We start from the raw sequence: 144,179 nt of genomic DNA on the forward strand, positions 1-144,179 counted from the left end.
CTGAAAACTTGGACTAAAATAAAAGGGGAGAATCACGGTGTAGTTATTTATAAATACTGTTACTACTTTATAATCTGCTTTGCTTTCCAGCTCCTGCTTTGTGCAGACAGGCGCTGCCTACACCACTGGAGCATTCTGTGCCCTTTGGTTCAGCTGGCACCCCTCCTGTCCTCAGCACAGGGTTCTGTTGTATGATTAGCCAGAGGAGAAAGGGGGAAGACAGACCTTGGAGGAGGTTGAATTGTGGTACTTCAAGGCAGGAACTGTTAATATTAGAATGACAATAGAAAAAAGGCCCAGACAGGCACTGGAATGGGATAGCAGGGATGCACTTTGGATCTCTGCTGCTGCTGAAACAGCAAACCCATTTTTCCTAGGCACAGATGGGCAACTAAATACTGACTGCAAGGGGCCTGAGGTGGATGCCTCTCAGTTACAAAAGTCTTGCGTTGTGTAAACAAAGTGACGTTTGTCATGCAAGGAGAGAGGGCTGCAAAGGTTCATTGCTTGCATGCTAGTAGGTTGCAGCGGTCAAACTCCCAGGTACGCCCCAATTAATATTGAATGACTATGTCAACAAGTTAAGTATTTATTGGCATAGCTTCATCCTGAGTGTCCCAACTCAGTGCCCAAATCACCAACTGAAAATAGTCACTTTCTATTTCTCCTTTGCCAATGAATATTTAGTGATTTCTAGAAAATGAGTTTCCGCATGACAGACCTGGATAATCATCTTCATTGCTCTGGGGCTAGTAATAGTGGTGCTATCTCTGCTTTGCTCAAATCCTTGTTCCAAATGGAGCCAAGGGAGATTTGAAGTCAGGCCCACCACATCACATCACTCTATGGTAAGCTTCAGGACATTCGGTTTCCTTTTTTTGTGTGCCTCGTGCAGGAATTAGCTGACATAAGTTAAGACACCTAAAGGCACGGAGTAGCATGGATCCAAAGCCTACTTTCCCCTTTTTCTGAAAGGCATCAGTTTTGAGCTCCACTTCCCCTCTTGAGATTTCTTCCTGGCTTGTTTAGGCTTTGTGGATCACGCTCTTCAGTATCTAAATCTGTAACTTCGAGCCCAGCTCAGAGCTGCAGATCATCCCACAAACTGGCAAGGTAATTGAGAGTGAAGGCCTTAATGCTGCTGTGCATAAGAAAACTGGATCTATCCCACAGGTCATTTTAAGCACATTAAATAGATAATGACATTCTGTCTAAGCAGTTCTTTTATTTAGTCCATTTGGACAAACAAGATAATCTCACATCAACGGCATTTATGGAAATTTGGTAAATATTTAATATTTGAGAGCTCATCTGTCCCTGGGCAGAATGGTCTCAAATATCACTTGTGAGATAGAAATAATTCCTATAATACTGCAGGAAGACAACTGGCCCCATATTCTTAGTTACTGCTGAGAACTTGATGCTGCAAGGAGGAGGTCCTGATTGACACTGTAACCTTCACTGACCCACAGAACATGTTACTCTTTCTGCCCTTCTCTTTGAATAGTTTAAAACAAATATTTATTCTGTAATCAGTGGATGTCTCTGCACTATACAGAGAGATTTTCCGTTAAGTAATGTTTACTCACCCTGAAATACTACATGGTAGGTTTCTCATATAAGAGACATGGCAGAAAGCCATTAATTGAAACCTTGAACTTGCTTCATATGCTTATGCTTTTGTGATCTGGAGCAAAGTAAATAATCCTGGAAATGTATATACATGGAAATGTTTCATTTCAGGTGACTACCGTAGAAGTTCTATCAAAGAGCCTTCTAAGTAACTTAGGATTTAAGATAAAGAACTCTGAAGAAAATCCAGTCCATATCTATTGCCTACCAAAAGAAAATAATTCTGCAAATTAAGGAATAGGTTTGCAAGAAAAAGATATTTGAGGTTTGGAACTTTCAGAAGACCTTGAAGACATCTTCTACAAGTCATTATGATGACATAATGAATTCAAAGTCTTCTGAGACATACACACTCTTCAGCACTTTCCTAACCTGAAGATTCTTGCTGGCATTGAGCTTTAAAAAAAAAAAAAAAGATGGTGATGGAAAGATGCATGTCAAAATGCAGCAGATAGAGTCCCAGGCATCTATGCAAACTGAAAGGAGCGGTCCTTGAGAGCAGCCCTGCAGAGAAAGACCTGGGGGTCCTAATGGATGAAAAGCTTAACATGAGCCAGCAGTGTGCTCTTGCAGCTCAGAAAGCAAATGGTATCCTGGGCTCCATCAGAAGGGTGGCCAGCAGGGACAGGGAGGTGTCCCTCTCTACTGGGCTCTTGTGAGGCCCCAGCTGGAGTACTGTGTCCAGGTCTGGAGCTCTCAGCACAAGAAAGACAGGGAGCTGTTGGAGAGGAGAGCTGTCTAGACTAGAGGAGAGCCACAAGGATGATCAGGGGACTGCAGCACCTCCCCTACAAAGACAGGCTGGGCTTGTTCAGCCTGGAGAAAAGAAGGCTGCAGGGTGACCTCATTGCAGCCTTTCAGTATCTAAAGGGAGCCTACAAACAGGAGGGGAATCAACTCTTTGAAAGGGTAGATAACAGCAGGACAAGGGGAAATGGTTTTGAGGGAGGGAAGATTTAGGTTGGATGTCGGGGAAATTCTTTACAGGAAGAGTGGTGAGGTACTGGAACAGGCTGCCCAGAAGGGTTGTGGATGCCCCATCCATCCCTGGAGGTGTTCAAGGCCAGATTGGATGGGGCCCTGGGCAGCCTGGTCATGAAATAGGGAGTTTGGTGGCCCTGCCTGTGGCAGGGGGGTCGGAGCATCATGATCCTTGAGGTCCCTTCCAACCCTGGCCATTCTGTGTCATTCTGAGAAGGAAACTAGAGACTGACACTGAGCAGTGGAGAGGAAGTACAGCTCGTGTATTATTAACTGATTAACTGTATTTTCCATTTTTAACAGCTTTCCTCCATTGAAGGAAGACTGGATCATGAACCAGGTTTTCAATGCAAGAAAATTAACAAAAAGGATACCACTGATTTTCAGTGAATTTTACCAACTGTTTTCAATGAATTTTCTATACCTTGAGAAACACCAAAAGATTATTTCTCTATTTGACATAATTTAAGAAACAAAGATAATTGGTTACAAAGGTACAAATGGAATTGTACCACTCGGTGACACTTCAGGTCAACTGTGACTTGCTGTGACAGCTGTGACAAAGTCTGAGAATTCTGCTTTGAACTGAGATACCCAACCTTGCTAGGCTACATCTACAACATACCCCTATTTTGTGGATCTTTTCCTCACTTTTTAAAACAAGCTTATTAACTTGTCCTTTGCATTTTGTATAACGTCACTTGCTAAGAACCAGAACATTTATTTAGATGTGTTTTGGGCTAGTATTGTTTCCTACCATTGCTAATCTCCAAATACAGATACTTTGCATTATTCCTTTAGATCCTCCAGTCATTCAAAATCAAAATACACTGACTTACCTTCTCATAATATCTTCTTGCCTCCCCTTCTACCCCTTCCTGTCCATCATCAGTGCACATGATTGTCACGTAGAATTCAAATATTGCAAGCAACATTCTTTCAGATTGTACCTTTTCTGTTGACTTTGACAGTGCGATGCGTCTTGGTCACAGGGAGGAACTAATGCTGAGAGCTAAGTTCTTCTGCTAGATTTCATGGTGGAAAACATTAGAAACAATGATCTGTGCCAAGGTATTTACAAAGTTCAGCTATGTTTTGTTTGTCTATCCATAAATGCCCTTTCTCAAAGTATGAACAGCAATCACTAAATTGCTCACAGAGCTTCTTCTCTTGTTAACCCCCATCAGTTGTGGACGATGTTTTGTGCATGCCTAACTTGTTAGATACTACTTTATCTTAATGAACACGTTCTCTTCCCCCACCACTGTGACTGGGAGCAATGGAAACCCTCAACTGGTCAAATATACCAACAAGAAAGGAATGTTGTGCTATAAACTTACGAAGGGAGAAAATGAGTTAGAGCTCAATTTACTTACATATAGAAAAGTTACCAACAGCAGTTAGCCAATCACTAAACAAGAAAAGAAAAAAAAAGGAGACGAGTTTTAAGTATCAGTCTGCGTACGTATTCCATCTTCCAGTGACTTGGCAAAGTGATGAGATTTCTCCCCCTTTCATTCAGAACACACCCCCACTTTCAGCAATTAAACTGTAGGTGACACCCTGCAAGTCCTCAGTTACCAACTACTTAGTTTCAGAAACTCACAGGAGAGGAAGAAAAAAAAGAGAGACAGCCAGGTCAAACAAACAGTTTCCAAACCTCACTCATCACAGCTACATGAGATTAATGCTGTTGACTTAAAACAGGTTTATGGAAAATGTACAGCACTTCCAGATGACTGCAGCAGTTTCACAGCACCAGTGGAATTTAAGGCCAGAAAACATCCACATTTTGCAAATGAAGCAAAAACTGATCTTAACAGGAAAACTTGGTATTAACTTTCATCTGCAGCATGTAACATAAAGACTCATTGAAAAGTACGTGCTCCAAATCTGAACTGTGATTCACCTAGACTGAACACAAGTTCCTGCTTTGGCTTTTGGATGGGTAATAGAACATAGCATAACAACTCATCCCAGTATTTTCTCCTGGGAATTATTTTGAAAGAAGATCTATCAGCAATACTTGTTGCACCGTACTGAAAATGGATTTGGCTTTGGTAACACTGGAGGCTCAGTCAGTCCTCTTAATATTTTAGTGCAAATCACATCACTAAAAATAAGTGCGATATGTGAAAAGAAACAGTGACAGACTCCTTCCTCACCTAGAAGGCTTCACATGAGGAGAAAAATCACAGTAATTTACATTTTTCAAAGCTTTCAGCTAAAAGAGATTTACGACAGAAAATAACTTCGCAGTTAATCATGCTGAATTTTCTTCAACGTCCTAGCATTGCAGATCTAAATCAGAAATCACTTAAACAAAATGATAATTCAAAGCAGCTCCTAAATAAAATTAACACGACTTCAAAAATTCTCAGTTAAAAAGTAAACCCAATCAGAATTATCACTCCCTTTAAAATCACTAAGAAAAAAAATCACTGCAACAAATGAGCCTCATACAAATATTATTTTTATTTACAAATTTCCAAATTCTCAATCGAATCCAACTTTTCAGTTTAATGTGTAGCATTTATTCTTTAAAACAAATTAAACATTGTATTCTACTTTACATCTGCATTATGGAAACCATAGGTACATGCTAGTTGGGGCATTTCATGGAACCACTGTAGATCACTTTGTGTGTGTATATAACTAAGGTATTCTATGAAGACTTTTTCTTCAAAATGTATCTGCCTCAGTGACAAACATTTCCATAACCACTTTCTAATGATAATTAGGAAGCTTTAAAAACCCAGTATTTTATACCAGGACACACTGTTCACATATATTTCAGAGTGTGTTATCGCATTCATATGCAAAATTGCCTGCTCTATAAGCAACGCCACTGAAATCATACTAAAGATTACCCACAGATTTAGATATTATTCAATGTGAATAAAAATGGCCATCGATGACTTGTACTCAGGTATGTGTAACTATGGGCCAATCTGTACCTGAACTGGTACCAGTGTGATGTGATCTGTTCTGAAACTTGAAACCGCGTGGGTTCTTATAATAAAATCTTTTACAACTGTATTGCACATAAGTTCCTCAAAAGCACAAATCTACATAACCGTGTCCTGAACTCAGAATTTACTACTACTCTTGTGAATTAAATCCACCAGATGGTAAAACTGTTTATTTTTCTCATCCCTGTATCTGTAAATGAAGAGAAGAGGGAGACGACAGAAATATACACTTTTGAATCCGTTCAATTGGCTTTTTTTTTCTGCATGTGATTTGTACTTCAGAGATGAGACTTTCAGAAAGTAAAACAAAAAGCCAGACATGGATTTATCTTTAAAAGTACCTCAAAAACATAACAAAAATTCAATTTAATTTTGATACATATTAAAACATTTTAGTCAGTTCTGCCCGACAGCATAACACGACAGAAATGCACAAGACTTTAAACATGCTTTAAAATGACATTCAACAAAGTATTTAAAATTTAATAAATAGCATACAATCACACACAAATACATTTCATACTGGATCTTTAAGCCTACTAAAAACAGACTGGCAAAGAATAAATAAAACAGTAGTTGACATTTTTGTTTTTAAAAGGTGTAGATTCTTGTTGTCAAGCCAGTAACCACATATTAACCTGCTTATCACAAAATTGGAAGTTGTGAGCTTTTTTCCACTAATCTGTTTAGCTCCAACATGAAGTATCATTAAAAAAAATACACAGAAAGGGATTTTTTTTGGTTTTTTTTTTTGTTTTAAACAACCAGTCTGCAACCAAGTAAACCAGTTTTTAAATACAATGAATAAATAGGGAATTAGTAAAGCAAATTCAATTGCAATAAAAATGCAACACCCCAAGAAAAGAGCCATGGAAATATATAGCCATTGCAATATTAGACAATAATAGTACTTAAAGTGATAGTGCCTGTGCACTAAGCTCATTTAGAGACCTTAATATGATTTTAGTGCAAATCCCTTGAGTCCAAACAAGCTTTATACCCTTGTATTAGGGAAAGATCTACTACCAGTTGGAACTTACTCTGTAGTGTATTTGTACATATTGGATATTTTAAAAAACTAACACACAGTAATATCTTCGGCCCTTTTTCACTTCAAATTGGAAAGACTAATGACTGGGGGCTTCACGCACTATTTGGCTGTATCATATTAGATTGCCACTTGGGAAAGTCAGTGCTATAAAAGCTTTTGCTAGTTTATCTATTGTATCTATCTAAAATTCATGAATCACTGCATTTTTTGTTCTTCTGAAATAAAAAGAATGCTCCTGGAGAAATCTTCTCCTCCCTTTAAATAAGTTCACATTAAAATGAAATCCAAGAATATTTAGACAAAATGTTGTATAAACTCAAAGTAAAGTACATATTTTGCATTAACAATCCTTACCAGCATTTAGTATATTAAGTTACAAGTATGTTGGCAATAATACAACAGAGTCAGTTCCTAAAGGAAAACAATTCTGTACAAATTCACCTGTTAATACGGGGTTAAACAGGCAGCCAAATAAGTCTTGAGCAGCCATGTTTCTGTTCTGAACTACAGTACCAGGAATAGACTAAATTTGAAACTAACCGGGATAACTTCAGTTTAAAGAATAATCTCAGGTTATACTGGATACACACATTGTGTATTCAGAGCCATTAAAACGTTCTCTCTAATAGTTCCATAAAGTCATCCAGTATAAGAAATGTTTAATCAACCACACAGTCTAAAATAGTTTTAACATAATGTTGTCCTGGACTTTTTAAAACTAAAAACTAGTTTTAACTGTGAAGTACAAAACAATGACAGATATTGCTCCAACTTGTACACAATCTTTCCTAAACAACCCGTACCTAGCAGAGTAATAATGCCTCATCGTCACTAGTTTCATTTTTCACTGTTGCTTCTAAGCAAGTGTCAGGTATCTGGGCAGTGTGTACGATGCCACAGCTCTCACAGGGGCCATCTCGACTGCACGACCTTACACCATGATGTGTTGCACTGTAAGGCTGTCTAAGCCCTGGTTCTTGATCTGAGCTGAGATCAAGCAGAGGTCTTGAACAGTCATTCACGTCAAAGTCTGATGCTACATCAGAGACTGGAATTAACATTTCAACATCATCATCCTCTTCTCTTCCACTTACCCCATTATCAAGCTGTCTCAAAGGACTTTGGTTCTGATTCACTGAGCTCGATCTGCCTAACGTAAAGCGTACCCAGCGTAAGCCTTGAGTCATACGACTTAGTGCGCTTGTGAGCTGGTGGCGTGCAGGACTCGTGCCTGGGGGCTCCACGTTCGTCACTTCTCTCCCGCTCTCTGTGCTGCCACCACTGCCGCTCTGAGCAGAGGAACTCCCACACGCTCCCACTGTGGCTTCTATTGCTGTCGCAGGTGGGACTTTCTGAGGCAAGGTAGCAGCAATGCCGCCAACTGCTCCTGCTGTGTCTCTTCTCTCATTTTCTGTATCTGTATCATCAGATTCAACTGAAAATAGGCTTCTGTGAGTATTACTCCTTTCAGCTTCTCTACTAGTACTTTGGCTGGCAACATCATCTCCATCTGCTGAGACCAATGCCAGTGATCCTGAATGCCGTGACCTTGCAAAATTAAAAATTCGATTCCAAATGTTACTTGATCTGCCAGCAATAGGAAGTCTGATGGAAGTAAATCCAAGTTGAGATCGCACTGCCAGTCTCAGGTTTTCCAGAACTGAAGCCTAAATGGAAAGACAAACAACAATGAAGTGTTGGCAGTATTCTGGCACTGATCTAACAAAAGAATGAAGACAGCTATTGTGCCAAGCTACATAGTATCAGCAAGGTTAAAGGTAAAGTCTTCAATAATAGAAATTATTGAGTCTTTACTATTAAAGATCTGGTGTGTGTAGCAAAAGGCTATTTGAAACAAATCAGGTTTGAAAGATGCCTGGACTCTCTTTAGGAAAAAACAGTAGGACCAGGGAAATGAAAAGGAGATACATTCAGAAGAAAAAAGGGAATAAAAAAAGCAATGAAGTAGATAAGGTTCATTTTCGCCCAAATCGAGGACCTCTAGAATAAAAGAGAAGTAAAAGAAGATACACTGTAACTTTCATATGGAACGCTGATGACAGAAAAGTAGAACCTCAGATTCAGTGCAGAACTTACATCTGTTACAGACAATCTCACAAGAAGGTAAGGTAACCACTGTAGCTTTCAGACCAGAGTTCATTGTAACGTGCCTCAAAAAGTTTGGGATTTAAAGAAGAAATTTCCCAAAAACTCCCTAGGATTTAACAGAGGTGACTATTTGTTACTGTCTAACACAGGACTGCTTAACATAGAGATTAAGTTAAATATCACCTCCAACAGAGATCCTTGACATCTACGGCAAAATGTAATGAAATTAGTTCCATTCAAAATAGAAAAAAATCCTCCACTTATGGTGTAGTAATGATTCTTACATGCTCACCAACATGAGCCAACAGTAAACTTTACTGTATTAAATGCAACACATAACACAAAACCAACTCAAGTAGAGCATTATAGGAGCATTTACAACAGTCTATTTTAACCAAAAGCCAGTTTTTAAAAATATATATATTAAAGGAGTTGTTTCAACAGAAATTTAGAAATGCCTGCAAAGTAAACCATGTGGTACTGCCATATGATTTTGTCCAATAGCTAATCTTTAATAGAACATATCAGTGTGAAAGGAAAAAAAGGAAATATGAAACAAAACAAAGCACATGGAAGCTAAAATAGCATGATTTTTGTGTTGTTAAATTTTAATGAGTCTGCCTGTTTTTTGAAATCTTACCTGGTTTGGTGAACAGACTGGAAAGTCTTCAACTGGTGGAATTAAACCCTGGGCAATTAACTGTCCATAAGATGGAGGAGCTTCTCTTCTTAACAGTTCAGCTTCAACCCTTGACAAATGAGTTTCAAATGATCTTTCAAAGAGAAAAGAAATTTCTTAATACATAAGATTATGATGAATATTTAATAGTAAAACTACATCTGCCTGTTATATTCCAAAATAATAACCTTCAGCAGATGAAATTTTATTTTTTTATTAGTTTAATTGAGCCTTAATTGACAAAATGTCTATTTAATTTGTTCAAAATACAGCAATTTCTTGCAGTCATTCCTATAGGTCTGTCCAGCTCATAGAAGAACAACAAAAAAACCTCCTGCAACAATAAATTCCTCAAAAGCTTTGGTTAAATATAAAAGGCACCATTAGAGATGCTTACATTGCTTTATAAAAAAAAAAAAAATTGAGGAGTGCATAATTCTGGCATGACAGAATCTACAAAAGAAGAAACATGCTCTTAAACACAAACTGAAACATTAACTCGATTCCAACATTGCAGCTTCTCCATACTTCCTTTTGGGTATCACCTGAAAGCTTAACTCCAAATAGTTAAGTAACCATAAGAATATTTCTGTCTTCTTTCAAAAAATAAAATATTAAAAATAAAATATTTCAAGTTTAACAAAAAGATGGAAAATAATTTAAAAACCTAAGTGCTTGAGTCCAGCTGTTCTACTCACCTTCTCTCAAACATCCTGAGTGAATACAATTTACAGGTACACCCCAGTGCAATGACAAGCAGCAGTCCGCAAATAAGGCTCCCGATTACAGCTGCAGTTATTACTCTAGTAGGCACAATGACTGGGCAATTTTCTTCATCACTGCCATCACCACAGTCGTCTTGAGAATCACAAACCCAGCTCTCAAAAACACAGCGATTATTTTTACAATGAAAATTTCCTGGCTGACAGAAAAAACAATTTTTTTCATCTGAACCGTTAGGGCAATGATTCTGGTAGTTGCAGCGATCTGAACGAGGGTAGCAAACACCATTTCGAGAACATGGGAACTCGTCTCTTTGGCACATGGTGCAGTTGGTTTCATCCCTTCCATTTGGACAGTGCCAGTAGCCATCGCAGCGTTGTTGCTCTGTGTAGCAACCCCAATTTCCACCACAAGGAATTTCCCAGGGCAAACAAAAGCCATCTACTTGATAGGTGGCATTGAAACCTCTTGCAGCATTCACTTTGTCAGCACAAAAATGCACTCTTATTTGTCCTGAAGATGAAACAACGGTGAGGGGAGCATGAGAGTCAAATGCTGTTAGCACACGCAACAGCCTCCGTGGATTCTCCTCTAACCCATCATATATTTTGACATAGTCTCCAAAACCCGTACCGTCGAGTTTAAAATCAGTGAATCGCAAAATTACTTTGCGATGATCACCAGTGTCTATCAGCCAGGTGCAGTTGCTTCCAGGTGGATAGAAGTCAGGATAATTGGGAGAACTGAAAGTACCATAAAAATATTTCAACCACTGCCCACACGTTGGCACTTCACAGTCTATTTCATCTCCAAGGTCAAGACAATCGATGTTACCATCACATTTTAAAGATTCTGGAAGGCAAGTGTAAAGCTTGGTGAAGCGAGAAAGACACTGGAAATGATTGCTAGCACAAGGTTGAAAGGAAGAAACTGTTGGAGGATTAGCTTTGGCACAGATTTCTTCATCAGAGTTGTCTCCGCATTCATCCATATTATTACACTTCCAAGATTCTGGAATACACTTCCCATTAGCGCAATGAAACTGGTCACAATCACAATTTGGTTCATCAGATTTTCCTGGGGCAAAGAAAGAATAAGTTACAAAAGTATTCTCTCTAGTACTTCCTATTACTCTATGGTTACATCAGGTATTTTGGAATAGCAAAACAACTACTTTAAATCTCTGTAAATCATTACAACTTTCAATATGCTTTAGGATAAAACATCTTTTAAGTCTGAGTTCAATCAGCAGGAGCCTCATTCTTAGCTACTTTCACAGTCAAATAGCTTTAACCTGTACAGGAAAACAATGCTCTTTTATACCGACTGAGAAACTTGGCTTCTAAAACAGGAGAAAAAAAAAGTTAAAAGATTGTTTCTCTCCTCCTTCACTCCGAATACACAAACATTTTGTCCTGCAGTATCAATTACCTTCTTGTAACCTTCCCTGTAAAAGCAGATAGTCCTCTCTCCTGTTTTCATAGGCTCCTACTTTGTACCTTGCACAAAAACATCTCGTGCCATAGATCGTAACAGCTGCAGGATCACCTATTATCACCACCCTATCTCTCCTGTTACTCTCTTCCCTTTCTTGCCTCTCCTCCAGCAATGCGCCTAAGCACAAAACTATGCTTTAAAAGTTAAGGATGCAAGTAATGGTACAACAAACATGCTTAAAAAAAAAAAAATTCCAAAAAAAAAAAGTCAAGAGACACCTTGATTTATGAAAATATGGTATACTGGCTACTACCAGACTTAGAAACAAGATTTTTTTTCTTCGGGATTCATTTATGAAGGTTCCATCCATATTTGAACTGAAGCATGCCTCAATTTATTTTAGCTTTGTAGCAACTTACCTGAGTGAAATATCCCTAAATCACTTAAAATCACTTCAGTTTCTAAAAATTACTGTACAGTCTGTAAAACTGGCTGTAACACAAACTGCCATTGTCAATCTACCACAAAAACATCTAAAAAACATCTGCCATGCAGATGGCTCTACAAAGCAGTAAGTCTAGAAGTGATTTGGACAAATACATTCTAAATCTAAACAACAGTATACTTAGGGTTTTTTAACAAAGAATCAGGAAAGGGAGCATTACAAACTTAATGGAAAGCAGACTTCCCCAGGAGAAGCAGGTTCCACATTGCTTTACCACAAAACGGTTCATATTGGAAGGGATTTCTGGATATCACCTGTCTGTAACAAGGTTCACTGAAGTTTGATTGGGTGATTCAGGGTGCAATCAAGTATTTTCAAAGTTTTAATGCTGAACCATACAAAATGATAAGAATCCTCATATATATAGTTCTGATTTTCCTTGCTGCAACTAATATGCTCTGATAACTGAAGTCATGTCACATCTCTGTTCTCTATTTCAGTATCTTGGAAAACATTAAAAACAAATCTGCTACCCTGAAATAGTCAATTGAAAAAAAAAAAAAACAACATGAAACATCAGCATCCAAAAGATCTCACAAGTGCTAAGGGTTTTTTAAATAAAGAATATGGGAAAAAAATGGAATCAATAAGATGACAAGTGTCATGACCACTACTCAGTAATGTTCAAGTGAACAAATTTACTGATAATATGAGAGAAGAGCAAAAACAAAAGTATGCGCTGCCAGTGATGAAGTTTTTTAAAATGCTTAACTCATTAAAACACAATAACAGATCTACCATAAATGATGAGGAGTTGGACTCATTGTGATCTCTTGAGGTTTTTTCCAACCCCTGCAATTCTGTGATATGACCATCTTGCCCTGACTCAAGCACACACAACATACACAGTATTAACATGAGAAATACTTAGGATGAACTTGGGTTGTGAATTTGAAACTTGCACATGTGAATTCCTAGATTCATCCTGACAGTCCTGTGACCATGGGGCATGGGTGGAGGGAGATACAGTATCATATGCTTAAGAACTGGTGAACTTAGCACCGATCAGCACTAACTCACTGCTTCTGTCTTGAAGAACCTGGAAAAACATTGAGTAGAAAGATAAAATATGGAAATGTATATATTCGTGGGAATACTGTAGTAATGAAACAGGAGACAAATTCAACCAAAGCTCTTCTTTTTGTAGGCTTTCGAACTGCCCAGAAAAGAACTGCCTACTTGACTCTGATTTAGCATTTTTAATCAATGATCCTAAAGTCATTCCATCAGAAAAGCATTCGTATGAATTATGTATGAATTATGTATTCGTATGAATTATTCGTATGAATTAAATACCAAGTATTAATACTTAATACAAAAATAGTATTAATACTTCATACAAAACCCAAGGCAGTCTGTATCCCATCAGGTTAAGGAACAAAATTGCAAGGCTAGAAGCAAGAATGCAAAGGAAAAGAGTGGATGGAGGCAAATCTGTGGTCAAAACTGCAAAGGAAAATCCTCTTTGCCTGCTCCACTGCCCCCAGGTGCCTCTCTACAACAAGAAGGCCTTAGAGGTGGAAGGCTCATCTGTGGGCGATAACAGCCCACACAGACAACATAAATTAACAAAACCAAACCAGGAAAAGCATTCCCCCAACATCAAGACTACATTGTTGAAGAAGAAATGGGTATTAGTTGTAGGTGATTCCTCCTTACAGGGAACTGAAAGTCCAACATGTCAAGCAGACCCTCTTAGAGAAGGTTGCTGTCTTTCTGGGGCTCAGGTGAAGGATCTCACCAGGAAATTATGTAGCCTGGTATGGCTGACAGACCACAGCCCCTTAGTGCTTTTCCATACAGGGAGAGATGAAGCAGCTTCACATGTGGATCAAGGGCAATCAAGAAGGACTTGGGACAACAGCTGAATGAATTGAATGCACAGACCATCTTTTCTTCTCCGCCTCATGTATTGGGTAAGGATACAGAAACAAATCAAAGAATCTTATCTTTAAATATCTGGTTTCATGGCTGGTGCTGTTGCCAGAACTTTGATGGTTTTTTTACAACCAAATGGGCTACAAGTCACTGAGTTTGTGGGCATGGGATGGGGCTTGCCTTTCTCAAACAGGAGAAGGATCCTTGGTGAAAAGCTAGAAGGGCTTAAAACTAGGTCTGAAGGGGGCAAGGGAGACAGCAAGCCTTCCCATGGTGAGGTGTGGGATGGCATAGCTATATTAGAGGGACAGGGTACTAGAAGGGGCCTGGAAGGACCCACTGCCTTGAGAGGTGCTACCAACACTGCAGCATATACAAAATCCTATGACGATGAGGCAGTAATTGCTGGGGCAACAGGAGAAGGCAATGGGGAAAATCAACAGAAATGCTTAAAAGGAATTAAGGAATTATATCTTTCAAGGAAGTGGCAAGACCAGCTGCCCAGCTGAAATGCCTCTACACAAATGCAAACAGCTTGGGAAGCAAAACAGGAGGAGCTAGAAGCTACTGTGCTACTAGAAAACATGATACAGTTGCCATATCTAAAACCTTGTGAGATGATTCCTATGACCAGAGTGTGGTTATCGATGGCTACAAGCAGTTCAGAAAGGATAAGTGAGGAAGGAAGGGTGGAGGTGTTGCTATCTACCTCAGGAAGGGAATAGAACATGAATAGTGGGCCTTGCAAAATTGTTACGAGCAAGTTGAAAGTCTATTGGTGGACAGTTAGAGTCTGAGGCAGCAAATGGAGCCTTGTGATCAGTGTCTACAACACACCACCAGATCAGTCAAAGCCTGTCTATGAGGCCTTCTACCTGCAGCTACAGGAGGTATCACCATCAGAATCGCTTGTCCTGCTGGGGGACTTCAACCACCCAGATATCTACTGGAGAAGTAGCATGGTGAGCTGTAGGCAATGCAGGAGGATTAACGGACAAAGAAAGAGCCCTGATGTCATCTAACTGGACTTCAGAAAGGCTTTTGATATAGTACTCCACAACATCATTCTCTCCAAAATGGAAAGGTATGATTTGACGGGTGACTGTTTAATGGATGAAGAACTGGATGAAGGATCAAGTCCAGAGAATGCTAGTCAATGACTCGATGTTTGGATGGATATCAGTGACAAGGGGTGTCCTCCAGGGACCAATACTCTTTAATATCTTTATCAGTGACACAGACATGGAGTCAAGTGCACCCTCAGCAAGTTTGCTGACAACACCAAATTGTGGGGTGCAGTCGACACATCTGAGGGATGGGATATGCTGTGCAGAAAGACCTAGACAGGCTTGAGCAGTGGGCCCAGGTGAATCTCATGAGGTTAAACAAATCCAAATGCAAGGTCTTGCACCTGGGTCATGGCAGTCCCACTACCAATTCAAACAGGGGGATGAAAGGATTGAGGGCAGTCCTCTTGAAAAGGATCTGAGGGTACTGGTGGATGGCAGGCTGGACATGAGCCAGCAAAGTGCCCTTGCAGCCTAGAAAATCAACTGTATCCTGGGTTGCATCAAAAGAAGTGCAGCTAGCAGCGTGAGGAAGGTGATCCTGCCCCCTTTACTCTGCGCAGGTGAGACGTCACCTGGGGTACTGTGTCCAGATGTGGTGTCCTCCGTACAGGAAAGATATGGACCCACTGGAGCTTGTCCAGAGGAGACTCTGGACGGCCACAAAAATGACACAGAATATGGAATGCCTCCCCTATGAAGACATGTTGAGAGAGCTGGGGCAGTTCAGCCTGAGGAACGGAAAGCTCAGAGGAGATCTGATAGCAGCCTTTCAGTATCTAAAGAGAGATTATAAAAGGAAGGAGACGGAATCTTTAGCAGTGTCTCATGACAGAACAAGGGGAAGTTGTGTAAAACTAAAGGAGGGGACATTCAGATTGGTTATAAGAAAAAAGTTTCCTATGATAAGGATAGCAAAGCACTGGAACACATTGCCCAGAGGACAGTGGATGCCCTCATGAAATGCTATTCACTGCATGAACACTAGTGAGGAAAAATCAAAAAAACTAAGTGCACAGCAAAACCTTGGTTAGCACTGCCAGAGTCTTCACACTGGAAATGAGAAACAATCAGAAGATTATTCATCTGTGAAACATAATACTACCACCTCAAATATGAAGTATTTCTCAAGTATCTTATCAACCATATAGACCAAGATCAAATTACAGTTTCATATGAATCATTTTTAAAAACACACACACTTTCAAAAAGACCTTCAGAAACATTGGAGATTAAACATCTCCAGGTGTTGAGGTGTTGAGTAATACTGAATGATGCTAACAAGAAAAAAAATCAAGTAACCTAACGAAAGAAAAAGCATAGTGTAGAAAAAGATAAGAAAGGATTTTCAAATACTCTTATTAAGCTTGTGGCCTGCCTCCCCACCCAATCCCCACCCATATCCAAAATATTCCTCTTTTCAAAGCCCCTCCATGGCAGGCATATCGCCTTTTCTCTGAGCCAATGAGTACTGCACATAAGCCAAGCAGAAGCCAATGTCTCCCATGGAATCACAGCATGCCTGTGGGCAGTGAGCAGTTACTGAAGGATTACTCATTAGGCAGTAATTTTTTCTGTCATGTTTTCTTGTCAGATTGTAAGCAAAACTCAGATGGAATGTTACTCTGAAAGCTAAGTCAGCAAAGACATGCCTGCACTACTCCCAAAACTACAAAAACCTGAAGCATAGAGGATACTTTATCACAGGTTCTGGGTGACAGAGAAGGATAGGGCCTCCTGGAAACTTAAAAATTTGTGAAGGAGCTCTGACAGGGCAAATAAAGCCATTAGAAAGGCTGCAGAATACAAAACTGGAACAAACCTGGGTTACGCTAAGACACGAGTGCCTTTGTTGAAGCTTGGTGGAATACTCTTGAACTTGAACAGCAATGGATAGATATAAGAGTACGAATTGTTCCACATAGGAGAGGAATTGAATGTACGTATGCAGAGATTTGAAGCAGGTCAGAAAATGGAGTATAAACATGCATGAGCAAGAGAACATAAAAACATTAAAAAACAAAGACGAATCTGATCTAATTTCTTTGATCAGGAGGACATGGAACACCTTGATCATGCTATTAAGTAAAATCCTACTTCCACCTAAGGCCACAAGAAAGGTTTGAACTAGTCTTAACCAATGACTGGCTTCTCACTCTCTCCATGGGCAACAGTTATCACAGCAAAAATCCCTCTCCGAACACTCTCAAACTACTTCCATGGGTAAGTAGACTATCTGAGCTTGAATTATCTAAGAAAAAATCATGCATGCAAAACCACAGCTGTACTTGGTTAAAGTAATTATCATTTGAATAGGATTTTACTATTTTCTAAAGAGAGTATACTTTCAAAAGATGGGGAAAATATGATATACTTCCATCAGAAATTATTTAAAAATCCAAATAACAACAAAATTTCTTCTCTCTCTTGACATGCTACTTAGAATTCTAGTCAAAGATTTAACAAACTATTTTTATTCTAATGAAAAAATTCGAAGTGTAAGCTATGTTAAAAGCAACAACCAAGACCTCTTCCAGTTGTCCAGTATTAATTGATTTGATCAACTGGGTCTGTTCAGCCTTGAGAAAAGAAGACTGAGAGGGGACCTGATCCAGGTCTATAAATATCTAAGGTGTGGGGGGCAGAATGGCGAGGCCGGACTCTTTTCAGTGGTGAGTGGAGACAGGACAAGGGGAAACGGCTGGAAACTGCAGCATAGGAAGTTCCGCACAAATGTGCGCAAGAACTTCTTTACAGTGAGGTGACGGAGCACTGGAACAGGCTGCCCAGGGAGGTGGTGGAGTCTCCTTCTCTGGAGATGTTCAAGACCTGCCTGGATGCCTACCTGTGCGACCTGCTGTAGGGAACCTGCTTTGGCAGGGGGGTTGGACTCGATGATCTCTGGAGGTCCCTTCCAACCCCTGCAATTCTGTGATTCTGTGATTTATTTCTCCAAAATCATTAATTCTGCTTACTATTGTGAATGTTGTAATTCTTGCTTTGAATATTCAATATTCATTATTTCAATAAGCTCTGAATTCACTATACAAAATGCATATACTATTTCCTACTATAAGGAAACAGTCCTTAAATCAGAAAAGAAAAAATTAAACTGTGAAATTCTATAAGGTATCATTTGAAACATACCAGCAAAATAGGCTAATCTGAAGCCTTTTCTGGAGATGCTGTCATCTGAATGAAATCTGATCCAAACATGATCCTGTGAAGAGATGTATGGTGAAGGAATGGAGGAGCCACATGCTCTATAGCCTTCAATATTCTTGTAGCTTCCAATTGTTAACCAATCTGAGCTGCATCGGCGCGATCCCTGAACATCAAAATCTTGAAAGCTGAAGGAAAAGAGAGGTCAAAATCATTTCTGAACTGGATATTACACAACCAAAATAATGAATTACTAGATATAAAAATGGAAATAAGATGAAAGCACTTTTCTGATCTGAAATAAAAAGAATGGCTTTTGACTCCGGTAAGAATACGATTCAACCTTGAAGGCTATGGAGGACTGCAAGAATCCATTCTGTCAATTACTGCATTCCATCCACTATTGATAAAGCTGTTTCGCTAACATAATGAATAAATAAATCTTTCATTTTAACACAAAATTTTAAATAATTATCTTCCTGAAATCGTATTTTTGAGTCTCATTTGATGACATTCATGTATTACTAAATGATTTTACATAAACCCAATTTCAGCAGAACTTTAGCTAGTGCTACACTTTTCCAATGACATGACTTGACACTGCAAGTCCAGCTAAATTGTTCAAAGGTACTTTAAGATAAGAGTTGCCCTTAGTCGCACTACTTAGTTACCCAGTGGGTATGTCATGGAAGATATTACCCGAGCTTTGACTACTGCTATATAAAGACATGCTGCCATGGTAATGAAGTGCGAAGGGCAGATAGTCCAGGCAAAGCAGGTCAGCACAGACAACAGAGCAGTAAGCCACAAATGTAATGTGAAATGTATGCTAGGAAGATGCGCGGAAGAAAACAGTGTAGGAGAAAAAAGTTTTATTAAAAATAAATGATATGAAAAATTTTAGAAAGCATTCTAATAAATGAACAGTTCTATGTACTTTGCATTGTGTTTACACGAGTTTAGTTTTTAGTAGAAAGGCTCTGAATTAAAAAGGAGTACTATAAAAGGAGTAACTGGAGGAATAACTGATGTTAAAGGAGATACTTCATAATGAAGAGCTGTTTCCTAGGTCAGCTGGTCTGTACTAGAAACTGAAGTAAGTCTGCAGTTAATGCAGTTTCATAATTGGGAGTATGGATTGCCTATGAAGCAGTGCTAGTTTGTATCTTATTGACAAAAGAAGCTCCCATTTCCCTCATGGCAGTAATGGGAATGAACAACTTTCTTCTTCTTTCCAAACGTTACAATGTACCTAAAACTATGAGGGAAGTCAGCATTTCCAAAAAAGCTGCAACTACCTTCATTGCTTTACTATTTATTCCCTGTCACTTTTAGGCACAGCATCAGACTTCACAGTAATGAAGCATTACAGAATTTCCAATATACTTTTTGAATGCAAGACTCTCATATTTCAGAGAAATTAAAAAGAGATCAAATAAATGAGCACATAGAAAGTTATTCTAGTCTCTACCATTCTGAAAGTATACTTGGGATGGACGGAATGGGCATGGAAATGATCCACTTCAGCTTTTCAACATACCATTTAATACTGACACCATTACAATATGTCACATAATATATATTAGCATTTTGTTTATAATCTCCTAATCTTATTAAAATCTCTTATTAAAAAGTTATGACAAAAACAAAAAAAGTCTAAAAAGCCAGAGTGATACTCTCATTAACTTACGTAAATTTAGAAAAGTAGTTTTTGAAATGCATGTATTTGTTTCAGCTTTACTATTCTTCAGAAGGTTAGCTCTTGCTTCTGCACTGCTAAATGGAAATGGATGCTGTTTCCATTAGTTCTTATTACTTTCAGCAGAACTTGTATATTGTCGTAGTTTGAAAGGAAAACATATTTTTTTCATGTACACAGAAACACAGAAAGTTCAGACAACAGATGCTACATGGCTGTGTAAGTGTAAATCAGGTAAAATGAAAGGTAAAAAAAGACAAATCACAAGTCCCACATTTACAAGAAGGATAAAGGAAATTAGTGCATACAATTGGCAGTTAAAATGTCTACTCAGTACATCAGTCCATGTGGTTAATAACAGGACCACTGTTACCTTATGGTAATGATCTCCCCTGGGTTTGCATGGATGTACCAACTACAGTTGATTCGAGCAGGATACTCAGAGGGCCACCCTGGACTTGTGATTGTCCCACTTGGAGATCGAATTTGTTCTGGAATATCTCCACAAGCTAAAAAATACATATATTGACAACATACAGAAAATAATTAGATTGATTTTTTTTCAAATGGTTTTTAATAATATAATTGATCATCAGTACATACCACCAAAAAAAAAAATCACACAATCAGATGAGATACTAATAAAAACCAAACGTCTACAGTAGCTTATAGTGGACACTGGGCATAATATACCAGCTGGAAGATGATTTCCACTGTTTTAATTGCAGAAGTTTATTCTAACATCAGTTTGCATACCACATCTTACTACAAACTAATATAAACTGAATTTGACATCCTTATTCAGTAAAATACTGTTTCCCAAATTTATCTTGTAGCTGCCACAGAGATTCCATTCAATTTAACTATACATTTACACCTTATACTGGCACATCAGAAGACTAAAAGTAATTAAAGCACAATAATCGAGTAGTTGAAAATTCCTGTCCTGCACAGAAAGGCAATGTCTGCCCATTGTTTTAATAGCCCCTTCCAACCCTAGCATGGAAATGATCTTCACGCAAATGGTTCCCAGAGCCTGGAAGGCAAAGAACACTTATTGCAGCATACTTCATCTATAAATGAATTTAAAATATAAATTACAAAAGATTACTTTTAAGAAGGACTTCCAAACCTACCTTTCTCATAACGGACTAGGAAGCTTATAAGACAAATTATACGCAATCAGAATAACCAAACTATTTGTATTCTTACTTATTTAATAACTATAGGAGCAGTTTTCTACAGTGGCTTTAATTCAGCTGCCTGCCATCCAAGTATGCTGAAAAGAAAAAAAAAATCTCAAAATGCGGACAAATAGAACTGTATTTGAACAGCTCACTATCCAGTGGAAGCTTTTTCATTTTAATTTCCAGGAGACCCTATAGGTGGTGCTCGTACACCACGGCATTTTGGAACATTAGTCTTGCATGAGCAGTCCGGATACGCACCTTGCATATCTTTAGACAAGAAATGAAAGGACAAGCAAGAAAAATACCACAATTACAAGTTGAAATAAATAATCATTTTTGATAGGTATGAGAGTAAAACACGCACAAAAAAGTTAAGTGTGTATAAAACATTTTGTATTAAGCTTACAGATGGTGGTATGCAATTCCAAATGCTACTTGGCTGCTACTGAAATAGTAATCAGCTTAAAATAATTACCTTCAGGTGATGTATGCTATTTGAACGTTGATTTTGGATATTTACAAACTGACATACTTGATTTTGTCTAAGAACCTCTGAGGAAGCTTTTAAATTTGCCTGACAACAAACTGCAAGAGGCAACCTCATCCTAACATATCAAAATAGTCAATTTAGGAAACGTTCACTCTGTTCACCTCCAAAGCAGACTTTATATATATATATATATATATATATATGCACATATATAGCCTGTATCTGTTGAACAGAAAGCTCCAAATGCAGCTAGCAACTGTAAATTAACACGCAATTAACTTAGCAAACTTCCAGTGTTGGCTCTTTGACAGCTGTAATTTCTCAAACCAGTCCCTGCAGTAGTACCAGCAGGCAACTTTTACTTGTTGAGCAACTTCAGAAGAAATTCCATAAGGAAAACACCTGTATAATCAGCATGGTATTTTCAGAACACTCTGAAAATTTGCATTGCACTAGTAGTCAAGATTCTCTTGTCCATGACTCCTCCTCCCTTTTTGTTTTTCATTTGGGAAAGCTGGGGGGGGGGGGGGGGAAGGAGGAGGAAGAAAGGAAGGGCTGCAGTACCAGCTGTCTCACTTTCTCCCTATGTTTTCTATACCTTCACTTACAATTTCAGTCTCTGTTTCCATCAAAGCTGACAGTAAAGAGCTGGGGACAAAATATGACTGAAGGTTAGCTACATGATCCCTGCATGTGTGTACCTGCATACTTGATACACATTTATGTACTGAGATCTCTTTCTTACAACTAATGAGACAAAAGAAACCTCTCATTTGCTCAAAAAATTTATAAAAGTTAAGACTGTGTGGAAGCTACAATTCAGGAGTGCTGTCATTTTGGGAGAGTAATTTCTCAGAATGACTTTAAAAATCAAGTGCAACCTTCTGAAATAAAACAGTTGTAAAAGGCACTTACTTTATTAACGTAATATCAAGCCTTTATAATAATTTCTGTTCCTTTGCTTAACTAGGATATTTCTTCTGAAGTTTTTGACAAATACATGATTTATCATATTTTATTCATCTATTTGTAAACCTGAAGAATACGAGGAACACCCGGGTATCCATGGAACCAAAACATAATTCAGCTGACAGCACATGAAGTTAAACATTTTCCCACTAAACTGCAGAGATTTTGCACTTGTAATTTCAATTGCCAGTGACCTTAGGTACTTGAAAACTACATGAAAACAGTAGCTTTGGATTCATATACATAAGAAGCACTTAAAATATTTACAAAAACAGAATGTTAATCAGAATCAGGAAAAAAGAAATGAAGATGTAACAAAGACAGAAACCCAAAGTAAACTGTGAAGGTTGCCTTGTAGTGAAGATGAAAAGCAGCACAAGTCCAAGATGCTTTCAGCTTTCCTCATGCAGGTGGCTACCAGACTTCAGAGGTGAGACCAACTCTCTCCTGCACACGACTTTTGTGTGGGTGCCGTCTCTGCCTGCATTCCTCTTCGTTCCCCCTACACCACTGTATTTGTGCTGCAGTTCTGCTCACACACATCCCGTTTTACATTCTTTCCTTTGTGAGCCTTTATTTTATTGACAATCTGCGATTCTGTTCGTTACTTTGTTCAGCAGATTGCAGTAATTTTATTAGGACTGAATGTTTCACATGCTAAAGTGCAAACAATGCTGCTAAGAAGATAAGCCGTGCATGTGGTTTTCTGCTCCATGTAGATTTTCTTGTAGATTTTAAAAACAATCCACTTCACGAAAGGTTTCCTCACTCCCTCTTCCTGAAATTTGTTCACTGCCCCACATTATGGAACGTGACTGTAAGTTATGTATGGGTTGGTGGCTGGTAAGTGAGAGAGAGTTGATGAAAATTTCAGGATGCAAAATTCCAATATCAAGTTCTAACAAGAAAATAATTAAGAAAGTTATTCAAAAATTCTGTAGTAAGATCTAGAGAGGTAAAGTACCTGTAGGAACAGTGAACAACATGTCAAAGAAAAAAAGTCACTTCAGAAAAGCAGGGAGAGGGAGATTAGGGATTTATCTTCACAGTAATGCCAGGAGATTAGTTGAAAAGATAAAAGAATTAGCTTTCAATGTGAACCACAAGATGATAAGGCATGCATTATATTGGACATGGTAAGGACATGAATGCAGCCAGATAAATGATCTGAAGGTGTTTAAAACAGCTTAGAGTAAAAAGGGAATAATGTTATGATAAAGTCTAAACCATGAATAGGGAGGATAATTATTGAATTTGTAACTCTCAGGAGCCATTGAAAGTCTTATTTGGAGAACTACAGGGGAAGAAGGCATAGGAATCCTTGCCTCGAGGTAAGGCTGAAAAACCTTTAATTTAGAATGCCCTTTGCACTGCAATCCAGAGACCAAACAGAGAAGTAGTAATCACTATATATATTTTTATTTATTGTTGCAAAGAAGTTTTTTCTCCAATACAGAAAATCTTTCAAATGGAGGTAAAAGGAATAAGATTTTGTAGTTATGACAATTATGGTGCTACACACTCGAAAGACAGACCTGAAAATATTTCTCAACTTTTCAGATTTTAAAGGCATTAACACTTGTTCAGTAGTAATAGTTTATACACGAGAGACAACATTCAGTTATTGCTGTTGGTAGAAGAAACATGACCATATATTAGAGGTGTACCTGCAACTTGGCAGATATAATATACAGCAGAAGCATAAATTCTGAAGATCACAGTTGGCCCTGCTATTAAAACATAATTTAGTGAGGTAGGTCATGTAGTTTTAGAACAGCAGCATGACAGGAAATCTACCATCAAGACAATAATTTCATTTTAAATTCCTTCCCAGGAGCAACTGTCCACAAAAATCTCCTGCTTGGTTTCAAAATCAAGTTAAAGTTGGATTTAAAAAAGATTAAAGGCCAGCTGTCTTTGGTTCTATTTTACAGAAACCCTTTGCTTAAAATTGATTTGATACATGTAAAGCTGACCAGGTATGCCTGATGAAATATATACTCTCCAAGTTCAAACACCTTTGGGAAACCCAAATTGTTTCAAATAAACCCAAAAAATCATGCGAGTCCATCCTCTCTCATTCCTGGCCTAGGCACTGAAGTTGTAAGATGTACATCACACGTGTATGCACACGACCATCAGGGAAATGCCACTGTGTCTATTAATGTGCTTTCTTCATGTTTTCATTAACAGAACCCTCTATGCTATCTTACATTTTTTCAAGTTACTCTTAATGTATCTATCTTAATGTATCTGTCTTAACATATAATATAGTTTTCTAGCTGGAGGAAAAAAATATATTTTTTAGAATACAGCACCGTCAGAACTATTTCTTAAAAAATATGTTTTACTTCAAATGAAAACCCTCACTGGATCTTTTTTCTGAGGAGGTAAAGGCCCCTCTACCAGCTGTTATCTTGCATTGAGATTGTGTTGTCCCTTTCTTGGCACAGCCAGTTTGTGCCTGCTGGCCAGAGGACTGAAAGCACTCAAAAATCCGTTCACTTCTTGCCCAGCAGATGCTTTTCTGCTTGTACTGTGACTTGTGACATGCCTGCTGCAGTAAATAAAAGGGGGAAGCACTGTTAAAACCTATGCAGCTTTCAGGATATCTCATACAGTACAGCAGCAATTGCTCCAACAGCAGCAAGTGCCTGTGCTGTTATTTAAGTGTGCCATAAACTACATACAATACTTGGTGCATTATTATTGTCGAAAAAACAACATTCCAGATGACGCAGCACCAGAAAGGATAGCAAAGATCTTCTGTAATTAGCCTTTTGACAGTCTTTGTGTGGCAAACAATGGAAGGTGAAAAGAAGGTTATATGGTGTAACAGAGACCATTTGCTGACAGCACATTTATCTAAAAATTGAACTGTGTACACAAACCCCAATGTAAGGCTTGAAACCACACTGCAGGAATACCTGCAGCACGGTGTGCAGGCTGTGGTCAAGAAGGAATTAGCATTTTGACTTTAAGAGAAAAGTGTCAAAATCACTCTGATTTCCACGGTTTAACAGCAGCTTCCCTATGAACATAATCAGGCTTCTATTCTTCTACCCATATTTTGAGTGTCTGTATCACAAAAGCGTAAAGTGCGACCAGCAGCTCTGCTGACACTGAAGAACAAAGCACATACACTGTATCACCTACTGCCTTACTGGACATGCGGTCACACCACCAATACCAAACAGGGGCAGCTGTAGCTGCTGCCCAGAGGAGGCCCAGGACTGAGCGACAGGAAGAGAACGAAGCAATCTTTGAGCAACATTTGCTGCTGTTTTGCCCCATATTCTCCCAACATCTCATCAGTTTCTCAGTTTCATGAGTCCTAAAATTCTTTCTTTTCTTGTATTAAATAAACTGTGCAGTCAAGTGTACAGTAGTCTCAGTTACAGCTTCAATCTAATCAGGTGAAACACATAACTCCTGGATTTATATTACTTGATAGTAGCAGTGTTCAAAATTACATTTCAATAAATTTCATTTCACAAAAAAACTTTACTGTGGAAAGAAAATATCAATTCAACTTAAACCAACTTCTCTCTTAGTTCAATGTTTGTATGGAAAAATAATTAAGCAGTCCACTAAGAAAGGCATAATCTGTTCATAAGCATGCAGGTATCAATTTTATCTTATGAGAATTTTTCCATGTTCCAGTTGCTTCATTCCTTATTACATGCTGCAAAAGGCAGTAATAATTTTTATAGCCAAATATCTCTTCATAAGATACCAGGTGGCTTTCAATATTTACTATTTAAGTCATGCATGAAATTTAAACATTACAAAAAATGACTTACCCGTTGACACTCCTGAAATATGCACATTTTCAGAATGTTCTGCAAGAGCACCATTTCCTAAAATTAAACATAATGAATAAGCTAATTTCCAAGATAAAATTTGTAAAAATTCTTCAGATACCTTTTTACAGAAGAGAAAGAACAAAACCAAAGTATTTTAATTAATATTAAGAGTTACAGGGCCCAGGTTCGTTTTATGATAGAAGTTAGAGAAAAACTAGAGGAAAAAGTTATTATATAACAAAAATAAAAACAACCACCATTAATGCATTAAGAACAATCACATACAATAGAAAGTTAAGAAAGTGAGGATAGTAGCAAAACTCTGAGAAACTTCAGATATTTTAGATGGAAGATTTGGAATGATTTTTCCATCAACTGTTATGTTGTTTTCAAGAAAGGTTTATTTCAATGCACCTTCCCCATCTCCTCCTAGATAGAAGTAAATGTTATGGAAATACAGCCCTAGCAAAACAAGCATCCATTTCACACTGAATGTGGCCTACACTCTTTCCCAGAAAGATGTTCCAGATAAAATCCAAGAACCAGCTACCCCAATGTTCACTGCATCTTTTCTCTAACCTCTATGTTTTTAAAGCCAAACCTCCCAGGCATTTCAGGAGGAGGGAGCTACTTTCATAAATAAGCTGCTCTGAACACAGGTGGTCAATCTAAAATTTGAAATGTATCAATGAGAGAAATTTTAAAGCCCTCAGTCACACTTCCTCCAAGTCTTGTTCTGCTGTAGTGTGCTACATCCCACCTGTTTTTAAACAGGCAAAATCACTGGTCTACACCAGTGCAACGTACCTGCAAGACCTTGGGGTAACAAGATCCCAAAGCACATACAAAAAACAAATTCCTCTTATATCAAGCTTAAAAGACTGCTGACTCATTTGACCTGAACACAGATCGACGCAAGCTTCTCAACACCTCTCAGTTGCAGTGCTTACAGATAAAATGCTTCACAAGTTCCTCCCAAGGTTGACACTAAATACAAAAAGGCAATTTTTCACTTCCCAAAGAATGAAAACAATTAGAAGACTTATTATCAGAATTCATAGGATAATATTACATCTACTTTTTTATTTCCCAATCTAAATTTGGGCTCTTAAAGGGAAGTTTTTCTTTTCCCCATGTTTTACATGCTAATTTCATTACAGATGTTTACATACCAAGTTGTTTAAAAAAAAAATTTCCCACTGTGATTCCCCTGTAAGTTCAAAAGGCAGAAAACCACAAAAATGACTTCAAGTACTGCTGTATCAAGAGAGCAACTATTATCCATTAAACTGCTTGCAAAAATCAAGTGTATCTGTAATTTTAAAAAAAGCTATTAGAATCATAGAATTACCCAGGTTGGAAAAGACCTTAAAGATCACTAAGTCCAACCACAAATTGTATTCTACAAATACTTCCTCTATTTTGCACATAACTTGACTTGCCAAGGAATGCTCCTCACTGATTTCGCATCTTCATTAACACTTAGCTCTACATTTACAAAATAACACCATATTTGATACAAAGGAGTTTTATTTATAACAGATTCCAGGAGAGCACATTTCCAATTGCTTTGTTTTCTATTATTGCTATCAACATAAGAAAAATGTTACTACTTCAAGATCTTTAGTTTTATGTCTTGCAAATTATGGTAGCAATTATTCACCAATTGCATACTTTCAAAGAGGGCTCATTCAGAGATAGATGCAAGGCAATATACAAAAGATTCTGAAAAAATAAACTATAAGTAATAACCAAAAGCATACTAAACTCAAACCCAAATCCTGTACACATTCACTCAGAATTGTTAGAATAAGAACATCAGTTTGCAAAATGGAACACTTTAATATTTTCCTTCCAAATACGTTTTGTGATCAAACAGTTTAGAATCATAGAATCATAGAATCAGTTTAATTCAGCACCAGTGATGTTATATTTATTTTCAGGCTATCTTCTGCGTTTAGTCAGAAGCACTAACGTGTGATGACAAAGACAATGCAGATCCAAATACTATAACACCAAAGGAAGCTTTTTTATTTCATTCCCCATAACCCTTCATTAAAAAAATAGATGAAGCTTAAAAAGTTCTCAAATTATGATTTCCTCCTTTTTCATTCGAAACTCTCCCTGAAATACTGTGTTCAGATGCTATATAAACATTATTAACTGCTGGCACCTTTATACAATTCCTAGACAATGATCCTTACAAGAGCTCAAGAATTCTGTACTCAGCACTGCTGAGGCCACACCTTGAGTACAGTGTTCAGTATTGTGCCCCTCCCCACGAGACAGACATTGAGGCCCTGGAGTACGTCCAGAGCAGGGCAATGAACAGTTGGACTGGATGATCTCGCAGGTCTTTTCCAAGCTTAGTGATTCTATGATTCCATGATAATCATGTTACACAGTTCCATATAAACCGAGTGCTCTAGAACATTGATACACTAGATAACAGAACACTAATTTTCATTAAAATATGGTAGCGTTATTATCTTTGAAATTCCTTTTTGTCTACTTAATACAGCAGAATATGAGTATATTAAAAAATTTCTTATGTCACCAATGAGCTTCCATGTTCCTTGACGTTTTCAGCAGTTTGCTCCTTTTGAAAGTGAACTTTGAAACTTCAACAGGCACCTCCAGCACAAGTAATGCAAAGGCTGGCTGTGCCTGGCTGCAGACATAGCGTGCACTTGGGGCCAGAAGGAAGCACAGCACAGCTCACATACTGAGCTACTCTGCCTGGGAGAAATCAACTCGCATTTTCAAAACCTGACTTTTTTTTTTTTCCCCTGGTGATTCTTTTAAAAAATCATTAGTATAAACAGGATGGTATCATCTCCTTATTACATACATAAGACAAATGGACAAGAGCTATTTAATGTCACTGAAGCTTAAGACAATAAAGGCAAGACAAATTTACTCCTGTAGCTTAAGATAAGGGTAGCAACCACGTTTAAGTAAGAAAAATCAAATGAATGGGGCTCAAGATAAAAAACAAGCATTCCCTACACGGTTTTTTGTTTGTTTGCTCATTTTTAAACCAAAATACAATCTTTGTAAAATAGGATATGAGACTTCTTAAACCACCGTTAACAAGTTTAATGAAAGCACAGAAAATACATCTAAGAGTTTTCTAATGTGGTGCACGTTTGTTGTTACCACTGCTGACAGCAGACCTAAAAGATCACTTGACTGTAATGAAAAGCTAGCCAACTCATTATTACAGCAGTTTGACTGTTTATAGAGTATATCTGCAATCTGGAAACGTCTTCATTTGAGACACTTTTCTGTCTCAAATAACTTTAAAAGTTCCTTACATGTTCCAAGTATGGCTACAGTCTAAGTATGGACCAACTACTAATTGGGATGGACTCCTCCAGAAAATCCTAGTTTCCACAGGTCACTGCAGAAGTAGTGCCTCATTTATTTCCATGGAAACTACAACAGATACAAAGAGCACAATAATACTATTTGAGAGAGAAAGTTCTCAGCTACAAATCACTTTTTTTTTTTAACCACAGTCACCACCATTAACTGTGCATTTTCATCAGCAATGAACAAGAATCTGCACACTGTGCTCACAAAAACACTGCACTAACAGAGGTGACCCACAGTCACTGCTGCCACTGCAGAAATGCATCACTCACTGCCTCACTGTGCTCATATCCAATGTTTGGTTTCCATTACTGTTCAGCAAGCATCAAAAGAAAAAAAAACAAACATGACCCTTTTCTTCTGCATGGAATCTGGAGAGGAAATCAAACCACACAGAAGATAAGAACCAGTCCTGGAAGATATCTGACTCATTAATATCATTTGAATTTCAGCACAAACAGGAAAATAAATAGATGCTGGAAGATGGGGCAGGAAATAAGAAAAACATCATAGCAGTATGCCTACATCCAACACCAACAAATTGCAAAAAATTTGAAGAAAAACAACAAACCAAAGATTTAATGCCTGAAAAGCGTGCTATGATTGAAAAACATAGCTATAGGGTCCTATATACTTGACAGCCACACTGCCTTGCAATGCTTGGACTAACACAGAGCCCAGCCATAGAGCTGTGGCTTTCCTTTCAGGTCTGCCCCCTGCGAGCCTCCTGCTCGATGGCATGATCACTTGGTATATCAAGTAATCACTCTAATTAAAACCTTGTTTCAATTTCAGTTTGACTAAAAGTACCAAAATGAATGCATGGTTAACTGATGAGTACTGTAAAAGTGCACCCTAAAAATCTGCTACGTGTGGACTTGTCCACTGTGATAGTGAAATTTAATTTTGTTTATTTAATTCCTCGTTTGTAAGAGGAATATTTATCTTGGGACTGAATTAAAGTCAAACAGTGTTTTACAAAAAAATTAACTTCACTGTTGAAATGAAAAATGGGGGGAAAAACATTCACAGTAGGAAACAACACACCAAACTTATTTCTGTGGACAAATAACTCATTGATTTAGCAACAGAAGAATCACACCATCATATCTGCACTGACACTAAATTCTCCTGTGTCAGGATTAAGCCTCCGACATTAGCTTTTACAGCCCAATTACAGCCACCTATAACTGGAATTGTGTAAGCTGAGGAGCTGCAGTAACCAAATGACTGAGGGGAGAGATCTCTTCCTAAACTACCTTTGTATTAAGGCATCATGCAGTGCTTAACAGATTCCATGTAAGTAGGCTGGGCCTGATATTTCTCTTGAATTACATTTATCAGGGAGACTTTATCAAATCCACTTCTTCACATCACGTACTTCCAAATGTGTTCACTACGGTACGTACTCAGCTTGCTTTAAATCAGACAACACACTTCGCGGTCAAACTTCCTTTCTTCATCCTACTTCCAAGATTCCCATCCTATTCTGTATCAGAAAGAACAAGCTCGACTTATTTACAGACTTGTCAGCTGTACTAATCTGCACCAATTTGTAGTTCTAACTAACCAAATATGAACAATAACAACAGAACACAAACCTTACAACACGCTTCCATAAATAAACTGTTGGTACCCTACATATCTCACCACTAAAAAGTCCTTTAACAAAGGCCCAATAGTACAGTAGTCCAAAGATAGCAATATCCTTCCAGAGTTACGGGAACTGGAAACATGCATGTCTCCACAGAATTACAGCAAACTTCTTGTAAGTGACCTTATGTGCCAGCACATTTTATGCTAATGACAGGCAGCAGCCATCCCACCCTCACCTCCCGCAGATACCCAAGGACGGTTCTGCATAGTGAGCTACACCAGACAGCAGTGAGGCTGAACTGCAGCTTTGCAAAATCTCTGGGAGAAGGGCAAAGCCTGCCTGCCTGCCTGTCACACAGCCGAGGGCATACCTGTGCTGAATTTAAAGGGAAGGCGTAATTTCTCACAGCACAGCATGGGGGAGACCAACTGAGAAGCGAGTACTACTTCCCTCCTCCAGATAAAACATGTGTTCAGCATGCAACCAAAAATACTACATTGAATTACTTGACATCCACCTCACATGCAATGTATGTGAGAAGGAAATTGTACAAGATTCGCCTGAGTCTTTCCACTCACCTACAACTTCTCATCTTTTGAACACTTTGCACTTGTATTTGTTAAACTGCTCTACATTTAGAATTAACGCTTCTGATGCAGGGATTTACCTGCATCAGGGAAATCTCAGACTGGGAGAATTCACTGAAAGCAGCCCTGCAGAGAATCACAGAATTGTAGGGGTTGGAAGGGACCTCTAAAGATCATTGAGACCAATCCCCCTGCCAAAGCAGGTTCCCTACAGCAGGTCGCACAGGTAGGCATCCAGGCGAGACTTGAACATCTCCAGAGAAGGAGACTCCACCACCTCCCTGGGCAGCCTGTTCCAGTGCTCCATCACCTCACTGTAAAGAAGTTCTTGCGCACATTTGTGCGAAACTTCCTGTGCTGCAGCTTGTGTCCGTTTCCCCTTGTCCTGTCTCCACTCACCACTGAAAACAGACTGGCCTCAACACTATGGCCCCCACACTTCAGATATTTATAAACTTGGTTCAGGTCCCCTCTCAGTCGTCTTTTCTCAAGGCTGAACAGACTCAGTTCACTCAGCCTTTCCTCATAGGAGAGATGCTCCAGGCCCTTCACCATCTTCGTGGCCCTCCGCTGGACTCTTTCCAAGAGATCCCTGTCTTTTTTGCACTGGGGAGCCCAGAACTGGACGCAGTACTCCAGATGAGGCCTCACCAGGGCAGAGTAGAGGGGGAGGATTACCTCCCTCGACCTGCTAGCCACGCTCTTTTTAATGCACCCCAGGATGCCATTGGCCCTCTTGGCCACAAGGGCACACTGCTGGCTCATGGCCAACCTGTCGTCTACCAGGACACCCAGGTCCCTCTCTGCAGAGCTCCTCTCCAGCAGCTCATCCCCCAGCCTGTATTGGTGCATGCAATTATTCCTAGGTCTAAGACTCTACACTTGCTTCTGTTGCACCTCATATGGTTTCTTACTGTCCAGGTGTCGCTGAATGGCAGCACGGCCTTCAGGCGTGTCAGCCAATCCTCCCAACTTTGTATCATCAGCAAACTTGCTGAGGGTGGCCACTATCCCCTCATCAAGGTCGTTGATGAAAATGTTGAACAAGACCGGACCCAGCACAGACCCCTGGGGGACACCACTGGTTACAGGTCTCCAGCCAAACTCTGCACCACCAACGATGACCCTCCGCGCTCTGCTAGTCAGCCAGTTCTCAACCCACCTCACTGTCCACTCATCTATCCCACACTTCCTCAGCTTTGTTATAAGGATGTCGTGGGAGACAGTATCAAATGCCTTTCTAAAATCAAACCCACCAAATCTACCGCTCTTCCCCCATCCACCCAGCATGTGACAACATCATAGAAGGCTACCGGGTTGGTCGAGCACGACCTCCCAAAGAAGGACTTGGGGTTCCAGTCCCCAAGTGTGCACTTGAAGCCCAGAAGGCCAAGAGTATCCTGGGCTGCATCAACAGGGCGGCAGCAGGCAGAAGGAAGGGTTTGTCCCCCTCTGCTCTACTCTTATGAGGACCCACCTGAAGCACTGTGTCCAGATCTGGGGTCCCCAGCTCAAGAAGGACGTGGAACTGCTGGAGTGGGTCCACAGCAGGCCATGAAGATGATCAGAGAGCTGGAGCACCTCTCCTTTGAAGAAAGGCTGAGGGAATTGGGATTGTTCAGCCTGGTAAAAAGAAGGCTCCAGGGAGATCTCACTGTGGCTTTCCAGTACTTAGAAGTTCATAAACAGAAGGGAGAGTGACTATTTACATGGTCTGATAGTGATAGGACAAGGAGCAAAAGTTTTAAATTATACAAGGGGAGATTAGACCAGATATTAGGCAGAAATTCTTTACTCAGAGGGTGGTAATGCACTGCCAGAGGCTGCCCAGAAAGCTGTGGGTGCCCCATCCCTGGAGCTGTTCAAGGCCATAGTAGATGGGGCCCTGGGCAGCCTGAGGTGGGGGACAGCAGCCCTGCTCATGGCACAGTGATGGAACTGGATGAGCTTTAAAGTCCCTTCCAATCCAAATCATTCTGTGATCAATATTCGCAACACAATACGGCTGCACAGCACACAGCAAATTCTGATCATGTGATACAGACAGTATTTTCCATAATCTCAAATGGATGTGAGGGCACAAGAGAGTTCCAAGTTGCTATTTCACCATTTATAATCTATAAAAGTTTCTGAGAATATTTCTGGCATCTTCTCTTCTTTTTTCCCCCCTACGCAAAACATCTCCTCCTACCACTGCAGAACTCTATTATAAAAATTCAGAATTTGCCTTCCTCAGAAGACAGGATCAGAGCTGTGTGTGAAACTTCAACATCACAAAGAAATTAAAGTTGAGCAAATAGCCAAAGTATTTGAAACTTACCCTCCCAGAACAGTTCATGAAATGAACAGTGTTATTGCTACAGGGAATGCTTAAAATTGAGGTGTGGCTGAGCTGAGAGCACACAGTCCACTGGAGCCAGGCAACATTTGCTGTGTCTCTGCACCCAGCAGCACAGCAAAGCAACAGCATTCCCAGATTCCTACAGAAACCAGTCATCACCCTTACAGGTGACACCACTTCCTGCCTTCTGAAGCCACATCATCCACTAGACATGGAATCAATATGTTGGGGCACCAGTAAGCTATTTCAATTAACTAATCAAGGCAAGATTAGTGATCCACAGTCACTTCCTGCCAATAGCCCTATTACAGCTCTTTGTGTAGTACTTTGCATCTCTGACCAAAAACTTTCGTCAGATATCCAACCACAGCTTCTCTAAAAAAGGGCAGTTTAGCGTAAGCTTATACATTTTATGACAAAAGGCAACTAAAAAAGCATCATGAGAAATACCGACCCACTTCTAGGTGTTAAATGATTAATAACCCCCATTTAGTTGAAGAACTTTCGGAAGAGTTATTGATCAGCAGTTTGCTATTAATTAGTTACCTGCAGTGTTGCCGTATTTCCTACTGGACGACAGAAATTTCAGCTGGTCATTTTGTAGAATATCATTAAGCTGTGCAGTAAGGTGTTAATTACCCTTCCAGGTAAGAGAAGAATTAAATAACCATTTGTTATAATATGAAATTACGCAAGCAGCATGACAGAAGCACTGAGACAAAGCCTTATTGCTGTGCAGACATCAGCTGAAATCTACTAAAAGCAAATTGAGCAGAGTGACACGATTTATTTCAAATCCCTATAACAGAACATCTGCTACAAAGAAGATACAGTGAATATATATTTTAAATTTCAAACGGTGAATGTAAATTGTCTTGTGAAATGAGAAAGTTGTGTATAATCCACAATGGCATAATTAATTTCTTAATTAAGGAAATAATAAAAATGACTAACAGATTAAACTATACTGAAACAGTGGCATATTTAAATGTGGTTATGACAAAAGCACAAAATAAGCACATAAAATGTCACTGTAAGGACAGTAATGCAAGGCATTTGTTTATAATAAGGCTGTTACTTTATGATGTACCATTTTTATTTTAGGCCAACTGATGTAGTTTATTTAGGAAACTAACACAAAAACTAGAGAATCTATTCTGCAGTGGAATTACAGGCAACTTATATATACCTACATATATATATACATTTAACTTTTTACAGCAACCACTATCTGACTTTCTTCTAGAAGACACTAATTCACAAGACATTCCTACTACTTACGTGTATGCAGTCCCACGGGCCACATTTGAGCCAGTCCAAAGAAAGCCCTTCAGAAACGTATATGACATAAGCATTAAATCTTCAGTGTAACTTATTTTGCTTTACAAAGCTGCTCCTGCAAGGCTGCAGGACCTGTTATCACACTCCCTTATCCTACTATTTACCGCAAGAAGTGTGATCAGCTCTGGCAGCTTCAGATCTATCAGTGAGGCTCCATCTCAATGCCAGGCATGCCCTTCTGATTCCCCACAGTCATTCAGTATGAGGAACACAAGCTCTTTTTTTTTTTTGGACTCTTAGACACAGCATACACAATCCCAACTGCGAATATTGTCATGAGACACAAAATAAAGCACTTAGAAAAATCCATATAAACCATAATGAGTGTAGAGGCCCAGAGCCCTTTACCACTATTGCTCTTCACGCCAGTCTTTGCCAGCCAGATGATGCTGGAGCACCTCAGTACCACCATGAGCTCCACTAGGCTGCAGTGAGTGAACATCTGGAAGATGCTGCAGGCTACAGAGCGAGCTCACTGTAATTCCTGCTGTATAAGCATAGCTTGGCTTCTCTGCCACCTTCCATCCTTTCTCTGTCCTTCTGGAAGCAGCAGCTTCCCATTGCTGTCAATCAACTATGCAAACAACCAGCAGTTCAGCAGAATGCTGTTTCGGTGCAGCACAGCCCTATGCTCTGGCTGTGCCAGCAGGAGGGACTTGTACAAGAGGCAGAGCAGGAAACACTTTGGAAAGAGCTTCGCACAACTACCAAGATAACTCAAGGCTCCTTTGGAATAGGCCCTAAGAAGAACCCAAGCAGTAGCTATAGCAACTCTGATTTAATGCTACAGGTGGAAAAAATACCATTTTGTGCCTTTTATGTAACACTGTGTACAAAAATACTTGTAAATTCCACTATAAAATATTTGAGTAGGCTGTCATTAAAACATTTTTAACTCAGGGTGTTTTAGTTATTAATTTGTGAGGACATTTGTGCGAAGGTTTCAGCAAAAAACAGTTTAAGCTTCTCAGCTGTAGTTAGAAGAAGGGGAGGGGGGGACAGAAGAGAACCTGGGTGGTTTTTTTCTTCCCTCACTCAAAAATTCCACAAACTATTTATAGACAGCTCCAATATACTTGGCAGCCAGCAGTGGAAATTGGAAATCTAACTGAGACGCTGGCTCAGCTTCAACAAGATTCCTGATTTTAAGCACATAAGTAGTTCTATTCACGTCAAACCCCATACTTCTGCTCAGCCAGGTATGAAGTAAGTCCCTTGACTGACATCGCTGCCTGTGAGCCCTACGTGCCGCCCTCCCTCAGGGTGGTTATCTGGCACAGCACTGTGGATTAGCCACGATGAGAGCTGGAGAAAAAAAAAAAAAATCATAAAAACAATGAAATTGTTCAAAGCTTAACATTAGAGCTAAGTCTCAAATAGCATAAAGGAGAGGAAAAGGCAGAAGGTGACAAACTAGGCATAAAAAAAAAGACAGGCAGGCAGTAGGGTCTCTTAACTAAATTATCTCATTGGTAAGGCTTTAACATGGACTTCAGCACCTACTGTTAACTGATTACACCCTATCATAAATGAACATCTAACAACGTGCCCTTTTACTTGAAAACATACCACTACTGTATTACTTACAAGCCTTGAAAAGCCAGAGCCTCTGTATTTTAAACAGCTATGTTTAAAAATAATAAAGCTCGATTATTTTACCAAAGGGCCGTTCAGAGCATTCACACACGTTCAACTGCAGTAACTGTTCTTCCCCTCTGAAATCCCACTTCAGAAACTAAAAGTATTTCTCATTTAAGAAGTGCTAGACTAGAGAAAATTTTGAAGTGTGGGCTGCACAGTGTGTATACAGTAGGGGGAAAAAGCATTTCAGATTTGATTCATGCTCTCCACATGCTTCACACTTTTATCTACTGTAGTTTCTTTATATTGTTGCAGCAGTAAAATACCTGGCTTAGCTTTTGCTCCATGCAGGTTTAGATTGATTTCCCTTCCAAATTCCTTGTAACAGTAGGAACAAATGGTAGCAGGCAACTGTCTGCCTACACGTACAACCAGTATATTACGAATGTAAAAAGAATAAATCCAAAAAGCATCAACAGTCAAGCAGAAGATTTCAGACATAAGATGGTAAAAGCAGAGCTTCGAGTCATATATTCTTAAGACATAGTACTGCCAGGTATCTCGTCGTCTTTTGAAGACTTGGCTTCATTCTGTCTTGAAGAAGTACCAACAGAAGAAATGAAATCATTATTCAAAAACTAATACAGCAGCCATCATAAATCTAACATGCGCCTGCAAGAATGAAAGCATTATTTGCCATTACCCCAAGAATCCCTACCAGGAACCCTCAGAACATCTAAACTTCTAGTTCCAGATGACAGCATGACTCAGATTTACGACTGATTTTTTTTCCAAAAGAGCCTTAAGTAGTGTAGGAGTACTTTCTGCTGGGGGAGGGAAGGGGACAAGGATAATCACGAGGATTTTAAAGAGATGGAAAACACAGCTCCACTGCCATTTCTTTATTATAAGGCCTACATCTCATGTGACCAGCAGCTCAAAACAGAAGACAAAAATATGAGTCATGGTTCTAAAAAATGAAGTAATAATAATAATAGTAATAGTAGCAGCCTAGGATACATCTTGACAATAATGGTCTCCAAATCCAGAAAGCAATAAGCCTGTTGGCTTCATACAATAGAACCAATTGCAAAAATTGTTTTTAAGCCCTTACACAACAGATGGGCTAAGATATTACAACTGAGGCACAAATCAAGGAAGAAATTCCATACATCTGGCATATACAAAACCAGAGAACTGACAGACCTAACTGTAATTTCTGGATTAACCGTGTTCCTAATGGAATATGAGCCTGAGCCGACCAGGGAATACCAGAATTAAAGAGTACATACCCACTTACCTTCAACTCTGCCTTCACAAAGGTAAGAACAATAAATAAGAATTAGCTGCAAAACATTCCAGCTGCACCCACTGTAATTATGTAACTGAACTGAGTGCAAGCTGTTCACTAGAAAAGATGGTGAAGCACCATCGTATCCACATGCACATACACTGTAACATACAATACAGCATGTACAAAAATCATAAGATACAGTATGTTTACTGCATCTAGGAAAACACTCTCACGTGAAAAATGAAACAGTTTTCTTCCCTTCCTGCTGCTCATTGCTAGAAATAAACCTTTGACAACCTTTAAGACTTCATGCGTTTAGTTTTTTTTGATACAAACAAAAAGCACTGCAGAGTTCCCAAGAATGATTGTTTTCTTTAATTTGCAAAAAAAAAAAAAAAAAAAAAAGTTCACAGAAACCACAGACCTTGCAAATACTTGTGCTGACTTGTCTATGCAAAGTCTGCCAACTGGAGCTTTTAGCTCTCTAGCACCTATTCAGACTGAAACTGAGCTTACAAAAAAAAATGGCACACAGTCTGCCCAGCTACCTTACTATTCACAGGACAGAGCCTCTGTCCCTTATTAAGGCTTCACCAAAGCAGTTAGAGAGCAGAAGTAACCCTGCATAGCACAGCTCAGCACATCACTGTTCACACAGTTTTTAACAACACGGAAAAAAACACAAGCAAGGAGGGAAGAACTCCTAACGGAACACAATCCTCGCCTGTTCCTTCAACTTCTGCAAAACAAGGCCTTTGGTTAATTTTGCGCAAACACCCACATGCAAAATTCATTCCATTATATGCTATGAATAATTTGATCTGCTCTAGTAACAGCAGACAGAAATGGAGATGTCACTGAGTTCTGAGTGAACAACAACACGTAAATGAAACCATTCTCACTATTAAGAAGACATTCTGTCCACGTAGTTGTTTCTTTACAGTTGTCAGCTTCAAAATCTTAATCACTATGACAGAAAAAGATATTAATTGACTACCACCATTTTCTAGACTTGTCTGAACTATGCTGTCTATTAAATATCCTCAGGACTTAGGAAGGATAAGGGCTGAACTTGCAGAGCTTGTCAGTTGTAACACGTTGCATTCCTCAAAATGCACTGGAAATGGCTTCTATTCAAGAAGGCAGTCATTACACTGCTTAGGTAGATAGATAGATGGCCAGTAAGAGATAAAATTGATTTTCTTAGTATTTTAAATAGCCAAGGCAAACTCCTGGTACAAACACATGAACACATGTGCACCCTTCACAAGCAGGCACACCTGTGAGAGTTCTGCATGTAGCAGCCTTTCTACTTCTGTTGAAAACATGTTAGTTTGATTAAAGCAAACAACTGATAAGGGAAACATCCAGTAAAGACTATAAACTGTAAAACTTATCTTCACATGCAAGACCAATGTGCACGTCCACTACAAAACTGTTACAGCTATGTCACAAGTCTAATTCTACAGCAATAAATCTGAGAAGTTCCACGAATATCTCGTAAGTTTGCAGCCTACACCTACTTAAAAACAACAACAACAACAACAACAACAACAACAAAAAACCAAAAAAACCAGAATCAAATATAAATCTCCAAGATTCAAACCAGCACTTATTTCCCTCTCTCTGGAAAACAGATCTTTTTTCTCTTTTCATGTTATCTGCTGTTAATCTTGTGATTCTTGTCCTACAAGACACTGGTGCTGTACCTCACACATTACACGACAGAGTTTAACATCTATGACTTCAGACAGCACGCAGTGTCTAACACAACATCTACAAAAAATGGATTTGAAAAAAGTTTATATTCTCCTTCACTTAGCTCACAGTATCTGTAAAACACAGTGACATACTACTGATCTTTTGCCTAACAGCACAAATAACCATTTATCACGGTTATAGCTTTATTGTGTCAGGAATAGTAAAAACAAGAAAAGCAAGTGTTGCTCCTCAGAGTTCACTACCTTGTGGAAACTGTGTACATTACATTTTTACCACGGAACAGACAATTAAAAAGCACAATACAGAAAACAATTGGAAATCTCAGCCCATGAGGTGCCAAACCTGGTTCCTGATCTCTAGGAACCACAGCAAAGGCAGTAACATTTGAGGAAAACTATGACAGCTTTGTGCATCCCATAGAAAGAGCTACCCCAGGCAGTGTCAAGCACAAAAGAATGAACAGACAAACTACAGCACGTTAATAAGTGAGAAAGCTATCAGTAGAGACCCGCTGCAGATCAATAGGATAGCAAAACCAGGTGAAACAAACACCTGCTCAGAGCTAACATCTTTCTTGCTTGCTTCCCTCTTGGCCCCAGATTACCCAAAGTTCAAACTCCTGCACGCCAAAGGTAAAGGTCTGGTCCCTTGGTAATCCTGGGAGGCATTCAGGATAGTCTGAATTATGTTGTTTTGGAGGTAGCTATAGAAACAGGCGGATAGCTCATGTGAAAACAATTGTAAGAAAGCAGTTCAATATAAAGAGAGACAGTTAACACTGTCACCCCTATATGCAATGAAAAAGGTGCACGTGACAACCAAAATGCTTTTGAGATTGCATTGAGATCACAGGGTGCTGGATCCTCTTGCCACAGAGATTCACAGTAATTAAAAAAGATAAACAATCTTCTGCTATCGCTACCTACAAACAAAAAAACTGTTGGGTCAGTATTAGGGCTCCACAACAGCAAAACGAAGCAAAGAAATCCCTTCTATAGAGTTAAATAAGTATTTGACTTGACAGTGAGTGTAAGCAGCTACAAGTCAGCAGAGCACAGCAAGCTTTCAAGTCAGTCATGATGCATAGAACTTTGTACAAGAGGACACAGTTTGTTTCAAAATGCTCCAGTATATCATTTCCCTGCTATGAGAAAACATCCCCAAGATACAGAAATCAGCACTGGAAAACTTTTTTTTTTTTTTTTTTTTTTTTTTTTTAATACTGTTATTTCTTATAGAAATTAAATGATCACAATGAGTTGTAGGTGCTCCAGTGTACAATGAAGATTGTAAGACACTAAATGCACTTTCTGTACTTACTCTCGATAGAGCCATTAAGAAGAGAGTATGGTATAGGTCACAATATCCCAAGTTTTATTACATTAACCTTAAGCCTGGAAGAAGACTCTTACATCTTTCAGTTTTATATTACTGTTCTTAATTCAGAATTTGAACTAAATCCTTCTCAAGCCATTCAAATATGTACAGATGCTCCTGTTGAGCCACATGCATGTAGTCCAGTACAACACAATCACAATTTCAATCAGAGCACTTCACAAGAAACTGGAAATATTTGCACAGTTGATGAGATTGGCATTATTTACCTCAGAGTCAAATAAATCCAAATTTGGTGTGGCAGCTCTCTGAACCTTCATGTCTTAAATGTAAGTTCACAGCAATTTGAACAAGCAAACAGATCTCAAGTTACAGAGATGACCTCAATACAGGCCCATTTATAGAGGAGCGAGCTGGGTCTTTCACATCCACGTAACATTACTTTTTTAATGAAAAAGCCCTGCAGAGTAGGACCTGGGGGCTTGACAGCTGAAAAGCTTAACATGAGCCAGCAGTGTGCCCTTGCAGCTTGGAAAGCAAATGGTATCCTGGGCTCCATCAGAAGAAGGGTGGCCACCAGGGTCAGGGAGGTGATTGTCCCCCTCTACTCGGCTCTTGTGAGGCCTCAACTGGAGTACTGTGTTCAGGTCTGGAGCCCCCAGTACAAGAAAGACAGGGAGCTGTTGGAGAGGGTCCAAAGGAGAGCCACAAAGACGATCAGGGGGCTGCAGCACCTCCCATACAAAGACGAGCTGGGCTTGTTCAGCCTGGAGAAAAGAAGGCTGCGGGGTCACCTCACTGCAGCCTTTCAGCACCTAAAGGGAGCCTACAAAGGGGAGGGGAGTCAACTCTTTGAAAGGGTAAATAACAGCAGGACAAGGGGAAATGGTTTTAGGTTGAGGGAGGGGAGATTTAGGTTGGATGTCAGGGGGAAGTTCTTTACTATGAGAGCGGTGAGGTGCTGGAACAGGCTGCCCAGAGAGGTTGTGGATGCCCTGTCCCTGAAGGTGTTCGAGGCCAGATTGGATGGGGCCCTGGGCAGCCTGGTCTAGTATTAAATGTGGAAGTCAGTGGCCTTGCCTGTGGCAGGGGGGCTGGAGATGCATGATCCTTGAGGTCCCTTCCAACCCTGGCCATTCTGTGATTCTGTGAAGAAGCCCTGTGGAGATGAATGGCCAAAACATAAGCCACCTCTGCTAAGGGAAACAGATTTCATGAATGCAGCCATACCCAATGCTCTGCAATCCCCTCAGCTCCACCACTGTGCAGGTTGGCAAACTGTGGTGTTCTCAGACTGATGCACATCCAGCTCCTTCGGCAGATACTGGAAGAGGAGTTCATTCACACGTGGTGCTCCCCAATCCCTGAGGACTCTGCGATACTCAGAAAGAAACCAGAGTGAGCCTCAGATTACAGGAGCTTACCAAAGGTCTCTCCCAAACTGGGAGGAAAAGGCAGAGACAGGACTGAAAATACAGCCACAAACGCTCTGGGATGGAGCTCTTATGATAAACGCAACAACAGGAAGAGAGGCTTCAACATAATGAGAGTAATGAATGCCTTGGAGAGCACAATGTGCTCTAACAAGTATTTCCAAAATCCTTATCACTATTTAGTCTGACATTCCTATTCATAATTGTCTTCCAGCATGCTATTCCTTAGACCTACTCACCCTATCTCCATTTTTACCTCAACACAGCCTCTCTCCAGTTCTTCTCATTTCTCCCACATTTGACTTACAAAAGACAAACTTCCTTTCTGCTAAAAGTTTTACCAATTTGAGGCTTTTTTTCTTGCACTCCAAATATATCTTAAAAAACAAAACAAAACAAAAAATTAAAGGTGTGGGAAATCTAAATGTGTTCCCGCTCGCCCTCCAGAAATCATCTGCCAGCACTACCAGGGAGGGACTCAGCACGACTGAAGGTCAGCCCTGCATGTTGGGTAATTGCTGCCCAACCCTGCTGCCTGCCCAGCTCACAACTCAGTACTCCAAAAGCCACCTGAGTTGATCACTTCACTCGCTCCCTGTGTAACCCAGCTGAGCATCACCCTGAGACCAGCTCTCAATGAATCACAGCCTAAGAGCAAATGTATGCATCTGTACACTTCCATTAATTCCTCAGTACTTCGGACTTATTTCTAATGCATTTGGGAAAAGAGTAACAGTCCCCAAAATCCAGTTTTAATATCATAATAATTTATACATTTTTACTTGCATTCCAACACAAATGCTTCCTGGAAAAATTACCTACTATTAAATGAGATTCCACACAGAATATAATAATTACTGAGAAAAAATGTTATGTTTCTGCTTCCAATGAGATGTTTCCTTCAACTGGTCTGAAGGTCTCTAAGCAGCAGCAGATCCCCCACTAAGCTTTTTAAAGAAATCTGCATGCATTCACTTAAGAAGGAATAGCTTAAATACACAATGGGCTGTATTTAATATGAGCTGGATCTTTGGGAATGAGAGAAATCAAACGGTAGTTACATCTGTAAAACCAGACAGGGATAGGAGCTGAGGTTTTAAATAAGGTAATAACAGGAACAGCTGTTCTCAAGCAGCTTCCCTTCAGCTCCACAACAAAAATTCAGCAACTGCATCCTTCCCCAAGGATGCCGTTCATACTTAAACACTTTAGGACCACTCTTCATCCTTCATCTTCCCTCCTCTGGAGTGGTAATTTTTCTGATACAAAGCCTGCCTTCAGGATATGCGTGCTGGGCACACTGGAAGACATGCACACAATGGAGCTGCAGGCATTTCAGCAAACAAACTAGTCTGACTACACTGAAGGCAGGTTCAGATCAGTAAGCCACATTCCAGTTGCCTCGCGTTCCTTTAATAAGCTTGCCTTTTCCCCACACTGACTCTGCCTTATCCAAGTCTGTTCTCTCCACTACACACAAAATCAGAAGCAATGAGAAAAATGGAAAGTAGCAAACATTATTCATGAACAATTACAGTGCAGCTATTAATTTTCTGTGCTTCAACTTCTACCCTGTAAACAAGAACACTTCATGGGAATATTATTAGAGTGAGGGGTTATTAGTCTATCTTAATACTTAATCCTCAGATAATAAAGAGCTTTTAGGCAATTACACACAGTATTTTGAAAGAAAAAGTATTCTTTGAAGGTTTGTTTCCAAGCATGTCCTATCAGAAGAGCACCATAAATTTAAGTGTGAGTCAGGTTAACAGGATCCTTCAAGTCTAAGCCTACTTTTAAGAAAGTTTAGCACCAGCAAGTCGCTGCTTGATGTACAAGTGCCCTCTTAGAAAGAGGTGCCACGTGTCACATAACAGTCAACCAGACCTCAAATAGCAGCTATTTGTTGGGACATTCAAATCCATCCAATGTACAAGTGAAACTGACATGTGAAGAATGGGATGAAAAATGCTTTGGAAAATAGCTATGTGCAAAGATACTAGTATTTCATGTTAATACCGTTTACCACATTTGACAGGCAGTTGTATTCTTTCAGATGTAGCTCCTTTTCAATTTGCATGAAAAGCATTGTTACACTTGTGCATTGATGAAAGCAGATTACACTGCTTACAATTCCTTACTGGCAACTCTGCCCAATGAATAATAATAAGTCACAATTTAAGAACACTGGTTTTGCTGCGTACTCGCTACTGACAAAATGGAATAGGATATCACTGCAAGAGGTACAGATCTGGGAAGTAAGTATAAAGGAAGCCTGGAATATTTCATCATAGGAGTTTTCTATTCATCTTGTATTGATAGCACGTACAAATACTGCTTTCTAAAATTAGGAAGTACTCTGAAGTTTATAAGGATTGAAAAACTGAAGAGTGCAGTTTATTTGCAATGAAGTGCATGCTGTGAAGACAGAATACTTGAAAATTCTTGCACTGTTTATACTTCACTGCTGATTGTTACCCACTTGACTATTCACTTGATTTTTTCTTTCTGGAACATCTACATACACCCACAGATGCTAAGTACTGACGTACATGGATTCTGCCATCGTCAGTATTGGGACACCAAGACAGTGTGCTTTCTCATGAGATCTGTATCCACTCCTGTAGTATTTTACCTAGTTCAGTCCCTAGAAAGACAACTGTTAAGCTTGCTGCAGCTGAAAGTGATGGTACAAGACGTTCCTGATGGCCTTCCTCCTCTCAAAGAGAAAAATAACAAGAAACCAAACCAACCTGTACAGCTTTTCCAACTGGACCACCTAAAACAAAGATGAATAGACTACGGTAATCCTGAGCAAAGTTTTCAAATGCAGCCTTTTATAAACACAATTTTGAATTAATAAGCATGCCAATAAAAATTCCCAAGGTCTATATTTAATTTCCCTGCTTGTAATCATGAAACTGCAGGTAAAATTTTCACTTAATTTTTTGAAAGTAGTTCACTTTGATTTTACTTTAATTCCACTGAGGCCACCAGTAAAATTTACACTGATTGTAACACAGCATAGCTAAGTCAAGGCTGAGCTTGGATTAAAATTCCACACTATTTATATAAATAAACACACACACACGTCTGTTTGTCTGTGTTTGAAACAATCACAAGACTTATTAGTATTTACACAGTCACACGCACGTCAGAAAAACAAAGGCTTACCTTGATTTTGTCAACTTGCCACCAGCAGAATGACAGGCGAGCCAGTGACTAACTTTGCTAAGGCAGGGCTAAGGAAACAACCAACCAAAGGAACAGGAGCCGTACTGCTGCCTTACACATAAAGAAGGTAGGGTTGGCTTAGGAAACCAAGTTGGTGCATTAATGACAGAAGTTCTTAGCTTGCTTGGCACAAGGACTGCCCGTCCCTTGAGAACTTTAACTCTGAAGAATACAGTACTACTAAAAAAATAGACCTCAGCCACGCTACAACAGGAAACACTACACTCTGTATTTCTGCAGAATCGCTCACCAGCTTAAATAACTATGGATTTCCTTCCTAAAGAATATAGCTTGAAAAGGAAAAAGTGTAAAAATTAGGTTCCAAAGCACTAATTCTGCTGTGAAATAAACAGTTAAAAATTACATATACGGGTAGACGTTTCACTCTATTAAAAAGCAACCTGATCAAAAAATTCAACACTTGCTCCTACACCCTTTTAAAGAAAAGCACAGAGTGTTAAAATAGCAAGAAATACGACATAGCATGGTGACAAGTAGAAGATCAATGTCAGACATAATGCCTACATGTTCAAATTTCTATTTACCTGCTTTTATGTAGTAATAAAGCATATAGCTCATTTAAGCACACATCCTTTCTCTTAATAGCAGATTTCCAGATATAGGGAGAAAAGTAGGCCCAGAACAAAGCAACTCCATGAACTGCAAACAAATCCCATTATATGTCTAAATAAATTAACAAGTCTACAGACACTTCATAAATATATCAAAGTATACAGCATTCAGTACAGGCATGAAAGAGTTGCTCAGTAAGGATCTGATGCCATGATCCTTACATATATAGCAGTAATTTACAAATTGTGTGCAACAATTCTCAACTTTAAAGCTATTCCAGCTCTCCTTCCCATTTCAATATATCATCTCCCTTGGAAAAAAATAAGCATTTGATGCAGTCATTTTACTTAAATAACACATCCTCATTTTCTCACACATGGTGTTTATTTCAAATTAAGTGCTTTAAGCAATTTATTGACTCCCAAGTGTGCAGTATGGTCAGCAAGTAGCATCTCAGATTAAAAATTAAATTCAGATTTACTTCAGCCATTAATCATATCTAAAAGCTATTGCATTTTATGGTGAATTCTTTCATACCTAAGCCTTAAAATAGCTATCCAGAATTCAGGTCCACCTCCTTTGCAAAACCACAAGCTAGGGAGAGTTCCAGAAACTCGGTGAGAGGGATTCAAATGCATGCTTATTCGCTTGGTTCCAGGTATGTATTCCTGGTCTCCACTCTTTTAATTGATGTTTCAAGACAGACATACAGCTGAATCACACGATACTGATTCTAAAAAGTCAGTGTCCAGCACTAAGAGGACTTTTTGTTAGCTGGGAGTGCAGACAGGGGTATGTCAGCTCCCCATGCATGAGCATAACCTAACACTCCAGCAGTTCTGGCTTCAGATGGACTCATCCACAGGGATGTCACCACACAGAGCAGCTTGCAGAACTGCTGCTCCTTCAAGTCCGCATATCCCAAATACAGGACCTCCTGGTCCTGGAGAACTCCTCACAGTCCCAATGACACTGCAAACAGCTCAGGCCTCCAGGAGTCTGTGGGAAAGGCTGACCATGCTCCTCCTCTACAGCAAGAGGAGAACGGACTCCTTTTTCCAAGCCGTATCCATACACAGCATAAAGGCTCTGCTAGCAGCAGTAATACCCCAACAGAAGAAGAAAAGCAGAAAGTTAGAAGTGTGGACTTAGCAAGAGCATCAGAGCTCGGTTTTGGCATGGTGGATTGCTATTTACGTTACAATTACAACACCAACGATGCTTTCCTACAGCGCACACAGATGACAGGCACACCGGATAACCACACATCCGGGATGGGAAGGAAACAGCTGAGCAGCACCTGGGCCACAGGCACCGCAAGGCGCTGGATGGGCACCACCAGGGAGGCTGGCAGCAGCCGGACTGGTGGAGCAGGCAGCGCTGGGGCACATCAGCACTACAGAAGATGAAGAGCACAAAATGCCTTGATGTTGGCATCAGAGAGAAAGAGGGATATGTGCCAGGGTCACAAAAAGAGATGATTCAAAATGCTGATAACAGCCATATGTTGAGTTACTGCAACCCTCTAAGATCTCTATTCGTTTACTTATATCTTCTAAAGCACTGGTAAGAATCGAGATGTTAAAGTTTCTGTGACATCCCCTTGCCTGAGTGAACTCACAGAACCCGAGAGCTGGACCTTGGGATACCCCAGGTTCTCCTGAATTCCAACCCCTTTTCTCAACTGCTGTTAATTCCTAGAAATAATGTCTTACACTGATCAGATGTTCACTCACTCCTATAGCACACCTTACAATAAAAAACACAGTACCAAAAACAGTTCCCTTAAACCCATTTTCACAGCCTCTTAAGTAACAGCTGCCTTCCCCAACACCTTGCATCTCTGTATTAAAGAATGGCTCTGTCTCTGTTTGACTTGAGTTGAAAGGGACATTAAAGGGTCCTCTAGTCCAACCTCCCTGCAATGAAGAGGGGCACCTACAGCCAGGTCAGGGTGCTCAGAGCCCCATCCAGCCATGAACATGCCTTGAAGACTTTACCTCATTGCAGCCTTTCAGTATCTAACAGAGCCTATAAACAGGAGGAGTCAACTCTTTACAAGGGTAGATAATGGCAGGACAAGGGAAAATGGTTTTAAGTTGAAGGAGAGAAGATTTAGGTTGCATGACAGGGGGAAGTTCTTTACTAAGAGGGTGGTGAGGTGCTGGAACAGGCTGCCCAGAGAGGCTGTGGGTGCCCCGTCCCTGGAGGTGTTCAAGGCCAGATTGGATGGGGCCCTGGGCAGAAGAGCAGAGTGCAGTAAACACAAGAATGCAACAAATAAAAAAGCATGTTAATTAGAATTCTAGAATCATTCTCTTTGCAAAGGGGTTCCTTTAGCTACATGTGCAGGAAAACTGGGATAGCGGCTAAGGCCTTCACCTAATGCTGTGCAACAAGAGGAACATTTTTACATATAGGATTTATTTAGCACATGATGTGACCCTATTCATCAGCATTCTCAGTCTCAGGTATGACAGTACTCCTACTTGAAGCTTTCATTTTCTTTTACACCTGAAATACTCAGAATGTAATCTTATGGAACTAAAACACCTTGTAAGGATAAACAAACTCATTCTTAAATTCCAATATGCTTCACAAGGTGTAGAAAAAGATGCTAAAAAAACTCTAATGAAACTTCATACACAGCTGAAACCTAGGAGCCAACAGACGAACACGTGTTTTCCTCTCTCCAAAACCTATCAATAAAATTTCAATTTTCTGTTCTCAATTTCTTACTCCCGTTACTAAGAAGTTCTTCTGAAAGGAACAATTCCTCAATGAGCAGGATCGTTAGAAAGATGCACAGAGTAGAAAAAACTTATTACAAGTAAGACAGTACAGAGTAGATGGAAGAAAATATTTCTCACGAGAAAACTATTCTCACAAATTGTGCTTTCAGAGGGACCTGTGACACAGAGTTGGAGTACTAAAACTAAGTTACAGGAACTTCTAACAGAGGGTTTTTTTTTTTTTTCCTAAATTTTGAACAACAACTTTATTAGCTCACACTTTATATGCTCACACTGCATGTTAGAGAATCATTTTTTTATCTGCTGGCTGCAACTGAATTAAAAATTCTGCTCTGAACCGCTACACAAAGTCCTGGGGACTTCCCCTTCAAGGAGGAAATATTACAGACACGCATCAGGAGGGTGAAAATACACAACTCAGAGCCTAAAAGCAAAGTTTACACTTACTGCGGCCACATGCAGAAATGCAGCTGGTTCACTTTCATTGCTTTGCTGAAAGTTTGTTGCACACAGTAAGAGTGAGAAAGTTCAGCTCTCTCACATCAAATTTCCACCCCCAATTAGAGGTATCTGGGGAAGTACCTGGTAAGTCACAAGACACTTAAGTGGAAAGTCAGATCATCCTATGACAGCTCAAGCTACGAAACCAAATGTCTCTGTGTGACATTTTCCCCCTCCCCCCCTCCAAAAAAGGCTAACCTTTAGATTGTTTAATTTATTTTTGGCTTTAATCATTGCTTTCTAACTCATTTTTGATCCAGAATTAAATAAGGATAAATTAAATAACCCTGTTTTTTTTCCCCTCTGACTGCTTCCAGAAAGTTGATCCTCACAACACCAATGAGAAAGTTATCAGCAATTCTCTTATAACCTAAAATTCAGGCTGTTGAAACAGGGAAAAAAAAAAAAATCTCATGGATCAGTTCTAGATATATTTGCCTTGCTAAAAAGTCTTTCATCAACAGATTAACATGCAACAAAAGTTACAGTATATCCAAATGTAAAGCAGAGAAACAAGTCAGGACCAAAATCCGGAGTAAGGCCTGTGGAAGTATTTGTCTCCACCCACACACTACACTAATTTAGTATTTAAGCACAGGTATTCACAAGAACCAGTACTGTGTATTTCAATGCAACCATCAACTTCAGTGTAATAAAACACTGGTAATGGAACAACAATGGTAACAACTCAAGTGCAGAAAACACTCAAGAGCCAGAACTACACAGCTTTTCAGAGTGCCCTATCACACAGCCTGCAGTATAAACCACTGGGAGCTTCACTTCTGATGGCAGGATGAACATATGAACTTGGACCTACACCATCTCTATGATATTAAATACACTGGTACCCAAGTTTGTTTGTTTTTACAACCACGTCAACTAAGTAGGATGAATCTTACCAACAGGCAGACGCCTCAGTAATAACTGGTGCTGTAAAATGTTATAGCTAGTAATTCTCAGCTGAATACGAGCACTGCTGTATGAACTGTGAAACAGCAAAAAAATATATTCAAGCTTGTTAACAAATCACACTCTCACTAATGCCTCACTGACCATCTCAGCTGTACCAGCAATCAGCATCACTATTAACTGTCTGGGACAATATAAATGGAACAGCGATGCTGGAAAATGCACACACATCTAGAAAAGTAAAAACATACTATACATGCAGTACAGATTATAGTCATAAAAAAAATACCTATGGGAATGAGTTCCATGTTAAATATGAAACAATCCTTTCTGCAGCTTGAGAAACTATGATAAAAGGCAAATGTGTGCAGTACCTAACATATCAACAATACGAATTTTAAGAACTTGAGACTGAACTAGATGATCTTTTGAGGTCCCCTGCAGTCTCTGATATTCTGTGGCTCTGTGTGAGATCTGTTCATGAAACAGAAGACTGATCATAATTGCAAGTCTGATCCAGGTCAAACAAAAAAATATATTTATTGCTTAGTTGAAAATAATGCAGTTAGTGCATACAGTACAGCTACTCGATAGCGAAAGGCAACTGGGTGAAACAAAGGAGTCCAACAGAATCACCTACAGGGCCCATCCAGCTCTAATCCAGCAGAGCACTTCCTCTCCCAGCAATGACAGAAAGAAGCTGGAGAAGCCAAGCTAATAATGTGTTTTGCTCTGGTGACAGTAATGGAGTCAGGTGGCTTCTGTCCTGATCCCAGTTACAAGTGCCTCTTCCTCCAGCTGAAGGTGTTCTCATTCCGGTCATGCTTACAATCACACCAATTAGATTAAATTTGGAATTATTTTTGGTAAGAGTTTGTCTAGGTTGTTTTCTTCTTCTCCTTTCAAACTAATGTTACTTTAAATACTGCCCATAAGACCTCTTTTGCCCGGAGAGGTTGTGGATGCCCCGTCCCTGGAGGTGTTCAAGGCCAGGTTGGATGGGCCTTGGGCAGCCTGGTCTACTATTAAATGTGGAGGTTGGTGGCCCTGCCTGTGGTGTGGGGGATTGGAGCTTCGTGATCCTTGAGGTTCATTCCAACCTGGGCCATTCTGTGATTCTCAGATACAGACTACAGACTTAACTGGCGCTGAGCAGCCAGATGAATGACTTGCACAACTTGACTGATAATAAACTTATCAGACAATAGAAATTTCTATGCCATTAAAGTTAGGACATTTTCTTTTCAAAGACTATGACACCATTCTAATATGCTAAACGCAGCAGTTTCGCCAATAATACAATTTACAGCTTAGCAAAATGCATTTGTCCAGCATATCACAGACATATCACTAAAAAGTGACATTCAAGAATTTAAAGTACAGTAATTTATGAAGCCAAGTCATTCCTTTAGGACAGCATGTACCGGCTTCACAGTGCAACTTCTTCAGAAAATTAAATAAACGGGCTGGCAGGCTTACATGATTCAAACTATTCTTTCAAACAAGGTGAATGAACCTGAGAAATGTCTTATTCTTCCTCATGCCGTATGAGCAAACTGACACGTAACTTAAATTTGGATCCGGATCAGTGAACTTTTATAATTTAACCTGCCTGGTCTTAAAACCAAGTAAACAATGCATTATATACACGATCTCATGATAATCTCAAGCAATGTCTGTACTACAGAAACCTGGAATAGAACTAATACAGAACAAAGCATTTTAAAGCTTATATAATAATAGCATGCTCTCTTTTTTTTTTCTCCATAGGTCAAAATAACATCAACAGCATTGCAACCTCAGTAACATACAACACTGTTTCAATTACAACTTTGTGAGTAGTCATTTTCTGACTTCTAATGATTCTCAGTCAGCAGTGCTCCAAGTAAAGCCTAACCCATCCTGTAGATATGGAGAATTAAGATTGATCTGTCATGCCACCAGTTCCTACCTTGGAGTTGTTTCAGGCATACGTTCCTGTTGCTGCACTTCTATTTTATTCTCATCACATCTGCTAAAGCCAGAAGCAGTGGGAAATTTACTGACTGTACAACAGTGTTGATCACTACTAACTTGACAAAATGCAGCAAAAAGCTTGCTGTGGTTTTCTGTCAAGTGGGACAGAAATTGATGTAAACAGAGTGGGATAACAGCTACAGTTAAGACAATGAAAAACCTGACTTGTAGCAAAGCGGAGGTGAACACCCACACCTCCAACCCACAGTCCAAACAAAGACATCCCAGCTTTTGCACTGTGTCACTTGAAAGACTTTTCATAACACAGCCTCTGCTCTCGAACCAATCTTTCCCTGACTGGTCCTCCAAATGCTCCTGAAAACACTGTGTTAACGGTACCCATAAAATATAAACTGCTGTTCTGCCAAGGGTTAAATAAAAATCAAACAACACAGGAATTCAGTTCTCTAATCCAAACTGCTGTTTTAACAAGGAAACAAAATTCATTTGATTTCAGCTAATCAATCATCAGACTCTGTTCTGAAAAACACTGCCCTCAAGAGAACAATTTCTCAAACAATATTTTTCCCCTGAAGAAACCACTTCATGCCATATACAGTCTTGTTTTGAATGTAAGCAATTGCCATGGCCTTTGAGATACACAGAAATGTCTTCATATTTGTCCCAGCAAAAGCCATGCCGGAGTTACAAAGAGAAATGCACAGTATCATATTTATTGGATATAAAATTCCCGAGTCAACAAGAAATAAATACTATGGCCCAATTATCCTATCAAGCTACAATTCTTGTTAGCCAGTTCTATTCCAATATTTTACACATCAGCATTCCTCCTTCTCAAATTTTTATCATTACAGTCATCATCAGAAGGAAGGTTTGAAAAAATTTCACTAGCTACAGGGAAACAGAGAAACATTCTCCAGAGAGCTCAAAGCCCACATATCAACCTCCGTGAATTTCATATATTAATTGGTGGAAAATTCTAGGGCATTATAGCTGCGCAATTGCACAATGAAAGTCACCAAAATGATACACTACTGTTCTTCCAAGCACTTGTTTACCCTGAATGCTGCCTCCTGCATTCAACGCCTTAACATGCAGTAACATTATGATATCTGCAAGGCTCTGCTCAGGATGAACATCTCTGTCCAGAGCTCTACTGCCAGTAGCTTCCTGATCAAATTCATGTCGGTGTTTAGTTTGGGAGAGCTAAAAGCAGTTCTACAAGAAGGCGATACACTTTAACAGGGAATACTTCCCACTCCCATCTCCTTCTCCCCAAAGAAATGAACAGGACAAACTGAAGAGGCAACTAGAGATTGGCCTTGCTATGCAGCCAACTCTTGCATTCCTCTTGGATGCTCAGCTTGGGGACACGAAAGTTCCTTTCCTTCAAGTGGTGAAATGGGTCAGAACATTTGTAAGAAGAAGTTGTAGGGATAAACTAAACTTCAGGAACAGAGGCAGCACACTGGCTAAAGGCAGGCTCTGCCTTCCTTTTCCAGCAAAGGTTATTATGAATGGCAAGGCAAAAGAAATTATGCAGCCCTTGCTCTTGGTTAAACTTTGGAAAGCTTGAATTGAAGGTTCAGTGAAGATGTTACTCAGCACAATTTGTACTTGGTTGAGCTTTTTAGTAAAACAAGCAAAACCCCACAACTATCACCTTTAACAAAAGGCTGTGCTTATTGTTTAAGTGTTATATTGGAAATGCTGACAACAGCCCAAAGAATCACAAGCTGAATCTAACTACTAAAGTCAAGCTGGTGAGGTTTATCACAGTAACTCTTTTTCTTTTGGTTGTAGCGAAAACAACAAAAGAATTTGCACTTTATTAAAAGGCTCTACACAGAAGTTACATTCCTCAAGCACACAAACCTAAGGTCAGCTGAACATGCCCAGAGCTGAGACTTTCCCTACTGTTTCCTGCTCCACCATAGCCAAACCTTTTCCAGCTGCACTTTCACTTTAGCCTTGGATGCGTGACTTTTTAACAGCCCACGTAGATATTAATGCTCCCCTTCTTGCCCACACGTGTATTCACAGGATCGGTCAGCACCTTGCCTGGCTCATCTATGTGTACTCACTCAAACCATACTGGTGTCACCACTCAGGAACAGGCACCACCCAGGAACAGGCACTGTAAGCACAGTTCTACATCAAGAACCCATCTGACTTCTGCTCACCTAGACACCCGTGCATCAGTGAAACAGTAACGTTCTTACAAATCTATGTTGTGCATCCATACTCAGGAGCTCACAATCCTACTCACAGCACAGACACGTGCTGGACAAGGCCTTACACAAAGACAAAACCAAGCGTCTCAGCCTGTAGGTCCACATTCCTAAGCAGCAAAATGACTCCAACTGAACCCGCTCAGCCCACGCTGGAAGCAGAGGCACTACTGAGGGACGGGCCGCCGCCCGAGCTGTGCACACAGGGCAGTGCCCGCTCCGTTCTGCTGCTCACCCGGGGCCCAGCGGCACCGCCTGCGCTCAACTTCATAACACAGCGAGCTCCAGGAGGGCCCACGGGCAGCTCCTCCGTGCAGCATCTGGCGTTTGACCTATTATATCACCGTGCTACTTACGTACTGCAAACACAACATAAGCACATTCACTGGCACGTTTATTAAGTGCTTTTCACTAGCAGCTTTGTTTAAAGAGGGGTTTGCGATCGTGCCAAAACGGCACTACGTGCACCAAGCGAGAAGGCTGAACAAAAGCTCCCGGGAGATCCATCCCCGGCCGTGCGGCGCGGCCTGGCGCAGGGTGCCACGCTTCCCGGAGCCCACCGCCCCTCAGCGCTGCGAGGGTGCGCGCGTTCGTGCGGTCGCGCACCAACTCCGGAGTTCCCGGCCACTTACATCTGCGGAAGATTAAAAGGGGGGCGGCCGGGACACGTCCCAGCGTCTGCTCGCAGGACCTCCCTGAGGAGATTACCACCCCCACCGGAACGAAGAAATAAAATTAAAGCCGCGAACGGCGCAACGGTGGGGGAATGAAGGGGGGGGTTGGAGGAGGGGGCGGGGAAGCGCTCCGGGCCGAGCGCCGGGACCGGGCCGCGGGCAGAAAGGCCGCTTTGTTCGCCCTGCCCGCGGCGGGCGGCCCGGAGCCGGGGGCGGAGGGGTGGCGTCACGCCGGTACGTACCGCAGCAGGAGACGACGAGGAGCACGAGCTGCGCGGACCTCCAAGCCGGGAAGCGTTCTGCGCTCCCCCGCGGGGCCATGCCACCAGCCCGCGGCACAGAGACGAGAGCACGACCCGCCGCCGCCCCCCAAACGCAGCCGGAGCCGCCGCCGCCGCCGCGAGAGGGGCCGGGCAGAGCCCCGTCCCGCGCCCGCCGGAGCTGCCGCCTGGGGAGCGCTAGCGGCTCGCGCTCGCGCGCCTCTGCCTCCCGCCCGCCCGCGGAGCCATGAGCCGCCGCCGGCCTCGGCCTCCTTCCCCCGCGCCGCGCCGCTTCCTCCTCCCCGGCTGCGCTCCGCCGCGGCTGCGCACTGGCGGCCCGAGCGCATGCACTCGCTCCCGGCAGCCACGGGCCGGGCGGGCGGAGCGGCGGCCCCAGACGGCGGAGGGGGGGGGCCGGGCGTCCTGTCCCCGCCCCGCCTCTCTCTCCTCCTCCTACAGCCGCCGCCGGGTTTCGGTTGGCTTTCGACTGCCTCGGAGTCGCCGCCGCCACCCAGCCGGAGCCGCGTTCTCGGGGCGGGCTTGTGACAGAGCCGAGCTGAGGCATGGGGACGCCGGGCAGCTGCTACTGCTCAGCTGCAAAGTGCGTTTACGAGCGAGACCTGGAACTGGTGTGCGAGCTGAAACGTAACTGCTGTAAATGCACAGCATCCGACACTGCCGACCCCCAAACCGAGCCTCACGACACTGTAAATGTCTGTGTGTGGTTACCAGCCCTGCACCCACTGATGACATTACTTTCTCATTCCACAGTTACCTGGCGCTCTCAGATACTTGAGTATCGAAAACAAAGTGAGATTCACAGTGCGATTTCTATATTTATCTTGAACCCTGTAGTGTGTGTTGCAGACTTGGAGAAGTGTTTATTGCCTGAAGTCTTCTCAGTTCTACGGTGTGAACTGATTCATTTGAAAAGTAATAAATTACCATTCCTGACAAGAACAAAAACCACTGGCACAAGTAGGGCTCCATCCGTACGTCTTGAGAACAGATGTCCGGTGTCAGAGCAGAGCTCTTGTTCCACAGAAGGTGATGGCTGTGGAGAGCGCTTTATACTATTTTTCCTTATTCCATTCTTCATTCACTCTTCTCTGATTTCTCCCATGTTTACTTCTCAACCCCTACCTTATTTTGGAAGGAAGTACACTGGGAGGAGTGTCTTTCTGGGGGACAGGAAATAGGCAGCTTTAAGGATGAGCATCTTGAAGAAGATGATGTGTCAGTGATAGTCACCAAAGAAGGAAGGCAAACCAGACAAGCCTGACACTGGGAAGCTGTGGCTCAGGAACTCCCCGAATTAGAGATGATATCATCAAGTTTAATGGCCCTCAGTGGAATAGGCTTTGGTAAATTCATCAAGTGAGCAATGTGCTTGTTCACCTCTCAGAAACCATAAAAAAAAAAAAAAAAAAAAAAAAAAAGCACTTTAAAGGAAACATAACCTTTATTTACAGGTTTATACAAACGAGAAAAGTAGTCACAATGTCTTTGCCATCAAACTCCTTTCCTTTTTCTACTTGCAAGTTTGAACAACTTCTTCAGTGAAAGAATTCTTCAGATGTCCTGTTTTCCACCCAGTGTATCCCATGCCTCTTTTTGTTGATTGTCAACCACAAGGCAGTGGAAGGATGCTCAGGAAGTCTGATCTGTAGACTCTGAGAAAGATACTGCTGCCCCCACGAACAGACATGACCCAGACCCCACGCACACATGCAGACCTTGGACCCTCCCACAGTAATTGCAGCTCTGGGTGCAAGTCCTTACTGGAGCTCGTTAAACTCTCTGCTGCAGGGATAGGTCAACTTTGAACAAACAAATCAGCATCACATGACCCATAACCTTTCTCTTCTCCTCCCGAAGTTATTTTTGTCTGCCTAGTTAAACCCAATTTCAGCCACCCAATTGTGTGTTACTGAGAGATGTGATACGATATGATTCCATAGACTTCTGTTGCACAACAAAGAAGACATTAATTATCTTTTCAGATTAAATGCTGTTCCAAAGATCCCTGTTGGCAAAACTGTTTTCAGTCACTCACACAAATAAGTGGTTACCCTTTATCATATACCCACGTTGATCATTCATGGCAGCAGAGAGCAAAACACAAACTTCTGGAATAATTTGCTTAATTTTAATATTGTCCTCAAAGATGCACAGCAATTTTTTTCAAAAGACTCCTGCTGCAGTACTAAACAAGCCTGGCAAGCAAAAGGTGAGATACTGATGTAATGAGCTAAGGAGAAACTTCTGCAGCAGCAGTTTGCCTGCTTACAAGGTGACCTGGATTTTTCAACTCCAGGGAGGAGAATGTGTTAGTAGGTCCAGACAAGAGGCTTATGATGTCAAACAACACCTTTCCATGTAGCCCCCTTTGCAAGCTCACCAAATCTATGAACTTTAACACTGAAAGATTTCCTTCCTGGCACAGTTATCTGTGAAAAAAATCTTACTGCTACTTTGCTGCTCCTTCTGTTGGCCTCTGCCAAGAGCTGTCTGTCTTAATCTCTTTGATGTTTAGGGGGAATGGTATCATTTTCCCTGTGTCAGAAAAGTGCTTAGTAAATTGTATCTATATACAGAGAATTCTAATTATGACTGCATGGATTTTTTTTTACTCTAATCTGAAGATTACTAATAAAATTTTATCAATAGTATTAATTTCTAAGCTAGCACAAAAGTTGTCAGTGTCTTTTCCTTTGGCATTTTAAGGCAGGTGAAGATAAATTATCCTGAAATTGCACACGTGATTCACCTTGAACTAAACCCAGACTGTCGTAACAGTCAATTGTTCTTCTGCTTGAAGCTCAAGGTTGGCATGTGAAGCAACCAAAGCAGCTTGACTAAGAATTACCAGCAACTCACTGATTCTATCTGTGCTGCTTTTTCCCATGTAGCTCTACTTTCAACATTGTTTTCTTGTCAGTGATGAGCTTTTCACAGCCACTTCACCTTTACTTATTGCCTATCTTCTTTCCATCCTTGCTCTTTTTTTTCTCTTCATATCCCTTCCTCACCAGTTCTGCCTTTTGTTTGTCCATTTAGACTATGCTGTTAGCAAATGCCACCCACAGATCTAACATCAGTTTTATGAGCATTGTAAAAGTTCTCCCCAGTTCATTCCTTTCTCCCTACTCGTCCTCTGACTGTGAAATGGCAGGAGACAATCTCACAGCGTGTCTATAACACCAAGTCCTGTTCGGGCTCATTTGAAACCATTTTAATACACAACAAAATGGGGGACAATCCAAGATGTTGAGTAGATCTTGGCCTAATGAAATAAGAGTAGCTTTCCTTTTACCCATCTCATTACTTTTTGCCCATAATCTCTCTTCAGGTGAGCTCATAAGAAATGGTGATATTTTCAGTACAAGATTTTAATTTTGGTTAAGACCTCTACTGTGTCTGAAGTTTCTTCATCTGATATTTGAAGAACAACTCAAATATACTATCATAAAAGGCACATCACTGGAATTCTAAATATTACTTTATGATATTATTTTTTTCTAAATCCTTTATTTACAATATTAAAGTAGAAAAGAGTGGGCAGCAGAAGAATTGGGTCTCTCTCTCTCAGATCTACATTTATTTTGCAGCACACTGTATGAAGACAGGCACAAAAATGACTTACTCCATCTATTCAGTGATTGTTTCTTTACATAAACAAATATTTGTTTGCCTAACAGTTATTTAATCCGTACTAACTAACTTGATTTTTATTCAACATTAATTTCAGCACTAGACTATAACCACCTCAAGTCTGGAGTGCCCTACATGAATGACTTCACTGCAAAGTGATGAAAGACAATAGAAGAAGGTGCCAGAAATGTCTGGATCAAGTCCATTGTGTTAAAAATATATTGCATACATCAGAATCTGATTGCATTGTGCTCTTGTACATACTGGTATTGCTGTTGCATGCTGGAAAAAATACATCAAATGCCTTCTGTGATCATTTACTTCCCTGGTATTTATAATTAGAATCACTGTGCTGTTTTGAGGCCAATCAAGAATATTAGCCTATTTTGCTAAGGACTGTATAAACATTGGGCATTTTGTACAGTGGGCAGTGGAAAACAGTCCACTGTCTCAGCTAACTGCAAAGGAAGTATGTCTGGAACCCCTGCATCCTCATGGCCTTGCACCCAAATTAATTCTGTAGGACATATTAGTATCGGCACTGTGCCCCCTTGTCCCTACGATTCACATCAGTTTTTTTCAAAATGTTGCAGAGCACTTGGAATAAGTGAGGGCTCTCTTCCCTGCTTTATCACCTGAGGACTATGGGTCTGTAGGCAGCTTGTGAGCTCTTTCGCCTAAAGTCTGAACATTGCTGCTGGATTTCCAGCAGCAGAAAGGGATTTGTATACCAACAAGTTTTAAGAACTACCTGCCAGTTTTCTTAGCTAACTTAAAAGGAATTAATGTCTCTAATGTAACAGTCGTTGTTTTATCTTGTATGTCATATGAATTTAGACTCTCATACACATATCAGATATTATGCTTTAAATATTATTACAAGTGTGTTATGTTCAGCTAACTGTCTAGATTGAGTGGTGAGTTGTAGTCACAGGCTCCGTACTCTCCCTGACAATAATAGCACTTCTGTCATATGCTGCATGAATGGCTGTTGAGTAATTAGTTTTAGATATTTCTGGCAAAGCTGCCCAAGCTTGTTCATTTACGTTGCTGCTGCAAGGACAATCCAATGGAAGTGACTTCTGTTTGGAATAAGCCTTGTGAGAAAGCGTGACCTAATGCAGCCTGCAATTACAGCACACAACATAGCGCTTAAGTGAGCACCTATAACCTGCACTAAAACTTCTTTCCTTATTGTCACTTAGGGCAGCTGAACTCTTGTGGCACTTTGGAGCTCAGTGGCAGGCAAAGACCAAGAAGCATAGGGATACCCTCGTTCCTCTGTTGGTATCCTTAATACCAGACCCATGAGTGGCATAAGAATGACTGTGTTAACATTATTTTGCTACAGGATTACCTATGTACTAAATAAGCAGCTGTGATTATCAAAACTGGTGGAACAACATAAAAAAATAACAGAGCCTGTAGTCACACCACATCTGCGAAGAAAATCTTGCCTTTCATTGGATTTAGCTTCTCAGGAATAAGGAAGAATCTGCTTGCTGATACCTGAAAAAAGCTTCTGTCAGTATTCTGTCACTAAAATCTCTTATAAAAACATGTTTTGTTGTTGTTATTGTTTTAACATCTATATATATTACTCTAGAAAATATCATCAAAAAGCTGTGTGCACACATGCGCGCGTGAAAGGATAGCACCTGAGCTTGAGGTCTGGACACTAGGTAAAACAGTTTATAGGCAAAACTGTTTATATAACAATCAAGTAATTCGGAGTAATTAACCAGTCACAGAAAGTGTGCAACTTTGCATCAGATTCACAGAATTCATAGAATCACAGAATGAAGATCCAAACTATTAGTGCTATTTCAGTTTTAGAGCAGACAAACCTGAGGACCAAGGGAAGAAGGAAGAAAGAAGAACTGAATATTCCAAAGGAAAGAAAAAGCCAAGACAGAAGACTTAATGATTAAAAAGAACATAAAAAAATCTCCTCAATACAGACAGAACATTTCATAAACAGCTTTCAAAACCTAAGAGGCTAATTAGCTACTGTAAAAGGAGCTATTAGAAAGAGTACATCTTTTTGCGTTGCATTTTTCATTTTCTAAATTCAATTTATTTTTTCTTACACACAATTTTTGAAGCAATTATTTTTGCAAGCCGCATACTGACACTGGTAATATTCTTATTTTTAATTAGGTTAAATTAGAACCTGCACATGCATCATGTCCCCACTGCTCATTAAGACAGAGAGATGAAGTCTGAAATTGTGATCTACTTTTAATACAATCCAAGAAAAAAAAAAAAGCGGAGTAAACTCCAGTTTTGTATTGGTAACTATGCTCTACAGGCAGACAGTTCTGGAAGAAAATGCAGCCAATCTGATGTGTTAATATTTTGCTCAAAGAGATTTTTTTCCTTCTTTTGTTGAGTCCAGTTAATCTTTAGCCACAGTTCCAGATCATCCCTTTGTTGCACACACCCTTGACACCCAGGTGAAGGACTTCAAGTTGGAGGGCAGAACTTCAAGCAGAGGAGCTCTGCGTTGCTTTATTGCCCTTCAGAGTGTAGTTGTACTCTGATTCCAATATGTGGTAAAAGTGATTTCTACAGTTCTCCAGAACCCAAACTGAAGTATGTTGTTTTTTCTTTCACAGTAGCTGGATTGCTCTTTTAATATTCTTAACAGATTTTGCTTGGCTTAGCCGTACCTAATGCCTTCTCACAGATATGAGTTACAATTTGGGGAATAGCAGACAGTGCATGGTTTTAGAGAGCACTGGTTGTGACTGCTCTGCAAAATAGCTGGTAGTTTCAGAGGGAGGAAGTTCCCCAACAAGGACCCAACAAGGCATTCAGAGAGGGATTACATTACTTTGTTGTTTCTCCTCTTTTCCACTTTTCCATTCAGTAAGAACCAATACTGAGAATCATAACTTGGGTCGTAACACAAGTGAAATTGATTTGGCAGGACTAAGCCTATTCTTAATTCCTAAAGAGATGATACTTCTTAGGTGAGGGTTACTGAGAGCTGTCAGTCACATCACCTAACTGTAGCCCCTGAAATAAACCACAGGTTAGCCAAAGATAAGGAGAGGGCTTCCAAGATGCTCTCAGTTGCTTACTACAGACACAGTAATTGACTGGTTTGAGCAAAAGCCTTTGAACGAGTATTACGTGTTTCCACTTAAACTTCTGAGCATGAATTATTATGTCAAAGGTCCAAAATGATAACAGGCACACATAAACATGTATATAAATATGTGCCATATTCTAATTCAGAAATTTATAATTTACATTATAATACACATCATTTCATATCTGGGCACCTTAATATAATAGTGCCAATTCCAAACAGTCTAGGAGTCATTCTGGGTCTTGGGCCTGCTCTCCAAATCACATGGTTATTTAAAAATCATGAGACTCTCAGTAAGACTTTGTGTATGACTTCACTCATAACACTTGGCAATGCCATCACACACTCACCCATTTTAGCTAAGTCGAACACCTTGTGGTAATATGTTAAGAGTGCCAGGGATCTGTAAAGATCTACAAGACCCCAGGATGAATGTGAACGTTTTAGCTATGAAGTGTGTGCAAAACAAACGCGTAAAGTAGAACTAAAGGCGGGTGTTTTTTTATGTTTGGTTGGTTGCTTTTTAGTTTGTTTCCATTTGCAAAGGCATTTTTTAGATCCTACTAGTCTACCCTGACCAAACTAACTTTAATTTAAATCCATGATACAAACATACCTTTATTTGTATATTTAGACCAGTATGAAACTGCAGAGAAGATACAGAAATTACACTTCAGGACTATTTAAAACACAAGAAAACATGAAGAGAAGGCTAAGATTATGACATCTAGATTTTGTAACCCGCTCTTCAGAGAACATACAGTACATTTTACATCTGGTCAGTGGAGCTACAGGAGTAAAATAAGGCCTAAGTGTTTGCATTCCATTTACATCTTTCTGTATGCCTTCTTTAAGTGAGAGCAGGAGATCATTGTAAGTGAAAGCAGGAGTTGATTTATACTGTAGTTTTCCACTGTGCCAGACAGTTTTGTGCTTCATTTTTCCCTTTCAAGCTTTAGGCCTACTATGTAACATTGCTTATTTATCGTAAATGATGTTTTCAATATATTATTGTCTGGCTTGTAGAAATCTTTGACACACCCCAAGTGAGTACTGTAATGTTGTTTGTGGCAATATTCAGAGATTTTAGAGCTAGAGGCTGTATCACAAACTGCAGGAATTAGCATTGTTCCCTGAATGAAACGAAGCTCTACTAATATCAGAGTTTCCTGAAACCATGCTTGGATTTAGCTCCAAATTTTCCATTTGTGAAAAGTTCAACCATTTGCTGAAGTTTTGCTTCTCTGGAAACAGACAGCTGGCTTTTACTCCCTGGAAAAAAATGATTACAACTAATAGACAAAAGGTTCTGTTTGTTTGTTTCGAAACAGCTGCTTCTAATCTACCTTGGATTTCCTCTAGTATTACAGTATCAAGGAGGACGTGAGCAAACAAACAAGAGGACAATGAGATCCTGAAGGGCAGATTTCCAACACCAGAAAATCCACTTGTAGTGGATTCAAATGTAATCTGATGCAATAGCAATGTAGCTCACTGCAGTCATTTATTATATTGTCCTTTAGCTCCAAATGTACAGAATATTTTCCTACTGAGCCTGCATAATTGCATTGCAGGAGATACCTAGGACTCATGGAAATTCTGGCAGCTGGGATCATTGCCTTCTGAACTAGCATGTGAGGCTCTTAAAATTCAGGAAAGCATCATTATTTTTCACAGTGTTCACATTTTACTTGTTTATTCACTACTGTCCAGGGCAAAAGGATAAAGACAAAGGCTCTGTCAATAATAAAGCCTTCATCATTATCTGCAATCCTGTCCCTGATGGCTGCTCCATGTCACAGAAACCCAACTAGCTGACAGTGAACACCCGTCCCTCATTTCATTCCCCAGTGCCACCCTCTCCATTCATTGTGGATCTAGAGCTGGAAGGATAAAACTGAGAGGAAGCCAGTATTTCCTCACACTTAATCTGTGTGTCCTGAGACAGTATACACTCTGGCTATGCTGTTAATCTCTAAATCCCCTAAACAGATAATGCTTTCTAGAGAAGCTGCTGTAGACACTGAGAAGAAGATAAAACTCACTTGGTTGCTACCTTGGAAGACTTCAGCTTCCCAGGCTGAACATGAACATATAGCAGGAACAAATCCCTGTCTTGGTCTAGCAATTTTCTCCTGTGTGAAGAGATAAAACCTGCTGAAAATAGGAACCGAACCATGAAACTTCATTCCAGCAATCTGGGATGTCGAGAGACCTACCAAGACAGCTTTCAGCTTTGCTGCTGCTTGCAGGGACTTTGCTGGTTTCCCCTGGGCTTGGCACCAGCCCAGCACCTCTTGCTCGGAGGAGTAAGGTGTCCCTGACAAAGGAAAGGCCATTAAAATCTCCACATATTGTGGCAACTTTCCAGTGAGCTCTAGAGTTCTGCTCATCAGTTACTTATTTTCTGCTCTTTCAACCAGCACCACGGAGAAGTGAAACGTATCACATAGCTTCTGGTTTGCCGCCAACTACAAGTGACCCATTAAAAAAACCCAGGTGAAATTCTCACTCTGAGTACAGACAGCTCTGCACAGGATGGTACATTCTGCCTGTAAGACCTTTGACAATCTGTAGCATTTAGATTTTGACAGAAGGAAATAGGAAAGGGAGGTCAAGAATAATTCAAGATTGGAGTGCTGTTGACAGGACTTCTCCAGGAGCTGGCACAAAGATCTTGTTTGACAGGGGGCTATATTGAGAGATAACATTGTGAGTGTGCCACAGTTAGTCTCAGTGTTCTGAAAACAACAACAACAACAAAAAAAAAAAAAAAAAAAAAAACAACCAAAATCTTATTGAGTCTAGTTTCCAAGTTAAAGAATGAGACAGCACTCAACTTTTCCATGTAAGCTGAGAAGATGTGGATGGTGGATGTCTCACAGCAGGAATGCATGGTACCAAGGACTCTGATTTCAAGAATACCTTAAAATGTATGGTAAACTCAATTAAAGAACCGTGTCCATAAAAGACAAGTACAGTCATGAAATGGATGTCAAGAAATTCATTGCAACTTATTGCAACTCATTAAAAGAAAGTCTATTCATCTGCATTCTTAAAAACAAACAAACAAACAAACAAAAAACTGAGGGCAGCACAAAAGCAAAAGACACATCCGTGAAGTAAGGATTCATGAAGAGGAGATATGCAAATACCCTGCATTGAGATAAGGCCTCTGATTCATTTTAATGCAGCCATCAAGCTTCATCTCCTGGGAAATGCTCCATGTACAGACTTGCACCAAGCACCTGCAAATCTCTGGAGTGAAATTTATAGCTGCTAGTGCAAATTGTTCGCAAATTAGGTTTCACTGGAACTTCAAGCTTTCCCCCTCCCCTCTGGCCTTCATTTTTTCCTCTCCAAGAAGACCCCCTAGCCCACAAAAGGAACATACAAACATTTTTTATTTTTTATATACATATAAATGATGCATGCATATACCTATGAAGGAAAAAAAAAGTACTTTGAATTGCAGTGCATTCAAAAGTGAATATAATTCAGCAACAGATTCACCTACAGCCTTTATTCTGTTGTTCATTACACAGCATTCTCCAGATAACAAATGACTATTTATTCTCTTACTGCTCTTAGATGGCCAGCACAAAATATTCCTAGTGTCAAATGGTTTATTTTTTAAACCTGTTGCTTATCTGTTCAAGACATGTTGTTTGGAAGCTGTATGTGTAGAGTAGAAACCCCTTGACTAATAATTATAATTAAGTAATGAAGATTATGTCACTATATCTGGCGATCTGGCAGGTAAGGGAATACATTAAGAAACAGAATATATAAAGATGAACAAGTCTAGAAGATATGGATCCCATAGTCTTCTGAGAATTAACTAATAAAATTACTGAATGACTTGTAATTATATTTTGTACTCTAAGGGAGTGCCAGAAACATGTCTGAGGAATTGGGAATGAAAAGATGGATTGATGAAAACTATTGTTATATATAAAGAAATACTAGTAATTACAATTTGCTAAACATATCTTGAGCTATAATAAACTTAATTAAGGTAATAAATAAGAAAATCCACGTGTACCTACACTGGTGAGGACTAAAAATAAGGAGTCAGTGGACACAGATGCAGAGACATATGACACTTAAATATTTTAGTGCGGATTTTGATCAGGTAAGTTTTGATACAGCTATAAAATCTCATAGGACTTAAAAGCTTTGGAGAGGTGACCAGTTCTGTATTCAGCAGCAACAGGAGTTTCCTTCTTCAGTTTGATACTACAGTGGTAACAAGTACAATTATGTAGTTAAATACAGCAAAAGCCTTCATTTAAAAGAAAAAGAAGAAAAAGACTTTAGTCCAATTTTGATATACACATTCAAGAAAACTTTCCAATTACCTTGAAATAGCATGGGCAGAATTCTAGATGAATTTGAAGTCAATAACAAAATACCCATGAACTCCTGGGGGAGCAGACAGTATTGGAAGCAATTTTATTCAACACATATTTTTATATTTTTATATTGCATCTACTGCCATGGTCTCTAGGTATGTTGTAAGGGATTAGGGACACAGCTCCCACCACATGTGGTCGCTCAGCTGCTCTCCTGGGGCAGGTGTTCATGTGTGCCAAGTGGCATGCTTTGTTCTGGAAGTGAAATGGGAATACCCTGCCAGATAACTTGATTGGTTCTTTACCGAAACACTGCAATGCATGTGAATGCAGGAGATGAAGTGCAGCTGGAATCAGGCACACATGCCATGTGGCAACCATCCGGAATTGGCCACTGCAGGGAGCTATACAAGTATGCCAGTGTGGCTGGCAAGGAAAATGTCTGAGCCCATACCCGTACACCTCCTCAGCACAGTGACTGTGCATGCACTTAAATCCTGGTGTGGGCTGTACTGGCAACCAGAGGCTGCAAGAAAAGAGAATTTACAATCACATTTCACTTTCATAGCATTGCACTGTCAGTCTTACACTGCCAGGTTATCTGACCTATATTTCATCCTCTCCAAAGTAGCTTAACTTGTGAGAATATCCCTCTGAACATTTTTAATTCAGCTCCTTAGCTGGTACTGATTGTACTGCAGGAGCTCTGAGTTTTGCCACAGGTGGAATGACTTCTTACATTTCTTTAGCTAGCTCAGTAAACAGTCATTTAAGAGTAATTACCAACAAATTAAAAAGTTGAGTTACACGTTACAGAAATACAGAGGGGTTGTATACAGTGTCTTAGTCAGGAAAATAGCCTTCAAAACAAGACATCATCAGAGACTGGTAAATTGAAAGTGTAAAACAGCTGTTAGATAACCAATTTACCTATTCATCTGCTGTCATAATAAAAAAATGAACAACAAAACAACAACAAAACCCAAAGTACTGCTGTAGCTGCTCACTGATGTAATGCAGAAGATAGAATTTCAGCAATTAGATGTTATAAAATGAAATACAGTAAATACACATAGAGAAAATAATAATACATATGTATAAATGTAAATAAAATAAATAAAATGCCAGTTTCTGAATTTCAATGGATACCAGTTTCTTCAGTTACCCCAGGGAGGTTGTGGATGCCCCATCCTTGGACGTGTTCAAGGCCAGGTTGGATGGGGTCCTGGGCAACCTGATCTAAATGTGTATGTTTGGTGGCCCTGCCAGGCAGGGGGTTGGAACTACATGATCCTTGAGGTCCCTTCCAACCCGGGTGATTCTGTGTGATTCTGTGATACTGTGATTCTTAATTTCAATAGACTGTAAAGGCATGCAAATGAAAATCTCTCAATGCTTTTATTGTACTTACTGTTTAAATGTTGAACTTAGAGATTACCTTGCTGGTTCTATACAGCACTAAAATAACAGATCCATCATCTTATATTATATATGCAAATTTGTAGAGTGCTGATAATAGCTCTGATGTAGACTGTCCTTGAATTCTGTTTTTCATTGATCTTAATACAAAGGAAGAAGGTGCATTTTGTTCCACTGTAGCAGACAACATTTTAGAAAAGAGTTAACAGACTGAATAGTCAACAGAGCTTCATTATGAATGTAAGAATATTAAACACCATCATATTTAGTTGTTACAATTATTAAAACGCTTGGCTTGTGTGTCATGAACTCCCTGCAGGGTAACCCAAGTTCAGCATTATGTAAACAACAGCAGTTTTCTTAGCAGGGGAATATCTAACGTCAAACCATGAAAATATTCAGTGTAAAAGAACAAGCAGGATTGTTCTCTCCAATCTGTTAACATACTGTGTTTTAAAAGTCAAGATTTTCCATACTAGCAGCTACAGTGAAATCCTACTTAGCATATTAAAGTAATAGATAGCTGCAGTATCACAGGCATAACTCAGTCTGTTGACTACTATGGATAGCTCTTCCACTTGCAAAAATTTCTATGTTATAAATATATGATGGCAACAGTCCCAGAATTAAAATATTATCAGAATGACACCGTAGCGAGGATTTTAATTTAAATTCTGTCACAGAATATGAAAACTTCCTTCTATAAACAGTAATAGATTATATGCTTCCAGCCTACAAATAATAATTAAAAAATGTTTTTAAATGTAGTTCATCAGTATTATTACCAAGTCAGACATTTGCTTCAATTCTTCTTTCAGTGTTTTCCTGTGTTCTGTTCAACTGAGGTCTCTTTCCTTCTGTAAGGAACCTTCACACTCACACCTACTGTAAACTTTGTGGCAGTAAGTGATCCGATTGTGCTTTTAGAAATTGGAATCTAAAGGACTTTCACATAAAATCAGATAGCTCACGCTCCTGCTTTTTGTGCCATGGATAGTTCTGATACGTGAGCAGCAGTGTTCCATGCCACAGCTCTGCCTCTGAGCTGGGACAGCCACATTTCTTCCCAGACTTGCTGTTCATATTTTTCTTAATCCACCTGTGAAAAGGAGTACTCTGTTCATTTTGAGGGGATACACTGTATAATGTGAATATAAATAAATGTTCACAAATTCAGCAAACACATCAGTTGGAACAGTTAGGATCATACTTACGCTTTCTGCTGGAACTAAAAGTATGACAGCATACACACGAAAAAAACAAAGAAATATTCTCTGTTGAAGCTATGGAGCTTTAGGAAAAAGGTATTTGTGCTAGTGTGTTGGAAGAAGCCCGTGTCTGTCATTTGCAGAACACCTGGAGAGCGCCCAGAAACAGGCCAGCATCCTTTGTCAAGGGGCAAGGGAAGGAGCAATTAAATTAATTAAATCTGCAGCTGAAGGCTGCAAGGCTGAATCCCCAGGAATGAGAAGCTGGCAGAGATGTGCTGCAGCTGCTGCTAGGGGCACACGGGCAGGGCGGTGGGTGATGAGGATGTGGCTGTGGGCAAGGAGCAGGCTGAGCTCCCAAGGGGAAGCTCGCTGGGAATGATGGCTTAGGAAATGTGAGGAAGTAGACTGTAGGCTGCCATGTGGTCACAGGCTGTCTGCACAAGCAGGACGCTGTGTGGATTTCTCTGTAAATAAACTGAATTTTCCTAAAGAGAGGCCTTATTGTAAAATTCCATTTCCCCTCCCAGCAGAGTAATTGGGCGCAGCTCTGAATACCGGCTGAGCGCTCAAGTCAGAAAGCAACAAGATAAAGCTTTGAGCCTGGTACAAATGTTACTAAAAGAATCTTTTCAAGCCTATTCTGGAACATTACAAAACTGACTTCTCCTCCAGCATTAGTCCCAACATTCGCTGCCACTGTTCTCAGAGGTTCCTTTCTTGTTGCAAGTATGTGAAAGGCATAAACACGAGATAGCTGCTTCCACACAGGAGCTGCCTTTCATGCCTGTCAGTTTCAGAACAAAGTCCAACTGCAGATGATGTGGGAAAACCAACCCTAAAAAACAGGAAATTGATTGCAAAGAAGTGGGAGGAGGCACCCAAGGAACAGTTATCTCTTAATAGGGTTTATTTATATTTCAGTATGGAAGTCATATACTGGCATTGGTTGTTTTTAAAGGGCTTGCATTTGGGAAGGTAGAAGAATGAAGAATAAGGGCAGATCCCAACTAAGTAATTGCTGGGCTCCTTATCAGCTTGCTTCATTCAGCTCTCAACCCACCCAAATTGTCCCTCCAAAACTACTGACAGCATGCAAAAGCATAACACTTCTGTAATACCTCAGCACACAATTAGCCTGGGGAACTTACAGGATGGCATGTTTTTGCCTTATGATAAAACCCAGTACATTGCTAAAGGAATATTATTGTTATTCAATAAACCTGTGTGTCTTTGTGCTTTATTCCAAGATTAAGCAACCTATCATGCCACACTCAAAAGAGTACATTATCACCTGAACGCATGGGGATTTAACAGGAGAAGAGATCTCACTCTGCACATGTGAGCACTGTGTAACTTTACCAATCATAGGGAGATTAGTCCCCGTTACTTAGGGCGGTTTATGTTCTCAAATGTTTCAGTCAATGGATGTGTCTTCAGTACTGGTAGAATTGGTCAATAATACAAAACTTTATTTGCACTGTATGTTCAATTGTTACGTGAAAGTATATTTAATTACTGAAAGGGTTCTTTAAAAACAACTATGTTTTAAGTCTGGGAGACTAGGATATGATAGATAGCATATACTCAAACTAAATAAAAGTAACATTTGCACTGTGAATTATTTTCTTTTCCCTCTTGCTGGGAACATTCCCTCCATCCCTGCAAGTAACCATAAATCTTTTTCTGTAATGCTCTGCTAGCTTTAATAAGTACAGCACAGTAGCCAGTGCTGGTTTTCACTTACTGTAGCTGAATGTTAAGCAGCACTGCAAAATGTTAAGTTGCAAGATAACTGACTAGTTTTATTAAGACTCTTTAGGGAGATTGAGAATTAACAATGCTTCTCACCTCCTTCTTCACACTCCAATAGAAAAAATGCTAATTTACTATTAACGTAGTCACAGCTGTCTCCCATTCCATTTTCTCCGTTTCACAATTCGGGCAGGAACATATGTGCTGGCAGTGTGTATCTTTGATAGAAAAACAGAATTCCTTTCAGCAAAGATTCTGCTCACAATACTTCATGCAAGAGAGAGAGAAAACTTGCAATATTTGGGATATAAAGAAACATGCATTGGAACTACAGTACCTTTGCATGTGATCTTGTTGATAACATCCTGGTGCTTTATGGCCAAGTCCTAATTAGAGCTGCCTACCACCTTACCCCTGAAAAACAAAAGATGAATTTAATTCTCTTAACACTGACAGTGGCGTTACGCACTGAGTGGGTGTGCTTGTGCTGCTGGATTGAATTCCTTGCAGGAGTCCTAGTCTCTGCTCACCCATACTGCCCAGATGTTGTGGCTGCAAGGAGGCAGGCAGGCAGTTTCATAGCACCTTGCTGGATTCCAGTTTGCAGACCAGCCCTCTGAGATACCTAGTGCCCCCTCCCTGTGCCTGTGCCCAGTGCTGTGTGTCATGGAGCAGCTGTCCTCTCTTCACATCCCTTGTAACTTCAGAGGAGACATTGAGGGTGAGCTCTGTGTTCCTCCTAGTGCTGTGGTTCAGATGCAGCGGATCTGTCCTTTGTTTACATGCACAGATCAGGAAACCATCTCATCAGAACATGAAACTTCCATGTGAAATTTGTTCATTCCATTGAAAAGGATTATCAGTCTGGAGCAGTTTTGCAGGTTTACCTTCCTATCACAAGCTGGACAAGATCCTTTTCAATGAGACTGTCACTAAGCCAAATGACTCACCATCAAAACCAGTTCAGAAGACCCAAGGTGAGACCTTCCTTTCCAGCCCTGTCTGTGGCCACTGCAGGGACAGCTTCCCTCTACATCTTAGCAAATCAAGGCTAAGATGCCCTTCAGCTGAAGGCTGAGTGGTGGCAATGCCATGTGGAGTTCATATGGCAAGAAAAAGCCATGAAATATGAGACATCTGAAATGTGAACATCTATGCCAAGTTTCTGTGGCTGATTTTTGCCTACTCCTGCTAACCTGCCTGTAATCAGAAAAGACAAATTTCTGCATGTTTGTGGCTTCTGCAGCCCCTAGCAACCATGCCTCCTGGCAGCCTCCATAAGGGAGAGTTCACATACGAAGGATGGGGTGAAGCAGAGCAGCTGGGTCTTCTTGAGATCTCAGTGAGCAATAGGCCCCACTAAGTATATGGTCAAGCACCTGGTTGCCAAAATAAATTTTAAAGAATTTTCAGGACAAGAAGGAGAGAGAAGGATGAGATTTTTACCTTTTGGGTATAAGAACCTCAAAAAGAACAATTAAAAAGCACACATTCCTGTGTGTCCCTCAGTGGGACAGATGCATTTTCTATGTGACATAAAAGACAGTTTTTTCTTCTACCACTAATTAAACAGATTTGCCTTGTTTTGCTTAGCTGAGTCGAAAGACTGATCTCAAAACAGGCAGGCTTTTTCTGTTAGCGTTTCAGCTCAGATCATGGCCTGTCTCAACCTCTTCATCTCCCAGGGTGCAGCATGCATTCTGTTTGTTAGGGGAACAGAGGTCTGAAAGCATCTGCTTTGTGTTTTTTTTTTATAGGAGTTGTCTCCTGGCAGAAAGAAGAGAGGACTCTTTCCTCCTCTTGAGGTTTTGTGGACACTATGGGCTGTGTCAGAAGTGGCAGGACAAGTAGTCTCACCACTGCATTCTGGTTTCCTTATTCTAAAACTGCCATAAGTAAATGAGACACTGGCCCATCTTTGTCTGGAGACTTTGGCCAAATACTTTGCAAACTCTAAAGTGCTTGCAAACCTGTAAAACACCTTGGGACCGCTCCAAAGTCAAATAACGTCAAGATAAGGTGACAGATTGCATCTAAGTCTGTATGTGCTTGTCCATTTGCTGCATGAGCTAAGTGACCAATAAAGCTGTAGCAATAGCAAAGAAGAGATATAGGTGCTAACATTTATATGCAGAAGGGAGGGCATTCTGTAAAATTCTAAGGGAACACACTCAGCTTTGCTACTTGTGCAGTCACACCCCAAAAATAAATAAAAGATAATAATAAATAATGGTGGTTGTGCCTGATGTGTAGGAGTGTGTGGCAGAGTACATGGTTCTAGCAGCAGCTGGTGGTGTCTCATCACCCACTGCCACTTTTGCCCAGTGATGGCTCTCCAGAGCTGTGGACGCAGTATGTAGTGCACAGAAAAAGGCTGGCAGGTGCCACAACCACCGTTAATTTCTTTTGACGCTTGAGAAAAGGTTAATGTAGGTGAGCTGGGAGTAGGCATTGTATGGCCTTCCAGACGCAAGTCTGAAGTGACTGACTGTCAGCCATGGGAGCATGAGGCAGCACGGTCATGCTGGGACTGAGCCATGTGGTGATGGGCCAGCCTGAAGGGTCAGACTGCTCATATCCCAGTTGACATGGGCACAAAACAATGACGTGCCAGAGACCAATTCATCACAGTGTCAGCCTGGAGAACTGGTGTTACCACGACACATAGCAAGCACTGATGTACTTGTGTTTCAGGCTGTGTACTCAGCAGTCCTACTGTCTCCCAAAACTAATGAATGTTTAATTTGGTTAATGCCTGAATACAAATTTCTACAAGGCTTCTAGAATGTGGGCAAATATTAAATAGCATCTGCCCCCCAAGATGCACATGCAATTGTTTCATCTTACACATAAAACAAACACAAACTGAGTATGTTAGCAGTCTTTAGCTAGCTGGTTTGTAACATCACATTTCCTCAGATACAATAAGTAATTTCACTGGGATTCAAACTTTTCTGGCACAAAATAAACATTTAATTGCTTGCACATATTCTGCTTTTAACTGATGACTGTTCCTGTCAGAATACTATAAAGGCAAACAGTTTCAGTTTTCTGCAAATATCAAACTCTACCAGCTTATGAGACTGGTAGCATTATTCTAGCAAGCTTAAAAATAATGTTAATTATGCTAAAAGCACTGAAACTTGATTTGATGACATACAGATACATTGTCAATGCCTGTATTTTTCCTGTATTGAAGGCTGATGTCATTCCTTAATCATATTTACGATGTTATTCCATCTTATTATCATTTTTGAAATGTCTATTTTAAATATGTTGGGCTGCTAGATCACTGAAGTGAAATAGTAACTTTTAAATAAGCAACAAAATAATTTTAAGAACACGTTGAGAAACAAATGAAGCTACAAATGAGTTTCTGCTGTGACTGTAATTCAATTTCTCATTAAGTGTGATCAGCTCTTCCTCTCTTGGTGGGGAGTGTGATAGACAGAACCTGTCATTTGCTCAACTACCAGATGTAGGGTTGGTGGGGCAGTTTGTTTTCTGGTGATGACTGCTTTGGTTCATCAAAGATATTAGGGCAGAGTAATTGACTAATTACAAAAACAGTGAATTATAGCACTGATGGTCCTTTCTCCAGCATTACTGAGGACACATCATTAAGACTGCCTGTTCCTAATTCCTTTCATTCTAAAGCAGATGTAGAAGACAGCAAAGCCTTAATTCCTCTACCTCAAGCTATGAGATAATTAAATGTGCAATAAGTAAAATCCCTCTCTGCTGGATAGGTAAGGGCAGTGGAAGGGCCAAAGGTGGGAAGAAGTTGTCCAAGAGCTGGGCAGTCGAGCCACTTCTTAGAATCAAACCCTATCAGTCATAAAACAAATCACCTTTGTATTCCTTTGCCAATTCCTTTTCTTGTGGAGTTTCAGAGAACCCAATGTCCTAAAGCAAAAACTTGAAGAGCCAGATTGCAAGTCAAGATTTGTTTATTGGGGCCATTTCTCAGGAACGCTTCCAGCACTGTCTGAAATGGTTTTCTTGTACCCCTGTGGGTAGATATTTTCCATCCATGGAAGAAAATGCAGAACTGGCCCTAAGAGCAGAAAATATACAAACTGTACTTGAAAGGATGCAGCTTAGTGACTGATGGAAAATTTTCTTCTGTTAAAGTTGTAGAATCCATAAAGGAAGGGATCTTTAAAGGTCGTTTAGTCCAACTCCCCTGCAATGAACAGGGATGTCACAGCTAGATCGGGTTGCCCAGGCCCTTATCCAGCCTCACCTTGAAAGTCTTCAGGGATGGGGCATCAATCACATCTCTGGGCAACCTGTTCCAGTGCATCACAACCCTCACTGTAAAAACTTTTTTCAGTATATCCAACCTAAATCTACCCTCTTTGAGCTTGAAGCCGTTTCTCCTTGTTCTATCAGAGCAGAGCTTGCTGAAAAGTCTGTCCCCTTCTTTCCTTAGCTCTCCTTTAAATACTGAAGGGCTGCTATCAGGTCACCTCAGAGCCTTCTCTTCTCCAGACTGAACAGCCACAGCTCTCTCAGCCTGTCCTCGTAGGAGGGGTGTTCCATTCCTTGCATCATTTTTGCGGTCCTCCTCTGGATGCCTCATGGACCCCAACAGGTCCATGTCTCTCAAAAATATAGTGTGCATTCCATAGAACATGTTTTAAGGATACCAGTTCGGATCTTCTTGGCTTCAGTGGAGAAGGGAGGATTCAGAAGAGATTCAGGAGGAGAAGGCAATGCAATGTAAGATGTGACTGCAGTAGGGGAGCGCACTATAGATGGAATCTGCCTTGTAACACAATTGATAGCATGATGCAAAGTGAGATAAGGCAAACAGAATCTGTTTGGAATGTTCTAGGAGGGAAAAGAAAACTCAAAATGGCATGATGAAGAGGAAGGCCAGCTTCAGATGGATGTAGAGGTGGCTGTGTTTAGCTCATGCCAGAGGGAATATATATAAAGCTCAAGAAGCTCAATCTGTAGGAACACTAACACAGTCAGGATAGGAGATTAGGAGCACCTATAAATAAGTAATGATCTAAGAACTGCCTAATAGGATGTGAAGGGTGAAGTGAGAGCTTGATTCCGATTCAGTTGGAAAACTTTAAGATTACAGTTATAACTCCAAAATCCACTTTAAAACTGAAGTGCAAATGGAGCAGTAGATTATTCATGCCCTTCTTTTCTGCATTCCACATCTTCCACTGTGCTGCCCATGACTGTTAGTTCACTTTTGATATGTCCTTCTTGCCCAACAATGATTCTTCCTTTCCATCATCTTTCTTCCTAATTTTCCCAGACTCTTTCCTTCTTCCTGATTTTTCTAGCTTCCTGCTATTATTTTTTATCTACTTCCCCTATTCCCTTGCTTAGTTCCATGTCCCTTTTTATCAGCACAGTTCTACTGATAGCTTAGAGTTAAAATCCATATGTTGGATTTACCACTGACTACAGTGCAGCTCCTTTCATTTCAGCAGCATTTCATTAGCACAGTGCTAAAACAGCAGCACAAGCAGGGCAAGGAATTGAAATCCTACATTTACAAAGGTGAAAATCACACATTCAGTAAGGCTCAAAGGAAGATGAAATAGTGAATCAGCCCTGCATCATGCCCATACACATGTGGAGATGTCTCCTCTCTCAGTCATATCTCCAGCATATTGGGCCAACGCGCAAGAAGCAGCCAAGATACTGCTTGCAGCAGGGAGGACATGAACAGCACCATGAGACAGAAAGAGCAACTGACTTCACTTACTGGCTGTGCCAAACCTTTTCCAGAACACATCTCAAGCTGCAGCACTGCATTAGAATCAGGGAGTAATTCAGGACATCCTTCACTGTGAGCAGGGCTAACAAATGTCTGGGTTTTGCCCAGCCTGCATTCTTTTCCAACCCAAAAGATATTTCTGGGTGAATTTCTGGCACATTGAAGCCATTCAGTGGTAAAATTATTGGTCCTATTTTACTTCGCTGTCACAAAGTGACATTGGACTGTTTCTTCTCTTGGTGGCTGATACATGGCAAAGAGGTCGCATCCTCTGTGATCAACAGTACAGATCCTAATTGTGATGTTCAAAATTATCAGTCAAAATTTTCCTTTGGACGAAAGACCAAAAGCTAACTGAGAGGAAAATGACAACTGTCCAGCTATAAACAGGGGATGTGTGTGCAGCTGGCCCAAGGGTGACCGCAACCTAGTGTTCAGGCCATCCAATAGCTCTGGGAAGTCCCACAGCCCCACTTCCATTTGTATGATGTCATTCTGATGCAGGGACTCCCTTGAACTTCTCTAAAGCTAAATGCAGATCAATGAAGATTGGTCAACATGCTCTAACATCTTCACAGATGGTCCCAAAAATAAAAGCATTATAACCACTGTGCACGCACTGCACAGTCACAGCACATATGTAAACTTTAGGGTAAGTTGAAGCAATTGCCCAAAGGAGTCTGCCTGCAGCTCAGTGGCAAGCTCTACCTGCCACCAATGGTCACAGAGTGATAAGGGGCAGCTACAAAGCTGAGGACCACGGGCAAAACCCATGAAAAACTTTAAATATATTCAGCAAAATACATAAAGATATCGGAAAAAAAAATATTTTCCAAAAGAGCACTGGACTGGGCTGCCAAGGGAGGTGATGGAGTCACCGTCCCTGGCAGTGTTCAAGAAACGTTTAGATGTTGTACTGAGGGACATGGTTTAGTGGGGAAAGATTGATGGTAGGTGGGCAGTTGGAGTGGATGATCTTGGAAGCCTTTTCCTTGACGATTCTATGATGCAATGATTTTTTTTTTTTTTTTTCCTACCATCAGCATTTTTTTTTTCTGGTTGTGTTACAAATGTTGCTCAGAATTTTCAGTACAATCATTGTAAAGCAAAATGTGTCAATATACAACATAGTAGTAGGAACTGCGGATAAATAGAATTTCTACATAAATGAATCTTCTGGAAAAAATGTGATTTTTGTCCTCTTCTTTGACTGTGATCATTTGCACCAGCAGTTACAACATTTAAAACAATGTATTTCTTTTGATCAGTATTTTGTGCTAGACATGACTCTGTCAAAAAACATTATTTAAATTCATAGGATTACAGAATGGTCTGGGTTGGAAAGGACATTAAAGACCACTCAGTTCCAAGCCCCTTGCCACGGGCAGGACTGCCACCCAGCAGATCAGGCTGCCAGGACCCATCCAACCTGGCCTTGATTGCCTCCTGGGATGGAATGTCCACAGCTTCTCTGGGCAGCCTCTCCCTGGGCTCTCATAGTGAGGAATTTCTTCCTTATATCCAATCTAGATCTATACACACTTTTAGTTTCAATTAAGCATTCAGTTTTCAAGCCCAGCTACTTAGATTTAATTGTACAAATTAGATTGAGTTCAGCGAAACTTCTTACTAGCCTTAGTCAATTAGCATCAGTGATGATGGTAAGTATCAGATAGCAGTTCCATCAAAATCATCCAGATTTTTCACTAATTAAAAATGCCTATGGTTGTTTCAGTGCTTTTATTTCTGAATGCTAAAAGCAATGGAGAAGAGACATTTGCAGAACTATGGGGGCTGCTCTGAAAGTAACGCCCCCTAATTCATCGTGTCAGTCCACGACTTCACAGGCAAATGTTGGTGGCATTTGGCAGTAGAGGATGAACCTTCCCAGCAGTATTTTGTTACATGTCGCCACATGACAGATGGCAGCAGAGGGGCAGTCTGACAGAATGGTGTCTGACGTGGAAGTGTGCATGAGGGAGAATTCTGTCACTGAATTCCTCCATATGAAAAAAATGGTGCCCATTGACATTCACTGATGCTTGCTGAATGTTGATGGAGACCAAATACTGGATGGGAGCACAGTGAGGTGGTGGGTGATGTGTTTCAGCAGTGGTGACAGTGGGTCACCTCAGCTGGTGCAGATTTTTGGGTGCTACATGCAGGCTCTTGTTCATGGTTGGTAAAAATACATAGATAATGGTGGTGACTATATTGAAAATAGCATTTTGTAGCTGAGAATTTGCTCTGTAAAACAGTAATATTGTACTCTTTGTATCTGTTGTAGTTTCCATGGAAATAAATAATAAATAGGAGGCATTAGTTTTGGAGTGAGGTATGTATTACTCAGTACTTCATATGCAGTAGGCTACTGTCCATCAGTTTACTCTTTTATTAATAATTACCATGTGCACAATTAGAGTTGAAATTTTATCTCTACATTGGCAGCTTTGTCTTAGGCTTAATAAAGTGATTTACAAAAGGCCTATAGCAAATCATCAGTGTAAAAGTCTCCTGTGCCCTCAGTTCAGTGAGATTATTTTTAAAACCTTGAGAGCTTTTGTTGGTTAGCTGTGAGAGAGTGTAGGAGGACAGGACCAAGTGTGCAATTTTGGAGAATGCAGCTGCCATTAGTTAAGCACAGAGTATGAATTAATGTGTCTGAGCTGCTGAAAATGTTCAGAGCCTTTAGAAATAAACCTTCAATTTTATATCAGTCAATTTAAATACATTAGTTTTAAGATTTATTTTTCCATTTTTCATCAGAGCAAGTAAAGATATTTTATGCATTTTCATATAGAAAAACACTGGATTATTTTAAATACATTATAAATATATATTCCATATAAAAGCTATCTTCAGAAAGCATAGAGAGGCAAAAACAGCCCAAATTAAATATGTCTGCACAACCTCTTGCATATTCATTACATGCAGGCTTTTTTGAACAGTTACTTTCAATACAATTGCCTATGGAATATTTTAAACCTGTTTTCACTAGAAAAACCTCCCTGTTACATAGGAATAACCACCCTAAAATAAGCAACAGACATTTTGCAAGTCACCCTAGCAGTTTGAACATGCTGTCATTCTCCCAGCTGTTTCTTGCTCTTTGTGTGAACTGGAATCATCCCCATTCTAAAGGTAGAAAAATCCAGGGATCCTCCCTTTCCCTGCTTGCTCCCAGTCTGGGCAGTAGATTGAGTCCCTCTCGGCTACATTTCAAAATATCCAGCTGAAGCAGAGCTGGAGAATAGTTCTTGTCACCTGAAAAGCTGTGGAGCAAGACAGGAAAATGATGAGCAGCTTGGGACAATAATACCTCCAGTGAGTGCAGCCCAGCTGGACAAGGATGGCTGCCCACAGCCTCGCTTACTCCAGCAAAACAGTATTTTTGCTGACATGGCTGCTACCAATTCCCAGAACAGAATCCTGGAGCGCTGAGCTGTTTCATTGTTTCTTTTTTTTTTTTTTTCCTTCTGTTTTTAACTTTGTCTATTGTTGGAGTCTTTGCCGGTATGAAGCACAAAATGACAGTGAAATATCAAGAGATTTAAGATCTAGAGCTGACATTAGACCTTTTGCCTTGAAGAGAATTTTGAAGAGATTACCTTGTGGATCATAGGTCTGCATTTAATAATCAATCCTTCTAAGAAGCAGTGATTAAGATGTGAATCATAAGTCTGTTCTTAATAGTAAAACCTTAAAAAAAAAAAAAAAACCCCAAAACCCCAAAAACAAAAAATCCCTCCAAAACAGAAATCTGCTCCTGAGGCAAAGCTAATGATTTACTTCTCATACTTCGACATGATGGGTAGTCAGTTTCCTCCTCTATCGACTCCTCAGAGTGCATGTGCCTCATTCGATTACTGCTGTAAAGGTACGGTTTGCATAGGCCTGTGTTGTAAGTATCATCTCAGAAATATTGCAGTTCCCACATTTGAAATTGCCCTCTTGGCAAAATTTTTGGTCCATGTTTAATCTTTTAATCAAAGAGCTAGAAATCACAAACGTGGCATCATTTTTTACCCCAGTGATTTGAGTGATTAGATTTCATATAGGCAGGCATACCACAAATCCTTTCATATTTCTAATATTAATGTTCTTTACAGTCAGTAACTTCACCTTCCACAAGTCTGAGTCATTATATTCACCTCTTCATAAAGAATGACTCAAACTAGATAGTATGGCTTGATGCCTGCATTAAGAAGGTAGACAACCCTTTTTCTTCCATCATAACAATTTATTCAAGACATACATGAACAACTTGGAATAAATCTTTAGTTCTTCCCATCTGACCTTGATCACAAGACATTAAAAAAAGAAAGAAAGAAAGAAAGAAAGAAAGAAAGAAAGAATGAAATATAACCAGCTAAGCAGCTACTATTCTGTGACCCATTATAATAATTTTCAGCTTGGCTAATGTTGGTTGCTCACCTTGAATGTACATTTCCACTGCTCCAACAGACACCATATCCTCTGGGAATTGCAGCTTCTTTTTAAGTAAGACAAAAATTCTCATTCAGGTTTTCTACAAATTCCTTCCTTCCTTGACTGCTGCAAGAAGAAATGCTTTTGCAAAATAAAATATGAGAGTGCCAGTTCTCCTGTTTCATCCTGCCAACCTTTCAGTCATTTCTATGAAACAGAAATTTGATCTCTACAGCCTACCCATTTTTTTGTGCCTTCTTTGGAGCTGGCCAGCAAGCTGAGTAAATTAACATAAATGGCAAAAGAGGCTGGACATCTGGGGAATGACACCAAATTCATTTTACATAAACTTCCAAGTAACCAGATGGCAAATGATTCAAAGGCCTATCTTCAAGAACCAGCTGTATAGTCCAGTTACCAGACTGGTGTTACAAGTCAGCTTTTTCATCAAGAATTACACCTACAACTTTGCCAATGACCTTCTGTTAAAAATAAGTTAAAATAAGAATTGCCAATACTACAGGGAATTTATAAGGAGGTTACCTGGCAATGCAGTATAGGCCATCAGTAGTTAATTATATAAAGATAGTACATAACAAGATACTGACTACTACAGTGTACGTATCTTACTCACCTATGCAGTCTGGATATTCAAAACAGATTAATGTTAATTAAATGGTCCATCAAGCTGAAGCGTGCAAAATCAATGAGCACTGACAGCAGTGTAATAGAGATAAATCTAAGACAGTGCCAGTTATGGGAGGAGAAGTTTAGACATTACATTCAAGCTATGGCACCCAGACTTCAATTTGGACTCCCTCACACATTTAGCATTTCCTTTCTTAACTTCGTATATGGGGACCAGCTTTCAATGTCAATGGTTTCCAGACTGATACAACAACACATCTCTACTGACCTTACACATAACTAGGCTGATTTGATTTTTCCCCAGAGGTTAGATGAGGTGGGACTTTTATAAAGGGGTCTTCATGCTAAAGATTTCTGCTGATCATACACACTCAAGTCAGTGACTTTTGACTAAGCAGCACCCATTGCTTGGCAAATTGTTATTTCAGTTCTCTTTGCAGAATATGCACATTTAATTAGCACTGTTTTTATGGCATAACATTGTTCCTAAAGAATGGATTTTGGTCCTTCTGGAACTTTCCCTCCTCGGTCTTTGTTTTAAAAAATACAATAAAATACCTTCATTCTTGAACTAAAATAATGTTTTAAATCAAAATGCCACAGAGTATGAACTTCGTACTTTATGAAATGTGAGAATATTCATTTATTTCTATTTAATACCAATCTGACCTAGAAATTCTAACAGTTTCTTTTTCCTCAGAACTTCTTGACAGCAAGATGTCAAAACAAAGAGAGGACTATGTAGTGTTCATAAACAAGGTGCTGTCCAGTATCAGCTCTTCTTTCTGCAGCAGTCTTCTTCCAGACACAGGGCTGTGGCGTAAACACAGACCAGAGCATCCCCTGGTTTTGTATTGAGACAGCTATGTGACAGAGTGAATTATAATCAGTGTGGATTTTGGGTTACTTTTCTTCCATTGACACTTTCCAACCAGAACGGCCAGAAATTGTCTGGAAGCTTTGAAAGATTTCAAGAACAAAAACTTTTCATGGAGACTTTTCTCTGTCAGGTCTCTAATCCAGGTTCAGAACCTGTCCCTTTGATTGAATGACTACCATCAGCTAGAGGGGAAGAGAAACCTTCTCTTAAAAACATTACAAGAACAAAAATGAATGATGTCTGATTTATAAATCTACTCTGTTTTCCTTATTTTGAAAGGTGCAAGCATATCTGAAACTCCTACCATGGCCAGCTCATCCCTCTGCTCCTGATTATCCACTGCCTAGAAGGTGATGAGCTCACCTGACATCTTTCCTGAGGGCACATACGGAATCTCCTTCCTCTGTCCAGTTGTCTATGCTCACAGAACATAATAATCTCTGAGGGCTGATTTCCTCAAGGACAACGAACTCAAAAGTGATAAAGATGGGAATTCACATCTGTATATGATTGCACAAAGGCAGTATGATTTCATTTCCATGACACACCAATGAACAAGGCAATTTTTAGATACTAGCCCATCAATACAATTTACTACAGTCAAATCTGAGAGAAAAAATAGCCAGCTAATTTCAACTGACTGCTTTGGTAGCCAATACAAAATTTCAAACATCTTTTTTCAAGAAAAACAACTCAATAAGGTGTTAGAGGAGAATTTATACAGGTACCTAAACATTGAGGAAAGATGTAGTAGCACATTGTAGACAAAATAATGAGAACAAATTATTTGAGTCATTCAATCCTATCAACTGCACGATACACGACAAGCAGTTCTCTGTCATTGACATAAAAGCCTGATCTAGTTTGTGTACCCAACATTTCATGGTGCCGTCACTGTCTTTTGGGAATTTCTTTTTCTTTCTTTGTCTTCCAGAGCATCTTTTCTTCCTTTTAGGACGTACAGAGACTCCCATGACTGTTCATTCAGATTTCCTAAACTCCAGTACTTTGATCTTAGTTTTGTTCCATGAGCAGATTAAATTCCAAAACATTTTGAGAAATTGTTTGAAATACTGTGGAGAAATAAAGTCTTTCTTTTCCCCTCAAACCAGAATAAAAATTTTCAGCATTTCTATGTTGATGCATTTCATTTTCCTGCATTGAAATGAAATGAAAATATTTTATTGAAAACCACGTGACATTGCAGCTGTCATGATTCTGGAGTGCCTTGTGAGACCTGATGTTTTAGAGCTTCTCTTCCTGCCTAAGCCTTGGGCAGCCTTTCCCATAGCACAGGATCGCTGTGCCAGTGTGCCATGATGCTTCATGGGCAAGATGCACGGGAAGCTCAAATCACAGAGTAGAGGAACACCACACAACATCTGCACAAATCCTCAAAATCATCCGTAACACATGGAGGTTGAAATGACTTCATATAAAACGTTTTAGTGCAGTTCAAAAGATTTTAATTTAGATCAGATGTATTCAAGGCAAAGTCATTTTTAGGTTCCTTAAAAAATGAAATAGTTTCATTTGAAAAGTCATGGCTTTGAGGAGAAATGCTGCTTTGGCTATTCCTCTACTATGGAAATATGATCCTGGGAACAGCACTTGCTTAACAGGCACTCATACATCCACATGTCTGGAAGGAAAATTTCCGTAACAGGTTTGCCTCTAAAGCCCACTCTGCCTTGGCTGAACATGGCAGCAAGACCAAACCGAAACTTCTCTATTTACCCTGAAAGGTCACAAGAGCCTACACCTGAGTAGAGGTGTCAAGATTCTTTGTGCATGAGGCTTATTTTGACTCAACAGTTCTCAGGTTCACTGAAAAACTACAGCACAGATTTGCCCTGAGTTCTCAACTTTGGTAGCTCGTGATGCTTCAGAAGGCCAAAGGCAACTGTGACTATGTTTAACTGAGGCAATAAATGGCAGTAATGGAAATTATTACTTAGGGCAGTCCAGGGTAAAGTTGAAAATTCTTGTCTGCAATCCAGTAACATTTTTTCTGTCTGTATCACATGATGAGTACCACTTCTGCCCATTTCTATTATTCAGAGACATGTTTAGAGCATGCATGCAGTGCAGCCGTGGCTTCCAGCACACCTGCAGCTGTCAGCAGCCTAGATGCCAGTGCAGAGTTAGCTGCTGGTACTTATTTGTTTCTAAGGAGGACCTCAGTTGTATGACTGGGAGGCAGGAAAGGAAGGGGAATGCTGCTGCTGTGGGGGTACACACAAGTATCTGGGTGGTTGGAGGTCTCCAGGAGAGCAGGGGGGACAGAAAGGGCAGCACGGAATGTGGGGCAGTGCGGGCAGCACAGGAGGTGGGGAGGCCCGGCCCAGGGAGGTTTGAAAGGAGAGCGATTGCTACGTTTCCTCTTTGCTCTGTCACATTTGGAAAACAAATCACACGGGCAACTAAAGGCTGAACTTAACCAACAGCACTGTGGTACAGCCGCTGAAATTGCTGGGAAGCAGAGTGCTGTAAATCCAAATGAACCAGGCTCCCCACAGCCAGCCAGCTCCCATCGGAGCAGCACCAAGCCCAGGTTGCTGCCTGCCTGCCTGCCTGCTCTCCCTGCTGCACTGGGAAGAAACTGTCAGAGCTATTCACACTCACAAAATACCGAATTAAAGATCCTTGCAGCTCCTAGGAATAACAACAGGATATAATCCTCAGGATATGAAGCTGAAACATGATCATCTACGCAATATACACATTCCTGGACAAGCGTAATCTTGCCTCCTGAAGACAAGGATCTTTTCCTGAACTTCCTGAACCCGCAGACTGTTGCACTGGGCCTGTAAATGCTTCGTGTCTCACTGCGCTGCCAAACTACGGAGCGGGTGGGAACCCAGAGGTTAATCATGGCTCTTGAAATGAATAACTCTGTTTTACTGATGGCATGGTGTTTTGGGAAATAGATAATTATCTACTAGTATGCATATTAAATTACTGACTAGTTTGCATATTATTATGAGAATTATCAATGCATATTACATTATCTGTTGCTTTAATTATAAAAACATTTATGGTGACAGAAGATTTACTGAAATAACTTATCCTGAAACTAGCATTATTTTACGATGCCCAAGAGATGAAAAGTACACAGCAGAATTCAGGCTTCCCTCTGGCCTGATTCATTTCTTCCTTTATTGGACTCAGAAGTTTGTGAGTAGGAAACAAACTTTCTGAACGATCAGGCCATGGAGAGTATTTTATAGCAATGGGAAGTTTCATTTTCTTTATGACAGTCTTTTTCTGGTGCTGGCATTTTAACTATATTTGAAATTTCCATAGCACTTTCCGCCTTCAAGTATGACGCTAATTGAGAGGGTCTGTTATTAGTAAAATAATATTTTGTTTTAAAGGAAAAAAACATTACTCTTTAAAAAAACATTTTGAGATGGGTCAAAATGGCTTACACTAAAAGCTTATAAAGTTTTGATTGTTCATTTTAAAGAAGTCTGTGTGGAAAATTATTTATTATTGAAACAGAATTAAATTACTAATGAAATGGAAAAAAAATTAAAAGAAACCTCTTAGAAGAAACATAACTCTCTTTAAGTCTCTAATATTTCCTGCAATGAGAGCCCTGCATTCTAACCTACTCATATGTTATCCGTCAGAAATAAACAAGAGATAAATGATGATATTTTGACTAAAGCTCAAAGATGGGCTCATCAAAGTTTGGAATTGTCTTTTCATTGGATATTTTAACAACTCTACAAGTTTAAATAAATATTAAAATTTCCCCCAACCCAAAATATATCAAAAAATAAAACCATTTTGAATACACTGAAGTAAATTTATGGAAGAGTTACTGTCTGAAGTTAAAATTATAAAAATTAAATTGAAGCAATTCTGCCTTATTGAGTCATTTCAATGTGCTCCTGAAGAATGCTTTACTGCTTTGATCAGAAAACCATTCTTATTGAAACCTTCTAGGAGCCAATGTATTTAATAAGCAAGAAACTTGTACTCAGTGAAGAAAATGCTGGAGATTTCCATGCCTTGCTAGTATGACATCCAGAGTTTATCCAAAGTCTGGAGTAACAGCACCAGTTTGTCTACCTTTGATAACAGCATTGCTGAGCTTTGGAAAAAAGCAGGTTCTTAGCTGTTTGATTTGTACAAATTTGTAAATGTAAAGTGAAGTAAGTTTCTGTAGAAAGAATTTCAGTTAGCTGTGATTACCAGCAAAAATGTCAGCAACTTAAGCCCATTCTGGGGTGACCTACAAAGACACCGAACCCACACAAAGTCTTGTATTTCTTTGGAAGCAGGCTTTGTTCTCAGAAATGTTGACTCTCCCCTGGCAGGGTATAACTTTCTAATCTCTTTCTGAACCAGTTTAAATGTGCTAATAACGCCCCTTAATTTTAAGAAATAATTCTTTATCCTAAAAAGATGAGAAGATTCAGGTGTCAGCCTCTAGGGACCCATGAAAACATGTTATTATATTCAGAAAAAGTATCCATAATCTTACACACAGAGAAAAAGCCTTAGAAGGGATTAGGAAATACCAGTGTTCTTTGCCAGTAAGTACATAATTCATTCAATTTAGTTACAGCTAATCTTTTTCCTTTACTTTTTTAGAACTGACCTGATGTCAAATTTACATACATTTCAATAGGAGCACATTTTCTAGTCATACAGAAAAAGATTAGCTATATACTGTGGTCCTTAAGAGTTGCAAACTGCTTTTAAATCCTACAAAGCAATAGTTTATAACTACGCTAAGTGTTCTTATATAATTGCTAATAAGAACATTAGCACTCTTCCTACACGAGAAGTATCAATTAATCTTTTATATTAAAGTAACTTTAAGTTAATGTGTCATTACATCAACAGTGCTGATTTTAAAAAGTTTCTTCCTGTGTATACCTTAAAAAAAAAAAAGAGACTAAAATAATTTTTGTTTTATTTCAATGACGTTATGCATATGTTCATCATTATTAAGCTTTTTAAAATCTCCAAACAGTCTCACCAGGGGATCGACAGTAAATCAATCCATTGCTTTCAAGGAAGTGTTATCTTTTGGGGTCTCTGCAGCAACCACTGCAGGAAATCCCTGCTTAAAAAATTAAAAAGGAAATAATAAAGAAAAGGTTTTCTGTTAAACAAAGAACAACTGAAAGCTGGCTTGCCACGTGATTAAGGACTTGTGTTACGGTTAGAACACCCAGACTCAATTCTTGTATTTACCAATTCACTTCATGTTTCTGTGCCATAACTCAGCATTTGTCAGATGAAAGGAAAACACTTTGCTACTTAAGCAGCTAATATGTTGGAGAAGGACTCTTCCTCCCTGTGATTCTGTACTGTTGCTACACAACAGCATCCTGGTGTGACTGGAGATTAGGCACTACGGCAGCAAGCAGCAAAACCCCTGCAGAAATATTCATACAGGCTTTAAGATTTCAAAAAAGAATTGTTGTATGATAGGTAGGGTATGCCAAATGAAAATGAACCAGCTACACGAGCATGAGAGACTAAATTTAAGATCACAGAGTGAGGTACGAAGAAGTTTTGGAGGCAGAGAAGAGGTACCACATAGGTTTTAAAGACACCAGAACAATGGTTAACTTGATTGTGTTTGGATTATCACTTTGAACAGGAGTTGGACTTGATGATCCCTGTGGGTCCCTTCCATCTTGAGATAATCTATGATTCTGATTCTCTGATTCTGTGATTTGCACCTCCCTAGTCACAGAAAGGAGAAAGGAGCAGCTGTGTAGTAGAGTTCAGGAGCTGAAAATGACCTCAAATCTTATAAAGTGTCGCTGAATTTTGTGGATTTTGTTTGATTGTTTGTTTTCTTGTGCTTTGTTTCCTTGAGTGAATTTCAGAAGGGAGTGAGGATGAAATGTCCCATGTCTACTGATCTCTACTCAGAATGGGTGATGCATGCTGATTCCCAATTATGTGGGAATTCATCAACCTCCTTCCCTACCAGTTGAAAATCACTATGCACATCCTATTTTTAGTTCATATGGTATTTGTTTGTCTTTTCCCTGTCTGTCCTACTTCCCAGCAGTCTAAGAGTGGGCACTGTGGGAAACTACATTCTTGTTTCATACATATTAATTTTGCTTTTGTGTGTTAAATAGTTACAGAACCTTCCAGAACTAGGATGAATCTCTGTAATAATCTCTTTTTTTTGTCCCTATCGACAAGACTATACGATATCCTTGAATAAGTGACCAGTTAAAAGCCTATAGATGTATTAAAATGGTTTAAATATAAAATTAGAAAAATATCTTAAGCATGGTGAAGAGCCTCAAACATTCACTGATTAATTATTTTCCCTCACTGTTGAAGCAAAATAAAAAAAGAAAAGATGAAGGAAATTAAGCAATGCATTCAGATTCCAGACTGAATTTTGTCAAGCATGAGTTACAGACTGCCAGTCACATCTTCATCCACTACACACTCAAAACCCCTCATTTATCAATGAGCTGTTTCTCTGTCATGCTGAAATGAGTGAAACCCAGAAATCTCACTGTAAATGACTGATTAAAGTATGGCACCCAGATCCTATTCAAAACCCTCACTTAACAAGGGGAAGAACATAGCCTTGAGACATCTGTATGGCATTCCAGCTATGTCCTGTGTGTCTGGTACTCCCAGCTCTTGTCTGCCTTCCTCAGCCCTGCAAACAAAACAGAGAGAACAAATCTGGCAAGGCTTCATCAGCCACTCACCCAGGCTCTCCCAAATTTCCCGTTGCCGGTTCTGTCCCCCTCCTCCTCTGGGGAGAGCCACCTGGCTGTACACATTCAAAGCCAAGATTCCCCCAGGTGGATGTGTGCCATTTTGTGTGTCTGCTGCTCCCGGGGCTGCCTCAGCGTGTCATTACCAGACTTCAATTGCCTCTATCCTACAGCAGGTACAGGTAGGATGTGCTGAACTGTGGAACACGGAAAAACAGTTGGGAGAAGTTGTGCAGCCAAAAGTTTTTAGGCATGTGATCACACCAGTCAGGGCTTGCGCTGCGTTATTTATAGCTTCCTGTATCCTCTCACTCTCCTCCTTCCTCAGTTAACAAATCCCAGATACATTTGGATAACTCCTACAAAACTGTACATTCAAAGAGCAAGAGCAGTTACAGTAGAGAGCAAATATTTACAATTGCCATGGAAAATAACTGTACTCCATTCCATGTTCTGCTATTTAAAATATTTTTCAGCCTGGTTGGCTTAAAAAACCAAGGTAATTACATTCAAAATACATATAACTGAAGTCGAGCATCTATTACTATTCCTTTGTAGGCTGCAAAACCATAAAGAAGATGAGATGCAGCATTGATTGTAGTTGGCTAAACTTCTAAAGCTTAATGTGTTTTCCTCTTTTCCATTTACAGGTCTTTCCTCCAGATGGGTCTTAAAAGCTTGATGTAATTTAAGTGATTACTGGTTTAACTGAGACCCAGTTAAAAACAGCAACAATAAAATTCCCAGATCTTTAAAAGGCACTTTAATGCTCTTCTTACTGAGGAGTCATCAACAATCCCAATGTAATGGGCTGTTCTTTCCACACCTGGATGAATGACATGGCCCTGCCAGCAGCAGCCACAACACTGAGTGAAAACTTGCTTCTCTAAAATCAGGAGTTTGTCATTATCTTCTAAATAGATATAGCAAAACTCTTTACATTAAGTCTGACAGGGATTCAAAGACACACAGCATAATCAGATTTTTATTCTGGTATCAACTCTGAACTTTACAAGAAGCCACATTACATTTATGCAGATGTTTATGCCCTCCATTAAATATGGAGAGTTGTTTGCATACACTTTTGCAGGGCCACATGAGGCATCTATATTGCTCTTAACCATTCAATTGTGCAAATGTTTTCCAAAATTGCAGGATAAAATGTTATTACATTAGCTATTTCATGGGCCTCTTTTGTTGCCAGTAATCAAAATGTAGAGGAAATGGACCTAGGGTATTGATTGATGCTACGCTGAACATGAGCCAGCACTGTGCCCAGGTGGCCAAGAAGGCCAATGGCGTCCTGGTTTGCATCAGGAATGGTGTGGCCAGCAGGAGCAGGGCAGTGATTGTCCCCCTGTACGCAGCTCTGTGTCCAGTTTTGGGCCCCTCACTGCAAGAAAGACATTGAGGCCTTGGAGTGAGTTCAAAGAAGGGCAACAAAGCTGGTGAGGGGTCTGGAGCACAGGGCTTATGAGGAGCGGCTGAAAGAGCTGGGAATGTTCAGTCTGGAGAAGAGGAGGCTCAGGGGAGACCTCATTGCCCTCTATAACTACCATTGTAATGAGCTGGGAGTCGGTCTCCTCTCTCGTGTAACTGGTGATAGGACTAGAGGGAATGGCTTCAAACTGTGCCAGGGGAGATTCAAGCTGGACGTTAGGAAATACTACTTTTCTGAAAGAGTGGTCAGAAGCTGGAATGGGCTGCCCAGGGAGGTGGTGGAGTCACCAACTCTGGAGGTGTTCAAGGAACGTTTGGACATTGTGTTGAGGGGCGTGGTTTAGCGAGAACTGTTGGTGATGGGTGGACGGTTGGACTGGGTGATCTTGTGGTCTTTTCCAACCTTGGTGATTCTGTGATTCTCTGATTCTATGAAAAGGCCATTTATCTACTTTATGAGGAGAATTCAGAAATTTAAAAACTTATGATGAATTATTGTATGTGTTCTTTTAGAGCACAAAATGTTAAAGATATTTAAGCATATATATAAGCATATTTAATAATAATAATATAAGCATGTGTGTAAGCATATTTAATAATAATAATATAAGCATATTTACGTTTTGTACTTGGTCTTTGAGACAGAATTAGAAAGCTGTTTAATCTCAGAGTTTGCTATGAGTGAGGAGGGTTTAAGTTTACCTCTATGTCCAGATCTACAATTTGGATTTTATCAATTCTCTACTAATAACAGACCAAAATTGTTAAGTCATCTACAAGATAGGAGTTAATTGCTTTTCTAGCCTTAACAGGCAAGTGAAAAGATGAATGCATATGTAGTCTAACATTGCCTTTAGGAAAGTAAACTGACCAAATTTGTAAAATGTGCTAAAATAATTATATTGGTCTAATCAGATGTAGGTTAATTCTTGTTTTCAGATCAAGTCCAATGTTTGCATTTATACTGGTTACATTACACAATTCAAACTGTATTCTACCAAGCTGTTCACATTCATCAAAAGCTGGATCTTTATCGCTAAAGCAACACTGGTTTTTCTTGCTCTTGTTCATAATTTTTTGCCCTTAAAGATCATAATGTTTAAGGTGTTTTTTTTTTTTTTTTTTTGTTTTGTTTTTAAATCAATTCTAATGGTGGATAAAGTCTGAACATGTTGCAGTTCTGTAATCCCTAAAGTGCTGCTTTCCAGGCCAATGAAGCCACACAGGAAATCTTGTAAGGTCATCAGAAATGAATGTTCTTTGTTGGAGAAGGATAAAAAAGAGATTTTAATAATAAAGTGTGGAATTGTAATATACATAGAAAGCTTAAGGCTTCTCAGATGCATTGGTAGAATTGAATTTTGCCACTTCAGGTATGGAAAGAGCAGAACCAACATGGAAAGCTGGTGAAAGTCCAAGGTTTTCTGGTCTTGCTGATGTTGGAGAGGAGGAATGGTCACTCTGGCTGGGCTGCCATGGGCTGCCTGCACACACTCATCCTCACGCAGCAGCTGTTTCTAATTCTGCCCTTCTCAGTTCTGCCACAGGCAATGCAAGCAGAAAGGACAAAGCCATTTCATGGCCTTCAGCTGCTGGAGTCTTAAAAGCAGATGCCAACTCTGCTCCTGCCAATGATGTTTGATTATCAAGATGTCCCCATGGCAGACAAATTCCTACTCCTGAAATTGTTGCCTGGTATCACCTTTTGAATGCACACAGAAATATTCTTCCAATCATGCATGCATGAGCACAACAGAAAAATGCAGGTACGCATACTCAATATAGAAGGATTCTCAATTTGCCTCCTAACAAAAGACTTGTTTCCAGTATTAAGGCAGATGTTCAGTTGTTATCAATTACTACACGGTTCAAACACACAAAACTCATTTGAAATTCACAGATCTATGACAATTTTTATTTTCAAACAAATTACACATGATAGAGATCTGTAGCTGTAATTATTTGTATTGTGGTGCACATAGGTGGCTGGAGCAAGTCAGATTGAACAGGAAGGCACTCGACCTGTCATAGTCACAAAGCAAATGCATAGTGTGGGTGAGTACCTAGTGGATGGGAGCAACAGCAGTCACTGCAGGATGAAGTCAGGGCAGATTGAATGCTTAAGTAATGTAATGGCAAGGACATAGTTCAGTATACACTTCTCAGCTGTACATTTTATATAAAAAAGAAAGTATTGGTAGCAGTAAATGCAGTATGAATGTTACAGCAAGGAAAATAAATACATTTAGATAATTTTAGGGCCTTTTATGTTATCAATTATCAAAGTCAATTTCCAAAAATGTGCTCACTCATAACTGTATTTGTTTTCTAAAGTCATTTTACAAGAAAGTGATTGTTGTCATATTGTGTATAGAACCACTCATGAATGGTGGTAGAAAGGATGATACACAAAATTTGGTAATGGAGGCATTTGGGTAGCTAACCTCCTAAACTTTAAAAATAGTTTTGAGTTCATCCTGCTTACTTAGCTGTCTTTAATTCAGATTTCCTATTCCTTATTACATTTCAACTCACTAGAAACCAGAAGCAGTCCCATTTGGCAGGACTTGACAAAGCCCATATTACCAATGGTGAGGAACAAACAGTTAAAGTAGAAGAAGCCTTGGGCTGATGTACATGCTGCATGTCCTCAAACAAACATACCTAAGGCTTAGAAGTACTCTGTAAATAGCTTACAAACAGAAATGCAGACCAAGAAGGTTATTCATTATGAATGACATAGCAGCTGGAAAATGTTTATGATTTCTATTACTTTTATTGAAAAATAGCATTTATATTTCAAAGTAGAATGAAATAGGAAAGCATTCCAGCTTTCAGTCTTCTACTCATGTTGCCTTGACATATCTCCATTTTTTCAATATAAATAATTATTAATTAAGAACACTAATTTTCTAGACTTGTTCAGACTACACCATTGTTTAAGCACCCTCAGAACCCAGAAATGAACACGTTATGACTTGTCAGTTGCACAAACATGGCTTTCAGCTAACAGGAAAGTCTTTGAGCTACAGAAGTACATACAGCATTCTTACAAAACATGAACCACATGGTGAATCACCTTCACGTACAATAAAAAGAGCAGAATTGAATATAACTAGCCACATGCTTTTTCCCTGCTTAAATTATAAGTTCTTAATAGACAAGCCAAAAAGCAGAGCTACCTCAAACCGATCAACACGTTTGTGCATAAAACTGTGCCCACACATTTATGCAAATATGACCAGCATTTGTTTTTCTTTTTTTACATGAATGTCATTTTTTCTTCACATTGTAGTTAATTCCTGCATTAGACTGTAAGGTAGACAGGGAGGGACTGAAACAAATAATAGTAGAGACAAAGGTAGTTTGATTAAATAAGGTACCCACCTCCTCCCTGCTATCCATTACATCGTATTGTCAGAAAATGTCTAATGAAAATTCATTTGTTTCAGATAGCTTCTTCAGCTAATACACATATACGAAGGCTGCTCTGAAAGTAATGCCTCCTATTTTGTTATATTGGCCCGTGATATCAGAAGTGGATGTTGATATGGCAGCAGAGGTTGAACCTTCCTGCCAGTATTCCATTACATTTTGTTGCTGTGCAACATATGGTAGTTGAGGGACACCCCGAAAAAATGATGGCTGACATGGAAGTGTGTATGAAACAAAGATGTGGAATGGAATTTCTCCATGTGAAAACATGGTACCCACTGATACTCATCAACACTTACTGAACATTTCTGAAGACCAAACAGTGGATGTTAGCACAGGGAGGCTGTGGGTGGTGCATTTCAGCAGTGGCGACAGCAGTGTGAAAGACAAGCCATGTTTCAGATGGCCATGCAGATTTTTACAAGCACAGAAACTCTTGTTCATTGCTGGTAAAAATGTGTAGCTAACAGTGGTGATCACTGCAGCAGCAACCTATGGAGCTGCTTCTGCTTTCTAAACACTTCAGCCTTAACATTTTAACTAGTTCACATCATTAAATTTGTCTGGATTAATTCACATATATTAGAAATAGCAGTGATCTGGGCACAAATTTTTGCAGCTCTCCAAAGATTATTCTTGCTGAAATAAAGAGACCTCTCCTTTCTTTATGCTGGCCATGTCTTAATGTAAGCCTATGCTTTTTTTTTTTTCTTGGATACTCTGTGTTCCTTTAAGACAAAGAAGCCTATAAGAGATCATTTATACTACCTGCAAACTTAGGTGCATTAGACCACAAAATGTTCATCTGACTCATTTCCTCTGTACTGCCCTTAGAAATAAAGCTTAATCTCCTTCCTGTATAGTTTGTTCTCTTTACTACCAAAAAGGAACAATAATTTGTTGGTTTATAATGCAACACATAACAAGGATTGTGTCAGAAACTATACAAAGAAATACGAAAAGAAAATCCTTGGTCTAGAAAGCTTCATGTTCTGAGGATTATGTAGGCTAAGTTGCAAAACACAAATGCAGTAAATGGAATAGACATTTTCTATGCCTTCTCTTGCTCTGATCTTTCTGTACAAGGGCTAGCCTCATTTTACCAACAAACCAGCTGTAAGCAAGCAGCAGGGAGCCACAGTGGAGGTAGATTTTAGTAAGGTTGTATGAATGTCTGTGGAGAACATTGAAAAAGCAGAATTGCATTTGGTGGAATTGCATGTAATTACCACAAATTTATGATAAGAAAGGTACTACACTTCAAGTGACAAAAGATGTTATAGCTTGAAGACCTGATGACAGACATGCACAATGTTCTAAGATCCATTAATGTGTAAGGCCCACAAATATGTAGCAAGGGTACAGAAGGGGACAGGCAGTTACCCATTTGCACAGTTGCTTGTAACTGCACAGACCAAGGGAATCAGGTCTGCATATATGCTTGGATGGACCAGGAGCACTATGGAAAGCTCCAGCTGCTCTCTGCAGAGCCACAACATGATACATCAGGTTCTCTGCTCGCACACCTTGGCAGGATCAATGCACAGGAAAACGCAGTGGCAGCTTTTCTAGCTCATCTCCCCTCCTCTCACTCCATCAAGCAATTTGCCTTCTAGAAACCATTTATACAGATACTTGTTCCTTGCTGCCCAACTCTTTGCTACTTGGAGACATAAATCAGAGGCAGCTCTTATGCTCCGATCTTACTTCATGGCTCTCTCAGCCCAGCCAGGACACCAGACCAGGCAGACTCCAGACATCCCACCTCACTGATGGCAAGGCTGAGCCCTCCCATCCTGACCCTGCTTCTTCTCCTTCATTGCTATCTCATGCAGAGAGCCACAAAGCATGACAATATGGCGTGCCTGAAATGGGGCATGGGCATCACCAATGCTCATGTTTAGGCAGCGTAAGAGAACAGATGCATTCAGAGGAGAGAAGAATGCTGAATACCTCAGCAGTGTGTTTCCAGGAGTGATGTGGATCTACATGGTGGACAAGAGGCATGAGTTAATTTCACAACTCTCAACAAAAAGTCATGGAATATCTTATTAAAGCAAGCAAATCCAGCCTCCATTGAAGTCCCTTCTGCACTGACTGCCTCATAGAGACTGTGCCTTCTGAGTAACTTCATACTGATCAACCTGCTCACAGATCACAAATGCAGGCAGGCCTGGGACCCAGGTGTCCTGTACATGCAGAACAGTGAAGGTACAGCACAGCTGCTTCCTGACTCAGCTGGCAGCCACTCCACATTAGACTTCCTCAGAACTGAGGGACACACAGCACATGCACAAATGCCTGAAACAATTACTCTAAGCAGGGCACTGCCAGCAGAAGAAAAAATTAAAATCTTATCTGGGAAAGATTTTCAGGCGAGAGGGGTATATATCCAAAGTAACTTGAATGTACACTAGCTGTGGTCTAGAAGACAGCTTATACAGAGGGATGAGGGAAAGGAGGGTCCACTCCTTTGAGCCACTCTCCTTCATATTTGAAGTCAGACGAAGTCCCTAGTGACTGAAGAGGGAAAGAACACTCCCATATTTAAGAAAGGGAGAAAGGAAGATTTGGGGAACTACAAGCTGGCGAGCTGCACCTCTTGGGCCTGGGAAGATCATGCCGTAGATGCTACTGGAAGCAATGTTAAGGCACACGTGAGACAAGGAGATAACCTGAGACAGCCAGTATGGCTTCACCAAGGGCAGATAATGCCTGACCAATCTGATGGCCTTATATGCATTCCAAGGCAAAGAGAGGGCAGCTCGTGTTGTCTACCTGGAGTTGTTTAAGGCCTTTGACATGGTTCCACACCATATCCTTATCCCTAAATTGGAGAGACACGGATTTAAAGAGAGGACTATTTGGTAAATAGAGAGTTGGTCTTAGAGGGTTGTGGTCAACAGCTCTATGTCCAGGTGGAGGCCGGTCATGAGTGGTATCTCCGAGGGGTGTGTTTTGGGACTGATGCTCTTCAATATCTTTACCAATAACTTAGGTAGTATTGAGTATTGAGTATTGAGTGCACCCTCAGCAAGTTTGCAGACAACACCAAACTGAGTGGTGAAGTTGATATATCAGAGGAACCTAGACAAGTTTGACAAGTAGGCCCTCATGAACCTAAGGAAAGAGATTCAACAAGGTCAAGTGCAGTGTGTTGCACTTGGGCTGCGGCAATGTCGGGTATTTATACAGACTACAAGAAGAAATCATTAAAATCAGCCCTGTGAAAAAGAATTTGGGGGTCCTGGTGGATGAAAAACTTAAAGTGAGCATGTGCTTGTGGCCTGGAAGGCCAGCTGCTGCATTCTGGGCTGCATCAAAAGAGAGGTGGCCAGCAGAGAGAGGGAAGCAATTGTTCCCCTCTACTCTGCCCTCCCCATCTTGCAGTAATGTGTCCAGGTCTGGGGCCCCCAGTATAAGAAAGATGTTGAGCTGTTGGAGTGGGTCCAGAGGAGGCCACAAATGTGCTCAGAGCTCAGAGGGCTGGAGTACTTTTCCTACAAAGAAAGGCTGAGGCATCTGTGCTTGTTCAGCTTGGAGAAGACCTCAGCCTTCCAGTACTTAAAGGGAGCTTACAAGTGAGGAGGGAAACAGGCTTTTTACACAGTCTGATAGTGACAGATAGGGCAAAGGGGAATAGTTTTACACTAAAAGAGTGGAGATTTAGTTTAGATGTTAGAGGGAAACCCATGACTCAAAGGGTGATAAGGTACTGGCAAAAGTTGTCAAGAGTTGTGGATTCCCCATCCCTGGTGGTGTTCAAGGCTGTGGGCAGACTGATCTAGAGAGTGTCAACTAGATGAGTTTTAAGATCCCTTCCAACTCAATCCATTCTTTGATTCTATGATTCTTTGATTTCAGTTCTGTCTACATTTCCTGATCCCACCAACCTCTCCTCGGGATTTACTCCTTGCTGCCCTCATTTCTCTTCTTCCCCACATCTGTGTTTCTTCACCCTCCTGACCTACATAAGTCCTGCCCATGCTCCCTGCAGCTCCTCCATCCCCTCCCTGTGGTCATTCCTACACACCATTTATTTTCTTTTTGGAAACAGAATGTTTTCTGAATTTTCCACTGCACATAGCCTCCTCCTCCTTCCCTCCCAAATCACTTTTCCTGCAGAATGTAATCAGCTTTATTTTTTACCCCTTTATTTTTTCTGCTGCTCCAGCGGTCACTGCCTTGGTTGAGTTTCAGGGTCATTTCCACTTTCCTGTGGAAAAAGCTACCCGTCTTACTGAAAAACTGGCAGGCTAAAGGTCTTTTGGCACCTCTGCCTCTCATTATAGTTTTGGATTGCAAGTGAGGCTCACACTTCCCTGCTTAGAGAATGTCCTCCCTTTCCTTGTTTCCTTTGTGTGTGTGGTTTTTGTTGCTTTTAACAGTGTTCTTCATGTTATTTTCCCCGAAGGGCAATGAGTGACAAGCTTTAGCCAGGGTAAGCTTCAGCCGTCAGGAAGAACAATCAAAACATATTTTTATTTCTCTGGGTTTCTGGAGAGCTGTGGTAGAATGTGACAAAACATAAGCAAAGCTATTTTCAGCAGAGGTCTTTATCCCACAGCCTTTGTACTGAAATTGTACCAGAGCTCCTTGCTGCCCCAGGCATCCCACAGTCCCTGAGGCTGTTCCCAGAACTCAAAACTTTGCACAGAAGCTTGTGGAGTTGGTGTTTTGCCCCAAGATTTGTTTTGATATCGATGGCAAAGCTAAACAGGGGAGAGCCTTAAAAGAAAGAAGCAACAGCTTGTATCTAAATGTGGATGTCATTATCATATTTTTAGTGACTGGTAAGAGCTGGGAAGGTTTGGGTTGCAGCAGAAGCACCAGTAATACCAGCCTGTAACTTCCTTTCTGAAGAACTGAATATAAAACAAACAGAGCAAAGGGATGGCATTAAAAGGATATAAAAAATATGGTTCATGAGTACCAGCTCAATGATGCCTCAAAATAAATGCTCTTTTGTTGTTGGTGGTGGTGCTGCAGCCTATTTTCTTTCAGGATCAGATCTTGCTGTCTTTTGCAGAAGATACCTGTTGGTATTGGTGAGGCTGGTGTCTCAGAATTGTGTTGCAATTTGGCACACTCACTGTCAGTGGTGAGGCTATGCTAGAACCCACAGGCTCCTTACTAAAAAGAGAGAGTAGTAGTGCACTGCAGGGCTGGTTAACAAAGTAAGCGTGCTTGTAATGCAAGCAATCCCAAGTGTTTTCTGCAAAGTAAGTTTATCATAAAAGTTATATCTGTACGTATATTTGTTTCCAGTAGTGTAGATGCAGGAGATACTAGGACATTAAATCACAATAAAAGAAAAGTGAAATTTCTTTAGTTTTTTATGTACCAGCAGAGAATGTCAGCTGTTTAACTGGAAGCCCAAAGGAGGAGAACAGCTCACTTAACTTCAAATAAAACCAAATGCAAGCTCAGAAGATTTTTATCGAATAAAGAGAAATACTATGCACATGGGAAAAGTAGAACTCTATTTCCTATTTGAAAATTTCATGTAGTATTTCTGTAAAATAACTGAGTTTAAAATTAGATATCTGTTTAGACAGATTATTTAGCACCTTGGCACAGATGTTCTGTATTTTTGTTATAGCACTTTAATTACAGAACATCCATCAGCGTTCACTCAGCACAGTGAAGTGCCACTTTCAGCAAAGCCACCCGGAATGCATTTGGCTGTCTGCAATAGCAGCTTCAAATTTGGTAATGGTGAATGGTACCACAAAGCCAGTTGTGAAAGACAGAGTTGTGGGGCCAGGGGAGCTCACACCCCTCCATGCGAATCCATGCAGCTGCTGCCGGCACACCTTCTACCCACCTGCTGCTCCTGAGGCCCCAAGGGGAGCAGAGCCAGAGCTCATCTAGCCAGGCTGCATGCTGCTTCTAAATTTGGGTCTGCCTGTTGTCTTGTCCTGCTGCCCTGTGTCCTGTTCCCTCTGGTTCCACAGCTACAGGGGTGAGTGATCAGTGGGCAGTTTTTAAAGTAAAAGTAGAGGGGAAAGGGAAAAAGTGACATAAAATATACCTCAGCTAAGCTAAGGGAGAAATTTGGGATACGGCCCAAGAAAAATATAGAAAGTTTTCCAGGAGGAGTCCTGCAGAAGTTACTACTGTTTGCCACAGAATATGCTGGGTCATTTTAATTTGTAGTGAGCTTATATTTACCTTCTATCTCTTTTTAAACGCACTGCATCCAAACCAGTGGAAGATATCAGCTGAAGTTATTCTATCAGCCAAATTTGAGAGACTGCACATTTTATGGCCATTAAAGTTTCCTATTACAACTTCTCACTTGAACTTTTCCATGTCAAAGAACATGGGTTTTTTGGTCTGTCAAAATCCAAAATAAGCATCAACGGTGGTATGAATTTGTCAGCCTTATGGGAAAAGGATTAGGAATTCTTCCCTGGGTTATTTCTTTACATTATTTTTTAACGTAATAAATTATTAATATAAAATGCATAGACAATTTATGTCATTATTTTACAGACACGCTCTCTTGTGCACACACATTTTTGACCTTGTGGTTTTTGTTTGCATAACCACAGAGGCAGGTCTTCAGCAGTAGAAGGGTAGAACTTTTACCCAAAACTTAATTTTATTCCACACTCGTGGTATTTTGTGGGACCTTCCAAGGTGCATTTCTTTTGGTTTGAGAGGTCCTTGAACAACCCTAAGGCACAGGTCTCAGCTTCAATGGAAAATACCCATCTCGGTGTAAGTAGGAGGCAAAAAAAAAAAAACAAAAAACAACCTGAAGCTTCTGTGTCCTCTTTAGCTACCAGCACTATTTCAGACAGGTTTATGATCTCAGGGAGCTGCGATGCAGTGCTCTGCTGGGAGATCCACAGCTTGCCCACAAGGTAGGAAGAACTGGCTAGCTAACATGTATCTGAGATACATCTTGCTAAATGGGATCCCAAGTGAAATTTTGATTAACACAAGAATTAAACTATAGTTTAGCTGAGAAGAAAGCCATAGTTTCTCCTAAAAGTCATTCTTAGTTGGACACTGTGCTTCCATTTGCATTTTTTAGAACTGCTGCCAGTACCTAACCATTCAGGTCAGCAACCTGTCTTTTTCCCCTGTACTAAGTAGAGCAAGTAGCATAGGAACAGCCAAGAAGCACAGTGCTCCCTAGTTATTCTGCTGGGACACCCCAGGATAACTGAGAGCATACACAGTAACCCTTTTTAGCACTGTTTCTAAAACAGTTTAATGAATCTTTCTTTCTGCATATATCCTTCATCTTTATTTTTCGGAAAGTTTTTTTTTCTGTCCTATTTTACAGCAGTATAGAAATTGAGGTTATATACATCTTGACTCTTGTTCTATGCTATTATAACAGGAAGACAATTGAATGCCTGCAATGGCTTGGTCTTTACTCTGGTTTTGAAGATGCTGCAGTTTAATGTTTATGACTGCATGAATCAACAAGATAGATAAATATTTTTCTACCATGATGGGATGAGAGAAAGATGGAAAGAACAACATGTGACAGATGCAAGTTCACTTCATGTGCTACCGGGAGGATTCATATTCTTCAGTCAGAAAAGCAGGCCAAGAGGACGCAGTGATGGAAGTAAGAAGCATTGAATGTTCATGCTGGAAAGACCTTTTTTGAAACTGCAATGACATCTTTATGTATATTCAAGCTAGGATATTTTGTGGCTGTCTCTACCTAAACCAGGATTTATTGGGATCTGGAATTTTCTTCAGTTAAACATCAGTGTGGCTATATGTTGAAATGCCGTACTGCAAGAGCAGGTACAGTCTTGTCATTAAGGTTTGTCATTACAAAATAAGACAAATAAGAGACCATTGGCTGCCTAATGTAGTTTAGAAACCCGATTCTACAGAAATTCTGCAGAATAACTTGTGATTCAGTCATTTTTCAATGTTTTCAATTCAAACTCTCTGTGACAAGTGTCACATCCCCAGTCTGCTTTCTGACTGATGACGGAGCTGTATATCACTCTCCTTTTGGGCCTCCTATCTTGTCTGCCTCTGAGATTTCACCACTCCATCAGCTGCACAGAGTCCCCTGACTACATGCTTCATGCACACTGGGATTTTGGAAACTAGCTGATGTAAGCAAAAGATATGCATTTGTTTTGGGTGAGTTACCTCATCCCATTAGAAAGCTGAAAGAAAAAGTTATCAAGACAATTCTGCTTGTTTGAGGCAAGGAGAAAGTATATTTATGAATTTTTCTTAATTCCATCTCTATTTTATTTTGATATTTTCAGAACTGATTTCAAATTAAATAAAAATTAGAACATTTCTCAAAATTACCTTCAGTTGAGGGCTGAAACTTGAAATGACATTTTTTTATTCCATATACATCCAGCGTTCTCTATCTTGGCAATGGTTTGAAGTTGGCAGTTCAGAGTCAAGGAGTCAGCAACTTTCCTGTTGTGCTCCTACTCTATCTCACCATGGCATTCCCTGTGGTTTTGCAGGTGGACCCTTGAGCTCCATGCACAAGACAAGACCAGCACCATCTCCTGCAGAGCAGTACTCTCCTTTTCCTTCACTCAACACCATCAGGAACAGAGGCAGCTTCTTGGAAAGAGTGGATGCTGCTTTTGCTACTTTGAATACCCTGTGTCCACGATGATGAGCCTTTTCGTGTCACAGATTCATTTTCTCTACTTAGTTTCAAAAACCATTTAAGATCTGTATGCAAATTGAAAGTCACAACATTTTTGAAAGAAAGTGCTAAAAATAAAATGCAAATATACCTCAGTACTATCTGTAACTTGGAAAGAAAGAAGAGAGCAGCTCCTACTGGTTGAAATGAGTGTAGAACAAAGCACAGACAAAGCTTTGTCTGCCACATGGCTCCCAGAAATCAGTCAATGCAATAGATGAGAGAGAGAGCGACAGATATTAAACAGGGCATTCTGGGTTTAGTTACAGAAGCTTCATAGGTGAGGGAACTTATGGACTATGAAGCCAAATGACAGTGTACATCTGCTCATCTGGTCTCCTTTATAGAAGCTAGGCTGCAGTAGCAAAGAATACAGCAACCTGGAGTACTTTGGAGAGGTTTTTTTTGTTTGTTTGTTTTTAAACTGTAATTTAAGTTTTGTTAGCTTTTTTAAATTATCATTAATGATATTAAAAAAGTAATAGATACGTGTAACTCCAAATGGCAACAAAGGACTAGGGATTCTATCTGGCATGCAGACAGTTAGCAACAATAGTTTATAAATTATGAAGTTGAGGGTGTCTTACAAGGACGTTACTGAAATTACAGCCACAGGTTTTCAGCAAATTGAAAGACACAAATAACTTCAGAAGAAAGGAATGTACATCAGCAGCAGCAGAAAATAATTCAGTGTGCAAACAGTATTGTGGCCACTGCCTGACCCCTGAAAGAAACAGAGGATCAGCAGCTAAAAAAGTGGCTCAAAATTGGATGAAGTGGCTTATACATGATTCTTTTCTACCATTTCCCTTGCCAAGATCCTGACCCACATTTCTGTTTACTGAAGAAGCTTGTGTCACTGCAAAGGAAAATCCCTGAAATGAACAGAGTTAAAAATATATATATTTGGTTTCACAAAAATAACATACCATTTGTTATGGAATAAACTAAGAGAAAGAAGGATTTAAATTGCCTTTCTTGTCAGAATGTAATTGTGGAGCACTGCTGCAGATGCTTTTGTTTAGAATTCAGTGTAAACAATTTAGAAAAATCTACGCAGAGAGAATTTTGATTTGAAAATCAGTTTTCATGATCATATGAATACAGAATTGTAGGATGCCTTGAGCTGGAAGGGACCTCAAAGATCATCTGCATCCAACCCCGTGCCACAGGCAGGGTTGCCAGCTGCTAGATCAAGGACTAGATCAGATTGCCCGGAGCCTCTTCCAACCAGGCGCTTAGCATCACCAGGGATGGGGCATCCACAGCTTCTCTGGGAAGCCTGTGCCAGTGCCTCACCTCCCTCTGTGAAAAACTTGCCCCTTACATCTAATCTAAATCTCCTTTCCTTTATTTTAAAACCATTCCCTCTTGTTCTATCACTGTCTACCCATGTAAAAAAACCTGATTCATCTCCTGCTTATAAGCTTCCTTTAAAAATCAGAAGGCTGTAATGAGGTCTCACTGGAGCTTTCTCTTCTCCTTACTGAATGAGTCCTGTTACCTCAAGCTGTCTTCATAGGAGAGATGCTCCAGCCCTCTGATCATCCTCATGGATCTCCTCTAGATCCTCTCCAAAAGCTCCACGTCCTTCCTGAGTGAGGGACCCTGTGCCTGATGCAGTACTCCAGGTGAGACCTCATGAGAGCAGAGAGGGACAATCACCTCCCTGCCATGGAAGTGCCTAGGTTCGTATATTAGAGAACTGTATTTAGTTTGCTTGTCTATTTGTGTTTGTTTGCTTATGGAACAGCTGTAGGTTTCTGAGCACAAGAACATCCAGCTGGGTCCCTGTGCACCAAGGGACAGAGAAACCCTATCTCTGGGTGACCTACACCACTTGTCCAAAAATACAGCGTCCACATGCAAATACCTATCAGCCAAACTGTGTGCATATAATCTGACTCACTGATTTACGGGTTGCAGCATGGGAGGAAAAGTAATAATAGAATTGCAAGACCTGTTTTATGTACATAATACTGCTGCACGGTTTCCCCCTGTTCACTGCGCCATAAAAATACAAGGTAGCGCAGATAGCGCACCTAGCTAGAATTGTTTCACACGAAAACTGGGCGGGCACGGCCCCGCGCTGACAGAAGCGCTTTGCCCGCCAGGCCTCGTCCCCCCGCCGCGCCCTGCCCGCGCACAGCCGGGCCCGCGCCCTCAGCGCCGGCCGGAGAGCAGCCTCTAGCGGCCTGAGCACAGCGCGCTCCAGCACCGGCTCCTGGAGCTGCTGCGGGGATCCTTCGGGGAGAGGAAGGCGTGAGATCTGTCACAACCTCTTCCCCGAGTTTGTTTTCAGGAAGTGTACGTTAAAATGTGCTGTTGAAAAATTACCCTCGGCCACCAGTTGTAACGTGACTATCACTGCTTGCTTTTAAAATAAGCTGAAGCGAACTGGGGTCGGTGAGAATGCCCACTTACCAACCCAGATCCTTTGGTAAGACACTTGTCTTAATCAGCTCTAAAGTCTCACAGCGTTAGCCCAAATCCATCAGTCCTATTCAAGTAAGCCGTGTCGGCACACGGTTAACTAACCTTGCAGCACCAGGTAACAGCCAAGTCAGCACCAGTACCGCAGTGCTCCCCACCCAGACCCAGGCAGATTCTGCTGGGACGGTTCACTGTTGGAGGGAAAAAGGCAATTGCAGGAGTGAGACAGCTTGCAGAACATAGCACAGGCAGCTGCCAATTTGCAAGCAGGATTTATCTCCTGTCTCAGATTAGTGTCCCTTCACTAATGCCAAATAGGTACTTCCACATTCATCAGTGAATGAACAGATAAACAATAAAATGTGTTCTGCCAGAAGTCAAAGAAGATATGAAACTATGTTTCCTGTTCCACAGGGCTTGCATTTATCTGACCAAATTCAGAGTCTGTTCTCCCGGGTATGTGTAGATCTCTGGATCCCATGCATTTAACACTTTGCTTTCATCATCTACAGTATTTACAGCTATTTACAGCTATTCAGTAAATATTTATGCTTGTTGAAGCAACCCAAACTACCAAACTGGCTCTTTGGGAGTATCTCTTGGAAGTAGATGCTTCAGGTAACAGGTAACTCCACAGCAAACCTACACCATCGGTCACAGTGATGGTGCCTGGACTGGCCATTCCTGGGTCAAACCCTTGAGATATGTTTTATGAACACGCTAGTTTGGTTACATGTATTAGCACAGTCAGCAGCACTTGAGCTGGGAATAGGATTGCTTCATGCTGGCGACTGAGTAATCTCTAAATAAGCACGATTTTTGTCCTTAAGAATGTAAACAAACTGAAATCCAAGTGTGAGCAGCATGTGAGACTTAGACCAGAGTCACACAGGCTGTAGAATGACAAAAGAAACACTAATAAACCTCATGTTTAACTGAATTGCGCTAACAATTCCACAGCAGACCCACAGTCTGGATCTAGATTCAGACAAAAACTTAAGTTTTATTCCAGCCAGCAGTCCCCATTTGTGATGTCTCCTCCTCACCTGGTATGAGAGATTGTCTGTTTGCTACCACTTTCTTGGAAAACGACTTCAGTGCACTGCTGCAGATCTCAGACTCAGGAATAGAAGCTGTGCAAAGACTGCTGCCCCTTGTGTCTTGAAACTTGGCAGTAAATGTTGGCACAACACAGGAGCATGGCCTGGGATAGGCTTTATTCAGTGACATGGCTTCAGTGTTCTGGTATCTGCTTTGCCCATCACAGACTGGCTGGCAGTTACCTCTTTTTGTACCCCGTGGCTCTGACAAGCTGTTCCCAACACTCCTATGCCCTGTATAGACTGTCTTACATGTTGAGTAGTGATATGATAAACACAATTTTTTGAATCATTTTCCATTTCATTGTCAATTTTACGTCCACAGTAAAGGCTGACTATGCTACACACTTACAAAAGATTGTTCAAAGTTCAAATGTCCTGAAGCTGAAGAACTTCAGCCAAAATTGAGCAGCAGTACTCAAATACTCAGAATTATTCCATAGGTTTCTTTCTTATGGCTCTCATTTTTCCCCTGGACATTCAAAGTTAATGAGCAGATTTTAACAGTTTCAGCTCGTGAATCTTGGCATATTTATTCAGCATAAAAGAGCTGCTCATCATCAAGTTTTTTTAGTGTCTCATTGCTCTAATCTTGACCTAGTTTGTGAATGTTTCATTTATCGATGATGGGCTACACAAACAGCCTCATCTCAAAGGAATTCCTAACACAAACTCAGTCCAACAGTACACATTTTTTGTTCAGGACAACCTCATCTCCTCTTTCTTTTTTTTTCTTTTTCTTTTTTTTCTTCCTTTGACAGTGTTTCTGTCTTTCCTGCCTCCATAAGAATTTTCAACATCATATGCTTACAATTATTTTCTCTTATATCCTACAAGTGATGACTATAGATTACATACACAAATCTTACAGCATTACATGGGAAGTTTCCATGATGGTGTGACTCATTTCTCAGCTGAGAATGTAAATGCTTTGCAAGCTGGGGTTTTACGTTTTTCTCATCTTTCAATTAATACACTCTAAGAAAAGAGACAGTGTGGAGGATTGAAGGAGTAGGAACCCTGAAACTAAGTTGAACGCCCAGTCATGAACTTCCTCAAGACCCACACGTAACAGTGTAAAATTGTTGCACTGGGCTTCCCGGTACTTTATTGCACCAGAATTATTAAACCCTTGATATCAACGTGAAGTTTCATAGTTGGGTGTAAAAAGAAATTGGTCATTTAAATCTTCTACATCTTGCTGTACTTTCACAAGAAGCCTGTGGAGGTGGGCTCCCAGGAAAGTCTGAAACTATGTGAACAGAAAGTGACTGTTTCCAAGATAGCCATAATACTTCTCAGAATACGAGGGCAATGCTGTACCAAGCTGTCACTGTTAGAGAAAACATATCAAATGGGAGCAAATAGAGACTTTGCTGCAGGAGGCTATTTCAGAAATAAACACAACAGGCATTACATGAAGCAAACTGATTCATGAAGACTGTGGAAAGGAAAATACCTTTCTCTGGTTCCTAGCATTGGCCTCCTGCAGAGAGCCACCATGCCCTGCGGTATCCCTCAGGAGGCTCAGGCCATCCTCTTGAGACCTTGGACCAGGCTTGAACCTGGTGGCATGCCAGATTGCTTCAGAAAAAACTGAGGAAGACACCAGGACTGCTAGAAATTCCTGCAAGAAAAGAGAGCCACAGCACAAAACAAGCAGAGTTTGGGTGTGAGGTTAATCTCACAACCTCTCTAACCCACTGACATCTCTGACCATCTCTTGAACCAGTCGTGGTTATTTTGACTCCTGGCTCACTCCATATCAAAGAGATCTCAGAACACCTCCTACCTCCTCTACCTCCTCTACCGTGCAGTCTATTTACAGCTTCAATTTACTTTACTATTTTCTCATCATGTGCCAAGAGCCCATCTTCTGCCCAGCTCTTTGTCTCTACCTCTTCCACAGCTGTTGCTACCGCAGCATCTCATCAGCATATGCTTTCAATTCCCTTTGAGACTATTTAAAAAGGTATAAAAAACCATAAATTCACATTTTTCCCTAAATATATTAAAGACTTGACTACTTCTCAGCATACTAAAACTAGATTTATACAAAGAGGAGTTGAAAAGGTCAAATGCTGTGAAGATCCAGTTTCTGACTACATTATATTCAGCTATGCGTAGTCTTTTTGTGTTCATCTTGTCAGGCTATGCTAACAAATGAGTTTGCTGATATTATTTATGGGATAGTAAATCTTACGTGCAACAACATAAAATTCATACTAATGAGCAGAAATCCATCACTGATCTGTATGTTCAGTCAAAACAAAAATAAATATCTCAGACTGTGGATAAAAAATTCTTAATAAGTCCCAAAGATACACAATTTGAGGATTAAATTATTCATAAAATTGCCACTGACTTCGAATAATATGTATATTTGACAAATCTGTAACTCATTTCTGGTTAATCTGTAGATGAAAAAAGTCGAAAATTGCCATATATGTGCTCCTTACCATTTTTTTTTTTTTAAATAATAACCTCCTAATTTTAATGAATTTAGAATCTTGAAAGTTTCCTAATGAAGCACACTTTGATTAGTTTCAAGATTGTATCACTCTCTAAATTGGTTTACGCTGATATGATTTCGCAGCCATCAGTGGAGCTAAACCGATTTATTCCCTATGAAGATCTTGTCTGCAACAAGGTACTAAAATGTAAGAGATGGGTTGTGCAGGAAGTGCCGCTGCTGGAAGTGTCTGCAAAGAAATTCTGGCTGGTAGGAAGACATGGGAGTATTTCCACCATGGGCTGGATTGCTGCATCTCTGCACTCTCAGTGAGGGATGGGGTTCTGAGATTAATCCCAATATGTTATGAATGTGGCACAGCAGAATTCATTGCATTCTTTCTAATTTGATTTTGAGCTGTTTGCCCTTGTTTCAGCTTAATCAAATGTGAACACTGGAGGGTCACAGGACAGGAATCTGTGGATTTCTTTGCTCTCCATCTCTTCAGTAAATCCAGCGAGGTCTTTAAACTTTGCAGTGAAGATGTTGCTACTGTAATACATCCAGTATGTAATAACATGTAATTTCATCTGTCCGGTACTCAATAAACCTTTTTACTAAATCTTTGCAATCTCAGCTAATTAATAGAATTAGGAGGAGAAATAAAAAGGGAAAAAACATGGAATCAATTCTGTTAAATGACATACCGTAAATTGTGTTCTGTGCCAACCCTTTTCTTCCCCTTCTCTCAGTCCCACACCTCTGCAAGTGACTCACTGATTTCCAAAGTGAGGAAGAGGAAAAGAATGAGCAGCATTCTTTCTTTAGATCCTGATTATTTATGCAGACCTTGGATTTGCCTCTTGGATAGTGTCTAGCTTCCAGCAAAGCTGAGGAGTATTCCTGTTCTGTATTGGTGTGTGGGAAAATCACATTGACTGTACAGATCAATGGGTCAGGCAGATAGAGGCCTTCTGTATGCAGGCTAAATAAAGATCTGTTGAAATGTGCCATATAACCCACGTTCAGAGAGCTGAATTTCCCAGAAACAAGCTAGTATTTCAACCAGCCCCTCAGTGTGAATAACTCTCAGTATCTTCTGCTGGAAGTGACTGAAAGGATCTAGCAGTTTCCTAGAAAAATGATAATCTACAATTTGGGAGTTGCCAGAGAATGAGGCTGTTTCCTGCATTGATTGATGCTCCGAAATGCTCACCCACAACCAACTCAAGGGTACTCCTTCCAAGAACACAATGCTTGTGACTTTAGTGGAAATGAGAGATAAGGAGAAGATCCTCCAGGCTGCCTGGAAAGAGAGAAGCATTGCATTCCAAGGGCAAGTGATAACAATTTCTCCATACTTCAGCAAAAAGATACAAGAAAGAAGGTAGAACTTTAAAAAGCCTTTGTAGATTTTAAATCCAAGCCTGTCATCTCTTCTGAAAATGGGAGTTCTACATGAAAATAAAGATTACTCCTTCTGGGATGCAGATTGGATATTTTTAACAGATACCACCTCCATTGTTGCTGGGGGCCATTCGGATGGATTAATTCCTCATGTTTTAATGGCAGAGCCCAGGTAGCACATTCTGCCATTGTGTGCTCCGTGCACAGGAACCTTTGGGAGTTGCAAACAGTCCACAAAGTCTACTCCATCATGGATACTGAGACAGATGGCACAGCTGCCAAAGCTGGCAGGGCTGAGCATCTGGTAATGTGTTGATTTAAAGCAGTTCTCAAGCAGTGTCCACTGTGTGGTTGAACTGAGATGAGCACAGTTTGGAGTTACTATCCTGCTGGACCCCAAGGGTGTTGCCACAGTCTCCTTGGAAGCAAGTACCAAATGCTTTGGAAAGTGAAGAAAAACAGCCTCACTTCTGGGCAACCTGTCAGGAACTGCTGATATCAGGGAGGGAGTCAGAGCTGAGGAAGGTTACTGCTACCACTGTTTCACAGTGATGTTTGGATTCCTCTAGGAAAGCTCTTGTCAGGCTTTCATTTTATTTTTTTGGCTTTGTCAGTGCTTTCTGTCTCTCTCTCTCTGTCTTGAATAAACAATGTCTGGTTTAAATATAACTATAGTTCAGTTTCTGACTATTTGTAGCTGGAGATGAGCAAAGATTTCCTCAGTGTAAGAGCACACAGGGAGATTTTACCATCCCAAAGCTGACAATACAGCTTCTGTGGCTAAACCCCAGCTAATTTTAAACAACCACTGTGGCAAGTAGGGCAGGATTCTGCACTGTCTTTATTCAGTCTGAGACAGCTTTTTCCCTCCATTTTTCCTTTCTTGGCACCAAGTGATAACAGACTGTTTCAGAGCCACATAAATAGATCACTCTGAAATTAATGCCTCGTATTTTTTTTCCGTGGAAACTACAACAGATACAAATACACAATAACAGCCTTTGATACAGCAAAACCTCAGCTGCAAAACACTATTTTTCAGCACAGTCACTACCACTAGCTACATATTTTTGCCAGCGATGAACAAGGGCCTGTGTGCCACACTTGTAAACATCTGCATCAGTGGAGGGGAGCCACTGTTGCTGTCATCACTACTGAAACACACCACCCACCACCTCCCTGTGTTCACATCCACTGTTTGGTCTCCAGAAACATTAAGCAAGTGTCAGTGAATGTAAGTGGGTGCCACTTTTTCTCCATAGAGAAATTCAGTTCCACACCTTCGCTTCATATACATTTCCATGTCAGATGCCATTTTGTCAGAGTGTCCCTCTGCTGCCATCTGCCACATGGCAACAACATGTAAAGGAATATTGGTGGGAAGGTTCTACCTCTACTGCCATACCACCAACATCCACCTCTAACATCGTAATAGAAAAGGAGGCAATACTTCTGGAGCAGCATGATGATACCAAGTCACCAGATTATGACTGGTTGGAGGACTCTGAGAAAAATATTATAGGTAGGTTTGCCAACAAGCACGCATACTTGTAATCTGCGTAGAAAAGGTTATCAAACTCCCTTAAATATTGTTAAATCATGCTCAAGACAGAGAGCACTCAGTGAGACCGTATTATCTGAAATACCAAACCCATTCCCACACATGCAATGCAAAGTGGCCCCTCAACTCCAGAGATACTTTGAAAAGTATACCACACCACTTCAGAGATGTAATTATTTATAAGAACAATGAATTTCAGTAGAAAAGCAATACCTCTTGCGAGTGTCAAACTTACAGCTCTGGAAAATGACTGCTGATAGGAAATCCCTCCAAGTATGTCCTATGTGAAAGCCTGAGTTAGGCTTAGGCCTCAGTGGTCAGAAGGTATTGCAGAATCAATTTATAGCTATAAAACCTGTCAGTTCTCATAACTGAAAGCTTCTCCTTCACCAACAAATCCCTGCAAAATGTCCACCATGTTGATGACAGCGATCTCATGCTGCTTTCGACAGCCATTTCTTGAATGAAAGCTTTGCGCATGAGACCAAAATGGACAGAATTTGCCTATGCCTTTTATTCAGTTTCTTCAACTGTAGAGGTCACTGTGTTTCTGCGACTTTTGGTTTACCTAAGGAACTAACACTTGATATAATAGGGCAAGGTTTACACTTTAAGAACAGAGGAAATTTTTGCAAGTTGATAAAATTTGTCATTTTATCTGTGTCCTGCCATCAAAGGAATAATGTGAATCCAAATGTTTTTAGAACTTTTTAACTGCCACACAAACTGTCAAGAGAGATACATTATCTCTCAAATCAGAAAATAGCTTCTTTCCTGCTATCTTATCAAACAGCACCTCATAGTTCTACAAAATGTATCTTGCATGAACTACTAATGGGGAGATGTTTACAAGTATGTAAACTGGAACTGCATTGGACTGGTAGCTATGAGACCTAATTTGGGCAATCATAGGAAATAAGGAAAGCAAAGTATGGAGAAGGAGTTCCAGAATGAATCTGAAAAGGGAAGAAATTTGGATATGAAGGCTCTTCTTCAAAGAACCAGGATCTGGGATAACGAAGCTTTAGGAATATGGGTGGAAAAGATGTATTTGTGTATACATATATGGATATAGAGGCCAGACAGAAAGTGATTATTTCACTGGTATATGCAAGATTACAAAGATTTGGTTAATATTCATTTATTCTGTCAGTTTGCCATTTTCCCATCATTTATGTTAACCATAGTATTTAACAATGTCTGAAAGTGCAGGCAAACAAAAACTAAGAATCTGTGAATTAAAAGAAGTGAACAAACAGTATGTATTTATATGTAATACAGTACTTTACCCCGAGAAAGGCCAATGGGAAAAGCAATCAGATTTTGTTCAAAAATTAAAGATACACAAAGGTATTGGAGATACTTATGCTTCTAAAAACTCAAGAGTAAAGAATATAAATACATATGAACTTTCCATTTTTTTCTGTTACCTTCTAGAAGGTGCAGTTGATTCTTATTTTTAGAAAGAAATAAAACAATGCATAAAAGCACATATCTGATCCTCAGCCCTTAGTATTTTCGTGATACCATCTGGAGGAAAGGCACTGCTTTGTCCTGTTAAGTGTGTCGGCTACAGTGACTTACAGGCCTATACATCCTCTCACCACCTTTGGTTCCTGTGTTTTTCTCCCTTCATTCACTCTTTCACACCTTGACATGTTTTATTCCTACCTCCATCCACCCTGTGACTGCCAGCTGCGACTCCCTGATTTTACCTTTTGTCAGATGTATCCTTCCTTCCTTCCTTCCTTCCTTCCTTCCTTCCTTCCTTCCTTCCTTCCTTCCTTCCTTCCTTCCTTCCTTCCTTCCTTCCTTCCTTCCTTCCCTGTCTTTCTCTCTTTCTCCTACGCTGTTCCTAGAGCTGAAGGATGTTCCCTTGCACAGACTACATACTACACTTGGGTACATGGTCTTTGTATGTTAAGAAAGCCCAGTCCTGATGTGAAAGTTGAAGTGTGGTAAAGACAGAGCACTTTATCCTTCCCTTACAGAATATCCACTTGGATTTAGAAGTCAGCTCAGAGAGTTTTGTTCATTCGCTGAGTTCAGCAGGGATGTAATGTGCTTAGTTACAGCCCTGCTCTTGAAAAAATGATTCCATTTTCAGAAATATTACCAATTCTAGCAGGACTCTTCACTGTAAATGTAAGTAATTTCAAAACAAAACAAAACAACCCCAAAAGAGAAGAAAAGGAAACAAAAAAAAAAAACCCAAACTAAACCAACCAAACAAACAAAAAAAAAGCAAATAAACCCCTAAGCCCATATGGGAAGTTTTGAGAACCAGGGTCAGATTTATAAAGGTGCTTACATGAAGTGCAGGAGTATGAGCTCCACGCATCTGCAGGCTCGCTCCATCCAAACTGCTCCAATCCAAAGTCTTGAGAATATCTCAAATAAGCGATCGTCTTATGAAGTTTTGTCTACTCATCCTTTATCTGTTGAAAACAATATCAAAAACAGCCTTTCTCAGCTCAGAATTTCAGGTTTATTTTTATGTACATATGTTCCTGTAACTCATTTCCTAGTCCTGCTGGCCAGCAGTGGGAATGCACACAGAATCTCACACCTGAGTGAGACACTCAGTTATGTTTTTGTCAGGGCCTAAATGGATGGGCAACTACCCTCTGTGCCTTTGACAACTAAACCTTTGTAGGTGTCTATGCTGCAGTCAGGTGTGGAGTAGTACTTCTGGGTCTAGCTGAGCTATTTCTGGGCACAAGCATCTCTTCCTTGTATAGCCAAATGAAAGTCTACGGTACCGTTCCTTCTTGTGTTGCTAGCTAGAGGAAGATAGCTGAGAGGTATTTGCTGCATAAATACGTACAGATGGTGAAAGCTGTTTTAAAATATCATCCTCTTTTCTACGTAAACTATGGGACCCATAGAGGTATAGATCTGTAAAAAGGGAAGAAGGAAAAAAATCTCTCCTCCAACTTCAAATAGTCTTAAAGGTTTTTCAGCATGTATTATATTATAAGTTTGGATTAAATATTACTCTTTTTTTTTCTTCTTTTTTTTTTCTTTTTTCTTTTTTTTTGAATTTATCTGAGTTTTGTTAATGTGTTGCTGCCCATTGTAGGTTCTGATGTGGAGCACCCCATGACCACTGCACCTTATGTTAGGCTACTGACTTCTATGGGAGGGGAATGTAGCAGGTCCACGGGGTAGTGCTATAAAGCAGCAACTTCCCCTACCCCATCTACCTGCTGCCCCAAGCACACCACACTTTTCTCTGACCTTTTATAACAAAAATTCAGATCATTCTCTGCATATGCAGTGACAGCTACAGAAAGACATTAGCAGGAGCTTAGCTGGATGTTCAAGCCACTTCAATATATCCTTATTAAACACCTTACTAAATACAAATTCCTACCAAAATAGCATGTGTTAGTCCCATCACTAATTGAAAATCCTTAAATATTCTTGTAAGCAGTGGTGAGGATGGCAGTGTAAGGACATGAATACAGCAGGGTAGAATAGAGAAAGAATAGAAGCAAAGTGATGGGAAACAAACCAGTGGTCATAAAAAAAAAAATAAAAAATCTGGCCACTTCTATGTTATGATGTACATAAAATGAGGAAACATAAAACCTCGAGGAAATATATATGTATATTTAAATTTTAATGTAAAGTACTAATTTTTAAACAGTTCTGTTAATCTTCATATGGACGCTAGATGGGGATCTTGAGTCAGCCATGCAAGAGACTCCTTTATCCTGCTTTGCTTTATTTTAATCTGTTTTATCATGGACAGAGTACATGCAATGTAAGTTTACTCTTCAGGCATTTATGTTTTTAGTAGTTTTTTTTTTTTTTTTTTTTTTTTAACGGGGGAAGGGTAATCTAAATTAAATAAATATTTACTTTCAAACATTCAAGTTTAATTAAGGTTATGCTGCATCTTCCAAAAGAGAAGGGAATGCATCTGGAATTGCAGAACACATGCTTTTCTTCGAACTAATTATTTGTTTAATTCCAATGGCATATCACAATTGTTTTCTCACTTTTCAGTGCAGGATGTGGTTTACACTGATGGTTGTCTTACTAGCGCGTAGCACAGATTATGACAAGGGAAAAGACAGTGGAGCCATTCACTTGGAGTACTACTAATGACCCAAGCATTGTTGTTTGTGTAAATACAATCCTTGTGTGCTAACTAAACCTGAGCAATACAGCTGTGAATGCTGCTTTCTTTCAATTTTCCCCAAATCTCCATATGACTTGTGCACATGGTAATAAATGAACCCTCCTTTTAACATATTGCTGTTTGTTCTATAAGTACACCTTTCTTCCATGCTACAGCAAGCTCAGCCATAAAACGGGAATCATGTATTGAGCCATTCTCTTAAATACTTCCTTTCAAGATGGATTATCTTTTTTCCCTTTAGTAAACTGGACTTTTGCAAATTACATTGCAGAGCAGCATAAAATACACTGACATCAGGCCTTTGGATGCTGCTACAGACTGGCCTTAGGTGAAATGAGTTTGGCTATCTCAGCTCATTTTGTAGGGACACAGAGGTGCACACCACAGTGTGTGCAGTTGGGGATTTACTGACAGTCTCTCCCAGAAGATGCTCAAAAATGAATCAGTGAAAGGACTGTGTTACTTCTCATGGCATACACAGGTACAGTGTGTACCCAAGGTGAGGTGGGATCAATCTTCAGGCCAGTGCATGCAGACAGTAAAAAAGACCCAAAATTGTAGTGGACCTGCTGTTCTGTTTCCTATGTCACTAATGTGGGAACAATCTGCAATAAAACACTCCTGTGGAGGGATAAGACATGCTGCAAAGAAACAAGCTGAACACTGAATCAGTTATTTTAAAAGGATCCATTTTTTGAATGTATTATAAATAAACAATAGTTTCCCAATATGGGGAATGATCTTATTTGGCAGCATACTGTACTTCTTCTGCAGAGCAGATTGCTCTGTCAGAGCAAAGGGAAAAATAATATATTAAAGACATGAGATGCATGAAAAATGTCATTAAATAAGTCTTTACTAGCCTTGAAATGGGGATGGTTTGCATAATTGATTAATCGTAAGGGGACATTTTTGGTCACAGAAATTATCATTAGTAGAGCTCCAAAGTTAAATAATCTTTATACTAATTAAAAATACCATTTTTCCCTCAGATCTTCCCAAGATCTCTTCTTCCTTTCAGGCTCTCTGACTTTTATGGGCCTTAAAAATTGAATGATATTTAACTGGAATGTGGGAGACAAAACCACTTCTAGCAAGTTATCTGTGCAGCTCTGTTAGCAGCAGCATGCACACTCCATTCATGAGCTCAGCCCCGCAGCCACACTGCTCACCCACTGCTCCCAGCTCAGAGCTGGGCTTCTACATCTGACCTCCATGCAATGGTGGCTGCCCACATTTCTATCTTTTCAAAAGAAAAACATGATAGCAAAAAAACATATTGTTTCTGCACCCTTTTTTCCCTTTTCACCTTCTCTGCCTCTCATTTACTGCAAATCCTTCAGAAGGTGCAAACCGTTAGCACTCACATCCATGACAAAAGGAAGAATGGAGATATCTGGCATCAGGCAGAAGACTTTTCCATTTGCTATTTTCCTATGGCCAGTTTAATTTTGCTTATTTAACCAGAAGATGACCTCTAAATGGAGACATATAGAACCTTCTTATCATAAATGTCCTTTTCAGGAGGTACCTAATCACATGTTTCTCTATACTCTGCAGGCAGGAAAATTTGGTCATATGCTCATTTGTTACTTTAATTTTTATAATGTGAAAATAGGGAAATATTTTTACGCCTTAGTAACATACTCTAATGGCTTCCAAAGATGAGCATAAAATTGGGGTATAATTAATCTCAGTCTATAAAAACAACTGATCTGTATTTGTGTGTATACTTACATAGAACGTAAGATATATGTAAACACAAGCTACACACTCAGAGTAGATTATATACATACTGAACATGATTACATAGACTTAAATGCTGATACATATGGGAAATGCATATTTGAAGGACACTGTAACGGATATTTAAGAAAATTTCAATGCATTTAGGTATTATTTGTTGTACAAAATCAAGATTTCCTTCACACTTCTATCAGTATTTTGCATGTGAAGTACTGTTTTCTAAATCTGTTTTTATAGTTAGCCAAATTCAAAGCTGATTCTGAGGGTTTTGAAGCAAATCAGATTTTCCCCCTCAGTTTCTTACTGGTTGTCATTGCAGAGTGGAACCAGAGCAATGCAGAGTCTTAAATCTTTTCAGACTCCATTGGCAAATTCATACAGTTCTTTGGCTTAAAATAAAATAAATTACGATTTCCAAAGGTTCTTAATACCATAGCTAGCATTTAAAAAGCCCTTTCCAGTCTCCCTCACATTTGTTTCTATTCTACCTTTTATTGGTTCAGTTTCTCACCCTGATATATGCATACACTTAATATCTTGAAATATATTTCATGATCTTGTTGATATGAAAAGCAAGGATGTTATAGTTGTATGTTTTAAAATACCTGTTCAATAAATAGGGATTTGCAACCTATGCACAATTGTCTTTGTGCTTTAACGATGGCTGTAGAGAAGTCTGTTTTTCTATATCAGTGTGCACTGCCTGTTCAGTATTATCAAATACCTGTATGAACAGGAACACATTGCAGTCCTCCAATATGCTCAGCCAGTGTTATATATTTTTATTTTGCATTTTGAATCTGAGATTTTGAAGTTGTCCTTCCAAATCCACCTGCCTGTGTATTTCAGTAACAATCCAAATGGTTCATGGAATACTGTGATTTTTGAGGTCCCTGTTTTTTGTCCTTTTTCTTTTCAGCAAAGTTGTTTCGTGGATATATCTTCTCTCCCACATTGTCTCTTCCTTGTGAGCTTCATTTCAAGAAAGCTTCCCGTCTTGTGTTTAGAAAGGTTCTGAAAAACACTCTCAATTTTAACAAGCTTAAGCATTTTTTTCCTGAATTTGTTGTAAATATTCCCAGGAAATGAATAATTCTTTAATATTTACATTATGAATGCAAGACTGGATACACAACTGTCATGACATTTAAAAGAATCAAATACTTACAAACACAGTAGTGATTTTGTCCAGCCCTGGAAGAAACTAGAATTCAGCTGATGTTAATGGAAACACTTTCTCTTAAAAATATGAGGTTATCATCTCAGTCCATGTAGAGTACTAAAAATCCATTGGATATCAATGACTTTCAGTCACAAAGAAATGGTGGCCTTCAGACTAGTGACCTAGATAAGATGGGATCTGTATTCTATTATCACTCCCTAAAGTATCTAGTCATGCATGGCACTTTATCACCTTTTCTATCCCAGTATGTTACAATATGCTGCTAGATCCTACGGCACAGGACACTGCAGGCTAACGTTATTTCTGTATTATTAAGCTTTCTACTTACTCTGTGTTTATAAATGAGATGTTGAACCTATTGCAGACTGTAGAAAAAAATAAAAATGAAATTAAAGGGACTTTTTAATGAGACAGTGCAATGAAACCCCCAAGGGAACAAAATGCCCCTGCTGCATACATGGAACTCCATCCAGCTGCCAGCACTGACTTCCTGCTACCTCGTCATGCACTCTCACCTCACATACACCTCACATACATTGATTCAGCCAGCAGCTAATGCAGTTGCCTGGAGGAACTGCCCAGGATGGAGTGTTTCTCCACCTGGAAACACCAGTGTTGCCCACAACCTGCTAGGCTAACGTATTCATAGAAAGCCTATGTTGTTTCTGGCACAATTCTGTTCAGTACAGATACTTTTCATGGAAAATCTGTTTCCAGTATTGTGCACATGCCACTATCCCCTCTCTTGTCATAGTTGAATGCTGACATAAATCTTTTTCTAATAAAATGAACTATTCAAATTATTTCTTTACTGAATGATGTCTGAAACAGATGTATTTTAATCTGCTAGGCATAGAAAATGAAATTTACATGTCAGTGAGGTCTTTCTGGTTAATAAATGTTTTAAAAGAGAGAAAGCAGGAAGCTAAATATATGTAAAACTGCACAGCCTTGCACTGGGTGTTTTTAGCAGAAAATAGAATATTCTAATACTAATTTATGTCTTATTTATGAGACAAAAAGGATACATGTTTAGTGATAACAAATATCACCTCTGTAGGGATAACATGTAAAACACTGGAAAGAATTCTGATTTCACCAACAGTACTTTACTACTCTCAGTAATATCTCCTTTTTTTTGTTTTCTTTTTTTTGTTTGTTTGTTTGTTTTCTTTTTTTCTTTTTCTTTTTCTTTTTTTTTTTCTTTTTTTTTTTTTTTTCATGTGCGGACAGCATCTGCACAAAGCATTTTGTTTATTATCTCTGTGTGATTTTGAACTCATTATGTTTTCCTATTATTTCAGCTGTTTATGCAGCACCAATTTTGGTACATTACTGTAGCTTTCTCTTCTGAGAGTGCCAGATCCAAAGCTCACTGAAATCATTGGAAGGATCCCATTAGCTGAAGCTGACCTGTGGTCAGGAATAGAGGTTAAGACCATGAAAGGGCTGGTGTCAGTGTCCCCCAGAGTTTCAAATGGGCTTCTAAATAACAAGAACACTTCTGAAAAAAAAATGGTTTTCTAGTTGAAATTTTAAGGTCCATCGCAATTGTGTTGCTTATCACAGAATCACAGAATCACAGAATTGTAGGGGTTGGAAGGGACCTCCAGAGATCATCGAGTCCAACCCCCCTGCCAAAGCAGGTTCCCTACAGCAGGTCGCACAGGTAGGCATCCAGGCAGGTCTTGAACATCTCCAGAGAAGGAGACTCCACCACCTCCCTGGGCAGCCTGTTCCAGTGCTCCGTCACCTCACTGTAAAGAAGTTCTTGCGCACATTTGTGCGGAACTTCCTATGCTGCAGTTGTTTTGCAGTGCTATTTTGTAGTGGACAGGCAAACTGTTGCCAAATTTGATAAAGGTGTACAGCAGTGTTTGCCTGAACTGCTTGGATGGAAAGCTTGCAAATAGTTCAGCAAAAGGAACTCTGCCTTGCTCGGCTCTGCCAAGTCCCTCAGCTAGCACCTTCCTCCCTCCCACCTCTCCTTCTCCTGTCCCTTGCTCTCCTCTGCATTCCACACCCAAAGGAAAAGAAAGTGGTGGCTCAGCGACCTCAGATATTACCTTCATCCCAGGCAATGGCTGGAAATGCAGCAATTCCACATGCGTCCTGAACACGTCTCCCCACAGCTAAAAAGGGGCTTACATACATAGCAAAATCATTCCAGGGGTGTCTCAGTTGCTATCTGATCCTGATTAGCAACTGCTTGTATCTGTATAAGTTTTCAGCCAGAGAAACTCAGAAATGACGTCCTGATTCGTTCTTTAACAATTAGCAACCCTGAGCTTCAGCATGACAGATTACTACATTTTGGCAGTATCACCAACAGACAGGGAGTTGGGAAATTGTAAGACATTATTGTATTGTTGGTAGCCTGAGTAAATCTAAATCTTTTCAAGCTTTGCTTCAGTGGGTTAATTCCAGGACCTGAATTACAAGTGCAATTTGAATTACATTGCGGAGACTGAACTTACTTCACTTTAGCAAAGTCCTTTTCCTTAAGACTTATGAATTCTAACTATTTTGAAATGCTGAAATGTTGAAATCTTTTGATACCTTTCTTATTATTTTCAAGGAAAGACGGGTGAAGGTTTTCACTGAGTTTCCCTGGCAGCACCTCTTTATTTCTCTAAGTGTGTTTCTTTGACTCTGGCTTTGTTTCGCCATATCTCAGCTGCTGTTGCACACTGTAACACCCACAGTTACACCAAATGTCTGCACAGGGGCTTCTTATTCTCCCAGTCCTAAACCTGAGATATTGTAATAGCAGAAAGAAAAATCCTTGCCAGAATCAGGAAATAATAAAAAGAATATGAAAAAAAATATGTTTCTGTATATATAGGGAAACTGAAGAGACCTGTAAAGGCAAGAACGATTTCAGTTTGTCTCTACATATTTTATCTGGGAATTTTAAAACCCTCAGCTGCCTCCAACTAATTAAGGCTGAAGCTTGAAGCTGAGCTGTGTGAGGCAGGGCAGGGGACAGCACCCATTTTGTAAGGGAATGAAGTGAGACGTGATTACTTGATTTCTTTGTTACAAAAGATTATTAAATATTGGATTTGTGAATAAAGATGCATATTCAAGTTACGGTTTAGCCATTAGGATTGATTTTTTTTATTATTTTTTTTAAACAAATAGCAACAGTGACAGTAAAGAAAAAAGATTCTGCAGTGAAGTGTCATATAAAATATTTTTTATCAGTAGCTTGAGTTGTTAAAAGAGACCCGCGTCTGACAAGCATACATACAATAATATTTAAAGGGCTATGATTGAGCTGTACCAGCTAGAAACTATCGTTTTTCAGGTTATTGAGGTGCTTGTTATACATTCTGCACAACAGGAATACCAATTAATTGTTACAGGAGGCAAAAAAGTACTGGTTAATATTAGCAGTTCAAAGCTCAACAATTTTTGTAAGAGAAACAGCTAAATGGAGCTGTGACACTGCAGTTGCTTGCTGTAATCAAGGACTTTCAATAGACAAATCCTTACTTAATTTCTCACAACTGTACATAAGTGTATAATCAGACTGAAAATATAGTCCCTACTGTTTGGGTTTTCTGCTTTGTTTCTTAGTGCTTCAATTTTTTCCTGTACAGCACAGGAATACTGTGTTGTGTTGCATAGCTCTGCATCTTTGTATTTCTCATATTAATAAAACAGAAAGAACTGGAGGCAAAGAAAATCTGTTGCTAGAAATGTTTAGTTTTCCATCTGTACCGGTTGCAATTTTATCCTCCCTAAGTGTGTTTGTGTTTTTCTTAATCCAGCCTTAAGAGCCTGAAGTAATGGGGCTTCCTATGTATACCTTCAGAGAGCACTGGAAAATACAACACACACCACTGCTCAGTATTTTTCATGACATTCTGGTTATGTTCTGCTTTTTATGTAAATTCTATAAAAGTGATGTATAATCTTTTATTTGTAAGAATCTCTCATTCTGCTGGAAAAAATATATGCTATCGATATTTCCTAGTAGTTATGTTAGCTTCCCATAATTATTCTTACTGGCACATATATTTCCAATCATTTTAAAACAATTTTATATTGGGAATACATGTCTGCAAAATAAAGTTTTGGTCAAGATATTGGAGAAGAATATTTATACCATATGCTGGCTGGAGATGAATTTAAGATTTGGTTCAGGAAAAATTATGGGTGAAAATGTCTTGGGTGATTTTGCACGTTTATGTATCCCTATGGTATCAGGTCTCTTTTTCTGTGCCCTTCAGGTTTTTACATTTTTCTTACAGTAAATTCCTGGGCATTTTGGGATATAATGCAAATAGGTAAAGTAAAAGAGGAAAGCAAGATACAAATTCACTAAAATTTGGTTTATGTTGCTCAGAATTCATATTGTTTCAGTACCTATAACTCTGTATGCAATGTATGTGTTCCTTATTTATCTACAAATTTGCTTACTCCCCTGCTTACTTCTGGTTATACTACATGACTTAAATCTCTCAGGGTACTGCACTGCAGCCATCAGCGTACTGCAAGAAATGCTTTATGCAGACTCTGAAAGATGTATTGGAATTGCTTTGTGGCTACAAGAGTTGAAACACATAATATAAGATCTTCCTGTGATTACATATAAACTGTCTTCTGTAAAGATGTGAATCCATGAGGCTGGAAAGGGAATACTGCATGTTCACTGATTCCAGTGGGATTTAGATTTTCAAAAGCCTAATATGTCCCAGATGTTAAGAGGTGAGACTTTGCCTAGGACTGGTGAGCGGGCATGTCACACACAACATCCCATCATACAGGACACACGCAGGGTAAGGGGGAAGGAAATGAAAGGTTATTCTGAGATTAAGGATTCACAATACTGACTAAATGCTAAATGTCCATAAAATACCTTCTGGAGACTGTTGCAAACTATTGTTTGCATGCTTCCCTCAACACAAACAGGGCTTTTCAGAGATTGCTTGAGAACCTGTTTTTCTCATTATAGTTTTAAATTTGTGGCTTCTAATTCTGATCTCATTGGTTGACATTAACTCTTTTTTCTGATTGTTACTTTTTATTTTTTCGAATTAAGACATCCATTACTGCTGCATCTGAGCAAACAAGCAAGCATTTCCCAGCAGAAGGCACAGATAGGTCTGTGTTTCCCTGGGCAAGGAGGGAGGAAATATCAAAACCAGATCAAAACTCCCCCTGCGAACACCTGGACACAAGCCTTTTTGTTCATGCAGTTACTTCACTGCATCCTGGATTTTTGAACTTGGATTTATGTTCAAGACTGAAAAAACAAGTTCTCTGAACTGCCCAAACCGCTCTTCTTTGGTTGGCTCCACTCAGCAAAGCAGGAATTGGGCAAATTTGGAATAGAGAGTAAAAGGGACTTTGCCCATTTGGGTAGGGTTTGACTGTTAAGCTTTGTATTTAAATGCCATTAAGGTTTCATGGCAGGGCTTATGTGAGACATGTTTTGGAGTAGCCCAGGCAAAAGAAAAACAGGAGGCCAAGTGGAATATAATCAGATTTGTATTTGTAAATTTACCCTTTGCTTTGCTCTTTGCTGGCTCATCCTGTGCCCATAGAGAAGGGTTTAAGGCTGCCAGGGTCTGCTGCAGAGGCAGCTCTAGAAAAACCCCTTCAAAGTATAAGCAAAAGATCATAACCCCTTCAGGATCTTCTCCAGCATTAAAAAAAAAAAAAAAAAAAAAAAGAAAAAAAAAAAAAAAAAAGAAAGAAAGAAAAAGGAAAAGGAAAAAAGAAAAAGAAAAAGAAAAAGGATAAAGGAAAGGATAAAGTCATTTCCTTCAGTCCTTGTCAGGTTCCACAGTCAAATGAAGAGCTCCTGACAGCCTCTGGAATCAAAGACCAAAGGTCACCAGGACCTGGAGTTATTAGTAAGCACACCAAACTTGTCCCATTGCCCCAGGGAGATTTTCAGTCACTGAAACTGATGCCCTTCAGATGCCATGTCAAGGTCTGAAGACTGACTGATTGGTGTCTAAAAATTAAGGGCAGATGCTGCTAGACACTATTTGCTATCTATCATCTCTTCAATAATCTTGCCCAGAAATGGGAGGTTTAGCAATCAGACAATAGTTGGCAAGAAAATTAATGTCAAGAGAGGATTTATTGAGTAAGGACCAAATAAACACATGCTTGAATGCTTCTGGCAGTCTGCCTTTTCCTAACAAAAAAATATCAGTAGTAGGTATTTTCCCCTAATTTTCACCGTGGAAAACATCTCATTTGTGGAGCGCTTATGAAATTTTCCTTGGAGTACTTAGAACTTCCAGTTGAAACAGAGCAAAACTGATTTAATTGAACAATCTGGTATGTTTATTCCTTCCTAGTAGTTTTATAGTAACAAATCTACACCCAGAATCCAAATATGACTACATCTTTATGCAGCAAGAAATAGTACAAACTAAAGCAGTTGGAGGTAATCTTGGCTAATCAGATTGAATAACATCCATATGAGTTTGCTGAGTTTTTGAAGACTGCTTAATATTTGCAGTGATAAAGTGCTCAAGTCCAGTCAGGACTGGATTTTCTTGGAAGAACACACTATCCAAATACTGGATTTTCATTGGAGGAACACACTATCCAAATACGGTAGATATCCCTGACCTACAAACTTGCCGTTCATTATGTTCAATATAATATGCAAAGGTGAAAAAGAGATTCCTCTTCCAGTTCATCATCAAAACTGTGACAAGTTAGTTATGTGAGACAATTGGGTCAAGTATTATGTGTTTTGAAGACATATATTTAGGCCTGACACAAACTACCAAATATAGTCCTAGATCATCAGGAGAAGAAAATTCAAAGTTTACTTTCAAGTATCCTAAGTCCTGCAGGTATACCAAGATATGTTTTTTAAGTCGACAATCTTGAGTTATCTTGCTGTTAAGATCAGAATCAAATATCATATTTGGATACAGAGAAAAGCAACAATTGTAAATCTAGACATTTTTGGGCTCATATTTTTTCCCTCCTCCATGCACAGCACAACCACCATCTCACTCTTATTAAGTGTACAAAATATCCAAAGTATCCTAACTACTCTAACTCCATGTCAAATTCTGTACTTTGCTTTGTTTCAGCAGTAGCAGTTCTATTTTCTTTCTACATGTACATTAGGCGTACAATCTTTGTCTCTCTCACCTAGGTGAAACTGCATTTCTGATTACTCCAATAAAGCATGTCTTCTCCAAGTAAATAATTTTTGTCAGAATATTTATATTGGACTTCAAGGACAGAGGCACCACTGCTGAAATACTGTTACCAATTCTCATTTTCAAATGTATATGTGTAACTTGACCTATTACTTAAGATGTCCAATTATTAGTCCTTAAAATAAGTTTTGCAGTAACCCACCTGGTATTCACCAGATTTCATCAATACAGGAATAAACCAGCCTCTTGGAGGAAAAAGAAATAACGCCTTTTGCTTAAATCTACTTATATTTTCTCCTAAAATACGTCTTCAGTATTCAAGGATATAACTACTGCTTCACAGAATGAGTTTGAAACAAAAATATTAAATATGTTTTTTCTGTAATACATGACTTTATTTAAAACCTTCTGGGTCCCTCCATGAATGATGATTCTCCAATAGTTAATGAAGGCTTGAATCTCTTTTCACTTGTGATGCAATTGTGTAAATTTGTGGATTTCATGGCTGTTCGTTTTTTTTATTCATGCCAGTGTAAGGGCTTCATCCAAAGACTACCGTATCACTGAAATAATTTTGATTAACTTCTACAGGCTTTAGATAAAGGCATAAATGAAAGAAGAACTCTCTGGATCATTGTGCTTCATTATTTCCATTACAATTGCAGCCTTGATCATGCTGCTTCTGACACAGGGCATAAAAAGAAGGACACGTCCTCCAAACTTTTATTCATATGAAAACAATTAACAGTAAGAGTATTTTAAAAATGATATCAGATCACAGATATTCCAGATCCATTCATTCATCAAATTAGTTTCATTAAATTCATGTAGGTGTGGATGAGGATTTTACTTGGTTTTGTTCAGTGCCGACTGAAACATTGGAGAGTCTTGGCTGATATTTCAAGAAAAATACTGGAGATAGAATCATCTTAGTGTTGTATCCTGCCAAAATGCATTTGGATTTCAGAAGAGATATTTACTTTTTACAAGACACACAGGGAATTAGAATCATTTTCTACTTATAGAAAGTGAAAGCTGAAGACATGCAAGTTGTCAGTTTATCTCATGCAATGTATATTGCAGTACTATGTAAGTTATGCTTTTCTGAAAGGAAAGTAAGAAAGGACTGGTGTGTTTTAATCTAAGAAACTAGCATACAGGAATCACAAAATCTTTCAAACATGACCTACAAGAGGAGTTGACTCTACAAATTGGTAATAAAAAGTGGATTTCTAGTGACGGTTAAAGATAATGGTGAAGAAGGAATTTTGTAAAATCTTTGATGTATCCAGATTCCAGAAGTTGAATTTTAAGCAAATTTAAATTAAATGGGCTGGGAAAAAGTTGAATTTTTGTTTGTTTATTTGTTTGTTTTCCGTGGATCATTTTGCCATAGATATATAGATAATAATGATCTGGTTTTCTGATTATGCCATTGTAACACATTATAATATTTACCTTTATAGTTAAAGTGATTAAAAAAATTTGTTCCTGTGTTTTAGCATGTATAAATGATAACTAATTTTGACAACACATGCAAGCACCAAGCAGAACTCAGCTGAGGAACAGACTCCTGCCTCTGAAGGCTCTTCTGTCAGCCTGCTTTGTGGTGCACCTGCTCTTTAACTGCAGTCAACATAGACTAGAGCTTTATTGTGTTGTCTTCCAAGACAATACGTTCTTGTTTAATAACATACTTACTGGTACAGGTCTAGGCAATGAAAACATAGTACAATTCCTTATTTCATTCAGCAGCAGAAGGTACTCTGTTTTGAACTGGACCAGTTCTGGAACTGGTATCTGTTCCTGGAAACAGCAATATTTTTGGACTGCTAGGCAGTTATCAGAAGAAAACTAAACAAACTGCAGCATTTGACAAAAGATGAGCTTATATGTAAGTTCTTTGAAGCTGCTAAATGGAGACACAAGTATCTTCTGCAGTAATACGTGAAGATTGGTCTCTGTTATGGCACGTTTGTGTTGCTGTGTAAATGTCTTGCAAGTTTTGTTAGCCTGTTGGAAGAAATCTCATTTAACTTGCATTTTTACATCTACATTAATTCTTTTAAAACACTGAAGTGAGTGTTCTACAGCTATGTAAAGAAACGCATTATCAAAGCATTAAGATATGATTAAACTGACATTTTCTTAAGAAAACGAAAGGAGCAGGAAAAAGCCATTCTAAAAGGACTGAGTGCTACATACTCCAGATATTATCTTCAGTGCTTACTCAGGGATCTTTAAAGAAGCTTATTACCAAGTACCCTAAGAAGACAAGTGTGGATGTGTACAGATCAGAGGAATGCAAGTTAATGCACCTGCCAGATTTTACTATCGTACAAAGCATGTCAATCAGCACTCAGACCTTGCATTTAAAAATGTGTTCCCTTAGATTTTTTTCAGTACTGTATCTCACATAACTAGAATTTCCTAGTCGGTAGCCATCCAGCATTGCAAATGTCATAAATTATGCTACTGAATATACATCACTGAAATTAAAGTGAATATTCCCTCATTAGCATCAGTAATGGCTTATACAAACAGTGGTAGATATGATTGCTGTGGGTACATGCTTTTAAGAAGTGTTTATCTGATTCTCAATAGGACAGAAAAACAATGCTTGTAAAATAAAAAAATAAATAAATCAGTTTTCTTTAAGCACGGGAAATTAATATACATAATGAGGTGAACAGATTGAGCCATTTATAACACATGAAAGTAAAGCTGTGTGAGGCATTACTATTCAATTGCTACTGCAAATTCATGTCCCACAGGACTGTTTGTGATGCACTGGCTTCAGCCTTGCTTTTATTAGGAAAAATGCTATCAGAAAGCCCTCCTGAGAGGTGAGAAGTTCACCAGATGGAAGTGCCTGTAGCAGAGGAGGGCATGGTGAAGCATATTGTCCCAGGATGGCTGCAGGCTGCCAGGATGCTGTGGCTATGGAGAAGACACACACAGGAGAACAATATAGAGATGAAAAGCCACCGAATGCTACAGCAATGAGATCTCATTTGTTGAGCTATGCAAAATTCTGGCATTGGTGTTGAAAGAAAATATACCCAAACAAAGATGGGTAAAATGACTACCAGTGGGGTGTGAGGAAAAGAAATTGTTGTGGGAGAGAAAAAGCTTGGTTTGTTCTGTCTACAACATTGAGGAGATATATGACTAATGTCAGGGTGATGAACAGGATCAGGGGAGAAATCATATAAAACAAGCAGTCCAAGATAGGCAGATGGAGGAAAACCCCTGTGGCTGCAGGCAGCTGGAGTCCGCTGCCCAGCAAAACCTAAACCCAGGAAACCAAACCCTGGACATTCTGTGGACACCTGCATGTGACCACCCTCACATAAAGTGAAGTGTTCTGAGTGGGTGGAGGACTTCAGCACCTTGCAAACCTGTCTATATTCAGTTTTAATTTCTTTCTGGTTTTAGCCCAAGTATTTCCTCGAGTGAGAACTCACTATTTACTGAGATAGTAGGTTCAGGTCTTAGATGGAAATTATAAAGAAACTGGAATAAACATAAAGTGACTGAAGATATTCAAGTGACACTGTTGTACTGAAAATATAGTTGTATAAATAAATGGGCTTTATCAGTTTGCTTGTACCTCCAGCAATGTTGACATTTGCATTCTGCTCTCCTACCTCTGTCAAACTTTAGTTCTATTAAAATAATGAATTCTCATACTGATATTTGCCTCTTAGCATGAGGCATTTAGAACGAGCCAACACATTTCCAGGGTTGAGTTTTGGAAGTCTATTAAGATGCATAGATTTAAAAAGGAGAAATCTGTGCAGATGTCATGGGTTAGAGATTTCTCTTTTTATCAGTTCTCATAAAACATGTCCACATGTGCTACGTTTTCCAACAGGAAAAAGAAACACAAATCCTATTGGGATCACCAGCAGTGTATGATGTCCAAAGGCAGATATTTTATTTAAATGATCTTATAGCGCTCAGTAGGGAATGCCATTTTCATTGTGTTTACAAACATGTTAGCATTCATTACAATGTTTTTGTGCTGCCCGTAAGACATGTATTTTAAAAAGCATATGAAGAGCTTTGGAGCCACAGAATTTTTTAAGACTCATCATTTGACATAAGCTGTTTTGCACTGAGGCTTCCATTGTGGAGAGCTGTTAACACTGGAGAACAACTGAGTATAATGTGCTACAAAGCAGATATTGCTTTATAACTTTCTGGGCAACTTTTGAAGTCAGGGTGATGTCAGGATGTGACATTGTAAAATGGGTTGTCAATCAACCCCATTTCTTGCTTGTATTTGTTGTTGGCATCTCATCAACGTCATCACTTCCTTTTTATTCCGCTTAAATGAGTTCAATTTCAAACAGATAAGTGCTAGCGTTGGCATCATCCATTTTTTATGTAATATTCAGTAAGTTCTTTGGTAAACCTTGAATAAGTCATGCTCTGAAGACAGTTTATCCTTCCAAAATTTTCTAAGGGGCAGAGACTTGGTGAAGGCAGAGGAAGAATTTTAAGTGTTCATAAAATGTAGATTCCTATTTCTGTATTGAGATTTTTTTTTTTTTTCCTATTTCAAGCTTATTCTATGCACTCTACTTGTCTTTTAATATGAACAATTCTGCGTGAGGCAGAAGTTCCTCAGGAGATCAGTCAGGACTGCAAGAGAATGGTGGTGCTGCAGTAGGTTTGGAACAGGAAAACACATGAAAACAGAGACTGCACTCGAAGAAAGGTTCATAGTGAATATAGAGAAAGAAAAACAAAACATCTAGAACACATCATTCACCTTCAGTCCCTCAGAAAACATCACTGAATATTGATTATTTGCTTTGTTCTTCTACCTGCAGGCACTAATCACTGGTTTCAAGGAAGAGAGCATAGCGTTTACGTGCTATAGGGGAACAAAGCAGTCATCTTGTGGAAAAGTGCTGTTATAAGGAAAGTTGCAGAGCTAAGTCCAGAGGAACACAAAGGAGTTCATAAATACAAAACCAGGTCTTGGAGAAGCCCAACACTTGAGAAAAAAACACTTGTCCTTAATCTGACAGAGGATTGCCTTTTTTGATATTTCAGATGACATTTCTCTGTTTAAGTAATGATCCACCACCACATAATCAATCACTTCAGCAGAATGATATTTTCAGACAACTTCAACTAGAAAAGAAGAAACTTCCATGCAATATATAGAAACTAAGGCCAGTGTTACTCTGATATACATGTCCTTAGAGCTGATGTCCAAAATTAGATCTAGTTGAAGAATAGATTTTGTACAAAATGAAAATGTTATTATTGGTTTAGGTACAAAATGCAGTATTTCATTTTTAAAAGTGAAAGAAAAAAATTCACAGATTATCATTTTCTAAAATTTCTTTTATGAACACCTTAATCCTTTCTGTCAATAACTTTGAATTTCAGTAAGTGCTTAGGTACTTTTTAAAGGATATTTATATTTTGAAATGAATATACATATACAAATACATTTCTAAAAACCAGAACATTCATAATGAAAACTCAAAAAAGGATTTTTAAACAATTTAAAGCATTTTTCAACAACTTTTTCATTAGATGTTTTTAGTCAAATTAGCATTTCACATAGGAAATTTTTTCATGTTGCTTATGACCAATTCTGTCTTAAATAAAAAAAATCATGGCCTCAAAAATTTATTCAATTTTAATATATTCTCAAGACACTGGAGCTCCTACTTTTTTGAGAGGACTCAAGAATCCAGTTTGTCACCAATCAGCCATGTCCGTATTTCAAGCAGTAAATATTGAGTTCTTTGACACTGCTATAGGAGTATCACTAGGGATTTCTCAGCAGTAGAGAAATAGAGAAATTTCAGGTTGATTTATGATTTCTTTTCAGTCCTACCCCAGAGGTGCTTGTGGAGGCAAGGAGGGAATGATGACACGTAGGGAACACATATGTGATGTTCTTATCAGAACCATTTAAGTTGAAGATCTTCAAGATCACCTAGTCCAACCATTATTTTCTATTCCATGTTTGATACCCTGATACATCTTGATATTCAACCTGAAAAGCCAGATCTCTAAGCCCTAGTCTAACAGAGGAACAGAGGCAGGGATTGCTTTCATAGCAATGCTGAAATATTTTTTAAAGAGCTGGAAAGATTGCTTGATCTAAACTCTTCAGGTGCATGGAATGATCTTTAAAACAGCTATTTCTTTTAGTTGTCAACTGTAATCTTTTAATCCTCTGGCAGAAATGACTACCACCAGAACTGTCTAATTACAGGGAATTTCCACTGATTATCTTCATGGTATGGCATAAAAAAAAATATTTCTTACCATCTCTTCCGTCTTTGCCCTAAACTAGAAGTCTGGCAGTATGTTTAAATAAAGGAAAAAATAAGTACAGATTTTGGTAATTCTTTATTACAATCCTGCTTATTTATAAAGAAAACTTATTTCCACATACTTGCTTCATGTGAGACGTCAGATGATATTACCAAAATGATTTTTTCTAGCATTGCAGCTCAGGAATGCATGAAGTAACCAAGAAATTAAAATAACTTCTTAGATGTAGATGGTTGCTGAAAAGATTCCAATACTTAATTTACTTGGAAAATGATTTTTTTCAGTCAATAACTATTGCTCTACAGTATTTCCATTACAACATGCAGTGCTTTGAATCCAATCAATCTTTTTGGTATATACAAAACAAGAAGGACATGTTGGAGAAGGTCCAGAGGAGGGCCAGGGAGATGATCAGAAGGCTAGGGCAGCTCCCTTACAGGGACAGGCTAAGAGAGGCTGGGGGGACCTTATAGCAGCCTTACACTACCTGAAGGGAGCCTAAGGAAAGCTGAAGAGGGACTTTTTGGAAGGGCATGTAGCGACAGGACAGAGGTTGTATATTCCCCCTTCCTGGAAGCATTCAAGGCCAGGCTGGATGTAGCTTTGAGCAATGTAGCCTAGTGTAACCAGTCCCTGCCTGTAGCTGGGGGCTTGGAACTAGATGATCTTTAAGGTCTCTTCCAACCCAAACCATTCTATAATTCTGTGATTCTATAGTAATTTGTTTGGATATAGCTGCAAATAAAATGCTTACTATTATTTTATTTGGCCTTCATATCATTCACTTGTGAAGTAGAATGCCAACATCACTCTGGATGAGCAAATGTTTTCTTGATCTTCCTCATAGCAACATCATCAATTTTTTTTTTTCTTTTGGCAAAATTTGTTTCCTCATGGAATTATCTAATAAAGGCCCAAACAAGTTTGTGTATTTAAAACAAAACAAATCCAAGCCAAAGTAACAATCTCATAACAATTCTATTCTTACTCTAGAGAAGGTCAATCCATTGTGGTCAACATGATTTTAATGTGCAACTTGAATAATATCATGTTGTGGATGATCAGAAAATTAAAGATGATTATGTGTTATTTTAAATGTCCGTACAAAGTAAAAAATTACATGTTTTAACATATTATATATCATTTTACAAGTCCTAACTAATCTTTGAAACAATGATTCATGTACACAATAACTATTTACATCCATTTACTTAGCAGAGAATTAAAAAAGAGATTAGGACCAAGGTTCAGGATGAAGTTGCCTAAAGCTAAGTACTTGAATTTGTTTTTAGGACTCTAAATAAAAATGACCTAGTTTTTAGAGCTGCTGAGTACAAATACCTCCAAATAAATCTGGTGACAACTATAGCTCTTATACAATGAGGAATCCAGCCACTCTTTGAAGTGCCTAGCATAGGTTAAAGTATCTAGTTGATGTGCTTAAATTGAAAATGTTGGCCTAAGGAGCTTGCCACAAAACAGGCTAAGCAGTTAATCAAAGAGAGGAGTCCTGCCAAAGGGGAGGACAGATCCTACACCCATAAAGCAGGCAGAAAACTCCAAGGGATAGTGCAGGAGCAAAAGCAACGATTAATGGGATTGCGCTTGCTCCCGCAATATCCACTGGATCTTAATAGACATCTGCACAGCTCTGTAAAACAACTTACACTGAGCCCACCTAGCAATTGGGAACTTCCACTGAGATCTACAGGGATGAACTCCAGCAGCATCTTTTGCATTCCAAAGTGTTATCTTTTCACAGTATAGTTCTTTGCTGCATGGGCACACCTCCTGGTTTAGATCCAACACAGGTATCTCTAGCACAAACACTGTAGTGCTGTGGGGGTATACTCAGGTCTATTTGTTATCCTGAGTTGAACATATCTAAACATTCCCTTTCCCCCTTGGTTTTCTATTTCTTACCTCAGTCTGTTTCAGAGATGTGAGTTTTTCAATATGCCAATCATGATTCCAACTGGAGTTTGATGAAATTTATCACACATACATATAAATACAGATAATACTCCCCTTATTCAACAGACTCTTCTCTTTCACAATATTCAGTTGTCATTACGTTGAGGCAAAATCTACATAAAGCATCAGCATTTTGTACATCTGATGTTCGTTAGAGCTATAATTTACCGTTAGCCATTGTTAGTGGCTACTCTGAAACTACAAGTGTCTATGAGGTGACGTTTCTTCCACTTCATGAAATTTGTTGCAAAGCCTCCAAGCATGTGGAGGTTAGGATTTCACTTCCTAAATTGATCTTGTTTTACACTGCTGAATGATCTTGCTTTGCTGTGTCACTGCAGTAATATGTACATTAATAGGCACAAAATCAGGCACAAGGATGGATTTGAACAGAAGGCATACTATTTCAACTCAATAATGATAGGAATGTCCCTGCACACATCAGGCAGTAAATTGGTTGCAGTGAGAAGCTTGAAGGTTTTTTTATCACATAATAAATATATCACTGATAGGTAAAAATTGGCTTTTTTCATCCTGTCCCAATGAAACAGTGCATTTCTGAAGCCTTCCATCCTATAGTCTGATGAAACAGAGGCAGACGAAGAGAGACTTCATAAGCCAAACATTACCAGCTCCATGTCTCAGTTACTTCTGGTGACTGGACTCTTATGTTCATCCGCAGGGGACTAAAATTGCAGTAGAAACATGATCAGTATTTCCATATCTCCTTCTAACATTATTTAACTATCTATTAAATTCTTATGGAACTTTACGTTTAGATCCTTGCCAAATGGACCCTTAAGAGGCAAACAATCTTCCCAGTCTCCGTACTGAATCATCACAACCACCATATCCTAGAAGCTCAGCTCTGCAGATGTGAGTCACGTTGGGAATAGAAGAAAATGTCTGCATGCTGAAGTAGGTAGAAATGGAGGGCATCAAGAGATTTAATCTGCTTTTTGAGGAAGGACTTATAAGTAAAGTTATAAGTAAAGCCCCAAATCTTGAAAGTCTGAATGACAAAAAGGAAGCACTGTTTTTGACTGTGCACTAATGTAGTCCTGCAGTTCAGAACCACAGGGTAGTGGTTGAGATAAGGGCCCTGGGTCCTGGACACAGCATTTCCACATGATTCCAGCAAGGGTATTTGGCTTTTGTTTCCCTTGGAGTAAAGGGAATTCTGCTGCCTTTTCAACTCACCTGTGTGATTCCCCATGTCACTGGGACTGCAACAATCAACCTTTAGACATAGAATGTTCAAAAATTCTCCAGGCTGTTCTTGGGGTTCGGTATTTTAACATCTCTACCCTCCATCACCCACGCAGATGGGGTTCTGGCTCACTGCTGACATACTCGGGGTGCAGGAGAGGAGAGGCTTCCCATGGTTTGTCAGGTTGTAATTCAGTGCGTAATAATAGGAGCCATTAGCACTTCTCTCCTACTTTACAGAACACAATATAAATATTAACTAATTAACTCACCCTGATCAGGACAATGATCATCACATGTTTGCCCAGGAAAACACAATAGGGCTGGGATATTCACACGGACCTTAGGGAGCTCCCTGCCCGAATCACGGTGCATGTCAAGGGGAGGTGGACGTTGACTCCCTAAGGTACCCTTGAAAAACTGAGCTCTAACAGATCATGTCTGCAGTCATTTAAGCATACAATTATGCATTTGAACAAAGCAAATAGCACCAGAACTGCTCAAAATGTAATCCTGCCCCTTGTTGGAACATGCGCGGCTGTTTGGCATTATACAGAATCGCTGTCACCACGGCACTTTGAAGTCACCAGCGTTAATGCAAACATGCACAGGTACAAATAATTCAGCGGCAGAACACTGATTCTAACCAACTTTCTTAACGCTGTGTATGATTCCGAAGATTTTGGGATCATATCTTACTCTATTTATTCTCCACACAAAAGGTGCTTTACAAAATCTGCTAAATAGCTGTGCCTGCTTAGTGGGCCTGAACGGGCCCTGCACACGTCTGTGGCTCTGGCGCTCAGCTCTTCTGTTCTCTTTCACCAGCAGCTGCTCTCTGAATGGGTGTCAGAGACTGATCTCTTTGCTTTGCTTAGGCTGCAGGATTGTTTCTCTTCTGGTCTGCAAAGATCTGTCAATATTAGTGTAAATGTAAGTTCTTTTTCCTCTCATGAATAGAAAAGATAATGATTCTCCCTCCTGATGGTGGCTTAGAGCACTTCAGATTATCCCTTGTTATTTCTTTGCAAGAAGAAATGTATATTCTCTTTTCATAAGAATTATAGCAGTTAACAATCCTCAGGCCCAAACTTTGTCCCATGAAGAACTAACATCAATGAGAGTTAGCAATATCTGCTCAGGGTAGAATTAGGATTCTCAAAGAAATCTTTAGGTTCAAATAAGACAATCTTCCCTGGTGTAACTGCAGCAGCACTCATGTCCGACATAGTACTTCTAAAGGATATCTTGGTCAAACACAGCTTTGAAAGTAAAACATTTCTTTTCTCACTCTAGGCCATGTGCTTTCTCTATCTATCGGTCTCCTCTCTACAGAGCACAAACCTGGATGTCAGGAGTTGTGGAGGACAGATCAGGCTTTATTTATGTGTCCCTGTTCCAGTTGTGTTTTTCAGATTATTTCTCAGCCTTCCAGAGGTAGATTCAAATTTAGCAGTTTAGAAAAAAATCAATTCAATTACTAATGAATTGTGTTGAGTACAGTCTTTGTAGGGTTACTAGTTATTTGCATAATTGCAGAATCACAGAATCACAGAATAGCCTGGGTTGGAAGGGACCTCAACGATCATGAATCTCCAACCCCCCTGCCACATGCAGGGCCACCAACCTCCCCATTTAATAGTAGACCAGGCTGCCCAGGGCCCCATCCAAACTGGCCTTGAACACCTCCAGGGATGGATGGGGCATCCACAACCTCTCTGGGCAGCCTGTTCCAGCACCTCACCACTCCCTCTGTAAAGAACTTCCCCCTGACATCCAACCTAAATCTTCCTTCCCTCAACTTAAAACTATTTTCCCTTGTCCTGCAGTTATCAACCTTTTCAAAGAGTTTTCAAACCTCCTGTTTGTTGGCTTCCTTTAGGTACTGAAAAGCTGCAATGAGGTGACCCCGCAGCCTTCTTTTCTCCAGGCTGAACAAGCCCAGCTCCCTCAGCCTGTCTTCCCAGGGGAGATGCTCCAGCCCCCTGATCATCTTTTTGGCTCTCCTCTGGACCCTCTCCAACAGCTCTCTGTCTTTCTTGTGCTGGGGGATCCAGACCTGGACACAGTGCTCCAGCTGGGGCCTCACAAGAGCAGCGTAGAGGGGAACACCTCCCTGTACCATAGGTGTTCCCTGGCAAACTTTAGAAGAGTAATTTACATTCCTAAGCTGAGAAGCTTGTCTTCCTCTGCTTCCAATATAGCTAGTGAAGAGAGTGTCTCCTCTTGAGGAAAGTTTATGTTGCAGAAGCTAACTTCCAGCCTGAAACATTTGCTGAAAAAGCTTTAGTTAGAACCAGAGACAGAGCAGCCTTCCAGCTCTAGCACCTAAAGATGCACTTTGCCTTACATATGCAGAATGAGAAAGCCCCTACATGTACCATATTATTTGGGTTTGTGTCTGAGCAGATGGTACTGATGGGCTAGAAATGGTGTGCTGAAGTATTGTCAGCACAGCATCAGGCACCAAATCATGGCCAAGCAGCCGTAGGCCAGGTTAGGTCCTCACCAGGGAGACTGGACTCTTATGTGGCCAGTGGAAAGAATAGAAGATTATAATTTTCTCTTTCATAATCACATGTATTCTGTGCGTGGTCAAATTGTTAGATTTGTTCAGGTGAAGAAGCACTCTATACACAGATGAACATTTCTGTGGCAGTTTTGAGGGCTAATGGCAATTCATTTGAAAAGTCACTTGTCAACAAGCACAGGCACTGGAGTTGTTCTATGCCACTGATTTTCTTTAACTTAAAAAGGAAAATGCATTTAGTGTGTGGGAGAGTTAAAATTACTATATGATTTGGGTCTGAAGAAACTCAGTATTAATTTTTAGTGAAAGTAGGTCACGCTGCCAGGGAGAAAAATAAAAAAATATCCATAAAATAAACAGCAAGAAGACTTGGCTGAAATGTCAAAAGAGAATTATTGTGAGCAATTAACAGCTTTGTCCTTGATCCCTTTGCATATCTCCTAGTTGATAGGACCAGTTGTCCAGTGTGGGAGTAAGAAGCTGTTCACTGGGCTGCAGGAGCAGCTCTAGGAGCTCTGAAGAGAAAACAGGCAGTAGGGTCAACTTTTCTTAATAAAGAAAGCTGAGGATTTTGCCTTCCATCAGTATTTTCTCCTTGATCTATCATTCTCATTACAGAGCTATGGTGATGGTAACAATTTCTAATTTCTTTTATTGAAATGTAGGATTATTCAAATTTTAGCTAGTGAGTATTCCTAATACTGTGGTTCTGCTTCATCTAAGTGTGTTACAGTAGGCGGTAGCCTCCCTCTTTGAAAAAGGGTAAACATTATGGGATATGGTAAAAGATGGTAAATGGTAAAGATGGTATGCCAGAAAAGTGAAGGGACCTTCTGGTATTCTAAAAGTATCTGGTTACAAGATATTCTAAAAGTATCTGATTTACAAGGAATGTAAAGGGACACCGTGCACTTAGGCCATCCTGAGAACTGAATGCCAGGCAGCAATGCACTCTCCCTTCCCTCAGAGAAGGTCTGTAGCAAAACCCAGATATGCACCTGTACAGCACTGTTACAATGAATAGTTCCCAAAATGTAAGTGCATATAATTACAGACTATGTATGCCTTACAGGATCGCATTCAGATACATGTGCCTTCCACAATGAGAAATGGGTTTGCAATTTTCATTTTTGCTAACTATAAATATTCGTATACCACTTAATTTAAAGATTATATTGACAGATATCATTTTCGATTAATATGCTGCATTTTAGACCGTTTACATTCCATTTCAATATGCTTGCCTTCTATAAAATGCATTTCAAGACTCTCTAAAAAAGAGAAAATAGGCATACTTTAAGCAGTTTACAAGAGACAGATCATTATCTCCTACAAAGGAAAGGAAGCAGGAAAGCTGTAAATAATAAGTTCTGAATAGGAATGACATAAACAGCCTAATCAATGTCTTCCAGAACTGGCAAGTGACACCTCTTTGTTTTTTGCAAATAAAAACCTTCTTAACATCACAATATAAACCATTATCTCTGCAGGCAAGGTATATTTAGAAATGTACAAAATGTACATTTCCTGCCAGCCACTAGATCAGTAGGTGGAGATCTAAAGTCATGCAAATATTACAGTAAATGCAGGCAACCAATTTCTAATTATTCCATATCAGCAGATTTGTGAGGAATATAATTTATTAAAAAAAGAACAGTTTATGATCAGCAGACCTTAGTTATGACTGTTTAGGAATTCAGTGCATTTTGATCTAATCACAAAATCAAAATATTCATGAAACACAATGATATCTCCCCAAAGCAGCCGGGCAGCCATTAATTTTGAAATTCGGGTAATTTATTAACACTTATCTGTAGCTGTAAAAGCTTACCTCTGTGTTTGTAATACGGGTAAAAGTGAAAGCAGTTTTAAAACTGATTCCTAATGATTTATAATGGTTTGCTGTAATTTGAGCCAGAAATTCAATTAAAATGTATGTCTAGTTTTGTTTCAAGATCTTTAGTTAAAAATTCTATTAAAATTCTATTTCGTTCTTGCATTAAATGTATCTGTTATCTGCATATATGAGAAATATAAGAAAATTCTATCATTTATTCCCCAGACTCCACAAATGCCTTTAAAAGCATTCATTTTTATTTCATAATTCTGCCAAGGTACTATTTGGTGCTTATATGCAGTGGAAGAGGAATAAGTGTGCCTGCATTTTCTTTTGAGGAAAACTAGCTTTTCTGCTGAGTGCTCATGCAAATATTAAGTGACATTTATCAGTTCATCAAAGAAAGGAAAAACAAATAACACTGTATGATCATATGTTTTAAAAGCTTAATTACAATACTAAGGGTATAGCCTCTTTCTCTGTGTTTCCTATTATAAATCCTTCTTGTAAAGGATATGCAACTTCACTACTAAAATTTCCTTCTTAGATAACGCTTCACATTGTTGTTTGTAAATGATGAGAAGCAAAACTGGTCATTCTGTTGGTTATTTATGAGAGACAAAAAAAGAAACAGATCATTGCTGATGTTGGTGGAGTCATTCCTGGGTAAACCAGAAGAGAAATAGTAAGTATTACTCACTTTACTTCTGTGATGGTCTTATCTCAGAATACTTCACTACTTGTAAAGGTAAGGAAGGACTGACTTTATAGATGAGCACGTCTGTTAATGTTGATGAGGGTGATGTGGCCATTCCTAATTCTTTGTGTTGGGAATTGATCTTTTGTAATGCAGTTAATCAGTAGCTTCTAGATAAAGAGAAAAATATTAATGTGCCCAAAGAAATGTTTCCTTGTGAAAAATACATCTTATTTTCAAATTGAGTTATTCTGCATTAGCCACACTTCACTTTCAGTGGTGAGTCAGGACCACATAACAGCAAACTAGGGATGTAATTCAGCAGACTAAGTGGCACTAAAGAAGTCTGAGGGCTTTCTTCTCTTTGATCCCGTTCAGTAGCAGCTAATGACCCTATTCAAATGGAAGTTTCACATCAGACTTGGGTGATTCAGTGTTTCTTTAGCAAATACAAAGCTGAGAAGGTGTAGACATCTCAGTGTAGGATAATTACTGCAGTGGAGAAATCATCCACTGAATCGTTTAATCAGATTTAAGACTCCAGTGTTTCTGACCAGACAATGAGGTATTTCTTCAGGCAAGAAGCTGCCAAAACCAAAGCATTTCACAAGGAATGTTTGCTCTTGAAGACTTAGCAGAGAAAAAGAGGCAACTACTAAGAAGCTTCATAAGCAGGCATTCACTGGAAGACCAAAAGATGGGCTTTTCCTTCTGCTGTTGGTCAAACAGCAAAGGAGGGTTTATTCATTCATAACATTTCCCGGGAGACCTCACTGTGGCCTTCCAGTTCTTGAAGGGAGCATATAAACAGGAAGGGGAATGGCTGTTTACAAGGGTGGATAGTGACAGGACAAGGGGGAATGGTCTTAAACTGAGACAGGGGAGATTTAGGTTAGATAGTAGGAGAAAGTTTCTCACACAGAGGGTGGTGACACACTGGAACAGGTTGCCCGAGGAGGTTGTGGATGCCCCATCCCTGGAGGCATTCAAGGCCAGGCTGGATTTGGCTCTGGCAGCCTGGTCTGGTGGTTGGCACATAGCAAGGGGGTTGAAAGTAGATGATCATAGTGGTCCTTTTGAACCCAGGCCACTCTATGATTCTATGATTCATCCAGAAGTAAAAGATCGAAGTGCCAACTGTCTGTTGAGAATAGGCATTGCAGGGCTTCTGTCCGGCTTTGTTCCCTAGGCTATCTGACCACTATATGGAACACATTATCTACATATTTCTGACCTTTCAAATCATTGCGCTGACAATCAAAGATTTCTACCAACTGAGACAGAGAACTCTCTGTAAGATGTGGCTATTACAGAAATGGCATTTTGGACACACTTGAGTATGTCTGCCGTTCTCTCCTGTGGAGGGCAGTGGTACTCTTATACGGTAGTTCCAGCCTTTAATAGTGTAATTAATGATCTTGAGATGAAACAGCAGCCAGCATGTTAACAATATTATTGTATAGTAAGCTAGCTGACAGATATTGCAAGAAACAAGAAATGATACAGAGGATCATAGAGAGGTTAGAACCGTGAGCAAGGAAAATAGAAACATGACTTCATTTTTTAAAGAAAATCCTACAATTTCTAGCTGTTTCGCACATGCAATAGCAGATCACAACAGACAACAGACAACAGAAGACTCAAGTGGGTGAAACTTAGAGAAACCTGCTTGACCAAGGGTGAGAGAACAAAAGACTTCAGAGTGAAAGAACAAGAGTTAAGAGTGATAGCAACTGAAACTTCACAGTTATAATGATCACTGAATCACAGAACTGTAGGGGGTGGGAGAGACCTCTGGAGGTCATCCAGTTCAACTCCCCGCTGTAGCAGTTCCCTACAACAGGTTGCACAAGAAAGAATCTGGGCAGGTTTTGAGTACATCAAGAGAAGAAGACTCCACAACCTGTCTGAGGATCTTGTAGTGTTCTGTCACTCAAAAATTTCTTTCTCATGTTCATGTGGAACTTTGTATGTTCCAGTTTGTGCACATTATCCTTTGCTCTGTTGCTGGGCACCACCTAAAAGAGCCTGACCCCACCCACTGGACACCTTTCAGATATTTATTGGTATTGGTAAGATCCAGGACCCTCACCATCTTTGTAGCCCCACGATGGAATATAAGTGAGATGCAATTAGGCATATGAGACTGGGGCTTCAGAAAAACTACAGAAGCACTAATTGATAAGGGTGTAGTCCAAAAGCTAAGCAGATGATTCCATATGATAGTGGGTGAGTCATTTTTACTATTTGAATGGTGGGTAAAGTCAGAATGCCAATAAGTAGTTTAGGTAGCCTGCTTGTGATATTCAAAGTCAGCTAAGGTAAAACATTATTTTTTTAAATTTACATATTAAGGAAAAAATTGGCTCAATAGCTTTGTTTTTCTTTCTTTTTTCTTTTTTTTTTTTTTTTTTCTTTTTTTTCCCTCTTACATTTATTATCCTCATCAGAATATTGTCTGTATCTCATTGATGAGGGCATTGCCCCTACCTATGCTGGGGTCATCAACAACTCCCAGTTTGTCTTCCCCCTTGGAACAGGCTCATCCTTGCTGCTTCCTGACACCAGTCCCCCTGAAACTATCATATCTTCACCAGGCTTTGATTCAGCTAGATGTATTTTTTTTCCAGCTGATAGAAGGACTGGCATTTTCCATCTGAGTTAATATTATCTTTTTCTGCTCTTTGACAGGAAGTTATTTTTAAAAATAAAAAATACAAATACGTGAAAAATAAAGAATAGGAAATAATACAGGTCTGATATTAATTCCCAAAGAAATGCTGCTTGCATAATAATTTCAGAACTGGAAACACTTTCACAGACACTAGATGATCATCTGAACACTTACAAGCAATGAACAACAGAACTATGAATAAAAGTAAGGATGATCTGTTCATTTAGGAAAATGAATATATTTTTC

The 144,179-nt window shown here is 39.7% G+C and overlaps 1 protein-coding gene and 1 long non-coding RNA gene across 3 annotated transcripts; both read right to left on the reverse strand.

Annotated features, from left to right (window-relative positions):
- Nucleotides 1–5,064: 5,064 nt before the first annotated feature.
- Nucleotides 5,065–56,165, reverse strand: LRP12 (LDL receptor related protein 12). The gene is made up of 7 exons (XM_042869330.1): nucleotides 56,051–56,165; nucleotides 26,348–26,404; nucleotides 20,269–20,404; nucleotides 18,182–18,384; nucleotides 10,123–11,224; nucleotides 9,386–9,518; nucleotides 5,065–8,303 (listed from the first exon to the last, which is right to left on the reverse strand). Exons 1-7 carry the CDS (start codon nucleotides 56,127–56,129, stop codon nucleotides 7,440–7,442), a joined length of 2,574 nt encoding a protein of 857 aa, XP_042725264.1. The 5' UTR covers nucleotides 56,130–56,165; the 3' UTR covers nucleotides 5,065–7,439.
- Nucleotides 56,166–68,555: 12,390 nt separating this feature from the next.
- LOC122179112 lies at nucleotides 68,556–90,211 on the reverse strand. 2 transcript variants are annotated; one of them, XR_006178540.1, is made up of 4 exons: nucleotides 89,975–90,211; nucleotides 81,740–81,859; nucleotides 71,894–71,970; nucleotides 68,556–69,692 (listed from the first exon to the last, which is right to left on the reverse strand). It is a non-coding gene; the product is annotated as an uncharacterized LOC122179112 (long non-coding RNA). The 2 variants fall into 2 exon arrangements; XR_006178539.1 differs by lacking the exon at nucleotides 81,740–81,859.
- Between the last annotated feature and the right edge of the window lie 53,968 nt (nucleotides 90,212–144,179).

The sequence above is a fragment of the Lagopus leucura genome, unplaced genomic scaffold (genome assembly GCF_019238085.1).
Source record: "Lagopus leucura isolate 7727_CA_CO unplaced genomic scaffold, USGS_WTPT01 Super-Scaffold_100002, whole genome shotgun sequence".
Taxonomy (NCBI): Eukaryota; Metazoa; Chordata; class Aves; order Galliformes; family Phasianidae; genus Lagopus; species Lagopus leucura.

Bases quoted from the DNA above. Each gene is read 5' to 3' on its own strand.
- LRP12 (XM_042869330.1), bottom strand. From the start codon at position 56,129: ATGGCCCCGCGGGGGAGCGCAGAACGCTTCCCGGCTTGGAGGTCCGCG. The intron at 11,225-18,181 runs GTATGTTTCAAA...TCTTTGCCCCAG, and splicing joins CAGATTAGCCTATTTTGCTG to GAAAATCTGATGAACCAAAT. The intron at 9,519-10,122 runs GTGAGTAGAACA...TCTCTTTGAAAG, and splicing joins CTCAGGATGTTTGAGAGAAG to ATCATTTGAAACTCATTTGT.